Raw genomic sequence first — 105065 nt, 5'->3', positions numbered from 1 at the left:
CAGGTGGCAGGTGACCCCCCACTCTTTCACAGTTCCGGAGGCCCAATCGAGGTGAGGATTGTGGAGACGGAGCCAAGGTTAGCCCAAGATTAGGGGTTGGCCTGGAGAGCTGAGCAGATGGAAGCGGATGGTTTCACGGTGGTTTCCTGACATCATCATAGATACGGGAGCTGTGATGCTGGTAACTGTGCCAAGTAAGTGACCATCCAGGGCCCGGGCTGGAACAGGAGTGGACAAGCAATGGTTTTCCAAGCCCAGCTGACGAGCAAGTCCCGTGTCAATAATGTTTGCTTCTGCGCCAGAGTCCACCAGAGCTGCCAGAGTGTGGGTAGAATCAGACAGGTGAAGACAGACTTGGATGAGGGGTTTACGACTGATGGAGGGCTGAATGTTCATTGAGCTCATCCGTATTCCTCCTATATCTGGTGAGCTCTGGCTTTTGCTGGACAGGTGACGACTCGATGACCATCCCCACCACAGTACAGACACAAGTTGGAGGTGTGGCGTCGCTGGCGCTCTGCAGGGGTTAGGGAGGTGCGGCCGATCTCCATCGGTTCAGCCTGGTCCAGCTGGCTAGATGGTGTGGCGGGTGAGGACAGAAGAGCAGTTGTGACTCCGTGTGCTGATAGATGGACCCTGGCGCCCTCTCTCACGGCGACGGGCCTGAATCCTGCGGTCGATGCGGACAGCCAGGGCAATGGCTTCATCAAGAGTGGGGGGTTGATCATGGGAAACCAACTCGTCCTTTACGTAGTCCGCCAGGCTGTGGAGAAAAGCATCCACCAACGCTTCCATGTTCCAGGAGCTCCGACTTGCCACAGTTTGAAAGTTGATAGAGTAATCTGCAACAGTCCTTCTACCTTGGCGAATACTCATCAGAGTCCGAGATGCCTCAGCAGTTGTGGATTCCAAATCGAATACCTTGAGCATCTCCTCTGCGAATAAGTTGAAGGTTGAACATGCTGGGGTCTGGCGCTCGAACTCTGCCGTTCCCCAGAGACGAGCTCGGCCCGTCAGGTGAGTAATCACGTAAACCAACCTTCGACCCTTCAGTGGCAAAAGTCCTGGGTTGCAGGGTGAACTGGACACGGCAGCTTGTCAGGAACGCCCGTACCTGGGTTGGGTCGCCGCTGAACGGTTCTGGATTGCCGATCCTGGGTTCTGGAACTCCCACAGCCGCGGCAGTAGGGGACACTGGTGCTGGGCCGGTGAGCAGGCTGACTGGAGCTGGACCGGTGGAAGCAGGCAGAGGAGAAAGGTTGGTGGGAAGTTGGATAATCATGGCAAGTTGTTGTTGCTGTTGCTGTTGGAACTGCTGACGCTGTTGGAGGCCGGCTTGGAGTAGAGAGGCAATGTAGGCCGTGTTGCGATCCACCTCTCTCTCTGTCTCTGCCAGGCGTTGCATGGCGGTGGGTGGTTCTGAGCCGTCGGTTTCCATGCTGTTATGACTGTATATGTGCGCTGGGTCCATGTTAGGTCAGATCGTACTGTCGGAAACCAAACCAGACGAGGACCACAAAAGCGTCACGTTCGATAGTTTATTAAAGTGAAGGGGGTAAGGGAGACTCAGAGGTACCAGAAAATCCAAAAATCAGCACATGTGGAGATCCCCAGTAGTCGAACAGCGAGAGCAGGAGCTGGATGAACCGAGAAGTCTGAAGCAGGAGAACACGGAAGTAAGCAAGCGGATCCGGGATCACCAGTAGAGAGTCAAAAAGCTTTTCCCAAAACAGGCAGGTAACCGGTACTGGTAGCAGACGATCTGACAAGTGAGGACTGAAAAACAAGGCATTATATACAGGACATGATGAGTGGTGAATGCAGTGCAGCTGGTAGGTAACGAGGGTGAGGCAGAGCAGAGCAGAAACAGGTGAAAGTCATCAAACTCCACTCAGCGTGTTACCAGGCAGAGAGAGGGCTCATGACAGTGGAAAAGGTGGCAAGGTATATGACCCTATCAAATGTACGTACAAGCACAACCAATGTGCTGTGAAAATTAATAATCAAAGAACAGAATATTTTACTCAAGGATGCAGCGTAAAGCAAATAAAAGTATAATATTTGACAGTGTAAATGTACCAATAGCCCATTATGGAAGTGAAATCTGGAGCTCCACTCAGTAGATTGGAGCATGACTCCTGGGACAGACACCCGATAGACAGTACATACAGTACATAAACATACACACATACATATATATATATATACATGCATTCATACACACCTGGACTTACATTAATACCTGGTCACTTTATCACTTTAACACTGGACTCAACACTGACACTTTGATAATAATTTATGGTCTTTTTATTTGTTTCTTTATTTGACAAATGTTCTTATTGTTATTATTATTACTGTTATTTTTTGTCTTTATACAGTCTTTTTTATCTATTTTTTTCCTCCAATGCTGCTAGAATGTTCAATTTCCTTGCTGGAGTCATCCCAAAAGGATTAATAAAGAGAAGTTTTGTCTAAGTTCTTAGTCTAAGTCCAAAAGGAAAACGTTAAATGACGCCTGTCGAGCAGAACTGGGACGTATCCCATTAATTCTAAACATACAGAAACAAGCTATTACATTTGGGACACATCTTAATTTAAGACAAAAAGACACACTAAAAACCCAAGAGTTGAATCCTGAAAACAGTGCCCTCAGTCAGCTGATAGTGGAGCTAACTAACCAGGCACCAATTGGCACTGATTCAAAACAACACAACAGAACAAAACAGATTATGAATCATTCAAAAGATCAATATTTAGAACATTGGAAAAATCTAAAACACAAAGTACACTAAATTGTTATTTGACTCTTAACAGATAATATACATTGGCTGAGTACCTGCACAATGTCAGAGATCTAAAGCAGAGACGGATCCTGAAAAAATACAGGCTGAGTGACCACCAACTGGCCATAGAGACAGGAAATGGACATGGACAATGACACATGGCTGCCCACAGAGGAGCGTGTATATGTGTTTACTGCTCAACGGGGAAAATAGAAACAGAGATACACTTCCACCTCCACTGGGAAAAAATTCTCTTCACTGAGAGATTTACACTTTTGGAAAAATAGCCATAAAAAGTAACAGAAAACAAGTTCTCCCAGGAGAAGGAACAGCAGCTCCACTGGCAGCTAAATTTGCATCTGCCTACCACAGCCTGAGGGACTCACCACTGATTTGGCAACAACATTTTGTCTTTGTACATGCCAATAAAGCAAATTGAATTGAATTGACTTGACAGGTAGGACAATGAGCCACAGACACAATCCTTATCCTTCAATCAAAAGATTTTAAACTAAATTAAAAGAGGAGTATACACTATAACGGCAAAATGAAGATAAAATGCAAGAAAAACTCCTCTGTTATCATTCCCTGAACAGACATATTCAATTGGCCAAATATCTCAAAACAAAAAATCCAAAAAAAATACTAATTTTAACAAAATACAGAGTCAGTGACCATGAGCTGGAAACTGACATTTAAAAAGCGTGGAGACCAAGAGAGGAACGTGTTTGTGCACACTGCCACCATCCAAACAATTACATTTCCTGTGTCCCAAATATGAAGACTTAAGAACCAAATATTTCCAAAAATTTGAAACGTATACCAGGCTGAAGGAGTTTAAATACCTTGGGGTATTGTTCACGAGTGAGGGGACAATGGAGCGTGAGATTGGTTGAAGAATCGGAGCAGCGGGTGCGGTATTACATTCTATTTAACACACTGTTGTGACAAAAAGAGAGCTGAACCAGAAGGCAAAGCTCTCGATCTATCCCGGTCAGTTTTTGTTCCAACCCTCACCTATGGTCATGAAGGCTGGGTCATGACCAAAAGAACAAAATCCAGGGTACAAGCGGCCAAAATGGGTTTCCTCAGGAGGGTGGCTGGTGTCTCCCTTAAAAATAGGGTGAGAAGCTCAGTCAATGACAGGAGTCAGTTGAGGTGCTTCCGGCATCTGGTGAGGAGGCCTCCTGGACGCCTCCCTAGGGAGGAGTTCCAGGCACGTCCAGCTGGGAGGAGGCCTCGGGGAAGACCCAGGACTAGGAGGAGAGATTATGTCTCCAACCTGGCCTGGGAAAGCCTCGTGATCCCCGAGTTGGAGCTGGTTAATGTGGCTCTGGAAAGGGAAGTTTGGGGTCCCCTACTGGAGCTGCTGCCCCAGCGTCCCGATACCGGACAAGGGGATGAAGATGGATGGAAAGATGACCAGGCTTCACTTCTAACACTGAGGACAAAAAGCTTTTTTATTAGTCCAAGATAAAAGCACAACATGGCTAGCAGCTCATTAGGTCTTATCCTGCCACAATACAAGGCTAAATAAATAGAGAATTTTAGATATTATCATTTTTATTTTTCTATTCTTTTTCCATTGTTTCAAAGTACCATTTGAGGGACATGCACAAAATCTGTTTAGTATCTACAACTATTTCAAAAGTATCCTGTTTACTTGTATTATTATATCAGATGTATTTATTCATTGTTGTTGTTTATATGTATGTTTGTTATTATGCTTTGGCAACACAGATGTATTTTTTATCATGCCAATATAGCAACATGAAATTGAGAGAGAGAGAGAGAGAGAGAGAGAGAGAGAGAGAGAGAGAAAGACAGAGAGTATGAGCGAGAGAGAGAGGGAGAGAGAGAGAGAGAGAGAGAGAGAGAGAGAGATACAGAGCATTATCCCCTATTGGGCTGGCATGATTCTGCTGGCCCAGAATCTATTAGTGACACCAGATCAGAGTACAGCAACACAGAGAACAGGATCTGTGCCATGAAGACATTATGAAGATCAGACCACAGGTCAGTGTCCCTCTTCTATCGCTCCATCCACTTGTTGTAGTTCCTGGATCTGACAGACAAGTGGCCTGCAGCTGGACAAAGGAGGGTTTCCTCTCAGGTTTTCCCAGTTATTTTGGGAGATTATTGCAATTCTGTTGGTGGTCGGCAGCACATTGAATTTAAAATCTGTTAATTCAGCTGATAGCATATCTCTGTTAACAGTGATTTATACTTTTAACAGTGTTATTTTTGTTGTACACCATAGCACTGTTGACTGTAGCCTGTAGGCTAAACTCAGCCACATATATTGAACATGTTATTATGGGTATTTTGTGACAGTTTTTGTCTATTTTTCGATTTTATAGTCAAAAACTGAGAAAGCTGTTCAGAATCACATCAGTTGGAAAGATAAATTAATCTATATCCTTGATATTATGAACAGATCCCATGAAAAAAATGACTAAAACCATTATTATTTTATTATATTAGTGCAACTTTCAGTTCTCTAGCCTATCTGTTTCTCGGCTAAAAGTGAAGATTTTAATAATAAAAAAAAGATGTAGTTTCATTTGGAAAAAGGATCAGTTTTATTTTTGGGCATCCAATTTTCATTTTACATTTGTAAGAAACCATATTGGCCTGAATACAAGATGTTTTCCTCCTAGATATATGTCTAAAAAATGGGTCGTCTTATATTCTGGGTCCAGACTTTTAAATGTCAGCGCACATTTACAACAGCAGATGGCGGCAAGAAGCCATCCACCTGAACCACACCCTGGAGCCAGAGGAACCAGAGCGTTGCAGTGACAACAGTAAGCACCTGCAACTGCTCCTCAGATCCCATATTTCTGTCCAAACCAGACAGTGGTAGTTCTTTTCTGGTGTTTGAGCTAGGGTCAAAGTCAAGTCAGGTCAGCTCAGGTCTTTGAGCTAGAGTCCACATCTTTTTAGCCTGATGTCGTCATACTCAGATTCTAGTCAGAATAGGAGTGTGATACTCTGTTGGGCTGTGATTATGAAGCGTGTTTCAACCGAGCCAGGAAAGAAAATGCCTCTGCACTCAACTGGATAGACCTACAACCAATCAGAACAACAGAGTATGTGCCATATAACAAGGGCAAAAACATCTTTCCAATCAACAAATGCCTTGATCGCGGTACTCTGTTCCTCTTTTAAAATGAATGAGCTGTTGATATCTTCTATAACAGATGCAATGGAGGAATCTACTCAACTCAACTCTACAGCGGCAGCTGTCTTTGTTGGAAACAAATTCAACCCAAGCACTCTTTGCTGACATGGTTGATTATGTTACTGCTGATCGCCTGTCCATCATCATATAAAGCCCACCCTGAAAATTTGAATGGTCTGAATAGCTCTGGTTCGAGCGTAGTAGCTCCACAACGAATTGAGTCCAGACCAAACTAAGTTTGCCTGGCATCCAGGCTACACATCTGTAGCATTCAGTGCTTCTTCTGTTTGAGCCTTGTTGTATGAAGTTTTAAAGCCAAATCTTCTGATGAATGGCACAGCAGCTGCCGGCGTGGTGGACATCTTTGTTGTCCTTTGTCACGTGTGGCCAACGCAAAACATACGTTGCGTAGGTTGGTCAGAGGCAATGCAGGGAGAGGAGTAACATTCAGCTCATCAGACGTTCCCAGGGCTGCCAACTCTCACGCATTGGCCGTGAGACACATGCATTTGACTGGTTTCACACGCTCACACGCCACACCCCCGATTTCTCACGCTGAAGTGTGAACCCGGTTGGTCAAATTTCTGAAAGATGAGTTTATCTACAGATGTACCTGTTGAGCCACTTATGACTCGACTAGTTGTGCTTTCAGAGACTGTGTGGGGATTCAAGAGCGCTCCCTGTCTGTGGAATTTTCAAATTGTCGCTAACAATTTTTTTCACGATCCATCCCAGGTGCACTTCACCGGCTTCAGGCATGTGCTCTGAGTATCACAGACCCGTCCGTTGCTTCGTGTCCACTCTCTCTGTAACAATAGAAGGGAGCAGCGCGGCTGGTAAGCGTTAATTTTAGTGGACTCGCTCTGCTGTAGACAGTGACACGTTGCATCCGTGTAGACCTCCAATGAAGAGCAGCGTACAGCCACCTCTAAACTTTGTCAGAGCACAGAGAATGGGCCTCTGTGTCTGTCAGATCTGTGAATGAGATCCACCATATCAGCGGAGCAATGACTGCACAGCAGACTATATTACAACTCTCCAAATCTTGGACAGCAAAGATGAGAGGAGTTATATTTTTAATGTGCAAAAAGTTGTAAACATGAGCAGAAATCTGATGAAACACATCTGAGCTATACTATACTATATATACGATACTGCAACGTTGGGCCACTATTGTAAAAGTAAATACAGTAAGTAGGGCACAGAGGATGAGGGACAAACATTACTGAGCCTTGGCACAAAGGTTAAAGGATTAGAATTTAGGAAAATCAGTGGTTCTCATTCTTTAGCATTTCAATGGTCTTAGCTGATCCTTCAACATTTCTTTTACTATGGGACCCTAGTCCCTACACCGGGGACCCCTGGACCTGTTCACCACAGACCCAAATCTTCTCAGGTGTTGCTACTGTCTCTTCAAGTGGCTCATTATGTTTGGCACGTTGTCGGGGTCAGTTCTTATGTCATAAGAAGGAAATACAATGCGTAATCAAGTGATGACTGATTAACATTAATGTAAATGCTAAATGCTCTAATACCTGTTAATACTACAACAATACAAAGGCTCTTAAACCTATAGTTTTGCACATTTCATGCAAGACTTGTTTCTCAATATTTTTGCACAAAACTCTCAAGAAAGGGCCATTTAATGGTCTATTTTTCAAAAACAATTCCTGGGGGGCATACCCCAGATTCCCCTAGGGAGAGCCCCCCATCCCCCCACACATCACAAATCCCAATTTAAACTCTACTGTCAAATATATTTGTACTTTGTATAGATTGCAAATGAAAACACAATCTTTGATTTTAAAACTACCGTTTTCAGTTAAAGTACCTGAAGCTCATATCAGTTTCGGGTATTGATTGTCACACTCTACTGTAAAGCTGAGGGTACTGATAGGACTTTAGATAGTGTCTCCACACTGACAACATATTGCAGGCAGAGGCCTCAGGCCCCAACATGGCACTGTTTTATGTCCGTGTGTCCTGAAGGCATCATGAGGCTCTGTTGTGCAAGAAGGGGGGCGCTCACACACACTCATGCGCGCTACCCCTGCAGAAAGTAGGTTTTTAGAACACATCTGACATCATGCTTATCAATTGGTTTTGGTTTTTCTCCAAAGGTTGTATATTGAGAAGATGAATCACTCCGTTGGTGAAAGCCATGAACTAATCCTCGGTTGGTAATGTGGGGTTAAAGGAACAGTTAATCTGATAAAAAATAATGTAATCCAACTAAAAATCGAGGAATCTCTATGTGCGTGTGTGAGTTGCTACATCCCTAGAAGGCTCATTGGTGGCTACCGGTGTCATGCCAAAAAGTGATCATCTTCCAAAAAACTGATTTCTGTCTATCCTACATGCAAATAATGAAATTAATTCTTGTGTGCTGTAGCGGCTTACCCACCAGGCTGAGCCAGGCTCCATGCCACCCCCCGCCCCACTATGCACATCACTACCTGGATGTGCAACCACTAGACGAAATAAAGGGGACACGCCACGCAAGATAGAAGCGAATGTTATGAGAGTAGGCTATCATAGCGCGAGAATGGCAGGTGTGTTGAGTGACTTCAGTGTGTTGTCAGGCAAGGACAGTGAGCGGGAGTAACAATGCGGCTTTGTGAGGAAAAAGAGAAACAAAAGAGAAAACAATAGTAGTGAAGACAATGTGAACAATAAAACAACAAACTTCAACAGACACAGTGGTTTCATCTGCATTTCGTAGGCCTACTGCAGGACAGAGCGTTGGTCCCGGAGGGAACGTCTCCCCTGGGCTTCCTGATCACATTCTGAGAGCCCCAAATATCAAAGGTGGAACACGCGCTGTTAGTTAAATGAAGTTGAAATTTTGTTGCGGAAAAAAAAGCCAAGGGTTTGGCTTGCATTGAGACACTGCATCAGTCTAAATAAGAAATCAGCTGCTAGTGGTAGATAGCTATGCAGAGTGCAAGGTTCTGTTTAAAGGCCTATAGAGGCCAGACCTGGGGGCAATTGGAAATGAAAAAGGAATACAATTTGACACAGTAAATATTTAATTAAAGAATATGAGAACAAGATAGCTATCTCACCAAGTGTGCTTCAGACTATTCAAACGTAGGCAACTGAGGTTTGTTAGCCAGGTGAATAGAATTGGTCTTCTTTTCTTTTCTTATAGTTTAGGCTATCTTATCTGTTGCTCATAAAAAGTATGTTACAAACTGAAACTACAAAAGGCGTTTGCTCTAATTTGGTGCAGAGTGAGACTTCGTTTCAATCATCTCATTTAGGCCATCTCCTCCACTGCCTGGCACCGGCTGTCGGCGTCAAGTTAGCCAAAATAAGCGGCATTAGACCAGATGTGGTTATATTCTTTGTAGTATTAATTAAATATAAAAAAGCAAAAAACCCTTTGGAAACCTAGTTGCTATATTACTAAGGTACACACATTTCAAATATCCTGTGGAATTATTGTTAGCTTAGGAAACAGTACGGAGAAACAGCCAAATGGGTTTATTGTGAAAGTCGTGACAGGAAATCGAACTACCATTGTTGCAAAGTTGACCTTCTGCAGCAGTGGCAGAGCAGAGTGAGTGCTTAAGCATTACTGACCGGAGGCGCTCTCCTCTGAACGTCGGTTTCATTTTCACGATGAGTTTTAATGTCAGCACACGGGGCGAACATCTTTGGGGAAGACAGTGCCTGTCATGCGCTGGCACCATTTTTTGAACCCCCAAAAAACGAATTTTAGAGCCGACCACGGATAAATCCAATTTACAGGCATCCCCTCACCGGGCGATGGAGGTCCTTCATTAAGGGCTTGGGGGAGACAAACTGTCGGAATTTCGCCAAAATTACGACGGGAATTAAGTACAGCTCCCTGTCTCCCGGCAACGGGAGAGACCACCTGCCGCTCGTGATGTCTCGTGCTAAGGAGCGGCTGAAAGGCGGGAATGAGACCAAGGACAGCGTCACTCTGCTGCCGTGCTTTTACTTTGTAGAGGTGAAGTCTATCTATCTATCTATCTATCTATCTATCTATCTATCTATCTATCTATCTATCTATCTATCTATCTATCTATCATTCTATCTATCGAGAGGTGCAATTTGAAGTGACTGGTCGGCAGGCTGCTGTCTGTTTGATTTGGTTGGCTGACACTTGGTTTAAGGATGCAAGCGATCACACTAATACCACTATTGGGTTTATTGATGCTAATAAATATGGAGTTATCTTTCTAGATGCTGTAGGATAGCCTCTACCAAAGAGCCGGTCCAGCTGTAATGTTGCAGTTTGATAGCAGTGATACGTAGCATCTGTATTCCCCTCCTGTAGTCCCTGTTTACCCTGTTCTTCTGCAGCCAGTGACACTGCAGTCTCCACATATTAGGATTCCTTGTGTATACAACAATTTTATGTGGTGGGAAGCAATGTTTTATACAGCTTTTCCATTAAATGCAAGCGCCTCATCAATGAAGTAATCAATCAAAACAGCTCAGTAGACAGCTACAGTGTTGATAAACGACAGTTAATGACAACACAATTATGATCATTTAGGTTTAATGCCACTCTTCATAATTTCAACTAGGGCTGGGTTAAAAAATTCTAACATCCAATTAATATAAATCTTCTTTTTCAGTCAAATATAAAAAAATATAGATTTGTTACTTTTTTTAAACAAATCAAAGTTTTTAATGAATTCCAATATAGGCTAGATCTTTTGATTATAACACTGTTATGTAAACCAAACAACGTAACACAAGTAGACACCCTATGAAGTAAACCAGGCTTCTTTATTATCATGAAACACTGTATTTTTTGCTTAAATGAACATGAAAATTGACAACATTTATCATCATCTAGGCCTGCACAATATCCAGTTTATTTTTTATTATCGTCATCGCAATATCAACTGGCGCAATAAACATATCGCGAAAGACACTCAGACATTTTTTCAGTTAGATTGAAGAAAATATCAGTAGAAAACTGCACTTTTTTTTTTTTTTAGTGATGGTTTTATATTCAATTTAATGTTCAATTTGTTAAACTAGTGCCCATTGAAAATGTGCCTGTTTGGCCTATGGTAGCCTATTGCTGCTTGAAGAGTTTTTCATAACCAACAAAATTACTTAGAGAAGGACCCCAAACCACTTCATATGCAGCTCCACTGTACAGCCTTCTACTGACTGATTGTAGGCTTTACCTACATCAGAGAAAAGACATTGTGCTACTGTATTTACCTGACAGAGAACGTGGCAGATTCAGAATTTAATCACAAAATATCATGTTAAAAATATGGAGTAATCAGACAGTTTCCTCATGGATTCGTGGCGGTGTGCTACCCATCCGGCCTGTTATGACAGCTGAGTTCATCAACCAGCAGAACCGGAGTGACTAGCTTACTGAGACAATCTCACATTTAGCTCCGGACTGTTTGTGTGTGTGTGTGTCTGCAGAGAGAGAGAAAGCGCGAGAGACAGAAAATATTATATTGTTGTCTTTTTTTGTCAACGATATTGCATTGTCACGGCGGCGTTGTCTCGTCTCTCATGTGGTGTCCATGTTAGCCAAAAAGCCAAAAAGAAGTTTGGTTGTTAACGTTATATCCAGAAATCAAGTAGCACAAAACAGTCAAAGTCAAAGCTGTTGAACCTCAGCCATAACCGTTGTCAAAATGTTTTCGAAATTGCTCTAGTACTTTATTGTAAATGTAATCTATCGGCTGTAAAAAAAATTGTTTGCCAGTTTGTTTATTAGATAGATAAGTTGGAAATTATTTCCTTTTGTTTGTTTTAAATTCAACAAGCAGCTGTTTGTATTTTAGCTGAATACTGAAAACATTGTTGCAATATTCAACAACGTTATTCATTTTTCTGATATGGTGCAGCTCTAGCAACATAAAAAAAACAGCATTAATCATTAAACAAAAACACACCGTGTTGAATTTCTGTGGCTTTAGATGGCTATAGCCCAGGGTGTTTGGAGTTGCTATGGCAACAAGTGACAGCTGCTGCTAGCATAGCATAAGCATAAATGTCCGACCAATATCACTTGTATAGTTACAATTTGGCACATCTAAACAAAATCAACAATAACCATCTACAGTCATTCCCTTTAGGACTTTAGCTTTTGTTCACAAACAAGTTATCTATGGATTAGAAATATAAAAGCCCAAATCCCCAAACCACAGTCTTTTTCCTGAAAAATGTCCTGCCAGCTCATTCTGTAACAAATACAGAAAGTAGCTTTACAATGTTTCCCACACATAGACTAATATGTGGCGGTGTGCCACACAATCAACACTGACCGCCACATATTGTGTTTCGTTATTATTATTAAATGCTATTTAAAACACTAACACGTCTCTCTTACATAGGCTACACGCCCCCCCCCCCCCCCCCCCCCCCCCCCCCCCCCCCCCCCCCCCCCCCCCCCCCCCCCCCCCCACACACACACATACACACACAAACACACACAGCCCCTCCCACTCCATTCACGCAGCGTCTGTCTCCATGAAAACGGGAGAAGACGGCTGGCAAAATTCACAAGTTTACAAAAGTTTGGTATCTCGTGAACACCTTTACACAATCACACATTAAAAAGTGCTATAAAAATATGTTATAGTCTGAATACAATGTTGTCAGTGTTATGTAAACGTAGGAGTCCCGACCCGACCCTTAGCAAACTTTGCGCCTGCTTTAGAAAGTTAAGTTGTTGCAAGTTTGCGGTAAAATGCAGTTGCATTGTCGAGGTCAGAACACTATGTAGCAGCTGTGAATCAAATAAACTTATTATGAATAATGTTATGTCATTGATTTACTCTTACACTGAATGTTTGCTGCTTTAATCCAGATGAGTATTGAAAAGTATTTTCTGTGACTGAAAAAGGCACGTGTTGAGGAGGAGGACCAGCTTGAACCGGAGGTATCAGTCTGAAAGAGTGCTGAACGGTGTAATAAGTTATGTTATTAATTAGTTTACTATGTTTTCATGCTTCAACCAGTGCTGCTCACGCAGAAAGACAGATTCCGGGAGAGAAAGAGATAGATTTGTTAGGCTTGGTAGAAAGAGTAGGAGAGGAGGACAGCGTCCAACAGCGTGTCCTCCTCAGTTTTTGATACTTGATTGAAAATAAGTATTTTACCAACCAATTGGCCAACCAATATGATGAAAGTGATTACAAATCAGAAAAATATTCCATACACAAGAGTTAGACCAAAGGTGTATATGTTCAAATTAGTTAGTAGGCTTGAATGTTTTCAAGCCAAAACACAGGACTGGACCGGTATACCACATTTTACCACTAGGTGTTGCACAGTAGTTTGCTGGTTTATAACCATACAATTATGTTTATTTCGATGTTGTACTGCTTATTACCATTTTTAGGAACACTATCGGAACATTTAGTGATCTAAACTAACAGTTACTTCACATTAAATAAAGCTTTACTGCATAGATGTTAGCGTTAGCACCCAAATAAATGTAGCAAGCCAAGCTACAGCAACATGGTGTCAAAGCACAACGAACCCCGGGACTTGCTAACTCTCGTTTTGTCTAAGTTTCACAACAGAGCTGGGTTGTGCTCGCATATGTGATACTAGTAGCTGAATGTTTAGCCACCCGACTGAAAAGGTGAGAGGCATACAATGTTCCTTGTCTGCGCACGTCCTAAGCTTTAGCATGTCATGAGCTTTGGCGTCCTCAGCTTTGGACAGCTGTTTTTTCCACTCGCCGACGGCATACCATCCAATTGACACTCAATTGAACATGAACTTGGTAAAAGGGAAATGCTGACTCTCTGCCAGACTCTCAATCTGGCTGTTCACCGCCATACGTTTCAGTCCGAGTTCCCAAATCTTTTGTTACATGTTAGACCTATATTGTAACTTGCAAAACTTTTACTTTACTTGTGCATTTTGTGTTTCTTTTAGTTATCTAATGAGCGTGGTGGTGCCTGAGGCAATGCCAATGCCAATGACTACTTCTTTTATTGTTGTTCACCTGACCAATAAATAACTTTTAACCTTCAAACCCCGGAAAGCTCCGCTGGGGTAAATGTAGCTTGTGTCTACTGGATCAATACACAAACTAAGCTACTTAAAGGCCATTTGATTAAGAAAACAGTAAGTAGTTGAACTAGTAACGCTACTGCCCAACATGGCTTGCAAAACAAGACAGATGTAGCGCGGTGACGGCGTAAGCACAGGTTGCTGATGTCGCCTACTTTTTAATTTGCCGGAAGTCGTCATAGTGACAAATGCCTGTTGACCCGTTTGCATCAAATCATATTGGGAAACTGGGTCACCAATATATAGACAAGCTGTCTAATTAGTTGCGTTATGCTTCATGCCAGAAATAAACTTAGTATCACCAATGAACAATAAGTCCCCATTGTAAGTACAACAGTAATTCATCTAGTAAATATTCATACAGTTGCCATTCAGAAAATCCAATCACTCAGCTGTAATGCAGCCCTTAAAACCAGAAAAAGACAATACTTGTCATGTTATTTCCTTAAATGCTTTTAAATCCAGATTGAGAGAACCTGAAATGACCTGTTTACATTGTAAATGTTTTTAACGGTCTGTGTTATATAACTTTTATAAATGTAATTGATTGTGTTTTGCGTCTTGGCCAGGACTCCCTTGAAAAAGAGGTTTTTAATCTCAACGGGACTTTCCTGGTTAAATAAAGGTTAAATAAAATAAGGAAATAGTACGATATCCAAAATTTAGGACGCGATCTAGTCTCATATATTGTTATCGATACAATATTGATATTGATATTTTAGCGTATTATTTAAGCAGTTGCACATTTTTGTTTCCCCATCCTGTACATATTTAAATATTTGTTTTTATTTTATTCATATCATTATTTCATGTATATTGTATGTATGTATATTTTTCCTAGTATTTCATTTTTATTTATATTCTGTGCTTTGTGACTGTTTTTGGTGCTGTAAAACCGGAATTTCCCATTTTTCTTTGGATCAATAAACATCTATCTATCTATCTATCTATATTGCCCAGCCCTAAGTGAAATACATATCAAGGATCCCAACAGTGACTAAGTAGTTACTGATCATAGAAAAACTCAACAAAGGAACACGCTAGGCTCCAACAAGGGCACACCTGGAAAAAGGCTTCATGTACACGACCAATGCCAGTTTAAACATTGACATTGTGGCAAAATAACGCTCCATGTGTGGTTACAGGATCAGACGACGTAGTCTCAGCACTACTACCACCCCTTAAAAAATACAGAAAATCTATTGCGCAGCCGTAACTGTTTAAAAGCACCTTTACTGTAACTTAAATAACATCATTAAAATTACGCTAAAACGTTTTGGTTGTCTGGCTATCCGGACTTGTATTCACCAATGTACAGACGGCAGTAGCGAGGAGGCTTGGGGAAGAGAAGTGGAACTGCAGATTTTTGGTAGGTTTGGAAATCAGCACTATCAGTCCAGAACTTGACCATGGTTTGTGGCCAGGAAACGGACAGCAAAACCAAAAACTGTGTTCAAAGGAAGCTTAATGTTGACCTAGGACTCGACAATATATTGATACCAATATCGTGATATGAGACTACATATTATCTTTGATTTTGGATATCATAACATTGTAACATGGCATAGGTGTTGTCTTTTCCTGATTTTAAAGGCTGCATCACAGTAAAATTATGTCATTTTCTGAACTTACCAGACTGCTCTATTATTTGCCTTTAGCCACTTAGTCATTATATCCACATTACTGATGATTATTTATCAAAAATCTCATTGTGTAAATATTTAGTGAAAGCACCAATAGTAAGGACTACAATATTGTTGCGTTATTGATATATCAAGGTATTTGGTCAAAAATATCATGGTATTTGATTTTCTCCATATCGCCGAGCCCTATGTGGATGCAGCTTGTGCAGTGGGATTGAAGGTAGAGAGAACACTAACAGTCCAACTCCCACTTCACACTTAGCTGCCTGATAGCTAGCTTTATGTGAAAATATTGTGCCACAATACATGTTCACAGAGACTGAAGTGTGGTGAAAGAGTGTTTCCACGATTTCTGCCCATTGCATACACTAATTCATGGATGAACAACTGATAAGGAAAACCCTGTTGGCACATAGTTTTTACTGATTTGATGATTTTCTTGAAATATTGCCGTGTTAACTGAAAACAGAGTGCAAGATTAAAGATACTTTCAGCTGGGTCCTTTATTCCCCAGTAGCAACAATATTGAAATCTGTATCAGTATTGGTTATTGTTGGCTGATAGGGCTGAATGTTCTTGGCTTTGGCGTAAAAACATTCTGAATCTATCATAATTATTGTGTTTTTCCTTTCTTTGCCTGACAGAGCTGCTCTGTCTCCTACATTTTCTATCTCACATACTGTCACGCCATCCTCCCACCAACTGGCTGCTAGGCAACATGGCCCTTTGAATGGGGTGTATTTTTACATCTGTGTGTTGAGGGCTAGAGACTTTAAGAGGAGAAAAACATCCCTGCTTTAGCCTTGTTTCCTCAGTGTACACAGTGGTCACTAAGGTTTTGCTTATCTTCAAAATGATCAGAACAATGTACTCACTCCCTCAGATATGTATAATGTAGAAGGCCCACACCCAGGAGGGTATATGCCCCGGAAGTTAGAGCATGGACAATATGGAGAAACAAAAAAAGATCACAGCTGAGGCAGTGGAAATCAAAGGTGTAGAAATAGAGAGTGAACACATACAAGTATTTGGGCTTTGTTTTTATTGACAGGCTAACATGGTCTGATTATGTTGACTCATTGCTGAAAAAATTAAGCCCACGGGTTTAATGTATGAGAAAGTTGCAGTCCTTTAAGGTGAATACGGAAGTGGTGAGAATGTTTTTTATGTCAGTCTTATGTAGTGTTTGGAGTTACTGTGTGGTAGGGGGGGGGGATACTGGGGTAACTGAGAAGGCCAGGATTGATAGAGTGACCAAAAGGGCTGAGATGGTGATTACAGTGGATCAGGTATATGATCATCTGTTAAGAATGACACGGTCACCCTCTTCATGGTAATCTGACTGGCAGGGTTATGGAGCGTCGTGGAAGGCTAAGACCTCCTGTGACACAAAATAAACGGTATACTCTTCCATACCTCATGCTATTACACAGCACAACAAGCACTTTTTTTACTTTTTTTTTTGTTGTGTTATATTTATTCTCGAGTTTTTATGGGTATGACTCAATTTGGATATAATGACTAAGAACTAGAACTGTCTGAAATTTCAGAAAATTACATCACTTTATTGTAATGCAGCCGTAAAAAACAGGAAGACACCACTTGTGCCATATTACAAATTCAGACAATACAGTATCAATTTAATGTAATATGTATATATTGTCCAGCTTTACCAGAAATTTATAGTTGTTGTTTTTTTAAATTTATTTTCTTAATGTAAGCAATTGCAACACCATTCATCATCAACATCATACATTTGTTATTAAATTAAATACAATTTTGTTCATAGTATCAATACATGACAAGATTTATCTCAAGACACTTTACAGATAGAGTAGGGTATTGCAGTGACTTTATTGGCAGGGGCATAGCAGAAAAGTTTAGACCCTGCACACAGGCATTCTCTATGCCCCTCCCCACCCCTTCTAGTATCTTTGTGGTAACCCCTGTATCTCCCTGTAGTCCCTTTTCTCCCCAGTCTGATGCACAATCTTCACTCCAGTCTTAAATTCTAAGACATCTCTTAATTATGACCTTTACTGAGAATGTGAAGGATGCTAAGTGCTAAACACTCAACCAACCAATTAATGAATCACTCAATCACTGTTATTTCTCATGCATAACCGTACAAATTCTGTGTAACAGAAACAGATAAAAGAAAGTCACTTGGTTGAATGGCACTCCAGGATCCAACCGGGTCTCAGTGAACACACACCACAGCTCTTGACATCCCGCTGGAAACCGACAGGGGCACACAGCAGAAAAGTGGCAGTATTCCTTCACGCTTGCCTCGGTGCCCCCTCTAATGTAAAGATGTAGATTGACGCAGAGCTGGTCTTGCCTATCCACATAGTCAGGATCGTAGCCGTAGGTGGTAGCTGATATTATGGCTGGGTGATATGGAGAAAATCTAATATCAAAATATTTTTGATAAGTACGATCGTCAACAGCTTCTCAAAACCCCTTACCGGCTGTATGTGACATGTTTTGTAACTTGCCGAAAAAGGATAGCAGTGAGAAGACTGAGGGAAGACAGGGTTTCATTCTTTACGCAACTTCTTCCGTCAGTGTACAACTGCATGCAACACTACAAATGCATCCTCTCATCTCCCCCTCTTTTTGACATCAAGCTTTTTGCCCTGCCTTCCAGTGTGGCAATTTAGAACATGGAAACACTCATGAAAAAACCTGTTGTCTAAGCCTTGTCAGCAGTCACCCGTTAGTCACGATTGTTGTATTTAAAAAAAAATCTTTTATGGAGCTTTTAAGTAGAGCCTGACCAACCCTGGATTTTTGAGGCAGATAGAGTTGACAGTTTTTAAAATCATAAAGTGATATACAGGCCCAGGATTTCCCTGCCATTATATGGCTTAAGCATATGATCGTAAAGACAACGTGGAGAGTATCTGGATGAGCCGAGTGCGTTTGCATACACAATGATGGTTTGCATACACAGTGGCACAAACAGTGTCTCGCACACAGACAGACAGACACACAGGAGCAGGCGACAATCAGGCTCACTAACTTTTGCTGGGCTGGCTTTAATTTGGACCACCAATTCTCATTTTAGTGACAAGCTTCTGCGACAAGTTTTGCTTTAGTGGTATCTCCCCTGCTGCAACAGTTAATCACTAAGCTTTATACAAATAATAGTACGATGACCTCAACCATTTGCGAATAAGTACATGAGGTCATTTGCATCTTAGTGCTCTTAGACCCAGGTAAAACCCCAATATCATTTTGATATTCTTTGGGTTTTTCTTTTTACAAAAACACCAAACATTTTTCTTGATCAAAGTGGTCAACATTTTACAGTGTGAAACTTGTCAGTGGTTCCTCATGGACAGACTGTCTAATAAGCACAGTGTTTCTAAACATCCTCAAACATATCTTTGATATTTCTGATATGATGTTCCTTGTTACGTATTAGGAAACACGTACACTGTATCAGTGATAAATCATATCCATACATGGATAGTAGTATACAGTTGTTAAAACATAATAAAATATTTTACACACTGGTATTGGATCAGTACTCGGTATAGGCCGATACGCAAGTTCAGGTATCAAAATCGGTATTGGGAAGCAAAAATGGTATCGGACCATCTCCACCTGCGGGCAGGTAGGGACCTGTAATGGCATAGCAGTAGTTACGTCTTCTGAAAATAAAAGTATGGACAAGTTTTTCCAAATCCTGCTGAGATATAAGTCCTTTAACCCTTAATGTATTCTTAAGGTGATAGGCTGACTTTGTAATTTTCTTAATGTGGCTGTTGAAATTTAGGTCTGAGTCTAAGAAAGCTTGAGAAGCTTGAGAAAGTTCTGGCACATCCAATTGTTGATTTCTTCAATGCTGGTGACATGGTTATGTAAATGTGTGTCGTAATCATAACTGTTGTAACTGTAGTTGTTTCCATAACCAGAATCATGTAGATGTAGATGTTAACCAGAAGAGGCCCCAGCATGGAGGTTTGGGGAGCTCTGCATGTCATATTTGTCTGCTCAGATACGTAATTACCGTATGGTTGACCGTGTTACATGCAGCAATAAGATCAAGTAATACTAATACTGAAATCTTGCCACTGTATGTGTTTATGTGGATGTCCTTAAAGACTTTAACAAGAGCCGGTGGTGTGGTGTGTTTGAAAACCTGAATGCAATGCAATAATTTGGTGTCATCCGTGTAACAATGAAAGTTAATTGAGTATTTCCTCATAACATTCCCTAGAGGAAACATATATAAGGTGAATAGAATTGGTCCAAGCACTGAGCCTTGTGGAATGCCATGGCTAACTTTAGCATACCTGGAGAATTTAGTAACATTAACAAATTGACATTGATCAGATTAATAGGACTTAAACCAGCTTAGTGTGATACCTTTAATGCCAACGAAATGTTCCAGTCTCTTTAACAGGATGGTATGGTCAATGTCATTGAATGGAGCACTAATGCAGATGTACAAAAACAAGTACGAAGACAAGTCCTTTGTCTGAAGCAAAACCCAGCAACACAGACAGATTTAATAGCCAGGCTTACCAGCCCTCATTGTAGCATAAAGACCTTGCGCTGTGGCGTGATGGAGCTCCTCTACACCAATAAAGACGTTCTTGTGATGTCCACAGCACAAGATACGGACAAAAGCCCCTTCCAGGTCTCTGCCACTCACATAAGTAGATGAGTCTGACAGAACACACAAAAAATATGCTGCTTTAATTTCTGCAACACAGCCCTCCCACAGCTCTCTATAAATAACATCAATAGACTTGTTTAAAAATAAACAAAAGATAAGTTAGGACAACAACAATATTGGGTATTTAAGTTATTCACCTATTTTCTCTGGGTTATTTTTTATTTGCAATTCAACAGACAGAAAACTTTAAACAATCTAGTAAATTAGCATTGCTTAAAGCACTCCAGCCTTGATTTCCAGCCTATGACTACTTGGAAGAAGTATGAATTGATCCAAAACCAGAACTGTTTTGTTTAATGAATGCAATTCATTGAATTACTGTGAAATACAGTGCAATTCTTTTAACAGCCCCCCCCCCTTCCAAAAAAATAGTTTCAACCTCAGGATTCTTTTTCCACTCTGAAAGAAAAATTCTGGCACATATTTGAAATATAGGCGTACTTGGCTTAACAAGTGACACATTACAACTTCCTGCCTGTCCCCCTTAGACGAAAGATCTCTGTATTTTGTGTCTCGAAAAAAGAGATGAGGCAAATCATCATCATTGCATCGTCAGGCATTTTTGCCCAGAGGCAGAGGACTACAAGCCAGCTAGTTCTGCATGGTTAAACCCAAAGCGAGTTAAGCGTCAGCCATCATGGAGCTAAGCTACAGCTATCTCTTTTCAGCAACAAACTTTTGCAACAATTATGTGGATTCAAACCACTGCACGTGATTATCACCGAGATACATAGGTACTGATCGGAGAATATGCAGGAAACTTTACTACAGACGGAATACTTGACACGCTACGTGCTTCGCCTGTTCTGGAGACCAGGACCTTAGCTAGCAGTGTTGCCCAATGCTGCTAGCCAGATAGGGGACATCAACACCGGTGTGTGCTAAAGCAGAAACGCCAAACAAGGGCAGGAGTTACGGCTAGTTGTAAAGTTAACGCTAGACGAAAACATGGCTAAACAACAGTGTACCGGACTCAACTATCTAGGTACCAGGCCTGCTAGCCTTCAGAGCAGATGCTGCTCTGCCGGTCAAGACTCGTGGAGGTGGGTTGTGTTATCACGGACACAGACTGGTGCAGAAATGGGGGGCTTTTATCTAACCACTGCTAATCGCTAGTGGAGTTTGTGACTGTTAAATGCTGACCATTCTGCATTCCACGCAGATTCACGGCTATGTTTATACTCTGTGTTTACATCACTCCAAGCGCTAATGCTACCATTGCATTAGCTGAACTTTACGGAGCCTGTAATGTGTGTGTACTAAATCTAGCCTGTTTTGTATGTCGTTTATATATAATGTTGTATTTTATATATTTTAAATGTGTTACACCACTTGAGCCACGGTGAAATCATTTGTGTATATGGTTATAATTAACAATAATACACACTTTTGTTGAGTTGAATGCTTCCCTGTCTGTCAGTAAACGGTCGTTGGTTGGGAGTGGACTCTTTGAGAAGGGAAGCAAGTGCATTCTGGTATTTGGTGTCTTTCATCCACATGGGACAAAAACACATTTTCTGGCTTTTCTCGGGCTAGAAGGCACCAATTTTGAAATACATTTCCCATTTCTTCTACATAAGAGACACAATTTAAAGATATATTCATCTTTACAATGCTGAAACATCCCTTTAAACGCTGTAGAGACTACCCACCCGGCTGGGAAGTGTGTCTCAGTGTGTCTCTTGTCATTTCCCTGCTTCCCATTTATTTCTATGGGAGCTGTATTGTGGTAGCGTTGCAGGGACGTGGAGAAGTGCTGGGGTGTATTTTTTTATATAGCGCTTTTCTAGTCTTAACGACTACACAACATCATACAGGAAACCGTCACCATTCACACACATTCATACACTGTGGCCGAGGCTGTCATACAAGGTGCCACCTGCTCATCAGATAAACAATCAACACATTCACACTCCGATGCGCAGCTCTAGAAGGAAAAGTGTGACGAAGGACGACCTCTGCAGGCTGGTAAAACTGGCTGATGAAAATCAGCCAATCAGGAGCGGCACTGCACTCTACTACTCGCCGAAGAAGACAGCTTAAGTTTCGGTTTCGGGTAAAGTTTGGAAGAGAGCTGACGTCGAAAGACTGTGCAGATATATATAGATGGATAAAATAATACAGTGTTGCTGTAATTATTGCTAAGTTCCTAGATTGTGTGCGTGCAACTACCAAACCATACACATTCAAAACCATCCTTTATTACAATAAAAAGCCCAAAAGGAACATCTTGTCTGCATTCTAATCGATGCCCCCTGGTGGCCACACCTTTTGAAGACCAGCAAATTTATACAGTCCTTATCAATCACCAAAACAAAAAGTTAAATAAACCCTTTCTTGACTTCAGACATGACGCATCAGAAGAAAAAACAGACGCATACTCGCAATAGGTAAGGGAGTCTATCTATCAGGAACAGATTTTCCCATTCAAAAAAAATCAAACTGAGTAAAATACTAACAGAAGAGTAAGTCTTTCTTTTTGCATGTGGGCAGGCGTCAGAACTGATCTGACTACCTGTGATGCGCTGATCCTGTTCAAAGCATTTGCTACAGAGAGAAGTGTCTGGATCACGTCAGCTGTGCCAGTGACAGTATGTTAAAAATAGCCTGCAGTACATGTGAATTTTGCCGACGTACAGAAGCTAAATCTGTAGATGGAAAAAATTCTACAAGTGGTGACATGTTAATGGCAATGCAATTACTGGGGGTGTTGTTGCATCTTTTGCATTTTAATAGTGTCAACTGTACAGCAGGTTTAGTCTTTAAAAAGTAAAATAGAGTTTGCAATATAATTTTCAAATGGTTAAGAATGCATTTTAATTGTGACCTACATATTGCTTGTTTAAATGGAAATTGAGGCTTTATTGTTAATATTGTATTTACATTTAAACATCCACGAAGAGCAGGTTTAGGGCGTTTTAACATTGATAGCCTTCAGTTCAGTTAAATCAAACCAGAGTTTGTTTGTCTCGCTGATGCGGTTTGTCTAAGCAGGTGAGAACGTGGCAATCAAACTGCGGTACACACCAAAAGCAGACCAAACAAGCGCACCGAGACCTGCTTGAAGAGGTCAGCTCGGTACGCTTTCAAACAAACTCTGAAGATGTTTGTTTGTGGTGAGAAAGTGATCTCATCAGGGATGTAGTGGATGCTAAACGCACGTAAACGCCTTTTATGCGCCTCTCAAAATTTGGAAATGGCGTTTACCCATCTGCAAAGTGCGTTTATCCACCTCTGAATAGCCTATTGTCCCAAAGTCTATCATATTGCGCTGCATTACTGTCAGTGTTGACCAATCTCTTGCAGTGTTTGTGGTATAGAGCCCCCAACGTCGCCTGTCAGGCAGCGCTGCCTGGAAGGTACTAGGATTGGGCAATGGTTGGGTGCCTTGAATTCACGGTCGCAGCGCTGCCTTGAAGTCGACGCTGGGGGCCTAAAACATCAAGCAGGAAGCAGCAGACTAAGTCAAAGATTCATCAGTCACACTATCCTACATTAGGCTATATATCTCATGTAGTTAATGATGAATGGTTTTAAAAATGGATTCCGTCATTTTTTTAAGCGCCACCAAGACAGCAGCCCTCCTCCTGATGCCAGCAAACGGTCTTGGAAAGAAGGCCAAAGTGATTGAGCTCGGAAAACAGTACTCAACTTAATGTTTTTGAGGTTAAGTTAGTTAAGGGCAGGTTCATGCCACTGACTCAAAAAGCCACAACATTGATTAGGTTAGCCTACCCCTTTCAGACAAGAAGTTGCAGGTCACCTAGTTACCTTTTCGCATTAGTGAAATTCAGGATATATTGTCTGATAAATTACTGGATGTTATTTCATGCATTCTCTCAAATAGTTATTGTTGTCGCTCTATCTTCGCTATAGTTTCTATGGTAACAGCGAGTTGAACCAATCAGAAACGTTGCTGTTAGGATTGTGGGTGATGTAGTTTTTCTACGTAAGATAGTGGATAATTGCTTTTGTTTTAATGTTACAAGGTTGATATCATACAGACTTCTAGCTTCATCAGGAGCAGAAATTGTGTCAGTCTACCTCAGATGATTTATACATTATGGCTGATAATTCTTATGGAGAAAATCAATGGGGTTTTACTATATATATATATATATAATATACAGTGAGAAAAATAAGTATTTAAACACCCTGCTATTTTGCATGTTCTCCCACTTAGAAATCATGGAGGGTTCTGAAATTGTAAGTAGGTGCATACCCACTGTGAGAGACATAATCTAAAAAAAACCAATGTATTATTTTAACCATTTATTTGTATGACACAGCTGCAAATAAGTATTTGAACACCTGAGAAAATCAATGTTAATATTTGGTACAGTAGCCTTTGATGGCAATTACCGAGGTCAAACGTTTCCTGTAGTTTTCACAAGGTTTGCACACAATGCAGAAGGGATTTTGGCCCACTCCTCCACACAGATCTTCTCTAGATCAGTCAGTTTGATAGATGAGTTTGAGTTTGAGCTCCCTCCAAAGATTCTCTATTGGGTTTAGGTCTGGAGACTGGCTAGGCCACGCCAGAACCTTGATATGCTTCTTACAGAGCCACTCCTTGGTTATCCTGGCTGTGTGCTTCAGGTCATTGTCATGTTGGAAGACCCAGCCTCAACCCATCTTCAATGCTCTAACTGAGGGAAGGAGGTTGTTCCGCAAAATCTTGCAATACATGGCCCCGGTCATCCTCTCCTTAATACAGTGCAGTCACCCTGTCCCATGTGCAGACAAACACCCCCAAAGCATGATGCTATCACCCCCATGCTTCACAGTAGGGATGGTGTTCTTGGGATGGTATTCATCATTCTTCCTCCTCCAAACACGGTTAGTGGAATTATGACCAAAAAGTTCTATTTTGGTCTCATCTGACCACATGACTTTCTTCCATGACTCCTCTAGATCATCCAAATGGTCATTAGTAAACTTAAGATTGGCCTTGATATGTGCTGGTTTAAGCAGGGGAACCTTCCGTGCCATGCTTGATTTCAAACTATGACGTCTTAGTGTATTACAAACAGTAACCTTGGAAACGGTGGTCCCAGCTCTTTTCAGGTCATTGACCAGTCCCTCCCGTGTAGTTCTGGGCCGATATCTCACCTTTCTTAGGATCATCACCAAGCTGTTTGGCAATTTCCCCGTAGCCCTTTCCAGCCTTGAGGAGGTGTACAATTTTGTCTCTAGTGTCTTTGGACAGCTCTTTGGTCTTGGCCATGTTAGTAGTTGGATTCTTACTGATTGTATGGGGTGGACAGGTGTCTTAATGCATCTAACGACCTCAAACAGGTACATCTAATTTAGGATAATAAATGTGGTGGAGGTGGACATTTTGAAGGCAGACTAACAAGTCTTTGAGGGTCAGATTTGAAGCTGATAGATAGGTGTTCAAATACTTATTTGCAGCTGTATCATACAAATACATAGTTAAAAAATCATACATTGTGGTTACTAGATTTTTTTTTTTAGATTATGTCTCTCACAGTTGACATGCAACTACGATGATAATTTCAGACGCCTCCATTATTTTTAAGTGGGAGAACTTGCAAACTAGCAGGGTGTTCAAATACTTATTTTCCTCAATATATATAGATATAGTCAGATATATATAAATAATATATAAATACTGGTTGTGTGACCTATGAGGGAACAACCAGTGATAAATGACAGTCTATAGCAATGTCATCAGGATACACCGGTAGGCTGTGGCCCACCTTATCGGTGATTGGTCCACCTGATCACAGAATTTATAGTTTACCCACCTCTTTTTTTACCACTACACCTCTGAACCTCACCATCTATACATATTCTGCCAGCCTGAGCTAATGTCTTCTGTAGTCAGGTGTGTTTAGCAATCTGTGATGCAGCAGAGTAGCAAAATGTTGCAGCTTGCAGTGTTTCTATCACAGAAATAGACTGAGATCAAGCTCGCCATCCAACACTCGTATTGTAGCCGGCAGAGCAGAGCCAAGTCTCGGTGACCAGAGCAGATGTAGCAACTTCTCTCACAAAACAATGTCTGATCAATTTAAAAAAATGAGCTGGTTTGACCTCTAGATCAGAACACAGGGCCTTCTTCTTGTATTTCCTTTCTTGCTTCTGCCCCCAGACATAACCAACCAATAAGAGGGCTGGACGTTCTTGCCTGATTTGTAATAACGCAATTTTGTACGCTTGGGTTTTTCTTAGTCAAGTCATACCCAAAAGCTTCAAGATGTCCCCCATCATTGCTCTGCCCAAGAAAACAAGACCAGCCTGACTGAATGACTACCGCCCAGTGGTACTTACCTCTATTATGATGAACTGCTTGAACAAGTCAAGGCTCTGCTCCTCACTACCCAGCACAGTGCACCCACATCTAATGGCCGTTTGGCTTCATATTTAGACGCGCTTGGTGGGGACTATGGCGTCACTTTTTGACACTATGGGGTGGGGCATACGTTTAACTGACATGCGGCACAAGAACGCGGCAGTTCAATTTAGGAAAAGAGGATGGTTGGGGTTACTACTGTAAATGTGGGTTTTAGTGACACAATGGGAAAAGAATGGGACACAAACTTCCGATCTCCTGGGTGAAAGTCCTGTGTTGTTTGACTCATACACTACCCCACCCAACTTTTGAAACACCTTTGTACTACTCACTACCGTTATTGCTCTTTATACTACGTCATCTCAAAGCGCCATGGTGGAGCTGCTGCTCTGCCCGGGTGATTTTTGCGTTGCTATCTGACACTGAGAGCCACTGACCAGGCTTCAGTTTTTTACGAGTTGGGGGTGAGAACAGGTTGACCCACTACAGTTTGCCTACTGTCCCAACCAATTAATGGAAGATACCATAGCACACATCCTCCACACCATCTCATATGGAAAAGAAGGGAACCTTTGTAAGAATGCGGTTTTGACTGTATTGACTACAGTTTAGGGTTTAACACCATTGTTCCCTCCAGGCTAATCACAAAGCTCAAGGAGTTGAGATTAGACACCTCACTGTTCATGCAACAATAAAAGTTGCAATGTCCTTTTTTTGTGCAATGAAACTACGGGATACAGTGAAAATTACAAAAAAAAGTGCAATTTGTTTTGGTATAATTCTTTATACCAAAACAATAAAGGAACCTTGCTTAAGGGAGAAAGAAACTACTCTGGGCTGGTGACCTTGTAACCTTACCGGAAAGGCTTAGAATGCTGCAGATGTTGAATATAAAAATGGCTGGGGGATTTATGATTTATTATACAAAAGAATAATTTACAGTTTAATTAATTGAATTTGAACACACCTGCCAGTGGCTAGTTGATATTCAAATTGTAATAAGGAAAACTTCCCATCTTTGTGATGGTGTCCCATCTTTGGACACATTCACTTATGGTTTGATTAAGTACTTTTAGCCACTAATTAGCCTTTAATTCTGTATCGCACTTACAATAACGAGCGTAGCTGTCCTTAACTCATATTTTCTAATTACTGTATCATCTACTATATGTCCTGCATATACTGTGTGTGCCTGTTTGTTTCGTCCTGGGGAGAACTGAGCAGCAGCAGTGAAAGTTGCGGGAAGCTCAGGTGATCGATCAAATTTGCGGTGAAGTTGCTTGTGAAGTTTGTGAGGTCGCACCAAATTCATGGAGATTGGTGGAATTCACTGATTCACAATGGTGCGATCGCGACATTGTAAATTTCTAATTCCTGGTAACCAAGGTAACCTTTTCTCCCTGTTGAGGTCAGAAAGAGGGTATAGGATACACAAGGCAGCACTGAGAGGATCAGGACACTAGGATCTTACGGACAGTGTCCAAGACTCCACCCACATGCTTTTATGAAACATGCAGAAGTTGAAGGAACAAATGTGGTTACATTTCACTGGAATTGTACCTTGTATGTTTTCATGTGATAAATACAAAAATAAATGGATTCATTAAATTGGAATATTTAACATTTTTCAATTGGAAACATTTTTTTGTGAAAAGATTGTTTTAATTAGCAGCAAGGTATCATGTTTTGGTATCAGTACAGAAATGTAGGTGGATCATCAGCATACATGTTGACATATCCAATACCCAGTCCTAACATTTTTCTTCTGATGAACATTAGATTTTTATTTAAACTGTTTTCCTAATTCTTTTGTATTTGTTCTTTACTTCAGCTCCCTATCCTGGCCTCCTCTGTTGTTAGCCTTTATTTCCTGGAACTGACGGATATTTTCCAGCCGGTGCATTCTGGGTACAGTTGCAATGACCGCAGTCTGTCTCTGCCCTACATCCTTCCCAGACAGGAAGTCTGCCCACTGCCTCTGCTCTTCAGCTTGGCCTTTGCCGCTCCCACTGTCACGGTAAATAAACCTTAACCCTTGTGTTGTCTTCCCGTCAAAAAATCAACACTTTTGTTGACGCTTTTTATCTATGTTTTTTTAATCTTTTTCTTGCTTTTTGTTCTCTTTTTCCAATACTTTTGATGCTTTTTTTTTATGTTTGTCACTTTTTTTGAGGTTTTCAACACTATGTAACACTAACAAATTTTTCACAAAAAAATTTATCCTATATCAGTCCAATTCCAGATATTTGCAGAAATTCATGTTTGCTCTCTGGAAGATCCCAGGATACTGTGGTACGAGATAAAAGGTTTTATTAGGAGCAATACTGCTAAATTTTGCTCTAATGCGCGTAAAGCTACGTCACCTGCAAAACCTTGAATCTCAGTTCATCAGATTGGACAGCCAATTTTACTGAGCTTTAGAACAAGCATTTATCAAGAAAGAAATACACAACATTCTGAAACAGAAGTCTGAATTTCTAATTCACAGAGCAAGACAGCGCTATTACTTTTATCATTAAGTTCCAGTCCATCCATATCTTTATTCAAGAATGCGTTTTTTTCAGTTTGAAAGCATTTCTCATTGATTTCATGTTAATCAATCAATCATTTTTCTCAAAATCTTGGTTGCACTTGTAATTGCTGTGCTTCTGCTTAACTTTCTGCTCGGACTCAGATATGTTGCTGCTTGGGCAGATTTCCTGCTCCCAGCTTCAGACCTTCTCATTGCACTGGCTGCTTCTGTATTGTAGCAAATGTTCTCTAGTATTTCTCCCGCGGTCCTGGATTTTTTGTGTTACAACCCTGTCAAAGTCCCACAACCAACAGAATTCCAGGTGTAGTGCTGACCAGTAACTGGATTAATGCTGAGAGCTACACGTTGTAAAAGTCTGTATTTCACTGCAGCGGATTCCAACAGCGGGACTAAAACAGCTAAAACCATAGACAGTTAAAGAATTGGACCAACATATCCCATTTTTCTTGATGGAGACGAGTGAAGGAAAATAGACGCACTTTTCCAGTGATGGCTAGGGGTTACTGCGCAGCCTCCAACTGAGCTTGACAATGTAGTTGTGACGTGGGCAACGTGTCTGAAAGTTGTAAGTCTTCTGGTAGCTGTGACCAGAGAAATCTCAATCATTCCCAATCAGCAGAGACGGAGAGCGTATGTAATCTTAGGAGATAACATACGCTAATTATTGCTAAGTACCATGCTAGTTAACATTAGTAATTAAACCTAAACAGCTAATGGAAGTCCAAACTGTCTGCGTGCTTCTCTATACAATACGATGATTTGTTTACTATGCAACGGTAAGTCTCGTGGTTATGATGCAATCGTTAGCCTATTTTTACAAAAATGGCTGCTACGGAGCCATAATGTGAGTTACAAGATAATGGAGCCTTTTATACATTGTCGTGTTTCTTCATAAATAAACCAGGCAAATAGAATCTTGAAATGCTTCAGATGTAAAGTTAATCACTGTCAAAGTCGTGTCAAAATGAATGGCAGTCAATGGGAAATATTTCAAGTATTTAGCGGATCAGTGAGACAAATGTACCTGGTGATGTAGCATCTGCATTACCAACAATCTTTTTTTTGTGTGCAGATTCTTATAGGAGAAGCCATTCTTTACTGCTATCTCTCCAGGAGGTCATCAGCCACACAGACTGAGGCTAACATCAACGCTGCAGGCTGTAATTTCAACTCCTACATCCGCAGGGCCGTCCGCTTCATAGGTGAGAGAACACAATACACACTACTGATTATATGCATTTTTCTCAACTGAAGCACAGAAACAGAAAGAAACATATGACAACAGGCAACAGGTGTAACAGTAAAGATGCTTTCACACATGCACTGCAAACCTTAGATTGTGTAGACATTACCCAGGCAGAGCTGTAGGCGACAATGCAAAGGTCTGAATCAGTCGATCCAACGGTTTTCACCCTGCTAGCTCACTATTACAAAGTCGGTGTATTCTCCAAAAGCACAGAATCTGTGAAAAATTACAGCAAGCAAGCACAATCCTGGCAAAAAAATGCTAAATCATCAGACACATTCAAGGAATGGCTCTGTGAAGCCATGGAATCGGCGTCATGTCCTGTCTGCTGCACGCTCTACCCAGCACCACCCCTCGTCTCAATTATTTCCAGTAGGTGGAAACTAGGGATTGATGAATAAGCTGTATAAATGAATCTAAAACATCTGAATTGCCCCCTGTTGGCTGGCTGCAGTATAGGTCGTAAGCCCCTCCCACTCAAGGTTAGAGAATGGGACATTGGCCAAACTAAAAAAATTAAAGTACACGTCAAATAATGTTTCCCAAAGTGCCTGTTGGCTGGCTGCAGTATAGATCATAAGCCCCTCCCCCTCCATGTTAGAGAATAGGACATTGGCCAAAAAAATCAAAGTACAGGTCAAATCCCAAAGAGGGTTTCTGTCATTTTAGGTAGTTCCGATCACGCTGATGTTTGTTAACTGTTTATTTTTGTGTCAAGGGCTTTTTGATGCTATAAAAAGGGGCTAATACCTCATGATTTACAGTACTTGGTTTATATCAAGGAAAACACAATATTCTGTTGGCAGATAACAATTAAAAATCTAAAAATATAATGCATTAAGGGGGCCTTCGTAACCGGGACCATGGGCCCGGGTCTGACTACAACTCTTTTTGGAGGATGTTTTGCTCCCAAATTGGAAAATTTAGGATTGACTTACTTAAGGTAACTGCTATTACTCTTGCAGCTAATTTGTACAATAATACAATATATGTATAAAACAAAATGCTATGAAGTGTAATGTTTCATTTTTTTTATTTTAGATTTTTCCTACATTCTACTAATTAATAAATTGTCAGTGATGTTAAATATACAGTAGTATTGCATACCGCCCCTACTGTTGGACTCGGGATGCATGTGAACCGCGGATTAATTGCAAAGTCTCAAGGCCCTGCCATCCCTATCCCCGTTTACCCTGGCAAACCATAAAAGCTTAAGGCTGTCGGATTAGCTCTTCAGATGACAGACGGGCGCAAAACCGGCAGGAGGCGTGGCGGGTGAGAGCCTAGCCAGCGTAAACGGCGCCGTGGCAGATCTCGCAGCAAGGGTGAAGGTCCGGCGGAAGGATGTAGTCTGTCCGGCAGAAGGGGCTAGACGCGAGAGCTGGTGGAAATTCTTGAGCTTGTCTTCATACTGCGTAATTGAAGAAAAAGTGGGAAACTAACAACGGGTCCACTCTATATATATATACAGTAACTGAGGACGTAGTGCCCGTGCTGGACGCAAGGGCAAGAAAGAAAATCTTTATGAGGTACTTTTTCTGCAGCATGCTGGCCCAGGCTGAGCCTTTTAACAAGATCTTAAAACCTGGACAAAATAATGAACTCACAGCACTATTCTGGGAGTCCTTGTTTTTTTTTAAGTTTTAAAAGGTAGTGAATTAGCAATAGTAAAAATGAAGACCATTGAAATGTATTAAAGGTATTAATTAGGTAGGTATTAATCCTCATTTTACGAGATATTACTTTTTTGAATTTTTTTGTCCATTTGTTTTATTATGTCTATTTAAGTTGATCTTGTAAAGTTTGTGTGATATTATATCCTATCCTGTGTCGGATGATAGTCTATCTTAGCCTGACAAGCCAGACCACATCAAGATGTTGGGTCTTGGAACATTGGCCATTGGCAGGGCTCAATCCGAGGAGTGGGATAAACGGTTGTCTTTTAAGTTCTCTGTGCACGCAACCAGAGCAACGAAGAAGGTAGCAGAGCTAGTTGATAGATTCAACTTTTTCCGTATCCGTTCGGCAAAACTGTGGATGAAACATTTCGCGCGCTGAACTGGATGACTAGTGACTGCTGAACATCAAGCTACTTAAGAACTCTAAAACCTACCTCGACAAACATGCACATTTTCAGATAAAAACCTAGAGGACCTGGTGATTAAATCTCTCTCTCATGGATGGGCCAAATTCTCTGGGTGGGCCAAGCAGAGAAGGGGGACCTTGCCCCTTATGACATCATAAGGAGCAAGATGCGCATAGTCGAACTACTATATATACAAAATCTTATAAGTGAATTTAGTGATGAAATAGTAGACGAAAAGTGTAAAAAGTAATGGGATACAGTAAAGTAGATAGGCCGATAAGAGGCATACTGGAGATTTTCTCCAAATAATATTTTGGCAAATTAGAATATTATTCTTTTGTTTGTACTGTACACTACATAATACATGCTACTTTTTAAAGTAAATCAGTACACACTGCTATTCTATTAGGTACACATTGAAAAGATGACATTGCTTGTATCTTGGGGAATTTGGCTTCATTTTGTACAGGGGCAGAAAGTGGAGAAGCAGAAGACTGTGAGTTTATGTAAGAAAACAGCTTAACGTAAGAATATACTTTGTACTTTGTGCATGTTGTACTGATCCAGTGTTTGCTGCTGTTTTCACAGGTGTGCATGTCTTTGGCCTGTGTGTGACAGCACTGATAACTGACATTCTTCAGCTGTCCACTGGTCAACACACACCCTACTGGCTGGATGTGTGTAAGCCCAACTTGACCCACATTAACATATCCACTTGTGATGAAGCTTTTATTCTGGAGGATATCTGCTCCGGACAAGACACTGGGCTCATAAATGCTGGGAGGTAAGGCTGTGTGTCCACTGCTGACTGAATCAGAATATGAGTGGGGGATTCTGAAGTCACCCACACACACACACACACACACACACACACACACATACACGGACTGGTGACAACATGTTAACATGATGAGAATATAAAGGAAATATATAAAGGTGACATACGCGACAGCTCACTTAAAGCCTCTACAAACATTGTACATCCTCCCAGGTTTTTTCACTTATTGGCTGATACCAGGCTGGAATTACAAAATGCTCAAAGCAGCCCCTAACTGTCTGTTGAGACACACTCCTAAAGATAAGCTTGTTTTATTTTTTATTTTGGATTTTTACATTTCTTGGTCTATTTTAGCACTGAAATTGCTCGTAGGTCTGTGAGAAAATGGAGGTAATCCAGCAGTTAAGTAAAATGCTGCAGCTTATCAGCCAAAAAACCTATCATATTGAATTTAAATCTTTTTAAGACATTTTCACCTGTACCAGGAGCACCAGGCTTCAGACAATACAGCCCTCAGGATCATAGGGCCACACCAACCTCTCCACCTTGACTGAATGATGGTTCTCGGAGAGTAACAATCAATGTAACAAGATAAATGGTAAATCACCATTAGAAATGCTGAAACTAATATGCTACTCTAGTGTAAAAGATAGATTACAGTTTGCACATTAGTTAATACACATTATGTAAAACAATGTGAACAATAATGACCGCCTCTACAACCATTTGGCCAAATTAGTTTTTACAGTATTTACAGTGACCTCTCTGGCCTCGCTATTGGTACCTTGGTACCCTGATCTGCCAAGGAGGAGGTCCAGTGTTTAACCATCTCTAGTGGTGCCACCTACTGAATGATCTCTCATTGTTAAGTGCACAAAGCAAGTTAATAGCATTACAGGGCATTCAAACCAAATAAAGGGGGGGTTGTAAATGAAATAGCCCCCAGCTATGTGACCTCCTGTTGTGTTCTTAAACCCCCCAACAAAGCACAAGTAGACTTACTTAATTACATAATTAGTTTTTGGTGAAATCATTTATAGATTTTGACGTTTCCAACCGCACTTGAAGGCATCTTTAATTTACAGGAGAGAGAGAAAGAAGAGATGAGCGAGACATAGCAAGGGCTTTGCTGTTGCAGGAAACATTCAGCAATTACACAAACACCTGAGCATTTCATTGCTTGTGTCTGGTTTGTTACCCTCATAGTGTTTTAAAACCTTCTTGTGGCTGCAATAGAGGCAGTTATGTTTCCTGTGTCCTGTACGGTATTCTCACACTGCCTCAAACCACAGACAGTTAAAGAAGTGAACCAACAGATCCCGGTGTTCTGAACGGAGACCAGTGAAGGAAAATAGAAGCACTTTTCCGGTGATGGCTGGGCATAACTGCGCAGCCTCCAATTGAGCTTGGCGACCTAGTTGTGACGTGGCCTACGCGTCTTTAAGTCTTCTGGTAGCTGTGCCAAGACAAATCTCAATCATTCACAATCAGCAGAGACAGAAAGCATAGGTATATGTTAGGCGATAACATAGGCACAGGCTAATTACTGCTAACCAATATGCTAGTTAACATTAGTAATTAAACCTAAACAACTGATGTAAGTCCAAACTGTCTGCGTGCTTCTCCTGGCAGTACGGTGATTTGTCGGTGAGTTGCGTGGTTATGACACAAACAGCCTCTTTTTACAAAAGCGTCCACTACGGACAAATAGAGTCTTGAAACGCTCCAGCTATAAAGTTATTCACTGTCCAAGTGACGTCACAATGAATGGCAGTCAATGGAATGCTAACTGCAGGTGATGGCTTCGTAGCATTAAAATGGTGCCATGGGACTTACGCTTAGAGAGGAGAGGCTTACCCCCCTTGCCTTAAACTATAGCTGCAAACACACCGACAAGTCTGATCTCCGCACTGTACCCATTCAAAATGAATAGAAAGACCTGTGTTTTTGCCGGACTGTCGGAAGGCTAATCCAACGAACGCGGCCTTAGACAGCAGAGGCACACACACACCTCTCTAAAGCTCATAACTGTAACATTTTACCAAAATACTGCACACTTGTGCACAGGCCGGTTGCCTGCCAATCGTAAGGTTGTTCCCTGGCCCTGCAGTCCCATGTCGAAGTGTCCTTGGGCAAGACACTGAACCCAGAGTTGCCCCCGATGCGGAGTGTGAATGTGTGTGAGTGTTTATCTGATGAGCATTTGGCACCTTGTACGGCAGCCTCGGCCACAGTGTATGAATGCGTGTGTATGGTGAATGTCTCCTGTAGAAGTAAAAAGCGCTTTGAGTAGTCGTTAAGGCTAGAAAAGCGCTATATAAATACAGCACATTTTCATTTACATTTACATTCAATCCAACAAATAAGAGAAAACAGGGGGGTTGTTCTGAAGACAGACTCTCAACTGTGAAACAGGGATGCTCTGAAAACACCCCCATTAGCAATTGTGCTTTCCACCCATAGATAGTAGCGGTGTATGCTTCCACTGGATGAAATAACACAGCAAAAAATTGACCAATCACAATTTTGGTCGAGCCAGAACGTATCGACCAATAAATCGACTAGTCGACTGGGAGATTACAGCCCTAATTTTGTTAATTGTCTTTTATTTTGTTAATCATTACATTTTCTGTCTGGTTGTGTGTGTATCTTTCATGATTCTCTGATCTTTTTCTTGTGCCTGGTGTAAATATCCGTAGGCCTTCACTCACTGCAGTATGCAGTTGAGACATTTATGTGCAAACAGTATGTAATGAGATATGAATTACTGAATGTAACCTGTTTAATCATTTTAGTGATCTAAACAATGTGCATAATATACAACTGACTGACATGTACATGTTATTACAAGCTACTGTAGCCTTAGCCTTACTTAATGTATCCCATAATGGACCTCTATGTATTTGGTAACATATTTGGTGGAGCTGCGACAATGTCAACATGTCCTGGACTCTGGGAGTCCACTGGGAGGGGAACTCTCTCACAAACACAGACACACACATACACACACGCTTTTGCATGCACGCACACACACACACACACACACACACACACACACACACACACACACACACACACCCACACACACACACACACACACACACACATCGGTCTAAGTTTCTTTAAACGCCAGCTGACTGCTGCAGATGAATATTCAGCACTGTCCTTAGCTGTCTGATTTCTTTTTTTCATCATAGGAAGTCGTTTCCCTCCCAGCATGCAACTCTGGCTGCCTTTGCTGCTGTCTACATCTCAGTAAGTGGTTCCTATACTCCTCCTTGATAGACTGAGACAATGTCACCTTAAACAGGAACGCTGCAGGCTATTGTAGGTCATCTACAAAGAATAAGATGTCTTGGTAGTACTTTATTTGAACGGGGTGCGCATGGCACTGACATGACACCGTCACTATTATGACATGACATCTGTCATAAACACAAACGTTTTAAGTGTTTAAGATTGTCATTTGGTAAATTATGACACTTTTAATGCAAAGTTAGCATTTTCCGAGATGTCTTTGTCATGCCAACTTGACATTATGGAAGACAATAATCTCTGTGTTATGTCAACTTGACAACAAGCAAGACAATCTAAACCTGTTGATGTCTTTGTAATGACTTGACATTAAACAAACAACGTAATGGTCACGGAGCACAGTGGACCCAAAAGCACGACTCAGAGCAGAGGGTAAAAGGTAATGGAGCGTTATTGTATAGAGTAAAATCACAGTTGAAGGTAACAAAATTGTAAGGCAAAAGACATGGTCAAAATACGTGCTAGAGATTTTAAAAACACTGGAAAGGTCGTAGAGATGTACCGATACCATTTTTTACCTCGTGATACCAATTACGATACTATTGGTGTGGGTATCGGCCGATACCGAGTACCGATACCAGTGTGTTTAAAAAAAAAACATCATACTGCACATGCCTGACTGTGATATTATTATCGTTGTGCTAATAATTATATACTTATACTTGTAAAACATGAATTAATACAGCTAAATGGAAGCCATTTATATTTTTAAATAGAACAGTGTAAAACAGTAGTGCAACAGCCACTTGAAGTAATATAGGAATAATCATTTAAAAAAAAATTAAAGTGCAGCCACAATAATGTTAAATAAAGGCATTTCAATTTTTAAATAGAACTGTATAAAACTAACTAGTAAACAGCAACTTTAATGATTCCTTTATCATTCCTTTTCCATTATGTAGAAAAATAAAAAGACATCTAAATCTTTAAATAGTGGAGTAAATAACAATAGTGCAACACCATCCTATAAAGTAAACATAAAAAATGCAACTCAAAAAAGCAACAGCTACACAGTAAACAAATACTTTAAAACAAGTAAGCTACACATTGCAGTAGCATTTTAGCAATTTAGTGTTGCTCATAATTTCAAAAGCAAAGGCAGATTCTTCTTCAAGAAGATGAGCATTTCTGCCCTCTCTCCTCCTTGTCTGTTCCTCCTTGCATCAACAGTGTTGGACGCTGCACTGAACAGTCTCTCACTGTCAACACTGGTACAAGGAGCAAAGAGAAACTTTGCAGCAGTGACAGCAAGGGTGGGAAACCGAATTTGGTTGACTCCCCAGTACTGGAATCGGCTGTCTGAGCGTCGGACCGTTGGCTCTGTCAAATATGATTGTATTTGAACTTGTGTGCTTGTTCTACTTGCCCCACGTTCCTCATCATGCTACTGCAGGATTTCCTCAAACAGGCCTTTCAAGCTGGTCTTTCTGCTGCTGCTGCTGTCTGGCTGTGCTTTCATACGTTGGGCTTTGTGGATATTTTCTGGCATTATCTCTTCTTCCTCAAGTGTGGTCCTGCTCAGTTATGCTTCCATCTTCTCCACCCCTTGGATCAGAGCATCCTTGGCATGCTTGACGCTGTCTGCTCCTGTGAAGTATCTAAAAACAAAGAAAAATACAGAAACAACCTCCTCCATAGTAGCTTTTAGTGGTAACACATTAATGCAATAGTAATCAACAATTATGCAATATCTAGTTATCCAAAACACCATTTCAAAATGTTTTTTATAATATAGACATTCAATACAAATATTAGACATACCTGTCTTTGAATCGTGGGTTTAAAAGAGTGGCAACTGCATACAAGGTCTCATTCTCGATGGTCTTGAATCTTTTCTGGACAGCCTCAAGAAGGGTTGTTTGCATGTTTTTTCTTACCAGTGTCCCCCTCGTTCTTCCGAGCAAGCAGGCGTTTTAGCGCTGTGACTGAGGGGATGACTTTAGCTGCAGAAGTGTTGGGGGAGCTAATCTGTCTGGTCATTTCTTCAAATGGTGCCAGAACAGTGATTAATTTCTCCAGTAAAGTCAGCTGGTTAGCCGTAAGGGTCACTGGCAGATCGTGGTCAGCGCCATGTGCTGAAATTGATTGCTTCTGCTCTAGTAAACTCTTGACCATATAGTAAGTATTGTTCCACCTTTTTGCTACCCCTTTATGCAGACGTTTGGTGGGCATTTGGAGATCTTTTTGAATATCCTCTAGGCGTGTAGTAGCCAGTGGCAAGGGTTTGAAATGCGCAACTATCTTCCTACCATTTGCCAGTGCATCACTCACACTCACTCAGCACTCATCACTCTGAGAAAGTAGCCCTTCATGCACCACCAGTTGGAGAATGTGTGCGAAGCATCCCAAACTGGGTACATCCATCTCGCCCATGGCTTTCTTCATACAAACAAAACAACAAGAGAAGGGACTGGATGTGACAGTGACTTGTCATAAATATGTAATGTTATTTATCAAACTTTAATAAACTTTTTAGCATTATGTGTTAACAATACATTAAATTAAAGTCATTAAGAGTTTTTTTTGTTATTTAAAGGTAATTTTTTGGCAAGAGGTTGGTTTTCACATTGGCTATCATGAGAACATTATAAATGTGTCATGAATATTATCCTTGCCCTTAAGTCAAGTAAAACAAAGTGGTCATGAAGTTTTATTTCATCATCAAATGCTTTTATGACAGTGTCATGAATAATATCCCTAACCAAGTAAAGTGGAATCATTTGGACTTGTCATTAAGATGTCTCAAAAGTTATAAGACCATTTTGACGACTGACAGTTTGACAGTTTTGGACTTACTCCTAATTGTAATTAGCTGCTGTTAGCTTGGTTAGCTTTAATGTTACAGCTGTCCAATTAGCTCCCTGACTCAGGTGGCAAAGAGCTAAACCCGGCTGAGAACCGTCTTGGTAATGTTAGTCCATTCCCTTTCAAAAACTGGCCTCCTCCGTAGGTCTCGGAGGCTGTTTTTAGCGCTAGCATGGTGGAATGAATTGAATCTGATCTAAGCCTGAAGCTGCCTGGTGCTTAACACACAATCAGTGCTAATGGCTACTGTAAATGGTAATCAATATCTACAATGCGACAAGTCCCTACCTACCCGTGGCCTTAGTTGGTTTGATTGGTTAGGTTTAGGCTGTAGGAGTGCAATTGATTAGGGTAAGACTATCATGGTCATCCAGTCAGAGGCGAGACGAAACAATGGCCTAAAGCTAACGTTATCTATTAAAAATTCGTTAAATCCCCTCAGTACTGCATTCTATGACGTCAAACTTGTCTTTTAACTTCTAAAGTGTTCATACTATGGTCATTTTTAGGTTTATGATTGTATTTAGAGGTTATATCAAAAAAGGTTTAAATAAAAAAAAACACCACATTTTTGTTGTTCTGCACATTGCTGCAGCTCCTCTTTTCACCCTGTGTGTTGTTTGTTACGTCTTTGTTGTAAGTTGCACATGCGCATTACTTAGGTAAGGATAACTACCCATGAAGACGAGGATGTGGGTGTGCCACGCTAGCAGCTAGGCGAGCAGTATAACATGTGTTACAAAGTGGCGCACGTTTGTTACGGAAGTAAAGGCTGGACTACAATTAAGCTGTTTGGAGCAGTTTGTGAACTGTATTTTCTGTTGGAGATGGTAAGTCCCTTTGGGGTGGACTTTGGGCTTTTTCACTTTGTAAACCTAAAATACGCACAAAAACATTTTTTTAACACAATAAAGGAAAGGGAAAAGCCACTAAGCATAATATGATCACTTTAAGACATTCTAATGACAAATCCAAATGGTTCCACCTTACTTGACGTTATGGATAATATTCATGACACCGTCAGATAAGCATTGGATGATGAAATCAAACTTCATAACAGGTGCAAATTGTTTCACTTCACGTGATGCCAAGGAAAAATATTCATGACACAATTATAATGCTCTCATGACAGCCAATGCTATGACCAACTTTTTAATGACACAAAGCAAAATAGTTCATTAAAGTTTGATTATTAAGCTTATAGCTTTAATCACAAGTATGCTTGAATATGATGTCACTAATCTAAAATATGTGGGATTCTGTTTTATATTAACTTTTTTGATCCTGATTGGTTCCCTGTGTGTTTCAGATGTACTTCAACACGGTGCTGACAGACTCTGCCAAGCTGCTGAAGCCTCTCCTGGTGTTCTCCTTCGTCATGCTGGCCATCCTGGCCGGGCTGACCCGGATTATCCAGTTCAGAAACCATCCTGTCGATGTCTACTGTGGATGGTTACTGGGAGCTGCCATTGCCTTTTATCTGGTAACACAGTTAGCCACTTACAAGCATTTTCATCTTCAGTATATAGCAATGTTCCTTAAACTTTTTTCAATATTGTACCCCCTCTGAATTGCTTTTTTAAGCCAAGTAACCCCTGACCAGGGTCCAACACAGTGATGGATTCACTAAACAACCACCTTATTTGAAGAAAAAAAAGAAAAACATTTAAATGCAAAATTTCTTATTATTATTTATTAAAGTTTATTATTCTCTGATAGTTTATAGATCACTGATAGTGATCCTCTCACTATCAGTTCTGATCAACAAGTATGGTTAGTAGCGGCACTGACATCCTGCCAGTTGATGCCGGAACACCAAAAAAAAAAGTCAGGCACCGAATGGAGGCACCAACATTTTTGTTCTTATATGGTCTTGTTACTACCATTTACGTAGGAACCGGTGCCCTATTAGCACTGCCTTTTGGTTCCAAACCCTAATTTAATAGGTAGTTTTTAGTTTTTGGCTGTTGTCCCTATTTTCATCTTAACTCTGACCCTTTCAGTGTGTGTTTTCAAAGTTAACTGGAACATGTAACAGGGCCGCCAACTCTCACGCATTGGCCGTGAGACACACGCATTTGACTGGTTTCACACGCTCACACGCCACACCCCCGATTTCTCACGCTGAAGTGTGAACCCGGTTGGTCAAATTTCTGAAAGATGAGTTTATTTATAGAACTACCTATTGAGCCACTCGTGATCGACTAGTTGTGCTTTCGGAGACTGTGAGGCGGTTCAAGAGCGCTCCCTGTTTGTGGAAGTTTCGAAATGTCGCAATTAACTGAGAAAATGTTTTTTACGATCCATCCCATGTGCATTTCCTTGGCTTCAGGTATGAGCTCTGAGTATCACAGACCGTCCGTCGCTTCGTGACCACTCTCTCTGTGTAAATAGAGGTGAGCAGCGCGGCTAATGTAGCAACTTCAGTTCATGTTAGTGGACTCGCTCTGCTGGGGGCAGTGACGCGTTGCATCGGTGCAGACCTACGATAATGAGGAGCGTACAGCCTCATCTCAACTTTGTCAGAGACCAGAGACCCAAATGGGCCCCTGTGTCTGTCAGACGGTCTGAATGAGAGCCACCATATCAGCGGAGCAATGACATGCACAGCAGACTATATTACAACTCTCCAAATCTCGGACAACAGAGATGAAGGAGTTATATTTTGAATGTGCACAAAGTTGTAAACATGAGCAAAAATCTGATGAAACACATCTGAGCTATAATATACTATATATACGATACTGCAACGTTGGGCCACTATTGTGCTTCTCTAACCTCAGTGCATCTCTAAATTACACTGTAAATAATTAATTTGATGTTTTATAAACTGAACATATAGTCTTTATTTTCCCAAAAAGTAAATACAGTAAGTGGGGCACAGAGGATGAGGGCCAAACATTACTGAACCTTTGCACAATGGTTAAAGGATAAAAATCTATGTAACTCAATGGTTCTTATTCTTTAGAATTTCAGTGGTCTTAGTTAATCCCACATTAATTTAACTTTGGGTCCCTGGTCCCTACACCAGGCAGGGACCCCTGGAGCTGTTCAGCACAGACCCAAATCTTCTCAGCTGTTGCTGACATATGCTGCTGTCTCTTCATGTGGCTCATTATGTTTGGCACATTGTCTGGGTCAGTTCTTATATCATAAGAAATTAATAATGTAAGTAATGTAAATGTTAAATGCCTTAATACCTTGTGCCATTTAATGGTTTATTTTTCAAATTTTTTTCCTGGGGGGGCATACCCCCAGACCCCCCCAGGGAGAGCCCCATCCCTCCACATATAACAAATCCCATTTTAAACCCTGAAGGATAAAGGCCCAAAGAAATTGCTTTGTACACCGCAAAATATGGGTTGGCCCCCCCAAATCTCACTCCACAGTTTGGGGAAAAGTTGGCAGCCCTGATGTTGGTTGCAAAAAAATGTCTTGTGCAGCATTCTGCCAACCAAGCTAGCTAGCTACTGCTAGCAATAGCTGGTAACTTAAAAGAAAGTTAGTTGACTTTCTGTTCTGTCCACTCTGGTAAATCTCCGTTGGATGACTGGCTTCAGAAGGGTTGAAAATGATCATCAACATATTCTTTTGGACTCATTCTGGTTTCATAGTTCAAAGCTATTTAACATTTCTTTTTGACATTTGTCCCCCACAGCTACATGACAGTGCTTAGTAATCTGTAAAACTGTTCAACACGAAGCAGCAACAAAGGCTTCAATTTCTTGAATTTTGACTTACCGAACAGACCAACTGTTCACGCTGAAACAGGGCCAGACAAGCAGTGACACTTAAACAAACAGAGACCCACTAACTACGCGCCCACCTAGTCTTCATGCCACTTCTTGCACAGGGTAATTATGCACTAAAGCCCTATGGATCAGCTGGAAAAAACACATCAAACTTCTTGCTTGCCTGTTCCCAGCATGTAACCGCGTTAGGATTAAAGTCACTATCAGTTCAAATAACACAATACATAACTTATGTTACAATTACATTATATAATACCTACAAACTTGAGCCATTAAAAATCTGCAAACTCACACTGTTCAGTCAGCCGAAAAGCGTTGTGCCTTCCCCTCAGTCACAACACTCATGAAGGAGCAAAACAGTTTACCCCCAAAAACAATAAAATAAAGTAACCATAAGCGCCACTTATGCAAAACTGCAACTTTATGCACATATGCACATATTCACCAGCTGTATTTACCGAATCATATTTGCCAAGCAAATACACTCACAACAGAGGCTAAGATGAAACACTATTACATTTCAATATTAAACCCTTTAGCAGAGCTTCCATGTGCCAAAGTGTGATTAAAATGAAGAAACATGCACATGATACTCTTTACTATATTCCAGAAATCTATAGTTAGAACCAATCCATAAGTGTTTTAATTAATGGCACAAACGGGACCAAAAGCCAAACAAACCCCCACTTTGTCATAAACCTGGCTCTAGGTCATGACAAAAACTGGGACACGAAATGCCAATAACTTTTTTTGGTATTTATTACACAAAATATATGTATATTTGAGCTAAATACCAGAGGTGTCAAAAGTATTCTCATTCAATACTCTACAGTACTTCTGTAGAAGTTGAAGTATAAACTCAAGCGTTTTACTTGAGTAAAAGTATAAAAGTAAAAGTAAAAGTGAAAGAAATGAGGGAAAAAATGCCTTTAAAGGACAAAATCTTAGGCTGCGCCAAAGAGGCCTATAGTGCACTACCCCCACTGGCCCAAAAACATTTTTTTAAAGGCCATAATGACTATAATGTTAAATTAAAATGGTAATGTTGAAAAATTTGGGATGCACCTGTTACAGCCGCATTTATACCCATTGAAAATTAATGCAATTTAGTACAATGCAATTACATTAAAGAACCATATATGTTTTCTAGTGAGCATTAATATGTGTTTCATGGAGCGGAAGATATGATGACTAGTTGCCTATAAATATTGTAATGGTGCAAAACGTAAACCTAGCAATCGTTTTTTAAAGTGCTCATATTATGAAAAAAATCCCTTTTTCTTCCACACGCATACAAACCTGGGAAAAAAACAATCCACGCAGTTTTGAGTAAGATATGGTTTCTAAATGGCCTACTGAATGTCTCACTCTGTAGCTAAAACAAGTGAGATGTCTCACTCTGTAGCTAAAACAGACACATAAACACACAGGGTGAAAACAGGATCTGCAGCAATGTGCAGTACAACAAAAATAGGGTGTTTTGAAAAATGAAAACAATGTAAACCTCTTCAGGTACAACCTCAAAATAAAATTATGAACCTGAAAATGAGCATAATATTGGCGCTTTAAAAACATCATATGTCTTAAAATAACATTCTAAGTAATAGTGTCCTTCCTTTCACAGTCTTTGGATGAGAAAGAAATCTGTTTTAATTCATTGAGCTTTACAGATATCACACAATAATATATTTATATTATATAATAATTGCTTATTAAAAATTACAGATAACGTTACATAACAAATTTTGAAATGGGAATCTCAGATCACATTTTAACTTAGGTAAACAATTTGAACCTCACTGCTCATTTTACATATAGTTTTGGAACAAAACAAGAAGCTGAGGGAACATTAACACAACATATTACAACATATTATCATGTTTTTTTTCAGTGGTATTTGGATATTAACCTGGAAAAAGCTTTAAAGATCCAATATGTTTTACTGACATCTAGCTTTTTAAATGGATTCTGCAGTCCAAATTTGAAATACTGAAAATAGTTGACCTTATCCAGCGCCGAAATTCATGGGAGTTGCCAGCTTGAGAAATCTAAACCCAATGTCACATAATGTCAATGTCAGCTTGAAGCTAGTCTCACATTGCCAGACATAAATCCGCAGCTCAGTGGGGTTGCTAGATGCTACTATGTAAATGTTATAAAAGATGTGCTGGAGGCTAAACGCACGTAAACATTGTTTACGCAGTTTTAAAAATTCGGAAATAGTGTTTATTCACTTAATTATTCATCTACATAGCCTATTGTTCTTAAGCCATTCTAAATTAAGCTTATGCCAATATAGTTTAATATTGTTAATTGTCTTTTTCATAGGTTGTTAAACCTAAGGCAAAGTCTATCCATATTGCGCTGCATTATAGTATTGAGAATAAGGAGATGTCACACAGCACCCCAACCCCAGTGATCACGGCATCTTCCTCCTTCCGCCATTTTGGGAGGACACCCGCCAGCACGTGTACATTGTTTATGTTGGTAGCAGTCATTAGAATGAGGACATAGCCTACGTCACGGTAGCTTGCTGTCAGTTTTGACCAATCTCTTGCCTAGCCAGCAGGAACCAGCAGAGATTCAAAGATGTGTCAGTCACTAACCTACAGTACATCCCGTCTCATGTAATAAATGGATTTACCAGTTTTTTTAAGCGCCCTCCTGCTGATGCCAAGAAACGGCCTCGGCTACAAGCCCAAAGTGCGTGAGCTCTGAAAATAGTACTAAACTTCATGTTTTATGCTTTCATGGTTCACGGTAGATTCCTGCCACTGACAGGCCACAGCGTTTTATTAGGTTACCCCTTTCAGACACAAAGTTGTAAGTCACCTCTACCTTTTCCCATTAGCCCATGTTACAAGTAAAATTCAGGATATTTTTTCAGATAAATAACTGGATGTAATTGCATGCATTCTCTGGCAGTTATGCCACCGAAAGTTAGTGACAACAAGCTCCCTTCTTAATATTGACCAACCACGTTTGTAGTTTAATTCATCATAACTAGCTCATCAATAAAACACTCTAGAGTACAATGCCTTCATAACTAATTGTGGAGGATGACACATGGATTCAAATCCCCGATATAATAAAGTCCTTACAGGAATAACTGGGCTAGTTTACTCTGACTGGCTACCAGAGGAGGAAAAGAGGTAAGACAAAGAGAATGAAGAAACAGAGACAGGACAATTTGAGAGAGAAGGAACACAGAGAGGTGAGACTGAGAGAGGAGAAGCTGAGGACGAAGGAAAACAGAGAGGAGAGAAGTCACCCACACATTTGGACTGAAAAGCAACACAGGCAGTTTAAAATAGCTAAGCCTTGGCTTGTCAATGGTGATTTTCCTGGGTGTTGTACTTGTCAAACTGTCAAATCTCTTGGAGTGTTTAAAGAGAAGGGCATGTCTCTCTCGAGTGAATGATCGCAGATTAACATTATGTACAGCCGCAATATCCCCAATGTCAGCTGTCATACTAAAGGAGCAAAATCTACAAGCATGCGACTTCACATAGTCACAAGGCGGCAGAAAATACAGTGAACACAAAAAACACAATTGATGTTTCCATGCAAAAACAAGTGGAGGAGTAAGCCGAGAAGACAGCCTCATTGTTTCGATCAGCATACATCCTAGCAAAGAACAACAAGCCACACACAGACTACCAGGAGCTGGTGGTGCTCAGACATGGGCACCGCTCTCCATTCCAACTATACTGCAAAAGGTATAATTGATCACACAGCAAAGATATATTGCAGTAAACGTACACAAGTAGTGTTTTTAACCTAATAAATGATGTGCCCACAGTTATATAACTTGATTTGGTTGAGCTGGAAAGCCAGTCAGCTGAAAATATTACAAAGAGTTTGCTTCAGTGCCTCCAATCTTGGATACTAGATGAGAATTTCAATGTTCTATGCCAATGTAATTGCTTTTGCTTGTGATGAAGCAAGTGCCATGCTAGGGAAGAAATCTGTATGAAACTCGTACAAAGCTTTGCATCAGCACTTTACTGCTGCTTCTGTGGATAGCACAAGAGAGGAAAATGAGAATGCTGGTCTGATTGCCAAAATGGAGACACAAGAATTCCTGTGTAATTTAGCTTTAATGTATGACACGTTAGAGGAAATTGCACAGCTTTCCCTGAACTTGCAAGGATAAGGAATGATTTAAAAGCAGACCAACTTATGAAAAGAACCATTTGCATTATTTCATCCATGATGACCGCTCCAGGTTAGGGCTGCACAAATATGGCCAAAATGATAATCATGATTATTTTGATCAATATTGTGATTGCAGTTATTCTCACGATTATTTGTTGATTTTAACCAAAACAAATTTTATTGTCACATAGGCTCAGAGAGATGGCTGACTCCTTATGAACGGGTCCAGCACGGGTCGAATGGCGGATACACACGTTGTGTATGAAATGTCTATATCGTCACTGCGCTGCATTTTTATGAACTATGATATTCTGGCCATGGGTCACATCTCTGGCCCAGGTCCAGCAGCTCCGTCTCAAACGCTATTACTCTACCAACTGAAGTTAGTTGCATTCAATAACTTCTTCTGTGTTCTTTGCCGTGGCGGCCGTGAGCAGGTACCAGCGGAACAATAACAATATACAGCTCTGTTAATAACAATTAAAACTGTAGACTAATGTCAGAAGTGTGCCCCGGCGCTGTGTGGCAGGGCTGCGCGGAGAGTAAGAGCAGAGATCCAAACACAAGCACGGCTTTACAGAAGAAATGGGTCATGTAACGCAAAATTAAACCATATCGATATATCAACATTGCAGCGGATGCAAGGACATTATGTGCAATGGTGCGTCCTAGAGGAGAAATGTTACTCGCGCCCTAGAGCCTGTGAGCTAACAGAAGCTAACTAGCACCGCCACCGACTAGCAGTGGTCACAGCTGTTGTCTAAAAACAAAACAGACAGGACAAAACCTGGTAAACCTCAAGAACGACGTATAAACGACTGCTATCTGTTGAATTTTCCTCCCGTTACTCTGTCCTCTGTGAAATGGCGTATTTTAAAAAAATTGCTCGATCACGCAAATTTGATCGTGGGAAGTCAAAATTGTCCTGGCAACTCAGCCCGGCTGTCAAAATGGGCGAGAGAAGAAAATACTTGCTTTAGCATTGTTGTCAGAAAAGCTAGTACTTCAACTTAGCATGTTTCCTTTATATCTGATGACACATTGTGGTCATTTTTTGATTAAATATAGCACCTTTAATCAGTAACGTTAATACAACGTGTCAGGGGAATACAGCGTCTCCTGCAGTGGGGTGTCAGAGTCAAAAAGGAATGCAGGGTGTGCTAATGTTAGCTTCTTTCCTCATCTGGGGCCTGTTAAACACTCAATTTATCCAATTCAGCCATACCATAGCTGTCATATTTCATGGACCAGCGTGAGCATGATTTCCAAGGTAAATTAGCCGTCAAGGCTTTCGCCGCTGTTTGTCACTCTGAGACTCAAGTTGTTGTTGATTTAGTTGACATGACTTTATGAGTGAACCCGTCCTGTCACTTCTCCAGTTGCTCACCCTCAAAGAGGTGAGAGAGTGTATGCCTTGTGGCATGCTGCAGTAACTTTCACCTAATTGTTAATTGGGTAATTATTCTGTGGTGACATTCAGGCTAATAGTACTCCACAAACGTTGACCAAGGTTGTTCAAACTCATGCCAGCTGTAATTTAAGTAATGTGGCAGTTGATTTTGCCTTTGGAAAGTCTTTAAATCCCACTGGGTTGTGATATTTTTCTTATAAAACAGGGGTGAAAGTTGCAAATTAGTTTTAAAAGTCAGATATGACATTGATCAACAAAATATAACCGTAGCAGAAAGGGTGACAATTGCCAAAAGAATGGATGAGGCCAAAGGATTTCCTATGTTTAGTTTGTCATTTTCCATTGTTGGTACACTGACAATGACAGGCTAAACTGTAGTATTCAGTACAGTTGCCGGAAGTAGACATAAACTGTATATGTGTGGAATCTGGTGGATATTTCATACCTCCCACACACCATCACCCTCAGCCCACACACACTCAGATAAACATGTCCAGCATACCCGCAAAACTCATGAGCAGAACTGAAGCCGTTACACACACACACACACACACACGCACGCACCCACCCACCCACTCACTCACTCACTCACTCACAAACTCACTCACCCACCCAACCACACACTCACACACTCACACCGCCCTGTTTAGTCGCCTACACCCTTGTTGTTGGGCCTCATCCTGCAGGAGAAAATGTTGGCTGCCAATCTGTGAGGTTGTGCTCCGGAACACTAACTCTACATCAGATGATGCAGAATCAGTCTTTAAAGGAGATTTCCAAACAATTTTTTAATTAATCTTGATCGCTATAAATATGCGTGTACTTTTGATTTTAAAAAAAACAACGACCTGAATTGGTGCAGGCTACACTGAGTATCTGCACCTACGTGTACAAGCTTCCACTGAGCTAAAATAGCAGTTAATGGGGCAAGTTTTAGAGTGTGTTTGTGCCTTTCAAGAGACACAAAATGCAATTAAAATGTCTGTGCAAGATGAGCAGGGCCCTTACGTGCCAACAATATGCATTTTCAACTCAGATATTGTTTAAATTTACATATCCTGTCTCCATCCTGCCAGTAGCTAGCTTGCCCTGTTGGCTGCTAGCTGCCGTCCATGATGTTAAGCCAGGCTTCTTGATAATCATCACGCAGCAGTTACATTTGTATTTGTAGCTCATCCATTTTGTGTGAGATCAATCTAGTGTTGGTGAGTAGGAGGCTTGTTTATTGTGTTGTAGTTCTCTTAGCCGCGCTACCAGCATCCTTTAAGATAGAGGGACACTTTTCCAACGCTGACCCTCGACGCATATGACAGGGCATTCAGGCCATCACCGACTATGAACCCCCTCACTCCACCCACTCCATGTCAAATTCCTGAACGAGCTGAATGACTTTTATGCTCGCTTTGAAGAGACAACAGAGAAACTGCCACCAAGCTCAAATCCTCAGCCGACCATCTGACAATCACACTCTCCTCCACAGAAGTCTGCACGCTTGGGTTTTTACAGACATTTTCAACCTGTCTCTTGCCCAAGCAGCTGTACCAACATGCTTTATATGCACTTCCATTGTGCCAGTGCCAAAACACTCCAGCCCGAAGTGCCTTAACAACTACTGCACTTTAGCACTCACACACATTGTAATGAAATGCTTCGAGCGGCCGGTCCTGACACAACTAAAAGACTCGCTACCATCCACATTGGACTCACACCAGGTTGCCTACAATAGCAATAGGAGCACAGAGGATGCAGTTTCCATGGTACTGCACTCTGTGCTCACACATCTAAACAATAAGAACACTTATGTGCGCATGCTCTTTCTTGACTCCAGCTCAGCATTCAACACTGTCATCCTGGCTAAGTTAATAGCCAAACTTGGAGACCTGGGCATCAACACCTCCATGTGCAACTGGATATTGGACTTTTTGACCAACAGACCCCAGAATGTTCGATCAGGCTCCAACTGCTCCACGTCCATCCCACTCAACACTGGTGTAGAACAGGGTTGTGTGCTAAGCCCGTTTCTCTACTCCCTCTTTGACTCCGACTGCAAGCCTGTGTACTAATCTAATTCCAACATCAAGTTTGCGGACGACACTACTGTGATTGGTCTCATCAGCAACAACGATGAGACTGCCTATAGGTAGGAGGTCCAGCTCCTGGCCACATGGTGCACTAAAAATAACCAGCTCCTCAACACCACCAAAACGAAGGAGCTCATCGTGGACTTCAGAAAAGAGTCAAGAGGCACGCACGACACCGTATACATCAAAGAAATGGCTGTTGAGCGTGTATCCAGTTTCAAGTTTCTGGGGATCCACATCTCGGCGGACATGTCCTGGTCAACTAACACCTCCTGCCTGGTCAAGAAGGCTCACTAGCGCTTTTTCTTCCTGAGGACGCTGAGGAAGAAGCAGCTTTCCTCGACTATCCTGGTGAACTTTTATTGCTGTGCAATAGAAAACATCCTCACCAACTGTGCAATTGTGTAGTATGGGAGCTGTTCTGTTGCAGAGCGCAAGGCACTGCAGCGGTCGGTGAAAACCGCCCAGCGCATCACTGGGACTCTACTACCCACCATCGAGCACATCCAAAGGAAACGCTGTCTGCATCAAGATCGCAGCATCCTAAAGGACTCCTCTCACCCAGCCCACAGACTGTTTTCTCTTCTGCCCTCCGGCAGGCGTTTCAGATGCCTCCAGACCAGGACCAGCAGACTAAAGAAATTTTTTTTCCCACAAAGCTGTCTCTTTATTGAACTCTAATGCTCATTGATCCCTCTCCCCTCATATACTGATAGACTCTCCTCTCCCTCCTCACGCCTGCCTCCATTTTGTCATCTTTAATACTATGTTCACCTGCACTGCTGACTGTTATCATAGTAACAACTGTTTATATCTGCATCTTGCACTACTTACCTTGACTGGTATATCTATTTGCCCTGCTGACTGTTTATTTACAGTGCCAATTGTCTACATATACATCTGCAATACCGTACTTAACTGTAATATGCAATTACTTTCCACTGCACTTTAATTCGGATAGCTTCTGCCCAAACTTTATTTGTACTACCTCTAAATCCATTGTTATATTGCTCATTTTAGCCTAACTTATTATATATATATATCTTCAAAAATTAGATAGATAGAAAAATTACATATAGCCATCTGTATATATATTCATAGTAAATATTCACCTGTAAACTCTGTTATAGTAACAACCATCTGTATACTGTATTCATTGTAAATATTTGTAAAAATTCTATTTATAGTCAAATCCACCTGTATATAATATTCAGTACATATCCATCTGTAAATCTTGTTCACAATACTAGTTATCTATATATTATATTCATAGGACAAATCTATCCGTAAAATTCTGTTTATAATAGTATTCATTTCAAGTTTTTGTTAAAAAAGCATGACCTGTCCTCTGGAGCACATAGCCAGACCACCGAGAACTCACTGGTTGGGTTTCGGGAGTGGGAGGCAACGATGTTGTGGAGAAATCAGAAGCAAGGTTGCGGGTCGGGCCTGCTAAGGGAACGAACACATACATGAACACTGCCAAGCCTCCTATTCACCAACACCAGATCGATCACACACAACATGGATGAGCTACAAATAAACACGGAACTGCTATGTGATGATTTTCACAGAAGCCTGGCTGAACATCACGGATGCCACCTAGCAGCTACCGACAATAATAAATAAAATAAACAATAACAGGGTAGATGAATTTAAACAATGTCTGAGTTGAAAATGCATATTGTTTTCACATAAATGTCATGTTCACCTTGCATAACATTTTAACAGTGATAGGAATAGCTGCGTTTGAAAATAACTGCGTTAATAACGGCGTTACTTTTTTCAGTAACAAGTGATCTAATTGATTACTCTTCCCATCGCCGTTACCTTTACTGCCAAAAAATGCAGCACGTTACTATAATTGAAGCTGTTTTTTTCATCAGACCAACATGATCTCACAAGATATTTTAGCTTAGTGGAAGCTCGTACATGTAGCTGCAAATACTCTGCTCAGATACTGTTGCCAACACCCATTCGGGTTGGGTTTTTTTTCAATCAAAATGACACGCATTAAAAATCTTGCAAAGGACATCATTTGAGGCTCAATAAACAAAAAAATACCGCTGATATCAGCCTGTAAATACTAATTTGCCTGTCTCCTAGTCTGTACGTCTTGTGTTTAACATGAGGATAAGACTAACTTGCCTGAGTGAGCGTAGGTCTTCCGTAATTCTAAAGGGGTAGTATGATGTCAAGCTTGTCTCACCCAGAGCTGGCATTGTTTTGTCATGGATTCCAATCCACTTTGTAACACAATTATACAACAGACACCTTATTTATTGATATTGATTGATTTCAATTTTGATCGATCCAACACCAAAGATTCTTTTCTACTTTAAAATTTTTTTTCCAAACTCGTTTCACTGGTCAGTGCCAGCTGCATTGATTGACACAGGTGGTGCTTGTTGACTTATTATAATCTCCCTTGATCTTATAGTGTGCTCGAATGGCACAGGAGTATTTCTTTTCACAATAAATGAAATACAGCAAAGGCATTGGTGAACGAAGCATAGTTGTGACATTATGTCAATTCCTGTCAAGTCCCTTACCCACCCGCAAACCATCCCAGATCAGGTCCAAACCACATGGGGACAAACAACCCAGACCCATGCACGGCTGCTTTAGAAAGTTAACTAGTCGCAAGTTTGCGGTAAAATGCAGTTGGATTGTTGCGGTCAAAACACTATACGTAGCAGCTCTGAATCAAATCATTTTTCATTGTTTTACTCTTACACTGAATGTTTACTGCTTCAATCCAGATGAGTATTGAAAAATATTTTCCACGACTGAAAAAGGCACGTGTTGAGGATAAGGACCAGCTTGAACCGGAGGTATCAGTCTGAAACAGTGCTGCACAGTGTAATTAGTTATGTTAGTAATTAGTTTACTATGTTTTCAAACTTCAACCAGTCCTGCTCACGCAGAAAGACAGGGCCGAGGAGAAAAAGAGATAGATTTGTTAGGCTTTGTAGAAAAGGCAGGAGAGGAGGACAGCATTCAACAGGTCAGTGTGGATCTCCTTTTGCTCTAATGGAAGGAATTCGCCGTGAAGTTGCTTCAGCTCTGGCCTGATGCTTTAACCCCAGACTCAACAAAGTGAAAGAGAAGGGAGGGAGAGGGAGAAAAATAATAAAATAATAAAAGCTTTGCTGCGCTGCTCACCGGTTCATGCTGCTGATGGTCCACGGGCAGCGTGGTCCCAAATAACTTGGTTAACATTTATTTTCCAACATAATTTAAAAGTATTACCACTTTAAATTGTAACACTCTATTAAGTTAAATATTGACTTTGTTGCATAGCAGTTTATTGTTAAAGGGCCCATATTATAAAGGATATTGGGGTGTTATTTTATGTCTCTGGTGCTCCCACATGCATACAAACTTCAAAACAAACATCCATGCTTTTTTGAGTGAAATACCGGTTTCTGAATATGTCCTGCCTTGAAATTTGCCAAACTCTTTTTTATGCCTGCTCTTCTGTGTCTCACTGTGTGTGTGTGTATGTGTGTGTGTGTGTGTGTGTGTGTGTGTGTGTGTGTTTGTATGCAGGGTGTGTATGCAGTGGGCAACTTCCAGCCCAGTGAGGATCGGTCCAGAAGTCGAGCACCTGCCCCCACCCTGAGAGAGCCCCCCCTCTCCTCTTTACCCAATGTCAGCCAATCAACAATTAGCAACAGCCACCAAGGTAAACCCATGCCTGCCAGGTGTATCTAAGAATTACAGATGGCATCCATAATAACAGAATACTTTCCAGATAAAAATGCCATACATAACCCTAATAAAGATATGCACAGAGGTCCTTGTAGTTCAGCTTTACTCTTTCCCAAAAGGCTAACTTTGAGCATACTAATGAGCACTGTCCCACTGTGCACTGACATCAAACAAAGTAAAATGCCATAAAAACTAAAACAAAGGAGAAAATAAATAGTTGACTTTTCCTATTCATGTCTGACCTTAATGTTACTCATAGTTCCTCTACTCTTACTTTAAGTTAGGTTTAAGCCACTGCATCTCTGTACAGAACACCATGGCTGAATTTCAGTCTGCACTCCCAGATCATCTGAAGATACTGTATGCACCTTGTGCTTTTCTTGGGCTGAAAGGGCTGTTTATTATTTTCATATGGTGCATTTTCATGGGGGCGAGATACTTTATGTCCTATGAACAAAATTGTAGGGAATCTGCTGATGGTCTGGATTGCGTAATACTTCAGGAATGTTAGACCATACATCATGCCAGTCAAAAGCGAGGCCTGGGCCTAGAACTGATAAAGCCTAGATACCATACCACAGTTTTTAGGCTGCACAGTAAATAACTTACGGATAGGATGGATGGGCAAAGGCCTCAGCATATGCCTTGAGGACTGATCTTAATTTAAGGTCAAAGAAAAAAGAGGAACGTGGCTGACTGAATGCATTTTGAAATTCAGAGAAGGGTAACAAGCCTGGCCAAAAATGTTTTTTAGACATGAACTCCCCCTTTGTTCCCATTGTTGGGCTGTTATTGGTCTTCCTTCAATCAGGAGTGCTGTGTGTGTGTGTGGGGAAAGTGCACCAGTTACAAGCTATATGGCAGTATGTTTCAGCCAATCTCTAAGTTATGATAATATGAAAGATAATGGGGCCAAAGCGTAGATGGCAATCTGCCATCCAAAAAAGCAGCTCCAAAGAAAGACGGTAAAGCTGCCTCCACTATGGAAGAAGGTGTCAGTGCTAGCATTACCAAGCTTACTAGCATTGCTGAGCTAAATTGCTCAGCAATGTGGTGAAGGAGGTTAAATTGTAGTTGGATATCACAGGTATATCAGTCCACCTTTTCATCCAAAGCCAGAGGTATAGCCATATTAATGTCAAAACATTACAATTTCTGATCACAGTCCTGTCAAATTAAAAAAATATGTTTGACAGGTCAAAGCCCCAAATTCACTTGCTGATTCAATCAATTACTTTAAAATGATTCTCCAAAACACATCCAACTTAATGGATCTCGGTCTTTCTCACGACACCCCTGAAAAGAACGACTCAACTATATGGGAAGCCTTCTAGGCTGTTATGCGTGGATGTATTATAGCCTACTAGGCCAAACTGAAAAAAGACAAAAAGAAGATGCTGTCTGAAATAACCACACAACATTCAAAGATTGAACAGAAATATAGAATCACTCCTACCAAACTAAAAATTATTATGAAACAAAAATTTAAATGTAATTATATTCCAACCACCAGGTGAGCCTGATGCTTTTAAAGATGAAAAAAACACATTTTGAGATCGCTGACAACAAAACTACTGACCCGACCCCTCAAAGGTCTACATGCTAGGAGAGTGGTTGGGACGGTGAACAACAAACAGGAAGGATCCAATACACCATAGACTTTCCGCTTGGGCTCAACAACCCTATGAACACCAAGTCACCTTCTGACTTGGACTTCCCTAACCTGGAATAGCTTGTTCAAGGTTAGGGGAAGAGAGACCACGCTGTTGCACCTCTCCGCAAAGTGAGGAAGCGAGACCGTAGAGGAGGAATCCGGGTTAGAGCGAGACGGCAACCCCTGGCTCGCATCGCCCTGCCTAACATCATACTGCCCAATGCTCGGCCCCTCCGCAACAAGATCGACGATCTCCAGGCCCATGTCCGTTATCAGCACGAATTTAGGAAGCTTAAATCCTGGCGCTGACGGAAACATGGCTTGGGGAGAAGGACCTGGACAGCGAGATGGCAATAGACGGGTTTGTTGCGCCGCTGCATACAGACCAAGAGGCTGTAATCACCGGCAAGTTGCGAGGTGGGGGTGTGTACATCAATGTGTTTGTACACCAATGAACGCTGGTGCAAAAATAATGTATTGTGAGAGCATCAGTATGTACCAAGGTCATTGAACTGCTCTCTGTATCGATGCGTCCACCCTATTTACCACGGGAATTCCCACAGATTTTTGTAACTGTGGTGTATGTTCAACCGAAGGCGAATGAGAGCTCCGCCGCAGAATTGATCCTGTAGACTGTAGAGAAGTTACAGTCTCCTGACGCCCCCAATGTAATCCTGGGAGATTCTAATCATTGCTCACTTAAAAAAACTTTAAAAGGCTTTTATAAATATATACCTTGCCCTACCAGAAATGGCAAGACACTTGATCAATGTTATAGTTCAATTAAAGGGGCCTATAAATCCATACCGCTACCTCCACTAGGTACAGCAGACCATAATTGTGTACATCTTATTCCTGCATATTGCACGTGTTTACAGAGGGGAAAAGTTCTCACCAAAAGGGTAAAGCTCTGGTCTGAGGATGCTGTACAAGAACTGCAAGGCTGCCCAGACTGTACGCTGTGGGAGGAGTTCATTATATCATCTAGGGACCTGGATGAGCTCACAAATGTTGTCAGTTCCTGGATCTCATACTGTGAAGATACTGTAATTCTAGATAGAGAGGTAAAGATTTACCCTAACAGTAAACCCTGGGTGAGCAAACATCTTAAAATTCGGTTAAATAAGAATAAACATGCTTTTAAACAGGGCAATTTCACTGAACTGAACTCTATACAAAAAGAGATTAAACAGGAAATAAAAGGTGCAAACTGGGTTATAGAGATGAAGTAGAAAAGTTGTCTTTCTACTTCATCTCTATAACCCAGTTTGCACCAAGTAACAATAATTTGGGCTCAGTCTGGGACAGTGTCAAGAATATTGTTTGACTTAATGACAAACCAAGGTAGAAGACATTTTTAGAAGGTTTTACGGCAGACTCTGCCCTGGCACAGGAGTTTAACAAGTTTTATTCTAGGTTTGATGTCCACGATTATAGTAAAGAAACTGGTGAATGAAGGGACAGTCTAATTTACTCTGGTCTTTTTACTGCTTTTATTTCTGAACCCAATGTTGGGAACACTTTTAAACATAGCATATCTTGTACTAGCCCTGGCCCCGACAAAATTATCTTATCATGCTGACACACTGTGTGGATCATTTAGGCTTCCTTTATTATCATATTTTTAACCTGTCTTTGTGCCAACATAGAGTCCCAAACTTATGGAAACAATCTAAAATTATTCCCATCGCGAAAAGCAACCACCCAAAAATTCTGAATGACTATAGACCTGTGGCTCTAACTTCATTAGTTATGAAGTCCTTTAAAAAACTGATAAAGAAACTGCTGGGTAGGATTGAACACCTCCTCGACCCCCTGCAGTTTGCATTAAGAGCCAACAGGGGGGTGCAGGATGCTACCAAAACAACTGTTTGTGGATTTCTCGTCTACCTTCAATACCATCCAGCCCCATTCATTGGTGCAGAAGCTCATAGAAAATCTTGGGTTGGACTGCAACCTGGTAGGCTGGATTTTGGACTTTCTCACTAACACGACATAGAGCGCGAGTGTAAATGGACATCTTTCTGGAACATCAGTGACATCAACCGGCTCCCCTCAAGGCTGTGTTCTCTAGGTCTAGCACCCTGAAAGTAATAGCGCTGTCTTGCTCTGAGAATTAGAAATTGAGACTTCTGTTTCCGAATGTTTGTTTTCCAACTTGACTAATGATCGTTCTAAAGCTATCTGGTCAATAAAATTTGAGTCTAATTTGGTGAACTCGGCTTCAAGGTTTTGCAGCTTTAGTGATATAGCTTTGCATGCATTAGAGCAGAAAAGTACGGTATTGCTCCTAATAAAACCTTTTATCGTGTCCCACAATATCCTGGGGTCCTCTACAGAGAAAACATTAATTTCTGTAAATATTCAGAATTCTACATTAAACTGAGTGATATAGGATTCATTTTTCAGCAAAGCAGTATTGAAACGCCATCTAATCGCACGTTGAGATAGCTGTTAAAGGACGCTATAGAAAATGTATTCTGGAAACAAAATGATGTAAACAATAAAAGAACAGTCTGTTAACTCCAGCATTTGATTGGTGAGCGTATTATAGAAATTGCCATCAAAAATATTAGGCGCATAAGCTGACACAAGTGACACAAGACACAATTTTCCTAGCACCAAAATCTGTTGTGGAACCAAGAGGACAACACTTTAAGTGGGAGGTTCCGTTTGACAACAATGGCTACGCCTTTTGTTTTAGAATTTGCTGGTGAGGGTGCAATTATAGCCAGTATCTGCCTGCAGAAAATGTGTCTCTTGTAATAATGCAATGTCCACATTTCGGTTTTTTAGAGCGTACAGGACAGTGACAAATAAGGGAAACATAGAGAAAGAGGGAAACATAGACAGACGGCGCTTAGAACTTAAACACTTAAAGTAAGTATGTGATCATAATTGGATATGGAGCAGCAAAAAAGGTAGCCCATAATTACCAGATTGTCACAGTATGGTTCCATATTAGATTAACATTAATAGAAACGCATTTCTTGTCAAAAGAAACAAGAAACAAAAGGCACAGAACAGCAAGTACATTGTATGGGAAACTCTAGCCTGGAGTGGCCCAGATAAGGTGTGGAGATTAGGTCATATTAAAGGTCAACATAGCATTCAGAAACACAATCTCTGTAATCATATCAGACAACAGTGCGATAAAATCAGGAGATATTAAGAGAGACAAACCAACGGCCCATGTTCTTCAGGCAGTGGTTTTAATCCTGATCCTCCGCTACGGCGCCCTCCGTGACAGAATCCGAAGCGTTGGCTCTCCCCACCGCAGCAGGAGGAGGGGGCACAGCCAGGTTCACATAGTCCTCAGCATCCCCAGCGGAGGTGAACGCTCTATACTGGGCGCCTTCCCTGATCTTTAGCGTTGCTGGATAAAGGAGGAAAAAATCCAGACCCTTGACCCGTGCTGAATCCATAGCTCAATAAAAAGCCTGGTGTCTCTTTACCGTGTAGTTGCTGAAATCTGGGGAGAAGTGAATTTGAAATTTTGAACGCAGCTTGAAAAATCGTCTGCTTGGTTGTGTAATGAAGCACGTTGAAAATCACCATGTTACTGCTAGTGGTGTTCTTCTTTGGGCTATCACTGTAAATTTGGTGGACTCTCATAATCTCAATCTGAACATCTGATAGGTTTGGGAACCATTTAGGCAGTGAGCATGAGAGATACTGGATAGCATTAGCACCCTCCAGCCCCCTTTTCAGCCCAACGATGCAGGTGTTTTCTGTCCTCCATGTCTGCTAGCTTCACCTCCATCTCCCGAAAAGCATGGCCGTGGCTGTCCAGAATACTTGAGTTAGTTTCGACAGTAGTTTTTAGGATGGTCACGTCCAATCTAAGAGAGCCAAGGATTGCATTCAGAGATGCTAGCATGAATAGCAGTTAGCTTGTTATTGTTCCTCACCTGTTAAATCTTAGACTGGATCTGAGAAAAGCGTAGCTCGTGGTAGCTTTTCTGTTTCTCCAATACTGCCTCTGCAAGTAATAGAATACTTGGATGGAAACCGACCTCATGGAAACAGATGTGACATGAACTTGTGATGCTGCTTCTCTGATGTCTGACTCTTAAATGACTCAATGATCAATCCATTGCTGTTTTTGTAACCAAGCTGCCTTGACAGTTTTCATTTTTTATTTTTCTAATGATGACTTTTATGACTTCAGATCAACCCCTTTTTACTTAACTTAACTTTAGAAGTTTGACCTCTCCCTGTTATCCCCTTGCAGGTCACCACACGTTGGCTCCCAGCCAACCAGAGCCCATCATCACCAGGACCTCCTCCCACACTTTGTCCCCCAACCAACCAGAGCCCATCCTGATGCGAAGTGCCTCCTACCGAGAGCCATCTCTGTCCAATCTGAAAAGAGCTAGTGCCGAGGTGGAAGTGATAACCCCATCCAGTCCCCTGGGCAACCATGACAACAAGATGACCTTCAGCAGCAGCACACTGCCAAGGCAAATATTTTTACTGCTAGTAATAAGTCCATTATATGCTCATGTTTAACTTTCACAAACGGTTTCACCTGTAGAAGGCTAATTGTTTCAACATGAACTGGACTGCATTTATATATAGCATTTTTCTAGTCTTCCCCAACCATTTAAAGCTCTTAACACATTACCGCATTCACACACACATGAGGGATGCGAAAATCCTATTGTGATTCCAATGTACAACATTGTGATTTTCATGAGTTTAATCATGGGAAATGTATTTTACATCCAGTAACTTTAACATACAAATATGAACAATCATAAGAAGAATAAGTAAACAAAAAATGTAAAATACTTTTTATGTAAAAAAAAAGTATAGTAAACGTATTTATTTATTTACGCCCCCTCGTGGCAACAGGAAGTAGACCTAAAAGTCAAAGTGATATACTTTAACAAACTCCACCAAGAGATTTTCATTCATTAACAAAAACATTTTTGTGATAATTATTTCTTTTTGTATACATTTAAGAAACACAAACAATGACAAACAGTTACAAACTGAGACGGAGAACACATCCCAGGGCCAAAAGTTCTTTCAAATTAATATAACAAAATAAAATAAAAACAGAGAGGAAAGACCTCCCGGGAGACAAAACAACACATGCAGAAACAGACACACACACACACACACACACACACAAACAGACACAAGACAAGGGACAAACACCTGCGCAAGTTATGGGAACTCACAGAGTCAGCAATATCCAGCCAATTGACAAGAATCTTTCCCGACAAGAATCTTTTCCTGGAATCTTTTCCAGGGACCACGTGCGCATATATAGGTCATGTGGTGGTTTCCTGGCCGGTTGCAATCATCTTCTTTGCAAGATGAAAAGTTATCACAAGTAAAACTTTTCGTCAAAAGGTGTGGGCATTGCATGGTAGCCATTTTGAGCATTTATCGATGATTGAAGAGGTTGTTGTAACTTTAGTGTACATTGTCATACCTGCCCGAAATTTCTCAGGTTGAGGCCTGGACTGAGGACATCAACAGGCAAAAAATGAATTTTGGTCATAGCGCAACAGAAAATCTGCCTTATATGACAAACATCCAATTTAGGACATACAGTATAATGTGTGGTCTACAGGTTGCTTGCATATTTGCATGCTTTTCATAAAATAGCATGTGTAGACCGTACTCTTTGATGTCATTTACAGAAACCCAACACTTCCCACCAAGAGCAAGCACTAGGCGACAGAGGCAAGGTAAAAATTCCTTTCGAGAGGCAGAATCCTCGAACAGAACCAATGTTTAGGGTGGGTGGTCATCTGCCTCAACCAGTTGGGGGTGAGAGAAAGAGACAGACAGAGACAATGAAAGAGAGAGAGAGAGAGAAAGACAGACAGAGAAGAGACAGACAGAGAAAGAGACATGGAGAATTTTAGCAGAGGGTGTTGAGCAGGAACATGGAGGCAGCAGGTGACTCTAACCACAGATCCAGACTCCACAGCTCCAGAGCCAGAAACACCTGCAGGAAGTGATAGGAGGAGAGAGGATAGGGGCGAAAGAGCGCAAGACTACAGTCTTGTGCTTGAAGATGGCTGCATCTCCAAATGCTGCATCTATCAAAGATAGCTGCAACACCACCTCCTCGGCCTGGGCCCTGAGGAATGTCAGTATTAGTATGACTGGGAGGGGTGGATTCCTTAAGGCTAACATATTCTTCATCACCCAGCCAGGTTTCAGTAAAACAAAAAAATAAAATATTCAGTAATATAAAAAAATATTATAATCTGATTCTAATTAATTTACTAGTACACCTTTAGAAGAGAGATATCTGATTATATTTTTAAGAGTCCACATTTATTTCTCCTATTCTTTTGCATTATCGCACTTGTGGTTTTAATTGTTATAAGGTTTTTATGCACAGCCCCTCTTCTGTTTACCTTTGATTTAAATAGGTCGGGGGGCAAAGACACAGTCATTATGGGGTTTTGACTAGGTAACTCCTGAAATGGGGGAGCACAGAAATGTGTTAGACTACAACTATGCCTCCTGGTCTCAACTCAAGGGTTGTCATAGATTTGGTCCGCTAATAAATTTGTCCAGATATCTAGAAACGAGAGCTGCTCTATCCCAAGTGGGATGAATGCCGTCTCTCCGAATCAGACCAGGTCTTCACCAGAAAGTCTGCCAATGATCTGCCAATATTTCTGCTGATAATCTTGCTTTTCCTCTGAGAGAATCTATGAGCAGAATGCTACAGAATCCTTCAGAAGATTGCACTACTGAAAAAAAATGTTCACCAATTGGAAGTGAACGGATGATGTGGAAATTACACCACTTTACTATGGACCCAAAACAATGGACAAAAGCTTGCTAACACACTACTAATTAGCACCAAAAAGACTACAAAGAAACAGGAGGGCTGTGGAACAGGTAATAAATCAACAAGTGGTAGTCCACCTTGGAACTCTTCTGGTGCGAAGCCTAAGAGTTAATAATTTTCCTGGGAAATGGGAGGACGACTAACGGGCAGGGCACAGCGCCCTGAGATTTTTGTTACAACCGGATGGCTTGCATTATCATCCAGGCAGAACACCTCTTCAACCCCTGTACTCAGTAGGTTTCAGCCGTGGACAGCTGCAAAATGGAGAATTAGCAACAACATGCCTCCCCAACAAATGAGTGTGCAACTGGATAACAGATTTGCTCCTCTGCTGCAGGACCCTGGACAACCATCTGATGACCTAGATTGTGTCTTATCGTCACACAGCACGGTAAGGTCTGAAAGCAATTCAAAAAGTAAAAAGCTAAAGGGAAAGCTAACAACTGGGCATCAAACTCTGATTGTGAGTGCCTCTGCTGCAAAAGGTTTAAAAAGCAGTAAAAACACAAATACTCTGTTTTCCCAAGACATGGTGTCTGACTTGACTCAAAGAGTCCTGGATAATGTGGCACACCCAACTGTGAACAACAATATACTGCATATAGGGTCACATGATGTATTAAAGCAACAGTCTGAATTGCAGAAACTGGACTTCATGGATCTGCCGAACATAGTCATCTCCCTAAACACAGATGTGTTTATCAGCGGCCCTACACCGCCAGTCAGAAGAGGAGCTGAGAGATTCAGCCGACTGTTGGCACTAAACAAATGGCTTTCAACTAAATGTACAGTCCATTCTCTGCAGTTCATTGACAATTTTAACATTTTCTGGGACCGCAGACATCTTTTTAAAGCAGATGGACTTTTCCTTAACAAGCCAGGAGTAAAGCTGTTCACCTCTAACCTTTACCGTCTGCGCTACACTGCTCCCACGGCGAAGGACACGAGACAAGACAAATCTAAACAAGGAAGGAAATAAAGTGTGGCAGTGATCCACCACAACCCCTACCTGAGCAAAGATTTAAGATGGTTTAGACCACAGAGCAGATACTATGTTGGAGTTCACTGACCAGATGAAGCAGCTGGTAGATGCTGGAACCAAATTAACACGCCTTCCTTCCCCCGTTGTTCAACTTCGGCAAACAGTTAGCTGCCATCCTGGCAGAGGTGCCTGGTGTTTCACTAAGGATGCTTGTGTGCAAAATCCAACAAGCATTAACTGATATGTGCTGGGTCCAAGCTGCACGCCTGGTGGCACTAACGACTCTTTCCAAGACAAGCCTGGGCCCTGTGTATTAAATTCTTCCAGAATTTATGTTGTGATTGGTAATAAAAAAAGATTGGCAAATAAGCACTAAACTGCAAATTCAGCATACATTCCTTGTGAAAAAAATGAAAACACACTATCACTAGACTTACTAAATGTCAAGTCTTTGGCAGGAAAATCATTTTATTATTTAGCACAATCTAGATTTGATGTTTTTAACTGAAACCTGGTTAGACCATAAAATCAATGCTGCTGTTCTTTTTGAGTCAGCTCCCCCTAACTTTAGTTTTATGAGAGAGAATAGAGTGAATAACAAAGGACGTGGACTCGCCATTTTGTTTAATGACTCATTCCAATGTAGGCAAATATGTCATGGACATTTTGCTTCTTTTAAATATGTGGCTTTTCAGTTAAGGTCTAAACTAATCTCCTGGTCCTATATAACACCTATAAAGAGAGACTTCGCATTTATAATTGCCTTAAACATTATTGCCAGAAACAATAATAATTCCCGTGCTTTGTTTGCTGCTGTTGATAGGTTAACAAACTCTCCAGTACCAGTAGCATCTGAACTTGAAGACAAAGTTGCAAAGTCTGCAAGAAACCAAATGTGCTATCGTATAAGTGAGGTACCAGGAACATAAAGTAAATTTACCTGAATGATGTACAACTCTTGATTTGGGGACAGTGTGTGCTGAATGTATTTCTGTTCAATTTGGGTTCCAGGAAAATAAGCTTCATGTTGATCTACTAAAATTATTATGTACATTAAATTTAGATTAGATTAGATTTAGATAGCATGTATAGATCATGGCCTAACGCCAAGGAGCGGGTAGTTAAACCGTAGCAAAGTATGCTCTTTAAGAAGCAAGCCTTAGGAGGGAATAGGTTTGAGAGTTAAGGGGATGGTGAGGGGGAGCAGAGAGATAAAGGTATCTGTGTTTGAGCATGAATGGATGTTTGAATGCTGGGTTCTGTTAACAGTAACTAGAGGAGCTTTGCAAAGGAGATCCATTGGATTATTACTCTATGGCTCATAAAAGTATTGCTCAAAACCTTCCTAATACAATACAAGTTACAACCTGGAATGTAAATGGGCTACAGGAAGGTATTAAAAAGTATAAGGTCCTATAGCATTTCGGGAAATTATCCTCTGCCATTGTCTTTCTTCAGGAGTTCCATTTTAAAACAGGACAGCTAGAGAACCAGATAGAGACAATGAGTAGGGGAAGCCTTGGAAGCAACACTTACATCTAGGAGCAGAGGGCTGAGTATCTTAATAAATAAATGGCTACTTTCACATTAATCTCACAACATCCAGACACATATGGCAGGTACTTAATAGTTCGATGTGAATTATTTGGAGATATTTATACTCTAAATCTGATATGTCTTTTCTAAGCAAGGTGCAAGTCTTAGACACTGCACCAATGGGGTCATTATATTCGGGGGAGATCTAAAAAATAATTTTAGTTTAAAGGACAGCTCAACAACCACCATCAAGGTAAATCCACCAAATAAACTTCTCAATTTTCTTGAGACAACCTTCAGGATGTATGGAGCACTTTGCACCCTAATAGAACAGATTAAACATACTTCTCACATGCGTAGAATAGCTTTAGTCAAAAAATGTTTTTGATTAAATTAGATAGAGTTGTAATGAGTAAAATCAATGATATTGCAATATCTGATCATGCTACGATTGCATGCGTGTTGTCCCCTAAAGAAAATATGACGTCTCACAGGATCTGAAAAACTTATAGGACATATCTAATGGACAATGACTCTCTGGAATATGTCAGTAGCCATGAAGATAAATTGTGAATTTAGTTAATTTTATAAAAAACTATGTACTTACTATATACTATAGCAAAAAAGACAAGGACCCTCTCCCTTTCTTAAAATCAACCAACCTTAAAGGTCTATTTCCTGAGCAAATTGAAGATCTTAGCAAGGGCATAACCAACATAGAAATACAATCTGCAAAAAAAAAAACGAACGGCCTGCTTTCCTGTAAATGGACGGCTTTCCTATAGAACTTTACACCACATTCAGGGCTAAAATTGATTCCTTATTCACAGAAATGGTTAGTTCAGTGCAAAAAAACAACATTCTTCCTGTAACAATGTACCATGTGACTATACAGTGAGGAAAATAAGTATTTGAACACCCTGCTATTTTGCAAGTTCTCCCACTTAGAAATCATGGAGGGGTCTGAAATTGTCATCACATGTGCATGTCCACTGTGAGAGACAAAATCTAAGAAAAAATAATCTAGAAATCCCAATGTATGAGTTTTTAACTATTTATTTGTATGATACAGCTGTAAATAAGTATTTGAACACCTTTCTATCAGCTACAATTCCGACACTCAAAGACCTGTTAGTCTGCCTTCATTTATTATCCTAAATTAGATGTACCTCTTTGAGGTTGTTAGCTGCATAAAGACACCTGTCCACCCCATACAATCAGTAAGAATCCAACTACTAACATGGCCAAGACCAAAGAGCTGTCCAAAGACACCAGAGACAAAATTGTACACCTCCACAAGGCTGGAAGGGGCTACAGGGAAATTGCCAAGCAGTTTGGTGAAAAAAGGTCCACTGTTGGAGCAATCATTAGAAAATGGAAGTAGCTAACCATTACTGTCAATCTCCCTCGGACTGGGGCTCCATGCAAGATCTAACCCAGGGCTGCCAACTCTCACGCATTGGCCGTGAGACACACGCATTTGACTGGTTTCACACGCTCACACGCCACACCCCCGTTTTCTCACGCTTAAGTGTGAACCCGGTTGGTCAAATTTCTGAAAGATTAGTTTATCTACAGATGTACCTGTTGAGCCACTTATGACTCGACTAGTTGTGCTTTCAGAAACTGTGAGGGGGTTCAAGAGCACTGTCAGTCTGTGGATTTTTTGAATTGTTGCAAACTGAGAAAAAGAATGTCACGATCCAGTCCCAGGTGCACTTCCCCGGCTTCAGGCATGTGCTCTGAGTATCACAGACCCATCTGTCGCTTCGTGTCCACTCTCTCTGTAACAATAGAAGGGAGCAGCGCGGCTGGTAAGCGTAGCAACTTCAGTTCATTTTAGTGGACCCGCTCTGCTGTAGGGAGTGACGCATTGCATCCGTGTAGACTTCCGATGAAGAGCAGCGTACAGCCACCTCTAAACTTTGAGACCAGAAACCCAAATGGGCCTCTGTGTTTGTCAGACGTTCTGAATGAGATCCACCATATTAGCGGAGCAATGACATGCACAGCAGACTATATTACAACTCTCCAAATCTTGGGCAACAGAGATGAGAGGAGTTATATTTTGAATGTGCACAAAGTTGTAAACATGAGCAGAAATCTGATGAAACACATCTGAGCTATACTGTACTATATTTACAATACTGCAACGTTGGGCCACTATTGTGCTTCTCTAACCTTGGTGCATCTCTAAATGTAACTGTAAATAATTCATTCAATGTTTCATAAAATGAACAAATAGTCTTAATTTCCCATAAAAGTAAATACAGTAAGTGGGGCACAGAGTATGAGGGCCAAACATTACTGAGCCTTGGCACAAAGGTTAAAGGATTAGAATTTAGGAAAATCAGTGGTTCTCATTCTTTAGCATTTCAATGGTCTTAGCTGATCCCTCAACATTTATTTAACTTTGGGACCCTAGTCCCTACACCGGGGACCCCTGGACCTGTTCACCACAGACCCAAATCTTCTCAGGTGTTGCTACTGTCTCTTCAAGTGGGTCATTATGTTTGGCACATTGTCTGGGTCAGTTCTTATGTCATAAGAAGGTAACTCTGGGGCTCATACCCCAGACCCCCCTAGGGAGAGCCCCCCATTCCCCCACACATAACAAATCCCAATTTAATCGCTGAAGGATAATGATGCTGAAAGAACCAAAGAAATTGCTTTGTATGTGGCAAAGTATGGATCGTTTCCAAAGTTACGGTTGGTAATACACTAAGACGTCATGGTTTGAAATCATGCATGGCACGGAAGGTTCCCCCGGTACCTTGAGTACCGTGCATGAGCTTCCACTGAGCTTAAACGGCAGTTGCCAGGGCAAATTTGTCTTTGTGTCTCTTCACAGACATAAAATGCAATTAAAATGTCTGTGCAACATGAACAAGGCACTTACATAACAACAAGATGTGTTTTCAACTCAGACATTGTTTAAATTGCTCCCTATCTCAATGCTGCCAGTAGCTGGTAGCTGCTAGCTGCCGTTATTGTGTTCAGCCAGGCTTTTGTGATAATCATCCCGACAACAATGCTCTGGAGGACATAGCCACACCACCCCCACTCTGTGGACCGATTACCACAGAAGCCTGGCAGAACACACTAACCGGATGGATGCTAGGAGCAAGCAGCTACCAGCTACAGGCAGGATTGAGACTTTGACAAGGGTAAGTGAATTTAAACAATGTCTGAGTTGAAAACACATCTTGTTTTCATGTAAGGGCCATGTTCATGTTGCACAAACATTATTTGCATTTTATGTCTGTTAAGAGGCAAAAAGGCACTCTAAAACTTGCCCTGATAACTGCCGTTGTAGTTCAGTGGAAACTCATACATGTGGCTGGAGCTGCTCCGTGTTGCCTGTACTGATTAAGGTCAAGTTTTTTTCAATCAAAAACATGCATATTTATGACAATCAAGATTAATGTAAAAAATGGCCGTAATTCTCATTTAAAAGACACTAAATAGGTATATGCAATTTTACAACTGGATTATTTTTAATTGGAAAAGAACATCATCCTTGAAATGTCTAATATTTTAAGCCAAAACAACAAAAGACACCATCACATACAAGTTTTAACCTCTCCGCCAGCTCGGTCCTGATGTCGGGCCGTTTTCTCCATTTTAGGAGAAAAGGTTTTCTTCACTGATAAATTGCAAGCATTAAATCTTCATTAACGAGCTCATGCATCACATCATTAGAAAGCTTAAGGTCTCATGATTCCATTAAGCCCACCCACAAAGCATAAGATGACTTAAAGCACTTATAATCATGTTATGAAGTAAAGAAACACAAAGTCGAGAGTGCATCCCCTTTTTTCAGCCAATCCATCTACTGTAAGTTGAGTTATCCCTTATGGAAGCCAATGAAGTCGCAGGGTTAACAGAGGAGGGACTTGGGAAAGATTGAAAGCTATTCCATGCAGTTACAACTAAATGCCATGAAACCGGCCTGCCTGTCTAGCCAATAAGAAGACGAGTTGATTGATACCAAACATGACCAGAAAAATCTAACCCTGTGATGGCTCCAGCTGTGTCAAGGCAAAAATAAGGCCTTCTTATGGCATTTCACCATTTCATCAAATTATAATAACCTATTTCTATAAATGTATGCATGTAGTTATTTCTGGTATGTTTGTGAGTGATGTGGATGTGTTTTTTAATTTGAGAAGTTTTGTATTTTTCACTTTTGGGGCTTTTTTTCTTAAAGGAAATGAGAAAAACGCACGGACAAATCTGTAGAAATAAATTAATATAAAATCCATTTTCTAAGTCATGTTTTTCTGGATTTTTTCTATTTTAAGTTGAGACATGTGGCTAGGGTACTAATTTTGTATATAGCCCATGTAATATGCTTACAGTAGTGTTTTTTAATCATTTTACAGATGATTTACTTGGACGGAAATAGAAGTTCTCTGTTGTAACCTCTTTAGCTCTGTGTCAGTAAGGCCTAGTGTCACAATGACACTAGAAACAAAAAATGTAGAGTGTTTACTTCCCAATGACCTCAGGATCATCCCTGAGGGCAGAAGTATGTGGAAACTGCATCACTTTTTTTGTGGTAAAAATTTAGGCGAGAAAAGCATGCATTTTCTGAGAACAGGGTCATATGGGACAAACATCTCTGAGATATAGTCGGAGGCCGGACAGGGAGCCAGTGAAGTGAAGCTAGGATTGAAGTAATGTGTTGCCGTCTGTTATTACCAGTGAGAAGCCTGGCTGCTGAGTTTCGAACCAGCTGGATTTAAGATTTGTGTAAACTAGATCTAGAAAAAATGAGGGCATGGACTACTTTTTCCAGGTAATGCCGTGACAGTATGTTTTTTTAGAGATGGTTCTGATAAAGAGAAAGCAGGACTGGACAACTTAATTGACATCAGGGGTGAAGGTGAAGTCTGAGTAAAAAATGACACCTACATTTCTGGCACGGGGCTTGTTGTTACTGCATAGTGGACCAAAGCTGATGGGACTAGGGACGGTGTTAGGTGGATTGAACATTATTATTTCAGATTTGGAGGTAAAGTTAGAGAAAGTTATGAGCCATCCTGCGGTTCACATCTCTGATGCGGTCTGAGTCAGTCTGTGGGAGATAGGTGTGAGAGGTTCACCCACCCATCTATTAACCTCTGCTCCAGCTCTTTTGCCTTGTTGGCTGCCAATAAACTGTCCCTGTAGTTCTGTTCTGCTTTGGTGCTGGGCCATTTTCTCTATCGCAATATTTTGAAGTGCTGTGGTGGCTTTGAAAGAGAGGGCAGGAGGGAATTTTATTAATTATGACTAGAGTTCTGCCACACTCCAGAAGCCACTTTGTTTCTAACTGTGATATCTTTGCCACCGGTTTCAACATTTCCAAAAGGCAGTCCAAATTTAGCCACAGACAGCATGAGTGATTTCCACTAGCTCTGCACAAACAGTTACAGGCTCCAATAGACTGCTGTGGAAAGAGCATTTTATTAATTTAAGTGCATGAATAAGTGAAAAAAAGTTTTTTCTTCCCTCCATAACACCCACTGGGCTCTGTTAATAATCCTTTATTATAACTGTTGTATTAGCTAAACACATTGCTATGGTAAGCATGCGGGTAAGTTGCCTCACTAGTCAGCAGTGTACAAATGAAAGTATGACAACCCTTCAATAAAATGCATTTGGACGCTTGCCACAAAATTCTTTAATATTCTTTTTTCCTGTTGCCCTTAAAGTTTATTTGCCCCTTCTTCCAGGTCCCACGGAGGCTCCTCATTGGAAGAGGGTCGCATTCCACGCCGTCACGCCTCCATCCATGCATCAATGGACTCAACCCGATCCAAACAGCTGCTCAGCCAGTGGAAGAATAAAAACGACAACAGGAAGCTGTCCCTGCAGGTGATGGATGGAATAAGACCAGCCTCCTCCTCATCTCCTCAGAGGAACATGGAGCTGCGCTGCTCCTCTGAACCTTCTGCAATGGGCCTGGAGGCAGAGCTCCGAGGTGGAATACACCTTCCTTCACTTATCGCTTGTCAGGAAACAGAGCAACGTGCTGGGGCTCACATTCCAGTTCAATACATGAAACTAGCAGCAAGCTCTGTTCCTATGGCCAATCATAATCACCAGTCCCATAATGGCAGCAGCGGAATGGCTGGTGGGGCCAGAGTGTCTATCCAATCCCGGCCTGGATCCTCCCAGCTGGTTCACATTCCTGAGGAGGACAACTTTACCAGCAGGGATCATGAGAGTGAATCAGAGGACAGCATTATGGATGGAGGTGGGTCAGTGAGGGAAAAGTGGCTAAGAGTGGCTGAGAAGACCACCATCCCCTGCAGGCCGCTCAGTGCTGGAGGACAGCCTCGTCTTATGCAGGTTAATCATTCTTTTTCTCCACCAACTTTGCCTTTTTAATCTATATGTCTGTTGTGAATCAAAAGCAAGTCAAGTGTTGTTACATCACATTACTGGATATGACAATCATTTAAAAAAAAGTTTTTTGTCCACAAACAGTACAGGCCAAAAGTTTGGACACAAACAAGAATATAAGACATGTTTATAGTTATTTTACACTTTTTTGTTAAGTACATAATTCCACATGTGTCCATTCATAAATTTGAAGCCTTCAGGGAGAATCTACAATGTAAATAGTCATGAAAATAAAAGGAAACGCATTGAATGAGAAGGTGTGTCCAAACTTTTGGCCTGTACTGTACATTGAGTGCATTCATACTCCATAGGTATAAGACCTACATCTTATCAAAAGTGTATCCTTCTGATACTAATCCAATTTACGATCTACTCTACCTAGATAGTAAGACAGGTAAGAACAAACAAAACAAAAACAACTCTTTCTCCTCACTTTTTTACTTTTCAACAATAAATCTTTTGTACCTATTTTTAAATGACATGTTTACACTTTGTTTGATTGATGCATTCACACTATTCCCTAAAAAGCATCTCAAACATCAAAATACACAAACTTTACGCTATACTGTTGTTTTCAAATTTAAAACCCCCTCTGCCACTGTTTTAATAATATTGTTTTATCACCAGTATTGATATGCAACCCTATCTATGATGCAGTTACAGTCTTTCTATTTTCAGAAAAAAACATCGAAGTCTCTATCTGCAAACATTTGTTGTCTTCAGGCTGCTGTTAGTTTTTGCTTTATGGATTAATTGTGGAGTCTTAAAATCTACCACATCTTTAAACTTTAAGGTGTGTAATTTTAAAAACCGCAAATTGGTATGCTCATAATGCACTACATTTTTTATTTTCCTAATTGCTAATTTTTGTATTGTGCTTAGTGATTGTAGGGTGGTTTTGTTTAAATATGGTAACAAAAGTCAACTATTTAAAATATAAAGTGCTTTCTCATTCAGTATATGCCTTGTTTTCCCCATTACTCCAAAAAGTGCTACTTTTGCTCCAACATATTTAATATAGGGTTTCCAGCAGATTTTGTAATCAAGAATCACACCTAGAAATTGATCAACATTTATTTAACATTAATAATCATTACTTTTAGTTTTGTTGCGGTTTACAAACAACATAAGTTTGGTTTTATCTAAATTTAACGATCATTTTTTCAAATTTCTACTTTGACCACCCGTAAAAGCAGCTGCACATTTTCTCCAGAATAGAACATTTTAAGAGGTTTGTCACCCTACTTATGTCATTTATATACAGAATAAATAATTTGCGACCCAAAATCGACCTCTGTGGGACTCCACAAGTGATACTCCCCTATTTGCACAGATTTAAGTCTGTTATCTTATGCTTCTTCTCTGATTACAGCCATATTAAAATCATGTTCATGTTCATAGTGCATAGTACTAATAATAATAATAATATAAATTGTTATACAAAAGGGTAGTTTGTCAAACTAATCTATACTTAAGGTGTTTTGACTTTGCTGAGCTTTAACCAAATCCCACAGTCTTCATTAACAGATGGAGTTTTATTGGATTAGCAACTTGAGTTAGTTTAAAGATGATTGTTCCCCCATTAACTTCTCTGACGATAGAGCTGTGAGCTAACACATTTTGTTTCACTGACAGTGAACCAAAATGTGTTCCTCCGCTAAAGATTATGTTTACTTGTTTGTAAGCTTACATTTATAGTAGCTCACAGCTCTATCGTCAGAGAAGTTAATGGGGGAACAATCATCTTTAAACTAACTCAAATTGCCAATCCAATAAAACTCCATTTGTCCATAGTAATCCATAGTGATTAAAAAATATTCTAGGACATAAATAAACCTATAATGCATCACAAATTAAATACAAGCATGTACATGGCTAAATAGTGATGGGGTGATGTTGATGCTCTGACATTCCTGTGAGTGCAATACTGATGTGTGCAATACTGATGAGGTATTTGGTGTATTTGCAAAATGCAGTGGCATTGAAGTATTTCAAGATGTAACCTATATCTTGGACCTTATAGAGTCATTGTGCTTTAAAAGCTTAGTCAACAGTTTGTAATGTTATGAGATCAGGAATTTACTCAAGTCAATATAAAACATATTTATTTATATAATATCATGTCAATGCTGGCTGTGTTTTTTTGTGCAGAGCTTATAACCTTTTTGTTAAAATGTTCTTAGTTGTAGCTGTAACTAGTGATGGCACTTCTCTAAATGTGGAGAGGTTGTGAGCAAAAAAGAAACAGGCTCATTCCAAAAAGTGTGGAAAAAATAATGTTCCTTAATAAAAATCTTTGAGTGTTCCCTATCCCACTTACCCCCGGGCCAGAGTTACACAAGCACACCCAACTTCTGCCATATTTTCCCAGCACATCCTCTGTTTCCCCAATACCAATACAAAAATTCATCAATCTGTATTTTAAAAAGAATGATATCCCATTGTTAGTATACATGTATGTGTCACTATTCTAAAGCATCCTGTCCACCATCTTGTCGGGGTAATTTCGATGCACTTGGCACTTCCCCAGGTGAGGTCGCTGAAGCTTCTAGTAATGAACCCATTTTCAAAACAATTCCTCTTTGAGTGTTTCAGTGCTTCACCAAAGCTTCATTTGCCCATCACTAGCTGTAGCACTCCACCTATAAAAAGAGAAGGATAGTTGGTAATGAGTAAGTATCTCAGCAGCAACACAGCTCACATTTCCCTGTCATCTTCTTATTCCAGGTGATAGCCTTATCCAAACAGCAAGGTCTGCTACACTCTCCTCGATCTGAGGATGGTGGATCCATTCGATACCGAGCCTTGACAGACCAAGACCCATCACCACCGGCCTCTACCACAGGAGCAGTGGGAGGAGGTATGTACTGCCCATAGTTAGAGTTTATTTATATACGTGAAGAAAGCAGACGGGGGAATGTTTTTTGATCATGCACAACAAAACAAAACATGCAAGAATTAAATCCCCCTTTAGGTACCATAGATAGATCCACCATTCAGGCATGCCAAATACTTATTTATCAACTTCTATAGTCAATGGAAAATAATCAATAATCAAAATGAAATAGTACAATGTGGTGTCAACACAGCACTTTTAAACCTGAGAGCGTTGAAAACAAAGACTTTCACTGAATAAATTGCATATTTGTTCCTCCGGAGTGTTTTATTCCAAACCACTCCAATCTTTCATTTTGGTGCCTGTCTGCGCCACATTACATCCACTTTTCCTGGTCAACTCAACTTCCATGGCCCCTGAAAGGACCGTCATCTGGCGGTGCCTGTAGATGTACACTTGATGTGAATCAATACGACATCAATCCTGCCCTTAACCATAAGGTGGCTTGTTTTATGCCACACAATAGAAGAGGGCAATGCTCGTCCAGTGATATGAGGATACCATTTTATGGTGATTGTAGGAGCCACATTATGTTGTTCATGGTCTCATTTATTGATTAGTGTGTTATGAGCTAATATTCCTAAATCACCTTACGTAATGTTCAATATCTCCATATTGCTTCAACCTAGCGTTGCTCTAATTGTTTAGAATCAACGATAACACCTGGGTCTTTCCAAACAGGTCTTCTGTGTGATCATAGTCTTTCCAGAAGCTTTGTAATCCAGCCTGGAACTGCAGTGTCTTTTCACAGACTGTGCACAATAACCCCAGAAGGATAAATCCCAACTGAACGGTTATTAAGCGGTACTTAAACGTATCACTCAAAGGTCTGCATCTGATATTTAGTTAATAATGATTGGCAATAACAAAATAACATTTATTCAACTCACATTACTTTTAAGCAACATAAATTTAAGCAAACAGTCATCCACTCTTTCTCCTCTTTAAGAGTGAGCAACTGGAAGTGACAGGATGTCATCACTCACGAAGTCATGGCAACCAAAATAAACAACAGCGCAAGTACAGCAGTTTCTCCTCAAACAGAGTGACAAAGAGTGACAAAAGCCTCCACAGCTAATTTCCAATGAAACCGCGCTCATGTGTAGCCAATCATCTTCTTGACAGGGGGAATGATACACTGCAGTCTGACCTTGTCCTTACCAGTGGCAGCAGCAAGTGAGGATGGATCCAATGATGTCAGTGTAGAAGTGCACCAACATTGTCTTTGACAGGTTGAACATCTTCAGCTGCCTCAGTTAGTACATCCTCTGCTGGGCTTTGTTGACAAGGGAGCTGATGTTCAGCGCCCACTTTAGGTCCCTAGAGCCCAGGAAGTGAAAGGACTCCACGCTGTTGACTGTGGCGTGACCCAGGGGATGGAGGCAGGTGGGGCTGCACCCATCTTCACAGTTGTTTAGCTGCAAGTTGTTCTGACAGCACCAGGTCACCAGGCGGTCAATCTTGCTTGTAGGCAGAGTCATCCCCCCTAGAAATGGGTCCAGTTAGTGTGGTGTCGTCTGAGAACTTCAGGACCTTGAAGGACTGGTAACTGAAGGTGCAGCTGTTGCTGTACATGGAGAAGAGCAAGGTGGAAAGGACACAGCCTTGAGGGGTGCTGATGGTCAGAGTCAGAGCTAATTTCCCCAGCTTCACTCGCTGCTTTGTGTCAGACAGGAAGTCTGTGATCCACCTTCAGGTGGCTTCAGGCACATGTAGCTGGGACAGCTTATCCGGCAGCAGAGCCGGGAGGCGTGTGTGTGTGTGTGTGTGTGTGTGTGTAGGACTGTCTGTACTTTTCTTGGCTCCTCTTTGTCATGATCAGCCAATGTTAGCAGTTCCACTCTGTAATTAGCATGTTATAATAGCATATAATATGCTATAATAATATATAGCATAATTCCAACTGTGTTCTATACTAGGGTCTGCCAGACATACTTTGCAAAACGCATTGCAGGAACAGTTTTTGTTTATATTTAATTTTGCAATATGTAATACTGACAGCTAGTGTTTAAAATAGTTACTGCAGTACAAAATGAGTTGACTACCCCGCCCCCTCCTCCCTAGACTGAAAGGTCACGTTGGTTGCCAGGCTGAGGCCACAGCATCCACAACAAGGTTGCTAGATATTTTTTTCACATAGCTAGACATACTCCACAGCAAAGCGGAGTAGCTAATGTTAGATGCTGGCAATATATATAGTCATAAAAGCCCCTGCACACGCGGAGCTCTGTTTTTAACCGACGGGCACACTTTTTCGGCTTAGAATTATGGTAGGAACCGCTAAAAACACAACAACGTCAATGTCCTCTCCACCCAATCCACACACTTTATTGGCTTAGAATCACAGCAAATATAGCTAAACACACTGAAAACTCATGGTCCTTTGTTTCCGATTTACATCCCCCTCTCTTGGCTTAAACTAACTCACCGTTGTCAGCTAAACAGGGTACACGTTGTAAAACAGCTGTGGCCCACTTGCTTGGTCCTTTGCTAACATTAACAGAGATAGCATGGTGGCGTTAGCCAGGACCAGTTGGGATCACTTTACTGGCTGTCTCAATGGCTTTTGTGAGTAACCAACTTGGCTGCTCAAGCTATACAGTATATAGTGCTATGTATATTCAATGGGAGTACACAAACATAGAAAATACATAAAATGCCCATCCCTTGTAGCCGTGATAATTAAGCCTGAAGCTAATACTTACCTGTTCAGGAGGAAATTATCTAACTCCGCGTCCTTATGGGCTCTAAGCTGTCTCAACCTTTTAAGTACATCTCCAATATTTACCCGGGGTTTGTAACATTTCAAAGTTCATACGCACATTTTGGAGACAATGGGAATTGGTGCTGCAGATGGTGAGGTGGTGAACGGAAGTCAAACTGAGAAGTACATACGGGAATAACAATTACACATAATATTTTCAAGTATTGATGCATGTTATCCACATTATCATGAAGATTAAATCCAGCAGTGTAACTGCTCGTACTGAGTGATAATTGTTCCATAAACACCTCTGACACAAATCTTAAATACACATTTTGGAGTCACGTGATTGTTTAAGGTTTTGCGTCTGGCCCAATTTGACCAAATAGTTGTGTTATATGGTTTCAATATATAGAACCATATGGTTATATGGTTAAATATTATTATATCACTTAGTGCTCGATAGAGTTATTTAAATCTGAATGGCTAACAAGAACAAAGCCTTACGCGGTGATACAGATGCCATTACAGAGGCATTGCTGGAGAAACAGAAAAGCTACCTTGAACCACGTTTTTCTCAAAAAAAGGGGATCAACAACACCAAGAAGCTAACTGCTATCCTTGACCAACAAGCTAACTGACTGCATGCCTTGAACAACAACACTACTAGTTGCACATTGATTTTCAACGTCCTCCACTACCCTCTGTTTCTGTTTTTGTAGACAAAAAATGTGTTTATTTTAAAGTTAACTTAGTGGAATCAGTTAAGGTTGCAACCAGATAACTATGGGCTGCTAATCCTATATCGCTAAACTACGTCACTGAAGCTGCAAAACTTTGAACACATTTTATTCCAATCTACAAGAATCTGAGGTTACTTTGGAAAAATCTCACTGTAATAGTGTGAATCAGCTTGACTTTCCTCAGTCATCCGCAGAGGAGAATCTTGGACAAATTAATTTCTCAACTTCAAACATTATTTCCTTTTTTAAGACCCCTCCTCACCTGGTTTAATCCAGATACATCTGTTTGTTGGCGTATGTTAGAAAGTGCTATGATAGAGCCTTGGTCACTCTGTGATGTTCTTTTTGCCAATGTTTCTAACGAACAGTGTCATTTTTGCTTTGGCCCCATTATTGATCCCTCAGCCCGAGTCTAATTTTGTGAGCTCTATGCTGCCTCTCTCCCCTCCCGCTGGCTATTTGCATAAATTACAATCAGCGATATCTAAATTAAGATGGAAAAGCAAGCCCTGACCCTAGCCCCATGTCTACTAATCTCCGGCGTGCTTCCCAGTCTGCTTTCAAGTGTCCTTTGCTCATGTAGCAGTCTTGGCCTCCTATGTTGTGACAAACTAAGCTCCCTGTGTTACAGCCGAACGTATCCCAAGGTTTATGGTTATTCCACACAAGGACTCAGAGGGTAAGCATATTATTAAGCCTTTTTTTCCTCATTTAATGAAGAGAATCCTGCCATGGTGTATCGAATGATGGTAGCTGTGGCTAGCTGGAAGGCGACAGAGCATGAGATTTCCAGTTGCAGTCCTGTTTGCAAGCCTGTCAGCAGCCAATCAGCCTTCCTTCTTCCAAGCTGGTGAATTCTCAGCCTTCCATGCCTTAGCTGGCCAGCAAACCAGTGTTTCCTCAGCCCAGATGTATGATTGACATCTAACCAGACCCTGAACCGAGCCAAAATCTGCGATTAAGCAGATACCTGCTATTGGTTCCATGTTGACGGTCCAGCCAACGCCTATTCCTGTTGAGTGGCAACTCTTACAAGTACATGTCAAGCTGCAACACTTCTGCTGATGATGCCGCAAGTTCCTGAGCTGCGGCAATCACCAGTTCCTGAGCTGCAGCCATCATCAGTTTCTTTCTCCCGTTTCCCTGGTGCCACACGCTACTGTGCCTGATCATGGGTCCCCGGGCTGACCTCAAAAGGGGTTCCGTCTTTGTGGTCGTCTTCTGGTGGGGTCCCACCTCATGTTCCAGTGTTAATCTGTGTTCCAGTAAGGTTCTGTCTTTGGGGCTGCATCCGAGTGGGTCTCCTTACTTCTTACTTAATTTCTAAGGTCTGCCCAGCCCTGATTTGTTTCACCTATGTCTAATCACCCTGGTCTTCTTGTGTGTTTAGTCTTTGCGCTACTTCTTTCTGTTGTTAGTTTGTCATGTCTCCCAGTTTTTTTTCAAGTTTTGATTGTTTATATTTTCCTGCTACGTGTTTCCTTACGGTCTTTCTGTTGTAAGCTGTTTTATAATTAAATCACCAACGTCATTGGCTGTTTCCTCATCAATTCATTCTGTGTCTAGGTACAAAACTGTTTTTCGGCAATGCTGACAATAAGAAGTATTGTGTGTGTATCAAAGCCTGGTATATTTTCTTCCTCAGTGCCACTGAGCTTCACTGTTGTCCAAAAACTACTAAGACACATCACTGAGACAAACTGTTGCACTGGGTAACATTTTCTTTCATAGAGGACAGGAAATCAACAAGTATTTGAGAGACACACTGACCATAGTATATTTTTGTGTTTTTACAGGATTTATTGCCAGTAACAAAAATATAGAATGTTGTAACTCATAAACCTCCCCATTGTTACTTTCCCAAAATTGTATTTTGCAAAACCTCATCTCAGTGTGTCCGGGACTTCCCGCAAGGTGGTGTATATGGACAATAGTTACAGTTATTTGCAATAGCAACATTACAAATAAAAACGGCAGCCGCTCTGAACATCTTGCAATGTTGATTTGAATGGCAATGTCTGTTACTCTGTCATTCTATTCCTATGATTTCAACTTTGTGCCTAACACATTTTAGATGTATTGATATTAACATTCAAGATGATATTATTGTTAAAAGTAGAAGATATGTTTTGAGTTATTGATCATTTCTCTTGTTCTGTAGGAGGAGGTTTGGAAAGAAGTGGCAGCATAGTCCGTGTTGAAGCCCACCCAGAGTCCAGATCAAACAAACCTGTGGTGAAACCTCCAAGCACCGACGGAAGTGGCTCGTGGCGATGGAAACCACCAGAACAACGAGCCTCGCTCCGGCAGTCAGCTTTCACACTCAACGACCTGAACAGACACGCTGACAGCTGTGATTCGCTAAGGGATGAAGGGTCAGTGGATGGGCGGAGGAGCGTGGCTGAGAGTGAAGTGGGAGGAGACGGAGGGGGAGGAGAAGACGGAGGGGGCGTGGGAGGAGGTGTATACACAAACCATCCACATGTTGTACATCCTTTACATCCTTTACATCCCAATAACCCAAACAACTTCCAGCACCCCAATTATAACCCCAACAATCCCAACTGTAATAACGTTCACTTTAACTTCAACCCCAACTCTGCCAATTTCAACCACAACCCTGCCAACTTCAACCCCAACTCTGCCAACTTTAACCCCAACTCTACCAACTTCCTCCCCACCTCTGCCAACTTCAACCCCAACTCTACCAATTTTAACCCCAACTCTACCAACTTCAACCCCAACTCTACCAATTTTAACCCCAACTCTACCAACTTCAACCCCAACTCTACCAACTTCAACCCCAACTCTACCAACTTCAACCCCAACTCTACCAACTTCAACCCCAACTCTACCAATTTCAACCCCAACTCAACCAACCCCAACATGACCTTTACCCCCACTGCCACATTTGCTCCTCCCTTCCACCCCCACCCGCAGGCCATCACCACCATCAGGGTCACTCCAGTGGAAGGGACCACTGCCAGCAGCGACGGTGGGTCAGACAGCCAGTCGGTTACATCGTCCAGCCGTGAATCCACCCTGAGGAGGAAGAGTGGCTCCCATGTTGTTCATGTGCCAGATCGAGGGCCAACCCCTGATCTCCACAGCAACCACCGCATCTGTGATGACAGTAATCGCCTCGACAACGAAAGCAGCAACCGTTTCCAAGAAAACCTTCGAAGTTTTCAAGAAAACCCCATCCACCCTAACCATCCAAGCAGGCAGATGCAGGGCATGTTTGTTCGTCCTAGCCCAACCCCTCCCCCTACCTTACCCCGCCCCATCCTGACTCACACTCCTCCTCCTACTCTGGGGTTGGCCTACAAAGAATGACATGCTCAGTGTTAATTTAATCCATCTATACCTGTGATTAAATGTCCTACTTGACCAGGACAAAATATCAATGGAGATGCAGCATGGGCAATTCCAAACTTCAGTTTGGGCAAAATATTAAAGGAAATTTGGTTAAATTTGTCCACAACTTTTTACCTGGCCAATTAGGGCACAATATATAGCCAATTATGCCCCCCCCCCCCCCCAGCAGATTTAATACCCAACTATATAAATGTTATGTCTTACTCGAAGACATAGTTAATAAGCTTTTTAAAAACAATTAGCAAGAGATTCACAATGCTCTTTTTGGTTAAAATCTAAAGAGAGAACTAACACAATTAGCCATGTCTCCAATCTCCAAATGGCCAATAAGAAATGACTGTAGTGAGGGCTCACGTTTAGAGGAGTGAATTTGATTTATTTTTCCTTGTGTTTTTTCTGGACACACTGATTAGTTTTTTTGTGAATGTAATGCATTGAGTGAATTTGCTTCATAGGCACAAGGATAATGGGCTTAATAAACGGCTGACCATTTGACTCACTCAAAAGGAGAGACTTCAGCCTCCTTGCTTTGTCCCATAGATCCCTGTCAGCAAGGTTGGATCCAGCCTAATGATTCTGCCCCCCCCATCCTCTGACTGCTAGATCAACTGTCCATGGAACAACATTTTTTTTACAACATGGATACATACAGTATATTGTCAGTTCTCATGCTTCTGTCAAACACAGGTAACAATATCAATATATAACCATATGCCATTAGATGGACCTTTGCTATAATGTCCATAACTGTGATGTGTTTGTAAATAGGAATGTGAGTTGCCACAGTGGAATCTAAACCCACAGTCTTTATTGTGTCTGGGCTACACACTGGGCAATAACAGTATCTCTAGGTCATGGTGGTATTGTGTTTGTGTTGGATAAGAACAATATCATGGGATTTTGTGTTTAAATATAGTGCTCTATTTTTTACCTGCTGTGTTTTAATGATGTGCAGTATATGAATATGAAAATTATCTACAGCATTTGAGCCATCTAAACAAACTTAGTTTTCTTTTTTTTTGGCTCATTTTATCAGCTCATCATGTCTCCCAGTATTAAAGAATGGGTTTAATTACTATCGAGTTTTAGGGGAACTGTTCGAAAACCGTTCAAGAACTACCGATATCATCATATGGCTGACATACTACACATTTTGTAACATTTTGAGAACAACAAAATGTCTGTCTGCTTGTTTTAGCCTTGTCCTAACATCTATGATAAAACAGTGCAGATTTCTGAAAGCTACAACTTCAGATCCTCAACAACCCACGGTTTGAGTTTCTCTAAAACTGTATTTTCAAAATATTGCGACTATTGTGCTTATTTCTTTTTATATATTTAATAAATAATGGACACAGTTAAATCAAATGTAGAGTCAGCAAGAAACACTGACTATGTATAGGTGCGCTCCCTCCAGCACCAAACGATTAGTACAGTGAGAGCCGGTGTCATTTTATCAGCTCATCACGTCGTCCCAGTATTAAAGAACGGGTGTAATTACTATCGAGTATTAGGGCAACTGTTGGGCAAAAAATTAGTTATTTATTAACTTAATTATATAAATTATTAAAAGAAATATTTCTAGCATATTTTGAGAAAAGGTTGCAAGTTTATAAGGAAAGAGTTCATATGATGTAAAATGGCTAAATATCACAATAACGAAATGTAATTGAACAAGAAATTACAATAAATGTATACAGTTGTTATTTTAGAAAAACGGTATAAAATGCGCAGTTGTTTGTCGTAAGAAAAATAATATTTAAAAAAAAGTGTAATTTTACTAGAAAGTGCAATATTACAAGAATTGTTTAAAGATGGTCCAAGACATTTCGTCTCTTAATCAAAGACTTCTTTGGTTCTGAATCTTCGAGCAGCTTTAGTCAAGTTCTGTTGCCCCTGATTTTTAACCTTCCCTGGATAATGGATGACTGAGGACCTTCACAGACTAACATTACAGGAATAAACTCCTTAATAAAAAAGGCTTTACAATACAACACAATATGTTATTCTGAGGAAAAGTGGTAATATTGCTTGAATAATATTCATTTCATTAACAAATACCCATACAACATTATAAAATTTCGTAAATAAAACAAAACTCACATTTAATAAAATAAATTGTAATTTTACAATAAGAAGCTATCATACTACAAGGATACAACACAATGTCTTAATTTTATCGTAAAATGTCTTACCATAACAACACAAGAGACTGTCCTCCCTCAAAAATGACTTCATAGGTCATTTGTACAATGCTGTAAACATAAGCTGATGTTCGAGTTTTAGTTGGTGCCTCTGCTCTCTAGTGTCCGTCGTCATCATCACGCCAAGCAAGAAGAATAAGAATTTGTAAGGAGGCAAGTAGGAGCATGATGGGTCAAACAAACACAAGACTCATGTCCTGTTTGAAAATAAAAGTAAGGGGCAAGTTTGTATAAATTCACAGACCGGAACTAAGTCATGTTCTGCATCACTTGCTAAGTGGAAAGTGAAGCAACGTCTGATTTTAACCCAGCTACTAGATGGTTCGATTAGTCTTTCGCCCCTATACCCAGGTCGGGCGACCGATTTGCACGTCAGCACCATCTTTTTCTAAACTTAACTGAGATGTTTTTGTGCCTAAACACCTAACCAAACTGCAACAGTTTGAAAACAACTTGTTTAAACCCGCAACTCTTACATTTAGATATGAGGATGGAAAACGTTTCTGTAGGTCGTAATAGAGGGTAGGATTGAAACAACTGATACCGTCGTATAGCCGTCGTAATACACATTTTGTAACATTACGAGAGCAACAAAATATCTGCTTGGCTTAGCCCGGCCCTAACATCTATTGTAAAACAGTGCAAATTTCTGCAAGCTACAACTTTAGATCTTCAAAAACCCTCAGTTTGAGTTTCTCTAAACTTTATTTTTCAAAATATTGTGACTTTTCTAGTAAAACCACTTGAACTTACTTCAAATGTCAACTGTTGTTGTCAAATGTCAAATGTTTGGCTCTAATTCCCAGTTATGATGTACTATCCCTCACTGACTTTGCTTTGGTATTTGCATGTGCTGTTAAATTCATGATGTAGAAAATATTTTTGAAATTTCTACTCAATGAATGTTGGAGAAAAAGAAAAAAATGTTAATACTAAATGTTAATTGGACTCATGATTTACATTCTTTTTTTTTTACTTAACTTAAGTGCCATCAAAAGAGTACTGTCGATTGGGGTAGTCACACAGAGATCCAGTCAGTGTTTTAATGCTAAATTGCCTGGGAAAATAAAGATCCTCAAGATTGGATCCCGTCAAGTTTAAGAAAGCACAATTACTGCAGCGTGATGACAACAGATGGATATTTATAGCTATGTACATATTTTTTATCTCCGTAAACTCCCACTTGTGGTCAGATGTTGCTTTGATTATTGTATAGGTGTAAGGCCATAATGAAGATTTTGTTGAAGATGTTGCTGCTAATGTTGTTAGGAAGAGCTATTCATTTGTTTTTAATGGAATACGCAATAGCTGAGTGGAGAGGACTTATATTCTCATATTTCAATAATATTTTGTTTTATAGTGAGTATTCTAGTTAAACCAGCTGGTTTGTCAAATTTATATGGTTGAATGTGACAGTTGCTACTCGACTCGTGTGCGTGTGCTCATTTCTTTTCTACCTAACAATAAAGAAAGGACATAATCAAATCAGATTTAGAGTCAGCGAGAAACTCTGACTGTGTTTCATGAAAAGAATTCAAAAAGTGTTTGGTGCCTCTCGTGGTCATTAGTGATCTAGCTTTTAGTTTTGGGATTTTATTGATATCATTCTTCAATTTAGCTGGAGGTTTGGAGAGAAGACAGTGAATAGACAGTGGCTGGTGTCAACAGTGCTCTAAAAGTTGTAGAGCCACATCATATTACCTGCAAGCACTGTTATACATACTGCTTTCACACAGCAGCTTGATAAGAATTTCATGGAACAGATGTTGCCTAGTTCTGCCTATTTATACACAAATAGAAATTTAGTCTTTGAAAAAAAGAAGACCAGGTTACCAACAAAACAGAACCAGTGTCAGGGTTAAGGTTTGGTGCCATCAAAGTCATGTCAAATGGCCTAGTCTGAGTGAATCTGGACCTGGACAGTTTGTAAAGAAGGCAGTTTACAGGTCTCCATTGAGTGATGGGGACAATACTTTGATATAGCGCAAAGAGCAGCACAATCACTTATTAAAGGACCAGCCTTAAGGGTTTTTCTGTGTAGTATCATGCATACAGCATGCTGCAAAAGGCAATAATCACAGGACCACGAATGTTAGCCAAGACTGCAGCGAGATGTGAATGATTAATTAGTCTATAACAATAAGTTCAGTGTAGAGAAATAAACTGACTAACAGTCACTTTTGTCAGCTATTATAACAATTGTGAGTTAGTGTTATCTTCTCCAGTAGAAGTAGAAGTACAATGGGATTCAGGCAGCAAGCAGTTAGCTTTTAAGTGGAAGTTTAAATGGTGGACAGTGAACAGTAGTTTAGTAGAAATCCTCCTGTTAAAGTTTAAAATCCATCATATAACTTATACTTGGATATGTTGTAACTTAGTCCAGACCTGTAGCTGAAAGCAGCGTGTCCTGTTTGTCCAAAAGCAAAAACATTAGCTCAAGCAGCTGAAGTTAATTGCAGGTACTGGAGTAGTAGTACTGGAGAGTATTGGAGACATTCATAATCATGTACAGCAGAACAGAAAATTGGCACACTTTTCCTTAAATTACCAGCTAACGCTAACAGTAGATCGTTAGCAGGGTTAAAAATTGTCTGAGTGACAAACAAAGAGATTTACATAAAACATTAAAGTGCCATTAAAAACATTTAAAAACACAAAAGCAGATAAAATGAGAGATATTAGGCTGCTAGTATGGGACAAAGTATACATTATTGCTCTATATGTTACACGTAATCCACCCACAATCCTTGCTGTTCCCAGAACAGGCCCGTCCCACCTGGCTTACTTTTTTAACTTTTTTTTATGTGCATATATAGATTGTTAGACATTGCAACAACTCATGCAATGCAACTGCCGTATCAGAAATGAATTGTTTAATCAATTAATTTAGAAGAACTTAGAGTGGCGGTGGACCTGCAGTTTTCTTCAGTCTGTTTGATATTTCCCATAAATAGTTTTATCCCTAACAGCAGCAGACGTAGAGGAAGCACAGCAACAGTAAGCAAGTAAAGTGCCATGGAAGCTTAACATTAACTGCCTGGATTTACAAGAATTTTTAAACAAGTTTTTATGTACAGAACGACTTTATTTAACATTTTGAATTGTCTACACATAACCAACCCCCTAACCAAAGTTGCTTTACCTGCCTAAACCTTTAGCCAATATTTTCTTATAACAACCATGGCAGGATACAGGTGTGCTACACCATCCACAAGAATGTTATGAATACTCTCATTCAATGTGTGCATGCATACATTTTGTGAATGAGGCCTTTTGGTTTCCAGCATGCTCATATGAGGATGTTCAGTGAGACAGGGTGTGTAACATGAATACTGTGATACAGTCAGACAGTCCCTGTAAAAAGAAATCACATACATTAATGTGTTATCCCTTTGTATAGTGTTGGAGACAGATAAGTATATTTTGATATGATAAACGTGGAATGTGTTATAAAATGTAAACCAATATTTCATGTAAAAGGCATGTCAGTGGATTATTTCAGTTCATTACGCTACTCAGTACAAAGCACTACAAATATTTTAAAGTGAATATCTTAGTTGTACATTTGAGTATAGTTGTATGTGCTTTTTAGCAAGAATTAAGTTTTGATTGCAATGTTATTTGCTGAGCCTTGTGAGAAATGGTGTGGTGGAAATGAGAAGTGGAATTTGGATACTGATGTGTGTTTGCAAAGGACACCCTCAGATTTATAGGTTGTACAATCAATAGTCAAAGTATTGGCATAATAACCTTAAAAACTGTTTACGTGCATAACTAATTCCAAATTTTAGTATTGCGATTTAGTACTTTTCCAGTTAAGAAGGGACATTGTTACTACTGCGGTTTTTGCATTGGCAAATTGAAAACCCTGCTCTTTGGCGGCCTGAATCTGTGCTAAAATATGGTTAGCGTAAGAGGAGGTACCATATAATCTCAGTGGCCAAGCAAGCTGTGTGCAAAGTGAAGTAAAGTTATTACATCATGGCGAGCTCAAGAATTAGCATTTTACTGGAAGACTGTCCCTGCACTTGATCATCTGTGAAGCCTTCGCACAATATGTTAGCTCGCTGCATGATCCCTTCAGCTGGTAAACCCTGCAACCCTCCAGCCATAACAATGGAGCCTTAACAATCAGATTTATATTTATCCCTCATTCTATTCTATGAAATCATCATATAAAATGTATGTACAATTGGGTTGAACTAGCTGATTTTGAAGTGAGTCTTAAATTGGGAATTCAAATTCAGTTGAGTCAATGTTTATTAGCTTGCTTGCATACAAAGAGTCTCTGTTGTTTGTTATGCTAGCATACATAGCTTGCCTTTATACTACCTATTGTTACACAATGAATTGCTTTCTGGTTACACCACATATATACCAGTTTGTTATGAAAATCAGAATCGGAGAAATGTGATAATACTAACTAGATAACTACTTTATAATGATGTAATATTTATAACAATCACTTATTTTGTCTTTTACTTTACTATTTGTCTATTGATATATGATATACAGATATTTTTGATTAGGGTGTGTGAAAAAGTTTTTTTTATATCTACTTGTCAAATGTGTTGCTAATTTCCATGGCAACCATCTGCACTCTCGCAGTCTTAGTCAGTCATAAAGCAGCTCCGATCAGCACGCTTTTCCAACCATTGAAACAACACAAAGCACTTGGGTTTTTCTCCTCAGATCAAGGACTCTGGTACCATGAAGTGGTTGGCAGCAGCCTTGCTTCATCTCTGTAGTTGATACAATAACTGTAAAAAAAATTCGGGGGGGAATAGTTCCACATTTGGGAAAATATACTTATTTTCTTTCTTTCAGAGAGAAATATGAGAAGATTGATATCAATCTTAAATCTTAAAAAAGAGTTGAACGTCTGAGACTGACTACAAACGTCTGGACCCAACAAGAGCACTGAAGACATGAGTATTTGTAGTTACGCTCTTGCTCAACTGTTCTCTTGGAAAGAATTTCCCACAATGTTGCACTATTTTTTCATGTGATCAAGACAATGGACTGTTGTAGAAAACTGTCCAGCAGGGCTGTTACCATGTTACTGTAATGCTACTATATATAATGTCATGTAAATCTAATAGGTTCCACAATGAGTGAATATGAAACAAAACTGATTCTTATTGAATTCTTGATGTAGGTCTTGGTGTTTTTTTTCTATCCGATTTATAATCAGTCAACATGAACTACTAGCTGTTTATAATGATCAACAGTGAGGTTTGCTGTTTCTATCGCTGTTCATAGACATTTGTATCTTTATATTCATCAGTATATATCCAGTTTGGGTTGTAAGCTTGATGGAAAATGCTAATGTTTAGCATAAACTGTCTACAAGACAGTCTATAATGACATTTTTAATTCCATTCCTGGGTTTCAATGGACTGAACACAGGCCTTCTGTCTGTTTGGTACACTACACACACACACACACACACACACACACACACACACACACAGACAAACACACACACATTCTGCTGATAGCTGTAGGAAACATTGAGTGCATTTATAGCTTAGATCTGCTTTGCTTGCTGAAGGACCCAGACATGTATCCATCGTTACCACCATTTGTGTGAACGTTAGTGTTCTCTGCAGCTGTCAGCGGACTATGTGGCCTGACCGAGCACACTTTGTGGAGTAAGCACGAGTGGTAAATGAGAGATAAATAAAAAGCTCAAGGGCAAAAAGCAGAGTGAAGTAGTCATTTGTTTGAGACAGACGTGATGTTACACTTTATAGCCAATGAGTATTAATGGTATTCAGTCTGTGTGTGGTTACTCTCAGTGGCTATGTTTCTGTATAAGCTGATGACACACCTGTATCTTTGATTTTGCCATACAGTACATGTGTTGCATTGTTGGCTGGCTTACATACACACACTGAATAACTCTTAGAAGCTTTCAGCGTGCCACCATGCCCCCTAAATAATCTAACTTGGAGTGTTTGTACAGGCACAATTGCCAACCAAAACCAGTGAGTTGTCTTCACAGTGTGCATTAGCTAGCCAGCACTTAAAAAAACATTGTTTTTCTTCATTTTAGTGTTGTTTCTACATGTTATCTCCTTTGTAAATTCATATTAGCACTCAGTGCTTTAACAAGACACTTGGTCTAGACCTTAACTGAGATGCAAGTCTGTATTCAAAATGTGTAAATGTAAAGATAGCTACTGAACAGCATTCTGGGACTGGAACACATACAACGCTTCACAGGAAGCCACAAGACGCTTTTTGTTTCTTTTTCTTCCTCCGCACACTGTTGGATGGAACATTGGGACTAGAATTATTTTAGTGTGCCATGAAATTTGGGCTAGCAGGACTATGTTGAGGGCTACCTGCAGTGTGGATGACTGAACTGTCATATTTGAAATGACTCTGTGAACGTTTACAACAGTGACAGACATCCTTACGTTTCTGTTTTCTAGTGGTGTCTCTGTTAACGAAATAAAAGTTTGATATCAAATCAATGTTTCAGTTTGTACCTATATCATTTCAGATTGTTCTCATGAACCATTTATCAACCAACATGTATAAGAGAGGGAATAAAATAAGTGGGGGACCAGAGTGTCCTGAGAATACTGCAAACCATCATCTTTTTTTCTAATCTTACTAGTCGCTTTGGTGCCAAAGTTTAACTGTCATAAGCATGCTCATTTTTTGTCAGCTAAACTCAACTATAAAGGGCTAGTTATAAACTATAACTCTGAAAGGGCCAACTGTTATGGGTCAGCAGTTCTTGCTTGTCCCGTTTGTGTGTTATCTCCCCTTTTCCCTGTGTGTCTGTCTGGTCTGTGTTATTTTCTACCTGGAGGTTGCTGGAGACGTGGTTTGAGGAAAGTAGGTCAAGGGGCGTGTCCATTCAGCTCTGCACTGCTACCTGCTCAGCTGCAACGTGTCCCATGATTCAACACAGCAGTACCTATACCCGGCTGATCACCTCATTGGCGCCAGTTCGTGACAACAATCCATGTGGTAATTTGGCTCAGTTTTCTTGTATTAAGTATTATTATTCCGCTCAGACCTGCTGCTTTCTCTGCGCTGTGCCTTCTGGGCGTCCAGTGCATTTCCCTGCTGTACCTGATGTGCTTCCAGTGTAACCCACCCTGTCTCCTTGTACATGCTGGGATTTCTCAGTATGTGCTAGTGTTTCCTCATCTCTACTTCCTCACCTCATCTCCCGATCCTACCTAGATCCTCCACTGTTGACCCGCCTCGAGCCTCGGACCAGCCTGGAGCTTTCCTGCCCTGACTCTTCTGACATTGTAACTCATAAGTACAATCTGTTCATTAACGACTTCTTTGAAACAGAATTTCTAGTTACGTATGTTGGTCTCTGCGTCCTGGGTCAGAACTGAACTCTAACACCGACAGTTTACGGTGCTCTGGACCCGTTTCAAAGTCACCTTTTTTGGGCTAAATTTAAATGTAAAGACGACTAAACTGTGTTTTCATAGGATAGCATACAATCCCACTCATGATGTGTTGCTCATTTTAGGAAAAAAGATCATTCTCTTTGGGAAATTCAGACCTCATTTTTAATGGTCTGAGTTTCCTTCGAAAAGCAGCAATAATGTTCTTTGGAATAAAATGACGTGTAGCTTTTAATCCGGAAGAACAGCACCGATCTTTCACCCCTGTACATCAACGGCAAAAGTGTGGAGAGGGTCCACACCTTCTGGTTTCTGGCCGTCCTTATTTCCACTGACATCTTCTGGACAGACAACATCAAAGCGGTCATCAAGAAGGCTCTACACAGCAACTACACTAACTGAGGGTCCTAAGGAACCAGGACTCCAGCCTGTTGCTGACCTTCTACTCGTCCATCAAGAGCCTGCTGACGTACTGTATAGCAGCCTGGTACGGCAGCTGCACCGTGGCAGACAGGGAGAGACTGTAGAGATTTGTAAGGTCAGCACAAAAGATTGTTGGCTGCCCTCTCCCCTGATAGACAGCTACACCTCCCACTGCCTCAGCAGAGCAGAACACCGCATCAAGGACGGCTCCCACCCTGGCTCTGATAAGTTTGACCTGTTGCCCTCAGGAAAGCGCTACAGGTGCTTCCAAACAAGGACTAACAGACTCAAGAACAGTTTCTTTCCAAAAGCCATAAACACCCTGAACTCACACGTGGACTGACTTCACTTTACAGCCTACCCCTCGGCCCCCGGACTTTTTTCTTCTCACCTACTCTGCAATACTTGTATATAATACTTACAAAGACACTGGAATTCTGTGCAATTTCATTACAGTGCAATACTTATCATTTCACCATTTAATTTCATTACAGTGCAATATTTAATACTCAAGTATTTTGATACACCAACTATATCATTTACATATTGTGCATGCAAACCCTTTATCTTTCTTACTATTTTATATATGTATGTAGTTGCTCTCAGGAACTGTGCACCAGCTTTTTTTATTCTGCTCTACATATATTTTATCTTTTTAATATTCCATGTTGACACTGTAAAGGGGTTGCTTCAGTCTCGTGGCACAGGCACTTGTGTATAATGACAATAAAGACATTCTTTTCTATTTTAATACAAAACTGCCCTCATCTGCTTTTTCATTTGATTCATTTCATTAAACCTTTATTTCTAATCAAGAGATCATTGAGGGGCGGCCGGCGCTCATTTACAACGATATTGAGTCGGTTTTAAAGATAAAACAACACAGAAAAGAAGCAATACCTTTGTAAGACAAACAGAAAGACACTAAAATATTCTAAATTGGAAAATGATGTGATGAATACGTTAGGACAATAAGGATGCGCCAGAAAGTGCAATTATGTAGCAATCACAAGTAAAGGTTTGCATGTTAAATCCAGATTTCTGAATTGTCCAAAAGACACCAAGAGAGTTGATTTTAAGGAAGTGTTATAATTTTTTCCAGTAGTCTGGGTCATTAAAGATAAAAGCAGTTTTTACTAGTTCAGAGCAAGCTCAAGGAACAGGAGGTAAAAGCCAGTCAGTATTCTGATAATGTTCTTCTGAGTAACAGACAAGTTCTGTAGGATAGTTTGGTAGTTTTCCCAGTATAAGCCTTGTTATCATAAAGAGATAACAGTGAGAATCATGTTTTTCTCGAAGAAATGACCACCCAACACATTTTTATAGTACAATGTGTAACATAGACATGGCCAGTTAGGAATCGCAGGGCAGAGTGATAGACTGAGTCCAGAGATTTAAGAGTTGAAGAGGATACATGTCTATAAATCACATGACAGTGGTTCAATAGTCTCCAGCTCCTGAAGTCCCTGATGACTGTTTTAAACCGTTTTTCTTTGATTAACCATAACCCTCTGGTTTTCTAGCAGATGTAGCAATCAAGCACAATTAACGCTCAATGTGCACAGCTGGACCAGGGTTACATCTGTATCAAACACACGTAAGGAGCAGACAACATCGTAGGTGAAGTTCTGTCTGTGGGCGAAATAAAAGAGAAACAAAAGAAGAAAATCAGTCAACAGAACTACCGGTACCTTGGAGTAGAGTCATGGGGACAAACGCAGTCACTTTCTCCCTGTTCATTAACATTTTCCTACATGGAAATCTGGTCTATTATGTGGTCATGCACAGCACATGCAGTTCTGAGGATTCTGTGCATCTCCATTGACAGCGTAGCAGGTGTAGTCAGGTGCAGCGTACACTCATCTGTTCTTAGATTAATATTCATATTTATCAGTTAATAAAAGTTAACATACGTTGGTTAGGACAATTTTTTTTAAATGGACACCCCTAAGAGCAATGTATGGAACCATGCTAACGTTATACAACTAGCTAGCTAATGTCTGATTGTTTGAATAGCCCGGAGCAGCCAATGCGTAGGGTGACCAGACGTCCCCGGTTTCCGGGGACAGTCCCTGGTTTTGGCGACCTGTCCCCGGAAATGTCCCTGGAAATGTCCCCGGATTCTACTGTGACTGACAGACTCAAAATTGGAATGAAAGAAAGAAAATACTGACCACACGTAGCCGATAGTCGCACACCCTACACCCTCAGGCTCAAGGCAGCCTGAGGGTGTAGGGTCAGAGATGTTATAGAAAGAAGTATTTTAAGATTGTAAAACCCTTGATTATTTACGTGGAGTCTGGTTGGTTTAGCAAACGCAATTTCGCGGAATTTTATGTTTTGAAAAGGATCTTAATCTTTAACAGAAAGGTCAACCTACTTAGAAATCCTTTCCATGATGTTGTCAGACTTTCTATCTTGAAGTATTAGGACTTTCTATCCTGAAACATTCCCCTCTGAGGTGTTGTGGAGTGGAGTGTGAAGTAGCAGCAGGGCATAGTCTAGGATCAGACCTTTAGGGGGGCTCAGCCCCTAATGAGAACAGCTCTAGGTCTAGTGTCCCCGTTTTAAGTTTTACAAAAATAAAAACATGACGTGTTTTGGAGGTATATACGCCTCTGAGCTGAAAATGTCCCCGGATTTTGTATGAGAAATCTGGTCACCTTACCAATGCGGCCTCTTTTTTTATTTACAGATCACCATGAAAGTTTCACAATATTAGAAAGGCAAATTTGATTTCCGTTATCTGTTAGAGCCGCAAGTCTGCCATTTCTATCCAGTTCATCAAGACCTCTTTTGGCCTGATGTAGCTAATTTCCATGTTTGAGCTGTACTGGCCAACGCTGCTGAATATCTTCCGTTAGCACGTTTATGAGGCCTTGTGCAGCAGCAATAACACTGGCCTCAAACTCCTAGAAGACAGAATGTGAAAAATTACCAGATTATAGAGGACAGCAGAGAAATTAGCTGATGTTACTATTAGCCACAATTTAGCCAACATTAGCTGACATGTGCTATTAGCCATATTTAACGTTAGCTTGTGTTCACGCTAACATCTGCCAACATAGCACAACGTCCATTAAAAGTTAATATTAAACCTATATGTTATGAGTCAGGAGGGAGGACCCAAACGAAGAGACGAGGAGGCTGAGATATGCTTATTCATAGAGGGTTTATTTACAACAGTTCAACAGAAATCAGCAAAGGGCAAAGTCCAAACATAAATCCCACCCAGCACAGGGGGAAGCAGGGGTCCAAAACCGGAGGGATCTCACGGGGGACTGACGGGGAATTCACAGGGAGGCCCACAGAGAATAGCCAGGGAACAGGCAGGATAAGGCTTGTTGGCAGCGCTGACGGGACGGAACACCGCCAGCTGGCAGGACAAACAGACAGGGAAAAAAGGGGGACAGCAAACTGATAACTCACAAGGGTACGGCGAAGAGGACAATCTCACAGGGCGACGGCATGACAGGCAGAAGGATCTGACAAAGGACAAAGAAAACACAGGGGTTAAATACAAGAGGTTACGAGGTAATGGGGAACAGGTGAGACGTCAGGTGGAGCACATCAGGGCGGGACTAGACAATCAGACAAGCCAGCGTAAAGCTAGACAACACTAGACAAAACAGGAGACATACTACCACAATAAAACAGGAGACAGACACAAGACAGAATCAAACAACCCAAAACCAAGGAGAGCCTGAGACAAAAAACACAAGGAGACCAAACAGGAGAAAATAAACCCAAGCAACCCCCAAACCATAACACTATATATATATTGGAAAAAACAAACAACATCAACAACAAACCAACTGCAGAAGTAAAGAGACTTACTTCAGATTAACATAAGGTTATTACAGGCATCTGTGAGGATGACAGACTCAAGGCGTTTTTTTCCATAGACAGTTAAAGAAAGTTTTTTTCAGGTGGAGGGGTCACTCTCATTAGTATGCAAAATTATCCATAAATCGCGCCCTCTTTGATCCTCCCCTCAAGCCACACCCCTCTGCGCCAAAACAGTGGCAGCCTAAAAACCTTTAATTGAAAAGAAACTGATATCAAGAAAATGGGTAAAGATTGAAATTGAAAAACACAAGATGCATAAAAATATCAAAATAACATAAAATAGGATTTTGAGTTCAATTGAATTTAGTATTCAGTTCCAATACTTGTAGTTTCAATGCCACATTTTTGTTTCAACACCACAGGTTACGGTCACCATTCTAGCTCCATATAAAAGAGCAACAGTAAACAGCGTGAGAAGCTATGCTATGACTCAACCTATCATTTTAAGAGAGTATAGCTAGTTGGATAGCTGCAGTTACTACACTGTAGTGGTGACAACACAAGGAATAATGTGTTAAACATAAGCATGAATTAATAATATTATATCCCCCTTAAAATAATCTTACAATCTTGTTTTACCCCAATTCACCTCCTCTGTCTCTGCCTTGCTCATTCACCGTCAACCCTGTTCCCCTCATTGCTGTGAAAACCTGCAATTGCTGTTGAGTTTCCATGGTAATTATATGAAGGAGAGCCTGAAGCCCAAACACACTGGGGGGGGAGGTAGAGACAGCGATGTGCTTTTTTACACACAACTGAGTAGAAATGCAATATATGTGTGTTTATACCGTGCATTTCTATATAGATTTATGTTTGCGCACAGAAATTCACCATGGCAACTATGACCGAGAGCTCAGCATGAGTTAAGCACCCATGAGTACACGCACAGAATGGAAGTGAGTGATCCAGTCAGGACAGCAGACTAACCAATCAGTGTTCAGTCCTGACAGCCGACTGCGGAGGCTGCTGTACTGTCTGAAGGGGGAGCACAGACTCTCTGTGGGCAATACGCGCTCATACCTAAATGCCAAACAGAATATCCCAAAAACAACAAATGATACATTTCTATATAATTTTGTGAACATTAGTAACATGACACATGTTTAGGCAACAGAAAATCCTTATGGTTAGAAAGGGTTATAGTAAAGAGATATTTCTCCTGTTATTCCAGGTTTGAATTTAAATCTCCTGACCTACAAAGCTCTTAATGGTCAGGCACTATTGTATCTTAAGCCTTGTGTTGTCATCCCGTTAACCATGAACTTGACCTTCCAGGTCAAAATTGTAAATTAATATTTCCTGTATTTTTCCAATGTTTTTGTTGTTTTTGTTTGATTTATTTGTCACTTTTTCCATGATTTTGGCACTTAAAAAAAAAAAAAAAAAACGACCTGGTTACTGATTCTTGGACTTAATGGTCAACCAACCTTATATCAAATTATAGAGAAGTTTGTATTTAAAAAGGCAGAAATTACGAACCTTTGCCATTTGGGCTATTCTTTAATACATTAGAATGGTAGTTGACCGTTTTCCCCACATAGTTCAGGCTTTGGATGCCATTTCAAGGCATTTGAAATCATTTTGGCTGAGCAGCCTATAATGTTCTGCACTTCTTTAGACGTTTTCCCCTCTCAAATTAACTTTTCAATTAAAGTCCGCCGTTCCAACAACCCATTTTGCTGAGTATTTCAGTGTGAAATGCAGCAGCATGCCCATTTCCTTCCTTCCTTCTTTAATATGGGCCATAATTGATACCTGTTTCTTCACAGAATTGATCAAATCACTAATTGAACACAACAGTGCTATTATTGTGAACATGCCCCATTCAATTGCAGATTCAATTACACAGAAAGAGCAGCATGCATGTCTTGTTGGGTCTGTTGGTTTTCTATGACTCTACAACACTTACTAGTAAATAATTTGCCATGTAGAAATATCACTTCTACCAAAAAATCTGATTTATGAGGTTAGCGATGACTGCTATTATTTTGAACACAACACACACAACAACTACTTGCTTTAGATTTAATGGCAGATTTTAAGGCCATATTCCATTCTTTCACTACCTTTAAGATTTCTGTGGTTATCCAAGGAATGGCGTTCCTGGTTTTGTCGTTGTCTCCATGTGAATGCATCAATTAATCTCTGCAGTTGTTGTGTAAATCTTTGCCTTCCAAATATTTTCCTACAAGTACGTTCTCCCAGTTGATGCTCTGGACAGAACCTATAAACTGATCCTACATGTTTTCAGAATATTTAAAGATTCCTGGTTTTGGACAAGAGGAGTGAAACACTTGGTAGTTAGCTTCCTGGCTATCAGGATCATATTATAGTCAGATGGTCCAGTCAGCATATTACAGGATTTGACAATTGGCTTTGGCCTTTTGCTAAATATTAGATCTATTTGTGTTCTTGTAGAATTTGTGCCTCTGGTAGGCCCATTTATCAACTGCGTAAGTTTTGCAATCGTTAGACGATTTGTCTACCCAATTGATGTTGAAATCTCCAATAAAAATCACCTCCTTATTAAAATTGCATTCCTTTAGCACATTTTTTAAATGTTCATAAAACATATTTTTAGAAGATGGAGAGTGAAATAGTGTAATAAGTGAGAAGGACATAGATGTAGATAAAGTTATGTTAAATCCAATACACTCCAGCTCATTACATGACCACCGTACCTCATGACACTGAAAATTTACAAAGATTAAGACTCCACCTCCTTTTGAGACCACTTTATCCTTTCTATGAACCTTAAAGCCAGGAACATGAAGAGCCGATGATGGTGAATTTTTGTGAAGCCAATTCTCTGTTAAACACAAGAAATCCAGGTTGATTCTAATAAAAGCTGATGTATTTGATTACTTTCAGATTTAAAACTTCTTATGTATAGGTGCCCTCCTAAAATACCCCTGGGCTTTGATTTGGGGTCTCAGATTATTCTTGAGTGATTGACCGTCTGGAATATGTTCAATTTCCTGTTTTTAGCAATTGCAACATTTAGAATTTTTGAATGCACAGTGCATGCTGTTTGATTTGGTGTTGCTATTGCAAGTCTTGCAGCCTTCTTTTTGACCGTGCACGCTGTTTGATCCGGTGACAGCTTGGATGGATTTGTTGATAGTTCAGGGTTTCTATGTGAATAACTCCATCTTAAACCTGAGTGTTTGTCACCTTTGTTTTATGAGAACAGAGAACGGTTAGATCTAGAATTTGGTGATTCTGTGATGCAACTGTCGGACGTAGTCTTTGCTGGAATCCCCACCGTGGCACATCGCTGGTCTTGCCGCCGGTCTGCCGGTACAATGGCGGCTCCCCTCAGTTGCACCCCTGGCGATTCAATCTGCTCCTCCGCAAGCCAGGCCTCAGGAACTCGGAACCCAAACCTAGCACCGCCCACAAACCAGAGATCAAGGTTAGTTTGTTGGGTTGGTTCAATCAGGGATTTATTACAAAAAGTGCGTACCTGTGAAACAACAGTGTTGCGTTTTATGTCAGAGATAATTGCTTCCCCTCGCAGGCCAAGACATGGATGAATATCTCAAGATAGTAGTAAGCAGATTTGGATCAGCATAGCGTTGCTTTGTTGTATCTTGGTTGTGGACACATGCAACGTTATTGCCAACGCAGGTTTCCCATAGCCAAAGTTTGTCGTGGCTTGGGCTTGTTTAATTTTTGCTTGGTCAATATCGGTCCTCTATGTATGGAGAACATTTAAGCACTCAAGGCATCTGGTGTCCCCTGGCTGTGTTTGTTGCCCATCTGTCCTATTCGGAAATTATTCACTATGCAACCAAAAACCTGTGGTATTCGTGTTAGGCTTTATCAGTTCTTGGTGATATCTGGCCACGCTGCCCTTCTTATTGAGAAGGTCTGGTAACGTGATTGTCCAAACCTGAGCAACAATCTTGACTGGCATGAAATAAACATATATATAACCCGGAATATCACGCAATCCAGACCATCATCAGATTCACTATTCATTTGTAACCAGGCCAAATAGAGGGCTTAGCCAAACTTTAGCAATTTAACAATTGACAATGCCACCTTGGGACTTTCACCCAAGGAGTTTAAAATATGATTTCAGTTGTTATCAATCTCGGGGACTCCCATTACACAGGCAAGCCCACGGGAAAGAACAGAGACAAGGTTTGTTTGAGGTACTAAAAAATAATTTATTACAAACTCAAAAAAAAAAATGTTGACTTAAACATGACTATAAAAGAACAATAAGTTGAAAACAGAATTCAAGAAACAGAACAAAACAACCAAATATCCAAGAAACAGGAGGAGTGACGTTCAATATAGTTAAAACTGTTTAGGAAATTGGAAGAAACTATTTAAAATGGTTGCAGTGTTTCTAAAAACACTCTGGGCTGATTAGAGTCACTAAAACTAATACAAACCTTTCCCAGGGCTTTCCACCATACAAATATACAACACAATCATTAACAATAAAATAGATTCCTGTAAGAGTAATCTAAAAAATGGGACACGTGAGTAAGTAAGTAATCATAACAGTCTAGACTAGGCAAAACAGCAGCGGCGCTATGAATTGACTCGGCTGTACGGACGGAAAGAAACGACAGTTAGTACATGTCACTGTCTGGCAAAACATAAAGCACAACATCCATCCATCCATCCATCTTCATCCGCTTATCCGGTATCGGGTCGCGGGGGCAGCAGCTCCAGTAGGGGACCCCAAACTTCCCTTTCCCGAGCCACATCAACCAGCTCCGATTGGGGGATCCCGAGGCGTTCCCAGGCCAGGTTGGAAATATAATCTCTCCACCTAGTCCTGGGTCTTCCCCGAGGCCTCCTCCCAGCTGGACGTGCCTGGAACACCTCCCTAGGGAGGCGCCCAGGAGGCATCCTTACCAGATGCCCGAACCACCTGAACTGGCTCCTTTCAACGCGAAGGAGCAGCGGCTCCACTCCGAGCTCCTCTCGGATGACTGATCTTCTCACCCTATCTCTAAGGGAGACACCAGCCACCCTACTGGTGTCTCCCTTAGAGATAGGGTGAGAAGCACAACATGCCAAACAAAAATGTACCTAGGCTGTACCATCCAGCAAATCTCCACACCACACCGAACGCTCGTCTTGATCACAGCACGCCAGGCAGCTCCAGAAGCAAAAAGGGAAAGTCGGTCAAGCCTTTATTTCCGTGTGTCACGTGACGTCACAAGTTACCGTATTTAACAAACCTGTTACACATTCATAGGACATAGCTCACCCCTTTGAAAATGCATCACATGATAATTAACTGCCCTTTATTCACTTTCTGCCCACTAAAGGCTTGGGGCACTTGTTCTGGGATTTCTCTCCTGTTGGTGAGTTCTGGAACAATATTGCATCCAAAATATCTGCCCTGATCAATGTTACTATACCTGTTACTGTCAATGTTTTGATTCTGAATGATCCGTCAGCCCTGTCAGCTATCTAAAACTAAACAATGTGCTGTGTTTTCTGGACACACGGCTGCTAAGAAAAGGATTGCAACCCGTTGGAAACCGCCTCATGATGTGTCTGTTCGTACATGGATCCTTTCTTTTTTGGATTTTGTAAATTTGTCTACAGCTCGTGTGAATGAAGCGCCAGAAAATACTTTGTACACTTGGTGCAGCTGACTCATTGCTGACTCATTGAAGGCCATGCTGTAGACTGGTGCTGCCGCCTTCATTGCCTCTAATTGTGCATATGTTTGGTCCTTTTTCTTGTTTCTTTCTATGTGTGTGTGTCTGCTTGTGTGTGTACTTGTGTGTGTTATTTGTGAACTGTGGATGTTGCTCTTCCTGTTGTATTTTAGTTGTTTCCCTCCTTCATGTCTTTCCACTATATGTTTTTTTTTTGGTCCAGGGACACATTCTCGTGTCTCAGTATATTGTTTGTAATTATTTGTAATCTTTAATAAAAACTTTTGGTCACAATGTTGTTATGCACAGCTCCTTTCTGCCAGAAAAGGGTTGTGTAGTAATAGTAGTTTTATGTTTTATGAGGCTAATTAAATGAAACATAGAGGAAGTTTAAGTATTATACAGGTACTCTCAGGGATTTAAAGTAGAACTGGACGATATGGAGAAAATTAAATATCACATTATTTTTGATAGAATACATCATTGTCAATATTGGGCGACACTGTAGGGTTGACTGATGCAGTCTTCACAAATATTTACACAATGAGAAGTTTGATAAATGATCACCAATAATGTAAGTGGGAAAAGGCAAATAATACTAAATCAGCTTGTAAGTCTGATAACCTGGAGCCAAGCGTTCCAAAAGAGCACTAATTCAGTTACTGTCTGAGCTTACATTGTACTATGCAGTAATTCTTCTACAGTAAGTTGCGTGGTTATGACGCAGTTGTTAGCCTATTTTTACAAAAACGTCTGCTAAAGCGCCACAACGTGAGAAACCAGGTAATGGAGCCTTTTATACAGTGTTGTGTTTCTTTAGAAACAGAATTTTAAACGCTTATTAGTTAAGTATATAAACATATTCGCTGTCAAATTGGCGCCAAAATGAATGGCGCTAACGCCGGATGACGGCTTATTAGCATAAAAATGGAGCCATAGGGAGCTTTGCTTAGAGAGGAGAGGCGTACCCCCTTAGATCTCTGTGGCTAAAACAAGCGAGATGTCTCACTCTGTAGCTAAAACAGAGACCTAAATACACAGGGTGAAAACAGGAGCTTCAGCAATGTGCAGTACAACAAAAATATGGTGTTTTTTGAAACCATGTAAACCTATTGTTCTAAATCCTGCTGTAACCGGACTACCGGAGACAGTCAAACCATTGTCACATTCTTTGTATGGAAACACGTATTTTCCCTAGGCATGTAAACTAAGCGAGCACTACGCCTGAGGGACTTCAGCAACCAACCACCCCGGACTTTATCCCAAGGCAGAGAGACGCCAGTTAGGCATAAAATGTGTCTGCTTAATACCAAAGCGCTTGAACTGACTAGGCCAGGCAGCAATACACTCCAGTAAAGTGTCTGTTTTGTCAGTTAGCCAACTTCACGCCTTCTCAGCATGAGACCCCACACGATCAGCTCCCGAGGAAGCAAGCAATACATCGGCAAAGGGAGAAAGACGGTTGGACAAGCAGCCACTGCAACCGGACTCATGGAAACAGTCAAAACTTTGGTCACATAGACTGCTTTGTCTGCAACACGGGAACAACAATCCATAGAGATCAGGGAGGCTCCAAAGTCATGTTAGCAGCTGTCGCCATGGTCCCGCTACACGTTCTGCAATGCCATGTTCATCCTGCTATGCTCTGCTGTGCCTTGCCCCGTCCTGCTGTGCCTTCTAATGCTGCACAGTGCCCCGCTTTGCCATGAACAAAGAACTACTACAAACGTTTTTGTGGCAGTAGCTCAGTCCGTAGGGAGTTGGGCTGGGAACCGGAGGGTCACTGATTCAAGTCCTTGTACGGACCAAAGTATGGTGGTTGACTGGTAGCTGGTGCCAGTTCACCTCCTGGGAACTGCCAAGGGGCTCTTGAGCAAGTCACCAAACCCCCAACTGCTCGGGCGCCTTTCCATGGGCAGCCCCCTCACTCTGACATCTCTCCATTAGTGCATAGGTCCTGAGCATGTGTGTGTAATTCAGGTTTACTGGGTAGTAATTCCTGGGTTACGGATTGGCTCATGAGAGGTCTTGTTTGATTTGTAACACTTAGGAGAACAACGTGGATGCTCTCATTCGTCGTTACAAGTTTCGCGTGACAAGTCATACTTGTTTGAAAAGCCCGGAAGTGAAATAGCGTTTGTGTTTATTTTTGTAATTCGGTCTTGTAACTTCATGATTGTGAGGCGGGAATATTCCATTTCCTTGGAACCTTGGCAAATTATGAAAAAAGCTTTAGGGACAATACAAGTGATGTGGATAAAGGGAGAATAAAAAGGCATGAATGCATACGCAACTCTCGACACTAGCTGCACATTGTTTTTCAGTGTCACGGCCATTTTACTCCAGTTGCTGCTATATTTCATCTTATGCTTTGTGTGTGGGCTTAATTGAATCATGAGAGGCTAAGCTAAGATGAGCTGTTCCTAGGACTGAGCTAAGAATTCACAGAGTCCTCAAGTCCCAGGCTGATAGGAAGAAGAAAGGACCATCCAGAGTAGGGCGAATGGGGATTTTGTTTATAATTTAAAAATATATAATACATTGTTTCAATTTCTGAAGTACAATAAGGCCAGTGTTTGGGAAGGTTTATTTTTATTAATGTCAGAGACAGTTGTGATTTGTGTGTCATATTGTGTGTGTCATATTGTTAATATGATCTGTATCTGTGCCTCAAATTTTATGCCCAATTATCATTTGTACAACAACTTTGCATTTTTTCAATGAAAAACATATTTTGGAATCTCAATCCATTCTTGTGGATCTTTATTGAACGTAAGGACGTAGTCTACATGACGTCACCCACATTGGTGACTCTTGTGTCTAATATTGTCTGTGTCTACATAAAACACATAAATAACCAACAGTAAAAGAAAACAAATACTGGTTCATGTGTGACCCATTTTATTTGCGCAGTGTATTTTCTCAATTCATAAATAATTGCATATTTGTGCCAATAACATTTCATAATAAATGCAACTGACAATAATTGGATTTACATTTTCAAGTGTAAGTTCAATAAAATAGAATCTATATAAATGGATGATACAAATAAAATAGACAAATAATAACATAAAGTTACATACAGTATATAATGGTAATTTTGCAGTTTTCATAAATCCATATAACTACTAACTTACTTGCAAAAAACAACATTAGACTCATAATTAACCCTTGTGTTGTCTTCCCATCAAAATTGAAAATCAACAATTTAGTTTTTTCAACACTATGACGCTTTTTTGTCAATGTTTGACATCTTTTTTACGTTTTCAACATTACATAACACAAACCAATTAACTTTAGTTTTACAGTTTTGGGGAGAATTTATGGTAAATAAACCTCATTTTTAGGAAATTATACCTGATGTTTGAGTTAAGCAGAAATTAACAGTGATGGCAAAAGCACTCATTTCCTGTACTCAAGTAGAAGTACAGATACTTTTAATCTCTGTTTTAATCTCTCCCTTAACATTTAAAAGGATCTACATCTATGTGTGTGTGCTCAAAAATGGCTTCTGGAAAGAAAATACAGGATAAAATATGAAATACTACACAGACATTAATTAAGAAGTTATATTATAGAATCTGTTGAGTTGTCTTGTAGTGGTGCATCAAGGGAAACTTACAGTACCCTACTGTATTGACAATTCGATTGAATTCGGGATTCATGACTCAAACAATAATAATGGTTACTCATGCTAACTGTTTGTGTGTGTGTTTGTGTGCGTGTGGGGTTCTGCAAATAAATTACTTTGTAAAGGCTACCATACACAATGCATATAGGAATCATATATGCTAGCAAATAATACCTATAAACCCACTATTACTTCCATTTAGGGGGGATCCGAGTATCCGGCTGAAACGAGTATCCGGTACGGATAAAGCACTTTTGCCGAGTACAAGTATTATACAAGTAATA

General features: G+C 40.7%; 1 protein-coding gene and 1 long non-coding RNA gene across 2 annotated transcripts; one reads left to right on the top strand and one right to left on the bottom strand.

The window, feature by feature from the left end:
- Positions 1-9495: 9495 nt before the first annotated feature.
- LOC117954137 (phospholipid phosphatase-related protein type 4-like) lies at positions 9496-85621 on the top strand. The gene is made up of 12 exons (XM_034887673.1): positions 9496-9943; positions 28491-28676; positions 30265-30394; positions 33113-33308; positions 36500-36557; positions 40732-40905; positions 54377-54512; positions 60427-60655; positions 71260-71878; positions 74660-74792; positions 80437-82944; positions 84550-85621. The coding sequence occupies exons 1-11, from the start codon at positions 9860-9862 to the stop codon at positions 81609-81611; spliced, it is 3120 nt and encodes a 1039-aa protein (XP_034743564.1). The 5' UTR covers positions 9496-9859; the 3' UTR covers positions 81612-82944; positions 84550-85621.
- On the bottom strand, positions 10185-32481 carry LOC117954155. The gene is made up of 4 exons (XR_004658756.1): positions 32403-32481; positions 21989-21996; positions 14083-14086; positions 10185-10194 (listed from the first exon to the last, which is right to left on the bottom strand). It is a non-coding gene; the product is annotated as an uncharacterized LOC117954155 (long non-coding RNA).
- Positions 85622-105065: the final 19444 nt, after the last annotated feature.

Source organism: Etheostoma cragini, chromosome 12 (genome assembly GCF_013103735.1).
Source record: "Etheostoma cragini isolate CJK2018 chromosome 12, CSU_Ecrag_1.0, whole genome shotgun sequence".
Lineage (NCBI taxonomy): Eukaryota > Metazoa > Chordata > Actinopteri > Perciformes > Percidae > Etheostoma > Etheostoma cragini.
The sequence above is the reverse complement of the archived record's forward strand: the minus strand, read 5'-3'. Positions and strand labels throughout refer to the sequence as shown.

Coding starts and splice junctions, on each gene's coding strand:
- LOC117954137 (XM_034887673.1), top strand. CDS start 9,860: ATGTCTCGTGCTAAGGAGCGGCTGAAAGGCGGGAATGAGACCAAGGAC. Junction 60,656..71,259: donor AGCAGCAGCACACTGCCAAG/GCAAATATTTTT, acceptor CCCTTCTTCCAG/GTCCCACGGAGGCTCCTCAT. Junction 74,793..80,436: donor CACAGGAGCAGTGGGAGGAG/GTATGTACTGCC, acceptor CTTGTTCTGTAG/GAGGAGGTTTGGAAAGAAGT.